The sequence below is a fragment of the Vespa mandarinia genome, unplaced genomic scaffold (assembly GCF_050613455.1).
Source record: "Vespa mandarinia isolate Hongniang unplaced genomic scaffold, ASM5061345v1 scaffold_51, whole genome shotgun sequence".
Taxonomy (NCBI): domain Eukaryota; kingdom Metazoa; phylum Arthropoda; class Insecta; order Hymenoptera; family Vespidae; genus Vespa; species Vespa mandarinia.
The window spans coordinates 53,712-197,890 of record NW_028197185.1 but is presented as its reverse complement, the minus strand read 5'-3'; the positions used below and the strand labels follow the sequence as shown (position 1 = coordinate 197,890).

The following is a 144,179-nucleotide window of genomic DNA, read 5'->3' as shown; positions in this document are numbered from 1 at the left end:
GAAAACAAGGTGGTGGGCGGGATTACACATATGCGTATTACAAATTCACCCACCACCCCTTCTCGGTGAGCCAGGCCGGTATTCGCCTTGCTCTCATTCATCCATACATCCACATTCACACCACTATAGCGCACTCGACAGGGGCCAACGAGCTCCTGGAGACGCAAAATACTCCCTGACTATATACATATTGGCCCGATTTCCACCCCATGGTGCTCTGACCGGGCCCACTCACCTTCGTTTATACGAACTACCGACTATAAAGGAGCGACGCTTGAGCCAGGCGCCGCCTGAGCTGCTCGGAGCCTTGCCCGAGGTGGCCGCACTGGAATCACTCTCCTATGCGGCCAATCGTTCGCGCTCCCATCCGCGTACGAACCCACACGCTCATTCACACATCCATCATCTGCACGCAACCGTTCCCTGCGCCTTTCAGCGTCCTCCTTTGCGCGCATAACCCGTCCAGCGAAGGTCCGAAAGGCCGCCCATCCTCCCGGGACAGTCAGGGAAACCCTGACTATCTCGGGAAGGGTTAGCTGACCTCCCCCCATCGCGGCGATCAATTCATTCCTGGCATCCATCCACGCCGGGCAGTCGATCAGGGTGTGTTCCGCCGTATCCTCACTCCCCTCGCAGTGAAAACAACGTGGGGAGGGGATTTTCCTTATTCCATATAAATACGCCGAGAAACATCCATGACCGGTCATCAGCTGCGTGGTATGAAATGTCGTTCCGATAGAGAACGGCCTTCCAATCCACTCAGCCAACCATTCGGCAATGGCCGCCCTCGTGCGCACTCCCGTTGCCTCTGGGGACCCGATGAACTCTAGTTCCTCAGCCTTCCATGCCTCTATTGCCCTCCTTCTGGCAAGAGCACCCAATACAGCCTTAGCGCGCGGAGAAACAGGTTCCTCCGCGCCTCCAACGGCCGCATACGTCTCCGCCAGCTGGGGTGCCAAATGACCGAGAGGAATAATCCCCGCGATCATCATAGCCGCATGGAAGGAGATCGTCCTATAGGCACAACACACCCGGATCGCCACCTTCCTTTGGAGGCTCCGCACAGCCCGCCCGATTCGCGTATCCTCCACAATGGCGCGCCACCACACCGGTGCCCCATATAGGAGCACCGAGTGGATCACGCCGCTATAGAGGCGCCGCTTCCTCTCGCCCGGTCCGTGAAGGTTCGGAAGGAGCCTTCCAAGGTGCCGAAGGATACCCTCGGCTTTTGGAATTACGGCCTCAAAGTGGGGCCTGAACGACATTTTTGAGTCTACGACAATGCCCAGGTATTTCACACTGGTTCTGACCTCTACGCGAACCCCTCTAAGGCAAATCTTAGGGGGTGAGACATTCCTGCGTCTGCAGAAGGCAGAGGCAGGGAAGGCCATGGCCTCCGTCTTTTGTGGCGCCACTTTAAGGCCCAATCCCTCGATCTCCCTTACCAGGACTTCCAGGTCCTGCTCGGCGTTCACGATGGCCTGCGACAGGTCCCATCCCGATGACAGGAGGGCCGTGTCGTCCGCATAGCAGACGACACGGGAGCCACCTGGCATCGGGATTCGGAGGACACTGTCATAGGCAATGTTCCACAACGTAGGGCCCAAAACGGATCCCTGTGGGACCCCACAATACACCTGTCTTTTCACGACGCGTCCATACTTGTTCGTGTATGCTATGGCGCGTTTGTCCAGGTAACTCTTTATGATGTCCACTATGTAACGTGGAAATTTTCCACGCTCCATAGCCCTAACGATCACAGTCCACGGCAAGGAATTGAAGGCGTTCGAGATATCCAGACTCACCAGGATAACCACCTTCCCGATCCGCGTCGATGCCTCCACGAAGTTTTTAACATCGAGGACGGCATCCACAGTGGATCTTCCCGGCCTAAACCCATATTGTGATGACGACAGGGTACGAGTCTCCTCTAGATAGTTGTTGATCCGGCCAACGACTATCCGCTCGAATAGTTTCCCCAGTTCGCCAATCACGCATATGGGTCTATATGATCCCGATGAGTCCGGGGGCGCGTCCCTTTTCTTTTTGATAAGGACGAGCCTCGCTATCTTCCACGCTGTTGGGAACTTTCCTGTGCTAAGGCATGCAGAAAAGCACTGCGCCAACCCTTTCCCACAGTGTATCGACGCAGCACGCACAACCACACCCGGTATTCCATCCAGTCCAGGAGCCTTTCTTCCTCTTCCTTTTTTCCGGGCAGCAGCCAAGACCTCCTCTTCAGAGATAGTTACCTCCGATAGCGTAGGTTCCTGCGGCTCTTCAACTCCCGGTCCTCCTGGGAACAACTCACAGAGGATTTTTTCCAGTACCTCCTCCTCCATGGTTTCGGTTACTGGTGGGGCATATGGCCTTAGTTTCCCCAAGACCAGTTTGTAGGGTCTTCCCCATGGATCCTCCTCTATGGAGTCCAGCAGGTCCCTCCATGAGTTCCTCTTGGCCACTTTAATAGCCCTAGACAGTGCCCTCCTTGCGTCCCTTCGAGCGTCCAGGCACCGCACTATTTCATCGCCGTTCTTCTTTTTCTTCCTGGCCCTGGAAAGTTTCCTTACTGTGGTCGTCGCAACGGCCCTAAGGTTCGCTAGTTCGTCCGACCACCAGTAAGTACTTCTTCTACCACGGGTTTGTCCCCTTACCCGGGACATGGCCGTGTCGCACGCCTGTTTCAGTGTAGACTGTGCCCACTTCACCATCTTGTCCACACAGTCCGCACCGATCGCACTTCTCCCGCATCCAATTCCACCCGTCCACTCCCCCGAGATGAGGGCCGCCGCCAAGTAGTCCTCATCCAGGGAGTTAATCTTCCAGCGAGGAAACTTTTTCTCCTGTGGGCAAGAGTTTCGGACCCCTGTAGCTTCGTGCCTATAATTATATCTAATATGTAGGTGGTCCGACAGGGACTCAACCTCATCCACTCTCCAGTCCGAGAGGCGGACGCCAGCCGCCGACGTGCCCCACGTTAGATCTATGACGCTCGACCCCTGTGGTCGAACGCACGTAGGACAGCCAACCCGGTTCAGCAAACCCAGATCCAATCTATTGGCCCAGGCACAGAGCAACTCACCTCTCCGGTTACTCCTGCCTTCTGGGTCCCATCTGCTGGACCGGGCATTAAAGTCGCCAGCCACCAACGCTGGGAGAGCGGGAAATGCTTCTAAAAGCTCCTCAAGCTCATTAAGGAGTCTACTAAACATAATTATGTTCTCGCTGGGAGGAAAGTAAACCGAGACTACCAGCGAGTCCCCCCATTTAACGGCTACATAGAAAAGGCCCCTACGCACAAGGCTACAGGGTCTTCTACTTTCGCCCACAAGCACCGCGGAGAGTGAGGTCCCTCCTAGGGATGAGAACCACCTCTCATCCCCCGGAGGAACCCACCATGGTTCCGCAATGATCGCCAGCTCTACTCTGTCCTCGCGCATGCGCTGTGCCAGCAAGTCCTGTGCACGGCGCGCGTGGTTTGTGTTGGTTTGTAGAACAGCAGAGAACATTGTCTATGGACTCTCCGCTGTTTCTACCACTATTGAGGTGCTCGGTACCCCTTGTTCCACCTCCATGTCTTCCTGTGACATTCCTCTATGGGTCTCTTTCCCTGTCACTACACTTCTCCTGTTTGTCATTGTCTCCGAACCACCATTTGGTGCCCTCACGAACACCTTGTCCACCCATTTCTTGGGAGGCACAACCGGGCACTCCCAGGAACCGGCTCGATGGTTAGTCTGTTTCCGGCCAGCATCTGTGCAAACCGGGCACGCCACCTTGTCCGTACATGCTTTGGCCACGTGGCCCGGCTTCCCACAGATGTAGCACAAGTCTGTCCTAGACTTTGTGGCCGGGCACGTTGCCACGACATGTCCTCGCGCAAGGCACCGGTGGCATGTGAGGGGCCGCTGCCTGAGTTCGTGCACTCTCACCTTTGTGAGTCCCACGTCTATTCTGCCCCTTTCCAGGGCCGCTCTGATAACAGGCATCGGAGCCGTGACAGTGGCCTCACCAAGTCTGCCCCTGCCAATCCTGATCTCTCCGACCTTAATGAGGTTGGGGTCCGTTCCAGATCGCACCTCCAAAAGTGCGTTCCTTATGACGGTACCATTGGCGTACGCGTCCAATCCCACCAGCCTCATGGTGCTCGTACGAAGGGGGCGGGTGATTTTTGCCCCTGGGACAGCATTCCTCAAGGCCTCCGCCACCCGGTCGGCCTTCGCATTTGCCCCTTTGCCTCGTACCTGCCATATAAAGGCACCTGTAAGTCCTCTCCTGCAGGACATGGTGCCAATTCCCAGGTCCTTCAGGTTGATTCCTTCCGTGGCCCGCATAAGTGCATCCCTGTACGTCGTCTCCTCGGTACAGGATAGGGAAATTGCAGCGACTTCTCTTTCCCTTTGCAACTTCCTCCTCCGTCGTTGCGCACGGTTTCTCCCCTTCCTTTTCTTCTTGGAGGGCGCCTGTACCAGCAAGGGTTGAGCGTCGTTGACTACATCCCTTGATGCAGCCAGGGAGAGTACATTAGCTTCTCTCCTCTGGACCCTCCTCCTCTTACGGCCAAGTACCTGGACAAAATCATCCTGCGGGGTTAGTGCCTTACCTACACTTACCTGCTTCGCAGGAGGTCTAGTGGACTCAGCACGGAGTGTGGGGCCCCTGTGCGGTCCACCAGCCCCAGTCGCTGCTCCACTCAGCGTCTGCTGCCGTTGTTGTTGCTGCTGCTGCTGTTGTCTCTGCGGCTGCGGCTGACGCTGCTGCTGTTGCCGCTGCGGCTGTTGGTGTAGCTGTTGCAGTACTTGCTGCAGTTGTTGCTGTTGTTGCTGCTGTACTTGCTGCAGCTGTTGCTGCACACTGCGGACAGCCTCCGCCAGTGCCTTCACCGACCCGTCTGAATGCCTTGCGTCCGGGGTCCTATCCTTCGTTTTGGTAACCAAGGGAGTTTCCATCCTCTTGATTACCCTTTTGAGGCGGGTGTTCTCCTCTGACACTTCCTTGTTGCGCAGCTCCATGGCTTTCAGTTCAGCCTTCAGCTGCGCAATTGTTTCCTTCGCCGACGGAGGATCATCTTCACAGTTTTGGAGCCTTACTCTCAGGGTCTTGAGTCCCTCCATAGTTATTCTATGGGTCCTTTTCATTACCCCCGAGATGTCTCCTTTGAGGTTCCGGCATCTCAGCCTAGCTCTTTCGGCATCGATGGAGGCCTCCTTTAGCGTGTCGATCACCCTACCAGTCTCCACCTGAGACAAGGCAGGGGTCTCCGCTCGTCCTCCTTCCCCCAGCACGGGCCAATCTAACACCGACTCATCCTCCTCGGACGAGTACACTACGGGCCTCGCACGCTTCGCCTTCCGCGTCTCCCGTTTGATGGTGAGTCCGGCAAAACGCATGCCTTCAGCCGCCCTAGCAGCCTTCTGCCACTCCTCCAGGTGGCCCTCATCCCTACCTGCTCTTCCTGACGCATTAGACACACCGCAGGCCAGGTCGCCTACCTGCGATGCACTTCCTGACGCATTATCCAGAGCTGGGGCCAGGTTGCCTACCCCAAAATCCTGGCAGTCGTTGGTTGACGACGGCGGGTGGCCTGCCCTACCACCACCTGACACCGCCGTGGCATGGGTATCCCTCCCATGCCCGCTTATTCCATTCGTCGTACTCATCATATTTTATTTTAATACAAGGGAGCCAGGCTCCCCAAGGGAAAGGAAAGGAACGGAAGGAAGCAATAGAGAGCAAAGAGTAGAAAAGAGAGTGATAGAAGAGTAAAGATAGGAATAGCCATACGAGAACATTCATACACCATTCATACAATCCCTTTTAGTCGCCTCATACGACAAGCAGGGAATACTGTGGGAGTATTCTAACCCCCTACCCACAGGGGGGACCCTGACGCAACCCTGACGCAACCCTGACGCAACCCTGACGCAACCCTGACGCAACCCTGACGCAACCCTGACGCAACCCTTTTTTTTTTTTTTTTTTGTTTCGTCAGGAGGAAAAACCTTCATAGGCCCTCTGAGCCCGGTACTCAGAGGAGTGTCGGATTCAGCCCGCCTGGGAATGCTCCCAGGAACGGGTCGCCTACCGACTAAAAAACCTCCCGATTCTTATAACTAACGCGCTGAGAAAACAAGGTGGTGGGCGGGATTACACATATGCGTATTACAAATTCACCCACCACCCCTTCTCGGTGAGCCAGGCCGGTATTCGCCTTGCTCTCATTCATCCATACATCCACATTCACACCACTATAGCGCACTCGACAGGGGCCAACGAGCTCCTGGAGACGCAAAATACTCCCTGACTATATACATATTGGCCCGATTTCCACCCCATGGTGCTCTGACCGGGCCCACTCACCTTCGTTTATACGAACTACCGACTATAAAGGAGCGACGCTTGAGCCAGACGCCGCCTGAGCTGCTCGGAGCCTTGCCCGAGGTGGCCGCACTGGAATCACTCTCCTATGCGGCCAATCGTTCGCGCTCCCATCCGCGTACGAACCCACACGCTCATTCACACATCCATCATCTGCACGCAACCGTTCCCTGCGCCTTTCAGCGTCCTCCTTTGCGCGCATAACCCGTCCAGCGAAGGTCCGAAAGGCCGCCCATCCTCCCGGGACAGTCAGGGAAACCCTGACTATCTCGGGAAGGGTTAGCTGACCTCCCCCCATCGCGGCGATCAATTCATTCCTGGCATCCATCCACGCCGGGCAGTCGATCAGGGTGTGTTCCGCCGTATCCTCACTCCCCTCGCAGTGAAAACAACGTGGGGAGGGGATTTTCCTTATTCCATATAAATACGCCGAGAAACATCCATGACCGGTCATCAGCTGCGTGGTATGAAATGTCGTTCCGATAGAGAACGGCCTTCCAATCCACTCAGCCAACCATTCGGCAATGGCCGCCCTCGTGCGCACTCCCATTGCCTCTGGGGACCCGATGAACTCTAGTTCCTCAGCCCTCCATGCCTCTATTGCCCTCCTTCTGGCAAGAGCACCCAATACAGCCTTAGCGCGCGGAGAAACAGGTTCCTCCGCGCCTCTAACGGCCGCATACGTCTCCGCCAGCTGGGGTGCCAAATGACCGAGAGGAATAATCCCCGCGATCATCATAGCCGCATGGAAGGAGATCGTCCTATAGGCACAACACACCCGGATCGCCACCTTCCTTTGGAGGCTCCGCACAGCCCGCCCGATTCGCGTATCCTCCACAATGGCGCGCCACCACACCGGTGCCCCATATAGGAGCACCGAGTGGATCACGCCGCTATAGAGGCGCCGCTTCCTCTCGCCCGGTCCGTGAAGGTTCGGAAGGAGCCTTCCAAGGTGCCGAAGGATACCCTCGGCTTTTGGAATTACGGCCTCAAAGTGGGGCCTGAACGACATTTTTGAGTCTACGACAATGCCCAGGTATTTCACACTGGTTCTGACCTCTACGCGAACCCCTCTAAGGCAAATCTTAGGGGGTGAGACATTCCTGCGTCTGCAGAAGGCAGAGGCAGGGAAGGCCATGGCCTCCGTCTTTTGTGGCGCCACTTTAAGGCCCAATCCCTCGACCCTGACGCAACCCTGACGCAACCCTGACGCAACCCTGACGCAACCCTGACGCAACCCTGACGCAACCCTGACGCAACCCTGACGCAACCCTGACGCAACCCTGACGCAACCCTGACGCAACCCTGACGCAACCCTGACGCAACCCTGACGCAACCCTGACGCAACCCTTTTTTTTTTTTGTTTCGTCAGGAGGAAAAACCTTCATAGGCCCTCTGAGCCCGGTACTCAGAGGAGTGTCGGATTCAGCCCGCCTGGGAATGCTCCCAGGAACGGGTCGCCTACCGACTAAAAAACCTCCCGATTCTTATAACTAACGCGCTGAGAAAACAAGGTGGTGGGCGGGATTACACATATGCGTATTACAAATTCACCCACCACCCCTTCTCGGTGAGCCAGGCCGGTATTCGCCTTGCTCTCATTCATACATACATCCACATTCACACCACTATAGCGCACTCGACAGGGGCCAACGAGCTCCTGGAGACGCAAAATACTCCCTGACTATATACATATTGGCCCGATTTCCACCCCATGGTGCTCTGACCGGGCCCACTCACCTTCGTTTATACGAACTACCGACTATAAAGGAGCGACGCTTGAGCCAGGCGCCGCCTGAGCTGCTCGGAGCCTTGCCCGAGGTGGCCGCACTGGAATCACTCTCCTATGCGGCCAATCGTTCGCGCTCCCATCCGCGTACGAACCCACACGCTCATTCACACATCCATCATCTGCACGCAACCGTTCCCTGCGCCTTTCAGCGTCCTCCTTTGCGCGCATAACCCGTCCAGCGAAGGTCCGAAAGGCCGCCCATCCTCCCGGGACAGTCAGGGAAACCCTGACTATCCCGGGAAGGGTTAGCTGACCTCCCCCCATCGCGGCGATCAATTCATTCCTGGCATCCATCCACGCCGGGCAGTCGATCAGGGTGTGTTCCGCCGTATCCTCACTCCCCTCGCAGTGAAAACAACGTGGGGAGGGGATTTTCCTTATTCCATATAAATACGCCGAGAAACATCCATGACCGGTCATCAGCTGCGTGGTATGAAATGTCGTTCCGATAGAGAACGGCCTTCCAATCCACTCAGCCAACCATTCGGCAATGGCCGCCCTCGTGCGCACTCCCGTTGCCTCTGGGGACCCGATGAACTCTAGTTCCTCAGCCTTCCATGCCTCTATTGCCCTCCTTCTGGCAAGAGCACCCAATACAGCCTTAGCGCGCGGAGAAACAGGTTCCTCCGCGCCTCCAACGGCCGCATACGTCTCCGCCAGCTGGGGTGCCAAATGACCGAGAGGAATAATCCCCGCGATCATCATAGCCGCATGGAAGGAGATCGTCCTATAGGCACAACACACCCGGATCGCCACCTTCCTTTGGAGGCTCCGCACAGCCCGCCCGATTCGCGTATCCTCCACAATGGCGCGCCACCACACCGGTGCCCCATATAGGAGCACCGAGTGGATCACGCCGCTATAGAGGCGCCGCTTCCTCTCGCCCGGTCCGTGAAGGTTCGGAAGGAGCCTTCCAAGGTGCCGAAGGATACCCTCGGCTTTTGGAATTACGGCCTCAAAGTGGGGCCTGAACGACATTTTTGAGTCTACGACAATGCCCAGGTATTTCACACTGGTTCTGACCTCTACGCGAACCCCTCTAAGGCAAATCTTAGGGGGTGAGACATTCCTGCGTCTGCAGAAGGCAGAGGCAGGGAAGGCCATGGCCTCCGTCTTTTGTGGCGCCACTTTAAGGCCCAATCCCTCGATCTCCCTTACCAGGACTTCCAGGTCCTGCTCGGCGTTCACGATGGCCTGCGACAGGTCCCATCCCGATGACAGGAGGGCCGTGTCGTCCGCATAGCAGACGACACGGGAGCCACCTGGCATCGGGATTCGGAGGACACTGTCATAGGCAATGTTCCACAACGTAGGGCCCAAAACGGATCCCTGTGGGACCCCACAATACACCTGTCTTTTCACGACGCGTCCATACTTGTTCGTGTATGCTATGGCGCGTTTGTCCAGGTAACTCTTTATGATGTCCACTATGTAACGTGGAAATTTTCCACGCTCCATAGCCCTAACGATCACAGTCCACGGCAAGGAATTGAAGGCGTTCGAGATATCCAGACTCACCAGGATAACCACCTTCCCGATCCGCGTCGATGCCTCCACGAAGTTTTTAACATCGAGGACGGCATCCACAGTGGATCTTCCCGGCCTAAACCCATATTGTGATGACGACAGGGTACGAGTCTCCTCTAGATAGTTGTTGATCCGGCCAACGACTATCCGCTCGAATAGTTTCCCCAGTTCGCCAATCACGCATATGGGTCTATATGATCCCGATGAGTCCGGGGGCGCGTCCCTTTTCTTTTTGATAAGGACGAGCCTCGCTATCTTCCACGCTGTTGGGAACTTTCCTGTGCTAAGGCATGCAGAAAAGCACTGCGCCAACCCTTTCCCACAGTGTATCGACGCAGCACGCACAACCACACCCGGTATTCCATCCAGTCCAGGAGCCTTTCTTCCTCTTCCTTTTTTCCGGGCAGCAGCCAAGACCTCCTCTTCAGAGATAGTTACCTCCGATAGCGTAGGTTCCTGCGGCTCTTCAACTCCCGGTCCTCCTGGGAACAACTCACAGAGGATTTTTTCCAGTACCTCCTCCTCCATGGTTTCGGTTACTGGTGGGGCATATGGCCTTAGTTTCCCCAAGACCAGTTTGTAGGGTCTTCCCCATGGATCCTCCTCTATGGAGTCCAGCAGGTCCCTCCATGAGTTCCTCTTGGCCACTTTAATAGCCCTAGACAGTGCCCTCCTTGCGTCCCTTCGAGCGTCCAGGCACCGCACTATTTCATCGCCGTTCTTCTTTTTCTTCCTGGCCCTGGAAAGTTTCCTTACTGTGGTCGTCGCAACGGCCCTAAGGTTCGCTAGTTCGTCCGACCACCAGTAAGTACTTCTTCTACCACGGGTTTGTCCCCTTACCCGGGACATGGCCGTGTCGCACGCCTGTTTCAGTGTAGACTGTGCCCACTTCACCATCTTGTCCACACAGTCCGCACCGATCGCACTTCTCCCGCATCCAATTCCACCCGTCCACTCCCCCGAGATGAGGGCCGCCGCCAAGTAGTCCTCATCCAGGGAGTTAATCTTCCAGCGAGGAAACTTTTTCTCCTGTGGGCAAGAGTTTCGGACCCCTGTAGCTTCGTGCCTATAATTATATCTAATATGTAGGTGGTCCGACAGGGACTCAACCTCATCCACTCTCCAGTCCGAGAGGCGGACGCCAGCCGCCGACGTGCCCCACGTTAGATCTATGACGCTCGACCCCTGTGGTCGAACGCACGTAGGACAGCCAACCCGGTTCAGCAAACCCAGATCCAATCTATTGGCCCAGGCACAGAGCAACTCACCTCTCCGGTTACTCCTGCCTTCTGGGTCCCATCTGCTGGACCGGGCATTAAAGTCGCCAGCCACCAGCGCTGGGAGAGCGGGAAATGCTTCTAAAAGCTCCTCAAGCTCATTAAGGAGTCTACTAAACATAATTATGTTCTCGCTGGGAGGAAAGTAAACCGAGACTACCAGCGAGTCCCCCCATTTAACGGCTACATAGAAAAGGCCCCTACGCACAAGGCTACAGGGTCTTCTACTTTCGCCCACAAGCACCGCGGAGAGTGAGGTCCCTCCTAGGGATGAGAACCACCTCTCATCCCCCGGAGGAACCCACCATGGTTCCGCAATGATCGCCAGCTCTACTCTGTCCTCGCGCATGCGCTGTGCCAGCAAGTCCTGTGCACGGCGCGCGTGGTTTGTGTTGGTTTGTAGAACAGCAGAGAACATTGTCTATGGACTCTCCGCTGTTTCTACCACTATTGAGGTGCTCGGTACCCCTTGTTCCACCTCCATGTCTTCCTGTGACATTCCTCTATGGGTCTCTTTCCCTGTCACTACACTTCTCCTGTTTGTCATTGTCTCCGAACCACCATTTGGTGCCCTCACGAACACCTTGTCCACCCATTTCTTGGGAGGCACAACCGGGCACTCCCAGGAACCGGCTCGATGGTTAGTCTGTTTCCGGCCAGCATCTGTGCAAACCGGGCACGCCACCTTGTCCGTACATGCTTTGGCCACGTGGCCCGGCTTCCCACAGATGTAGCACAAGTCTGTCCTAGACTTTGTGGCCGGGCACGTTGCCACGACATGTCCTCGCGCAAGGCACCGGTGGCATGTGAGGGGCCGCTGCCTGAGTTCGTGCACTCTCACCTTTGTGAGTCCCACGTCTATTCTGCCCCTTTCCAGGGCCGCTCTGATAACAGGCATCGGAGCCGTGACAGTGGCCTCACCAAGTCTGCCCCTGCCAATCCTGATCTCTCCGACCTTAATGAGGTTGGGGTCCGTTCCAGATCGCACCTCCAAAAGTGCGTTCCTTATGACGGTACCATTGGCGTACGCGTCCAATCCCACCAGCCTCATGGTGCTCGTACGAAGGGGGCGGGTGATTTTTGCCCCTGGGACAGCATTCCTCAAGGCCTCCGCCACCCGGTCGGCCTTCGCATTTGCCCCTTTGCCTCGTACCTGCCATATAAAGGCACCTGTAAGTCCTCTCCTGCAGGACATGGTGCCAATTCCCAGGTCCTTCAGGTTGATTCCTTCCGTGGCCCGCATAAGTGCATCCCTGTACGTCGTCTCCTCGGTACAGGATAGGGAAATTGCAGCGACTTCTCTTTCCCTTTGCAACTTCCTCCTCCGTCGTTGCGCACGGTTTCTCCCCTTCCTTTTCTTCTTGGAGGGCGCCTGTACCAGCAAGGGTTGAGCGTCGTTGACTACATCCCTTGATGCAGCCAGGGAGAGTACATTAGCTTCTCTCCTCTGGACCCTCCTCCTCTTACGGCCAAGTACCTGGACAAAATCATCCTGCGGGGTTAGTGCCTTACCTACACTTACCTGCTTCGCAGGAGGTCTAGTGGACTCAGCACGGAGTGTGGGGCCCCTGTGCGGTCCACCAGCCCCAGTCGCTGCTCCACTCAGCGTCTGCTGCCGTTGTTGTTGCTGCTGCTGCTGTTGTCTCTGCGGCTGCGGCTGACGCTGCTGCTGTTGCCGCTGCGGCTGTTGGTGTAGCTGTTGCAGTACTTGCTGCAGTTGTTGCTGTTGTTGCTGCTGTACTTGCTGCAGCTGTTGCTGCACACTGCGGACAGCCTCCGCCAGTGCCTTCACCGACCCGTCTGAATGCCTTGCGTCCGGGGTCCTATCCTTCGTTTTGGTAACCAAGGGAGTTTCCATCCTCTTGATTACCCTTTTGAGGCGGGTGTTCTCCTCTGACACTTCCTTGTTGCGCAGCTCCATGGCTTTCAGTTCAGCCTTCAGCTGCGCAATTGTTTCCTTCGCCGACGGAGGATCATCTTCACAGTTTTGGAGCCTTACTCTCAGGGTCTTGAGTCCCTCCATAGTTATTCTATGGGTCCTTTTCATTACCCCCGAGATGTCTCCTTTGAGGTTCCGGCATCTCAGCCTAGCTCTTTCGGCATCGATGGAGGCCTCCTTTAGCGTGTCGATCACCCTACCAGTCTCCACCTGAGACAAGGCAGGGGTCTCCGCTCGTCCTCCTTCCCCCAGCACGGGCCAATCTAACACCGACTCATCCTCCTCGGACGAGTACACTACGGGCCTCGCACGCTTCGCCTTCCGCGTCTCCCGTTTGATGGTGAGTCCGGCAAAACGCATGCCTTCAGCCGCCCTAGCAGCCTTCTGCCACTCCTCCAGGTGGCCCTCATCCCTACCTGCTCTTCCTGACGCATTAGACACACCGCAGGCCAGGTCGCCTACCTGCGATGCACTTCCTGACGCATTATCCAGAGCTGGGGCCAGGTTGCCTACCCCAAACTCCTGGCAGTCGTTGGTTGACGACGGCGGGTGGCCTGCCCTACCACCACCTGACACCGCCGTGGCATGGGTATCCCTCCCATGCCCGCTTATTCCATTCGTCGTACTCATCATATTTTATTTTAATACAAGGGAGCCAGGCTCCCCAAGGGAAAGGAAAGGAACGGAAGGAAGCAATAGAGAGCAAAGAGTAGAAAAGAGAGTGATAGAAGAGTAAAGATAGGAATAGCCATACGAGAACATTCATACACCATTCATACAATCCCTTTTAGTCGCCTCATACGACAAGCAGGGAATACTGTGGGAGTATTCTAACCCCCTACCCACAGGGGGGACCCTGACGCAACCCTGACGCAACCCTAACGCAACCCTGACGCAACCCTGACGCAACCCTGACGCAACCCTGACGCAACCCTGACGCAACCCTGACGCAACCCTGACGCAACCCTGACGCAACCCTGACGCAACCCTGACGCAACCCTGACGCAACCCTGACGCAACCCTGACGCAACCCTGACGCAACCCTGACGCAACCCTTTTTTTTTTTTTTTTGTTTCGTCAGGAGGAAAAACCTTCATAGGCCCTCTGAGCCCGGTACTCAGAGGAGTGTCGGATTCAGCCCGCCTGGGAATGCTCCCAGGAACGGGTCGCCTACCGACTAAAAAACCTCCCGATTCTTATAACTAACGCGCTGAGAAAACAAGGTGGTGGGCGGGATTACACATATGCGTATTACAAATTCACCCACCACCCCTTCTCGGTGAGCCAGGCCGGTATTCGCCTTGCTCTCATTCATCCATACATCCACATTCACACCACTATAGCGCACTCGACAGGGGCCAACGAGCTCCTGGAGACGCAAAATACTCCCTGACTATATACATATTGGCCCGATTTCCACCCCATGGTGCTCTGACCGGGCCCACTCACCTTCGTTTATACGAACTACCGACTATAAAGGAGCGACGCTTGAGCCAGGCGCCGCCTGAGCTGCTCGGAGCCTTGCCCGAGGTGGCCGCACTGGAATCACTCTCCTATGCGGCCAATCGTTCGCGCTCCCATCCGCGTACGAACCCACACGCTCATTCACACATCCATCATCTGCACGCAACCGTTCCCTGCGCCTTTCAGCGTCCTCCTTTGCGCGCATAACCCGTCCAGCGAAGGTCCGAAAGGCCGCCCATCCTCCCGGGACAGTCAGGGAAACCCTGACTATCTCGGGAAGGGTTAGCTGACCTCCCCCATCGCGGCGATCAATTCATTCCTGGCATCCATCCACGCCGGGCAGTCGATCAGGGTGTGTTCCGCCGTATCCTCACTCCCCTCGCAGTGAAAACAACGTGGGGAGGGGATTTTCCTTATTCCATATAAATACGCCGAGAAACATCCATGACCGGTCATCAGCTGCGTGGTATGAAATGTCGTTCCGATAGAGAACGGCCTTCCAATCCACTCAGCCAACCATTCGGCAATGGCCGCCCTCGTGCGCACTCCCGTTGCCTCTGGGGACCCGATGAACTCTAGTTCCTCAGCCTTCCATGCCTCTATTGCCCTCCTTCTGGCAAGAGCACCCAATACAGCCTTAGCGCGCGGAGAAACAGGTTCCTCCGCGCCTCTAACGGCCGCATACGTCTCCGCCAGCTGGGGTGCCAAATGACCGAGAGGAATAATCCCCGCGATCATCATAGCCGCATGGAAGGAGATCGTCCTATAGGCACAACACACCCGGATCGCCACCTTCCTTTGGAGGCTCCGCACAGCCCGCCCGATTCGCGTATCCTCCACAATGGCGCGCCACCACACCGGTGCCCCATATAGGAGCACCGAGTGGATCACGCCGCTATAGAGGCGCCGCTTCCTCTCGCCCGGTCCGTGAAGGTTCGGAAGGAGCCTTCCAAGGTGCCGAAGGATACCCTCGGCTTTTGGAATTACGGCCTCAAAGTGGGGCCTGAACGACATTTTTGAGTCTACCACAATGCCCAGGTATTTCACACTGGTTCTGACCTCTACGCGAACCCCTCTAAGGCAAATCTTAGGGGGTGAGACATTCCTGCGTCTGCAGAAGGCAGAGGCAGGGAAGGCCATGGCCTCCGTCTTTTGTGGCGCCACTTTAAGGCCCAATCCCTCGATCTCCCTTACCAGGACTTCCAGGTCCTGCTCGGCGTTCACGATGGCCTGCGACAGGTCCCATCCCGATGACAGGAGGGCCGTGTCGTCCGCATAGCAGACGACACGGGAGCCACCTGGCATCGGGATTCGGAGGACACTGTCATAGGCAATGTTCCACAACGTAGGGCCCAAAACGGATCCCTGTGGGACCCCACAATACACCTGTCTTTTCACGACGCGTCCATACTTGTTCGTGTATGCTATGGCGCGTTTGTCCAGGTAACTCTTTATGATGTCCACTATGTAACGTGGAAATTTTCCACGCTCCATAGCCCTAACGATCACAGTCCACGGCAAGGAATTGAAGGCGTTCGAGATATCCAGACTCACCAGGATAACCACCTTCCCGATCCGCGTCGATGCCTCCACGAAGTTTTTAACATCGAGGACGGCATCCACAGTGGATCTTCCCGGCCTAAACCCATATTGTGATGACGACAGGGTACGAGTCTCCTCTAGATAGTTGTTGATCCGGCCAACGACTATCCGCTCGAATAGTTTCCCCAGTTCGCCAATCACGCATATGGGTCTATATGATCCCGATGAGTCCGGGGGCGCGTCCCTTTTCTTTTTGATAAGGACGAGCCTCGCTATCTTCCACGCTGTTGGGAACTTTCCTGTGCTAAGGCATGCAGAAAAGCACTGCGCCAACCCTTTCCCACAGTGTATCGACGCAGCACGCACAACCACACCCGGTATTCCATCCAGTCCAGGAGCCTTTCTTCCTCTTCCTTTTTTCCGGGCAGCAGCCAAGACCTCCTCTTCAGAGATAGTTACCTCCGATAGCGTAGGTTCCTGCGGCTCTTCAACTCCCGGTCCTCCTGGGAACAACTCACAGAGGATTTTTTCCAGTACCTCCTCCTCCATGGTTTCGGTTACTGGTGGGGCATATGGCCTTAGTTTCCCCAAGACCAGTTTGTAGGGTCTTCCCCATGGATCCTCCTCTATGGAGTCCAGCAGGTCCCTCCATGAGTTCCTCTTGGCCACTTTAATAGCCCTAGACAGTGCCCTCCTTGCGTCCCTTCGAGCGTCCAGGCACCGCACTATTTCATCGCCGTTCTTCTTTTTCTTCCTGGCCCTGGAAAGTTTCCTTACTGTGGTCGTCGCAACGGCCCTAAGGTTCGCTAGTTCGTCCGACCACCAGTAAGTACTTCTTCTACCACGGGTTTGTCCCCTTACCCGGGACATGGCCGTGTCGCACGCCTGTTTCAGTGTAGACTGTGCCCACTTCACCATCTTGTCCACACAGTCCGCACCGATCGCACTTCTCCCGCATCCAATTCCACCCGTCCACTCCCCCGAGATGAGGGCCGCCGCCAAGTAGTCCTCATCCAGGGAGTTAATCTTCCAGCGAGGAAACTTTTTCTCCTGTGGGCAAGAGTTTCGGACCCCTGTAGCTTCGTGCCTATAATTATATCTAATATGTAGGTGGTCCGACAGGGACTCAACCTCATCCACTCTCCAGTCCGAGAGGCGGACGCCAGCCGCCGACGTGCCCCACGTTAGATCTATGACGCTCGACCCCTGTGGTCGAACGCACGTAGGACAGCCAACCCGGTTCAGCAAACCCAGATCCAATCTATTGGCCCAGGCACAGAGCAACTCACCTCTCCGGTTACTCCTGCCTTCTGGGTCCCATCTGCTGGACCGGGCATTAAAGTCGCCAGCCACCAGCGCTGGGAGAGCGGGAAATGCTTCTAAAAGCTCCTCAAGCTCATTAAGGAGTCTACTAAACATAATTATGTTCTCGCTGGGAGGAAAGTAAACCGAGACTACCAGCGAGTCCCCCCATTTAACGGCTACATAGAAAAGGCCCCTACGCACAAGGCTACAGGGTCTTCTACTTTCGCCCACAAGCACCGCGGAGAGTGAGGTCCCTCCTAGGGATGAGAACCACCTCTCATCCCCCGGAGGAACCCACCATGGTTCCGCAATGATCGCCAGCTCTACTCTGTCCTCGCGCATGCGCTGTGCCAGCAAGTCCTGTGCACGGCGCGCGTGGTTTGTGTTGGTTTGTAGAACAGCAGAGAACATTGTCTATGGACTCTCCGCTGTTTCTACCACTATTGAGGTGCTCGGTACCCCTTGTTCCACCTCCATGTCTTCCTGTGACATTCCTCTATGGGTCTCTTTCCCTGTCACTACACTTCTCCTGTTTGTCATTGTCTCCGAACCACCATTTGGTGCCCTCACGAACACCTTGTCCACCCATTTCTTGGGAGGCACAACCGGGCACTCCCAGGAACCGGCTCGATGGTTAGTCTGTTTCCGGCCAGCATCTGTGCAAACCGGGCACGCCACCTTGTCCGTACATGCTTTGGCCACGTGGCCCGGCTTCCCACAGATGTAGCACAAGTCTGTCCTAGACTTTGTGGCCGGGCACGTTGCCACGACATGTCCTCGCGCAAGGCACCGGTGGCATGTGAGGGGCCGCTGCCTGAGTTCGTGCACTCTCACCTTTGTGAGTCCCACGTCTATTCTGCCCCTTTCCAGGGCCGCTCTGATAACAGGCATCGGAGCCGTGACAGTGGCCTCACCAAGTCTGCCCCTGCCAATCCTGATCTCTCCGACCTTAATGAGGTTGGGGTCCGTTCCAGATCGCACCTCCAAAAGTGCGTTCCTTATGACGGTACCATTGGCGTACGCGTCCAATCCCACCAGCCTCATGGTGCTCGTACGAAGGGGGCGGGTGATTTTTGCCCCTGGGACAGCATTCCTCAAGGCCTCCGCCACCCGGTCGGCCTTCGCATTTGCCCCTTTGCCTCGTACCTGCCATATAAAGGCACCTGTAAGTCCTCTCCTGCAGGACATGGTGCCAATTCCCAGGTCCTTCAGGTTGATTCCTTCCGTGGCCCGCATAAGTGCATCCCTGTACGTCGTCTCCTCGGTACAGGATAGGGAAATTGCAGCGACTTCTCTTTCCCTTTGCAACTTCCTCCTCCGTCGTTGCGCACGGTTTCTCCCCTTCCTTTTCTTCTTGGAGGGCGCCTGTACCAGCAAGGGTTGAGCGTCGTTGACTACATCCCTTGATGCAGCCAGGGAGAGTACATTAGCTTCTCTCCTCTGGACCCTCCTCCTCTTACGGCCAAGTACCTGGACAAAATCATCCTGCGGGGTTAGTGCCTTACCTACACTTACCTGCTTCGCAGGAGGTCTAGTGGACTCAGCACGGAGTGTGGGGCCCCTGTGCGGTCCACCAGCCCCAGTCGCTGCTCCACTCAGCGTCTGCTGCCGTTGTTGTTGCTGCTGCTGCTGTTGTCTCTGCGGCTGCGGCTGACGCTGCTGCTGTTGCCGCTGCGGCTGTTGGTGTAGCTGTTGCAGTACTTGCTGCAGTTGTTGCTGTTGTTGCTGCTGTACTTGCTGCAGCTGTTGCTGCACACTGCGGACAGCCTCCGCCAGTGCCTTCACCGACCCGTCTGAATGCCTTGCGTCCGGGGTCCTATCCTTCGTTTTGGTAACCAAGGGAGTTTCCATCCTCTTGATTACCCTTTTGAGGCGGGTGTTCTCCTCTGACACTTCCTTGTTGCGCAGCTCCATGGCTTTCAGTTCAGCCTTCAGCTGCGCAATTGTTTCCTTCGCCGACGGAGGATCATCTTCACAGTTTTGGAGCCTTACTCTCAGGGTCTTGAGTCCCTCCATAGTTATTCTATGGGTCCTTTTCATTACCCCCGAGATGTCTCCTTTGAGGTTCCGGCATCTCAGCCTAGCTCTTTCGGCATCGATGGAGGCCTCCTTTAGCGTGTCGATCACCCTACCAGTCTCCACCTGAGACAAGGCAGGGGTCTCCGCTCGTCCTCCTTCCCCCAGCACGGGCCAATCTAACACCGACTCATCCTCCTCGGACGAGTACACTACGGGCCTCGCACGCTTCGCCTTCCGCGTCTCCCGTTTGATGGTGAGTCCGGCAAAACGCATGCCTTCAGCCGCCCTAGCAGCCTTCTGCCACTCCTCCAGGTGGCCCTCATCCCTACCTGCTCTTCCTGACGCATTAGACACACCGCAGGCCAGGTCGCCTACCTGCGATGCACTTCCTGACGCATTATCCAGAGCTGGGGCCAGGTTGCCTACCCCAAACTCCTGGCAGTCGTTGGTTGACGACGGCGGGTGGCCTGCCCTACCACCACCTGACACCGCCGTGGCATGGGTATCCCTCCCATGCCCGCTTATTCCATTCGTCGTACTCATCATATTTTATTTTAATACAAGGGAGCCAGGCTCCCCAAGGGAAAGGAAAGGAACGGAAGGAAGCAATAGAGAGCAAAGAGTAGAAAAGAGAGTGATAGAAGAGTAAAGATAGGAATAGCCATACGAGAACATTCATACACCATTCATACAATCCCTTTTAGTCGCCTCATACGACAAGCAGGGAATACTGTGGGAGTATTCTAACCCCCTACCCACAGGGGGAACCCTGACGCAACCCTGACGCAACCCTGACGCAACCCTGACGCAACCCTGACGCAACCCTGACGCAACCCTGACGCAACCCTGACGCAACCCTTTTTTTTTTTTTTTTTTTTTTTTTTTTTGTTTCGTCAGGAGGAAAAACCTTCATAGGCCCTCTGAGCCCGGTACTCAGAGGAGTGTCGGATTCAGCCCGCCTGGGAATGCTCCCAGGAACGGGTCGCCTACCGACTAAAAAACCTCGCGATTCTTATAACTAACGCGCTGAGAAAACAAGGTGGTGGGCGGGATTACACATATGCGTATTACAAATTCACCCACCACCCCTTCTCGGTGAGCCAGGCCGGTATTCGCCTTGCTCTCATTCATCCATACATCCACATTCACACCACTATAGCGCACTCGACAGGGGCCAACGAGCTCCTGGAGACGCAAAATACTCCCTGACTATATACATATTGGCCCGATTTCCACCCCATGGTGCTCTAACCGGGCCCACTCACCTTCGTTTATACGAACTACCGACTATAAAGGAGCGACGCTTGAGCCAGGCGCCGCCTGAGCTGCTCGGAGCCTTGCCCGAGGTGGCCGCACTGGAATCACTCTCCTATGCGGCCAATCGTTCGCGCTCCCATCCGCGTACGAACCCACACGCTCATTCACACATCCATCATCTGCACGCAACCGTTCCCTGCGCCTTTCAGCGTCCTCCTTTGCGCGCATAACCCGTCCAGCGAAGGTCCGAAAGGCCGCCCATCCTCCCGGGACAGTCAGGGAAACCCTGACTATCTCGGGAAGGGTTAGCTGACCTCCCCCCATCGCGGCGATCAATTCATTCCTGGCATCCATCCACGCCGGGCAGTCGATCAGGGTGTGTTCCGCCGTATCCTCACTCCCCTCGCAGTGAAAACAACGTGGGGAGGGGATTTTCCTTATTCCATATAAATACGCCGAGAAACATCCATGACCGGTCATCAGCTGCGTGGTATGAAATGTCGTTCCGATAGAGAACGGCCTTCCAATCCACTCAGCCAACCATTCGGCAATGGCCGCCCTCGTGCGCACTCCCGTTGCCTCTGGGGACCCGATGAACTCTAGTTCCTCAGCCTTCCATGCCTCCATTGCCCTCCTTCTGGCAAGAGCACCCAATACAGCCTTAGCGCGCGGAGAAACAGGTTCCTCCGCGCCTCCAACGGCCGCATACGTCTCCGCCAGCTGGGGTGCCAAATGACCGAGAGGAATAATCCCCGCGATCATCATAGCCGCATGGAAGGAGATCGTCCTATAGGCACAACACACCCGGATCGCCACCTTCCTTTGGAGGCTCCGCACAGCCCGCCCGATTCGCGTATCCTCCACAATGGCGCGCCACCACACCGGTGCCCCATATAGGAGCACCGAGTGGATCACGCCGCTATAGAGGCGCCGCTTCCTCTCGCCCGGTCCGTGAAGGTTCGGAAGAAGCCTTCCAAGGTGCCGAAGGATACCCTCGGCTTTTGGAATTACGGCCTCAAAGTGGGGCCTGAACGACATTTTTGAGTCTACCACAATGCCCAGGTATTTCACACTGGTTCTGACCTCTACGCGAACCCCTCTAAGGCAAATCTTAGGGGGTGAGACATTCCTGCGTCTGCAGAAGGCAGAGGCAGGGAAGGCCATGGCCTCCGTCTTTTGTGGCGCCACTTTAAGGCCCAATCCCTCGATCTCCCTTACCAGGACTTCCAGGTCCTGCTCGGCGTTCACGATGGCCTGCGACAGGTCCCATCCCGATGACAGGAGGGCCGTGTCGTCCGCATAGCAGACGACACGGGAGCCACCTGGCATCGGGATTCGGAGGACACTGTCATAGGCAATGTTCCACAACGTAGGGCCCAAAACGGATCCCTGTGGGACCCCACAATACACCTGTCTTTTCACGACGCGTCCATACTTGTTCGTGTATGCTATGGCGCGTTTGTCCAGATAACTCTTTATGATGTCCACTATGTAACGTGGAAATTTTCCACGCTCCATAGCCCTAACGATCACAGTCCACGGCAAGGAATTGAAGGCGTTCGAGATATCCAGACTCACCAGGATAACCACCTTCCCGATCCGCGTCGATGCCTCCACGAAGTTTTTAACATCGAGGACGGCATCCACAGTGGATCTTCCCGGCCTAAACCCATATTGTGATGACGACAGGGTACGAGTCTCCTCTAGATAGTTGTTGATCCGGCCAACGACTATCCGCTCGAATAGTTTCCCCAGTTCGCCAATCACGCATATGGGTCTATATGATCCCGATGAGTCCGGGGGCGCGTCCCTTTTCTTTTTGATAAGGACGAGCCTCGCTATCTTCCACGCTGTTGGGAACTTTCCTGTGCTAAGGCATGCAGAAAAGCACTGCGCCAACCCTTTCCCACAGTGTATCGACGCAGCACGCACAACCACACCCGGTATTCCATCCAGTCCAGGAGCCTTTCTTCCTCTTCCTTTTTTCCGGGCAGCAGCCAAGACCTCCTCTTCAGAGATAGTTACCTCCGATAGCGTAGGTTCCTGCGGCTCTTCAACTCCCGGTCCTCCTGGGAACAACTCACAGAGGATTTTTTCCAGTACCTCCTCCTCCATGGTTTCGGTTACTGGTGGGGCATATGGCCTTAGTTTCCCCAAGACCAGTTTGTAGGGTCTTCCCCATGGATCCTCCTCTATGGAGTCCAGCAGGTCCCTCCATGAGTTCCTCTTGGCCACTTTAATAGCCCTAGACAGTGCCCTCCTTGCGTCCCTTCGAGCGTCCAGGCACCGCACTATTTCATCGCCGTTCTTCTTTTTCTTCCTGGCCCTGGAAAGTTTCCTTACTGTGGTCGTCGCAACGGCCCTAAGGTTCGCTAGTTCGTCCGACCATCAGTAAGTACTTCTTCTACCACGGGTTTGTCCCCTTACCCGGGACATGGCCGTGTCGCACGCCTGTTTCAGTGTAGACTGTGCCCACTTCACCATCTTGTCCACACAGTCCGCACCGATCGCACTTCTCCCGCATCCAATTCCACCCGTCCACTCCCCCGAGATGAGGGCCGCCGCCAAGTAGTCCTCATCCAGGGAGTTAATCTTCCAGCGAGGAAACTTTTTCTCCTGTGGGCAAGAGTTTCGGACCCCTGTAGCTTCGTGCCTATAATTATATCTAATATGTAGGTGGTCCGACAGGGACTCAACCTCATCCACTCTCCAGTCCGAGAGGCGGACGCCAGCCGCCGACGTGCCCCACGTTAGATCTATGACGCTCGACCCCTGTGGTCGAACGCACGTAGGACAGCCAACCCGGTTCAGCAAACCCAGATCCAATCTATTGGCCCAGGCACAGAGCAACTCACCTCTCCGGTTACTCCTGCCTTCTGGGTCCCATCTGCTGGACCGGGCATTAAAGTCGCCAGCCACCAGCGCTGGGAGAGCGGGAAATGCTTCTAAAAGCTCCTCAAGCTCATTAAGGAGTCTACTAAACATAATTATGTTCTCGCTGGGAGGAAAGTAAACCGAGACTACCAGCGAGTCCCCCCATTTAACGGCTACATAGAAAAGGCCCCTACGCACAAGGCTACAGGGTCTTCTACTTTCGCCCACAAGCACCGCGGAGAGTGAGGTCCCTCCTAGGGATGAGAACCACCTCTCATCCCCCGGAGGAACCCACCATGGTTCCGCAATGATCGCCAGCTCTACTCTGTCCTCGCGCATGCGCTGTGCCAGCAAGTCCTGTGCACGGCGCGCGTGGTTTGTGTTGGTTTGTAGAACAGCAGAGAACATTGTCTATGGACTCTCCGCTGTTTCTACCACTATTGAGGTGCTCGGTACCCCTTGTTCCACCTCCATGTCTTCCTGTGACATTCCTCTATGGGTCTCTTTCCCTGTCACTACACTTCTCCTGTTTGTCATTGTCTCCGAACCACCATTTGGTGCCCTCACGAACACCTTGTCCACCCATTTCTTGGGAGGCACAACCGGGCACTCCCAGGAACCGGCTCGATGGTTAGTCTGTTTCCGGCCAGCATCTGTGCAAACCGGGCACGCCACCTTGTCCGTACATGCTTTGGCCACGTGGCCCGGCTTCCCACAGATGTAGCACAAGTCTGTCCTAGACTTTGTGGCCGGGCACGTTGCCACGACATGTCCTCGCGCAAGGCACCGGTGGCATGTGAGGGGCCGCTGCCTGAGTTCGTGCACTCTCACCTTTGTGAGTCCCACGTCTATTCTGCCCCTTTCCAGGGCCGCTCTGATAACAGGCATCGGAGCCGTGACAGTGGCCTCACCAAGTCTGCCCCTGCCAATCCTGATCTCTCCGACCTTAATGAGGTTGGGGTCCGTTCCAGATCGCACCTCCAAAAGTGCGTTCCTTATGACGGTACCATTGGCGTACGCGTCCAATCCCACCAGCCTCATGGTGCTCGTACGAAGGGGGCGGGTGATTTTTGCCCCTGGGACAGCATTCCTCAAGGCCTCCGCCACCCGGTCGGCCTTCGCATTTGCCCCTTTGCCTCGTACCTGCCATATAAAGGCACCTGTAAGTCCTCTCCTGCAGGACATGGTGCCAATTCCCAGGTCCTTCAGGTTGATTCCTTCCGTGGCCCGCATAAGTGCATCCCTGTACGTCGTCTCCTCGGTACAGGATAGGGAAATTGCAGCGACTTCTCTTTCCCTTTGCAACTTCCTCCTCCGTCGTTGCGCACGGTTTCTCCCCTTCCTTTTCTTCTTGGAGGGCGCCTGTACCAGCAAGGGTTGAGCGTCGTTGACTACATCCCTTGATGCAGCCAGGGAGAGTACATTAGCTTCTCTCCTCTGGACCCTCCTCCTCTTACGGCCAAGTACCTGGACAAAATCATCCTGCGGGGTTAGTGCCTTACCTACACTTACCTGCTTCGCAGGAGGTCTAGTGGACTCAGCACGGAGTGTGGGGCCCCTGTGCGGTCCACCAGCCCCAGTCGCTGCTCCACTCAGCGTCTGCTGCCGTTGTTGTTGCTGCTGCTGCTGTTGTCTCTGCGGCTGCGGCTGACGCTGCTGCTGTTGCCGCTGCGGCTGTTGGTGTAGCTGTTGCAGTACTTGCTGCAGTTGTTGCTGTTGTTGCTGCTGTACTTGCTGCAGCTGTTGCTGCACACTGCGGACAGCCTCCGCCAGTGCCTTCACCGACCCGTCTGAATGCCTTGCGTCCGGGGTCCTATCCTTCGTTTTGGTAACCAAGGGAGTTTCCATCCTCTTGATTACCCTTTTGAGGCGGGTGTTCTCCTCTGACACTTCCTTGTTGCGCAGCTCCATGGCTTTCAGTTCAGCCTTCAGCTGCGCAATTGTTTCCTTCGCCGACGGAGGATCATCTTCACAGTTTTGGAGCCTTACTCTCAGGGTCTTGAGTCCCTCCATAGTTATTCTATGGGTCCTTTTCATTACCCCCGAGATGTCTCCTTTGAGGTTCCGGCATCTCAGCCTAGCTCTTTCGGCATCGATGGAGGCCTCCTTTAGCGTGTCGATCACCCTACCAGTCTCCACCTGAGACAAGGCAGGGGTCTCCGCTCGTCCTCCTTCCCCCAGCACGGGCCAATCTAACACCGACTCATCCTCCTCGGACGAGTACACTACGGGCCTCGCACGCTTCGCCTTCCGCGTCTCCCGTTTGATGGTGAGTCCGGCAAAACGCATGCCTTCAGCCGCCCTAGCAGCCTTCTGCCACTCCTCCAGGTGGCCCTCATCCCTACCTGCTCTTCCTGACGCATTAGACACACCGCAGGCCAGGTCGCCTACCTGCGATGCACTTCCTGACGCATTATCCAGAGCTGGGGCCAGGTTGCCTACCCCAAACTCCTGGCAGTCGTTGGTTGACGACGGCGGGTGGCCTGCCCTACCACCACCTGACACCGCCGTGGCATGGGTATCCCTCCCATGCCCGCTTATTCCATTCGTCGTACTCATCATATTTTATTTTAATACAAGGGAGCCAGGCTCCCCAAGGGAAAGGAAAGGAACGGAAGGAAGCAATAGAGAGCAAAGAGTAGAAAAGAGAGTGATAGAAGAGTAAAGATAGGAATAGCCATACGAGAACATTCATACACCATTCATACAATCCCTTTTAGTCGCCTCATACGACAAGCAGGGAATACTGTGGGAGTATTCTAACCCCCTACCCACAGGGGGGACCCTGACGCAACCCTGACGCAACCCTGACGCAACCCTGACGCAACCCTGACGCAACCCTGACGCAACCCTGACGCAACCCTGACGCAACCCTGACGCAACCCTGACGCAACCCTGACGCAACCCTGACGCAACCCTGACGCAACCCTGACGCAACCCTGACGCAACCCTGACGCAACCCTGACGCAACCCTGACGCAACCCTTTTTTTTTTTTTTTTTTTTTTTTTTGTTTCGTCAGGAGGAAAAACCTTCATAGGCCCTCTGAGCCCGGTACTCAGAGGAGTGTCGGATTCAGCCCGCCTGGGAATGCTCCCAGGAACGGGTCGCCTACCGACTAAAAAACCTCCCGATTCTTATAACTAACGCGCTGAGAAAACAAGGTGGTGGGCGGGATTACACATATGCGTATTACAAATTCACCCACCACCCCTTCTCGGTGAGCCAGGCCGGTATTCGCCTTGCTCTCATTCATCCATACATCCACATTCACACCACTATAGCGCACTCGACAGGGGCCAACGAGCTCCTGGAGACGCAAAATACTCCCTGACTATATACATATTGGCCCGATTTCCACCCCATGGTGCTCTGACCGGGCCCACTCACCTTCGTTTATACGAACTACCGACTATAAAGGAGCGACGCTTGAGCCAGGCGCCGCCTGAGCTGCTCGGAGCCTTGCCCGAGGTGGCCGCACTGGAATCACTCTCCTATGCGGCCAATCGTTCGCGCTCCCATCCGCGTACGAACCCACACGCTCATTCACACATCCATCATCTGCACGCAACCGTTCCCTGCGCCTTTCAGCGTCCTCCTTTGCGCGCATAACCCGTCCAGCGAAGGTCCGAAAGGCCGCCCATCCTCCCGGGACAGTCAGGGAAACCCTGACTATCTCGGGAAGGGTTAGCTGACCTCCCCCCATCGCGGCGATCAATTCATTCCTGGCATCCATCCACGCCGGGCAGTCGATCAGGGTGTGTTCCGCCGTATCCTCACTCCCCTCGCAGTGAAAACAACGTGGGGAGGGGATTTTCCTTATTCCATATAAATACGCCGAGAAACATCCATGACCGGTCATCAGCTGCGTGGTATGAAATGTCGTTCCGATAGAGAACGGCCTTCCAATCCACTCAGCCAACCATTCGGCAATGGCCGCCCTCGTGCGCACTCCCGTTGCCTCTGGGGACCCGATGAACTCTAGTTCCTCAGCCTTCCATGCCTCTATTGCCCTCCTTCTGGCAAGAGCACCCAATACAGCCTTAGCGCGCGGAGAAACAGGTTCCTCCGCGCCTCCAACGGCCGCATACGTCTCCGCCAGCTGGGGTGCCAAATGACCGAGAGGAATAATCCCCGCGATCATCATAGCCGCATGGAAGGAGATCGTCCTATAGGCACAACACACCCGGATCGCCACCTTCCTTTGGAGGCTCCGCACAGCCCGCCCGATTCGCGTATCCTCCACAATGGCGCGCCACCACACCGGTGCCCCATATAGGAGCACCGAGTGGATCACGCCGCTATAGAGGCGCCGCTTCCTCTCGCCCGGTCCGTGAAGGTTCGGAAGGAGCCTTCCAAGGTGCCGAAGGATACCCTCGGCTTTTGGAATTACGGCCTCAAAGTGGGGCCTGAACGACATTTTTGAGTCTACCACAATGCCCAGGTATTTCACACTGGTTCTGACCTCTACGCGAACCCCTCTAAGGCAAATCTTAGGGGGTGAGACATTCCTGCGTCTGCAGAAGGCAGAGGCAGGGAAGGCCATGGCCTCCGTCTTTTGTGGCGCCACTTTAAGGCCCAATCCCTCGATCTCCCTTACCAGGACTTCCAGGTCCTGCTCGGCGTTCACGATGGCCTGCGACAGGTCCCATCCCGATGACAGGAGGGCCGTGTCGTCCGCATAGCAGACGACACGGGAGCCACCTGGCATCGGGATTCGGAGGACACTGTCATAGGCAATGTTCCACAACGTAGGGCCCAAAACGGATCCCTGTGGGACCCCACAATACACCTGTCTTTTCACGACGCGTCCATACTTGTTCGTGTATGCTATGGCGCGTTTGTCCAGGTAACTCTTTATGATGTCCACTATGTAACGTGGAAATTTTCCACGCTCCATAGCCCTAACGATCACAGTCCACGGCAAGGAATTGAAGGCGTTCGAGATATCCAGACTCACCAGGATAACCACCTTCCCGATCCGCGTCGATGCCTCCACGAAGTTTTTAACATCGAGGACGGCATCCACAGTGGATCTTCCCGGCCTAAACCCATATTGTGATGACGACAGGGTACGAGTCTCCTCTAGATAGTTGTTGATCCGGCCAACGACTATCCGCTCGAATAGTTTCCCCAGTTCGCCAATCACGCATATGGGTCTATATGATCCCGATGAGTCCGGGGGCGCGTCCCTTTTCTTTTTGATAAGGACGAGCCTCGCTATCTTCCACGCTGTTGGGAACTTTCCTGTGCTAAGGCATGCAGAAAAGCACTGCGCCAACCCTTTCCCACAGTGTATCGACGCAGCACGCACAACCACACCCGGTATTCCATCCAGTCCAGGAGCCTTTCTTCCTCTTCCTTTTTTCCGGGCAGCAGCCAAGACCTCCTCTTCAGAGATAGTTACCTCCGATAGCGTAGGTTCCTGCGGCTCTTCAACTCCCGGTCCTCCTGGGAACAACTCACAGAGGATTTTTTCCAGTACCTCCTCCTCCATGGTTTCGGTTACTGGTGGGGCATATGGCCTTAGTTTCCCCAAGACCAGTTTGTAGGGTCTTCCCCATGGATCCTCCTCTATGGAGTCCAGCAGGTCCCTCCATGAGTTCCTCTTGGCCACTTTAATAGCCCTAGACAGTGCCCTCCTTGCGTCCCTTCGAGCGTCCAGGCACCGCACTATTTCATCGCCGTTCTTCTTTTTCTTCCTGGCCCTGGAAAGTTTCCTTACTGTGGTCGTCGCAACGGCCCTAAGGTTCGCTAGTTCGTCCGACCACCAGTAAGTACTTCTTCTACCACGGGTTTGTCCCCTTACCCGGGACATGGCCGTGTCGCACGCCTGTTTCAGTGTAGACTGTGCCCACTTCACCATCTTGTCCACACAGTCCGCACCGATCGCACTTCTCCCGCATCCAATTCCACCCGTCCACTCCCCCGAGATGAGGGCCGCCGCCAAGTAGTCCTCATCCAGGGAGTTAATCTTCCAGCGAGGAAACTTTTTCTCCTGTGGGCAAGAGTTTCGGACCCCTGTAGCTTCGTGCCTATAATTATATCTAATATGTAGGTGGTCCGACAGGGACTCAACCTCATCCACTCTCCAGTCCGAGAGGCGGACGCCAGCCGCCGACGTGCCCCACGTTAGATCTATGACGCTCGACCCCTGTGGTCGAACGCACGTAGGACAGCCAACCCGGTTCAGCAAACCCAGATCCAATCTATTGGCCCAGGCACAGAGCAACTCACCTCTCCGGTTACTCCTGCCTTCTGGGTCCCATCTGCTGGACCGGGCATTAAAGTCGCCAGCCACCAGCGCTGGGAGAGCGGGAAATGCTTCTAAAAGCTCCTCAAGCTCATTAAGGAGTCTACTAAACATAATTATGTTCTCGCTGGGAGGAAAGTAAACCGAGACTACCAGCGAGTCCCCCATTTAACGGCTACATAGAAAAGGCCCCTACGCACAAGGCTACAGGGTCTTCTACTTTCGCCCACAAGCACCGCGGAGAGTGAGGTCCCTCCTAGGGATGAGAACCACCTCTCATCCCCCGGAGGAACCCACCATGGTTCCGCAATGATCGCCAGCTCTACTCTGTCCTCGCGCATGCGCTGTGCCAGCAAGTCCTGTGCACGGCGCGCGTGGTTTGTGTTGGTTTGTAGAACAGCAGAGAACATTGTCTATGGACTCTCCGCTGTTTCTACCACTATTGAGGTGCTCGGTACCCCTTGTTCCACCTCCATGTCTTCCTGTGACATTCCTCTATGGGTCTCTTTCCCTGTCACTACACTTCTCCTGTTTGTCATTGTCTCCGAACCACCATTTGGTGCCCTCACGAACACCTTGTCCACCCATTTCTTGGGAGGCACAACCGGGCACTCCCAGGAACCGGCTCGATGGTTAGTCTGTTTCCGGCCAGCATCTGTGCAAACCGGGCACGCCACCTTGTCCGTACATGCTTTGGCCACGTGGCCCGGCTTCCCACAGATGTAGCACAAGTCTGTCCTAGACTTTGTGGCCGGGCACGTTGCCACGACATGTCCTCGCGCAAGGCACCGGTGGCATGTGAGGGGCCGCTGCCTGAGTTCGTGCACTCTCACCTTTGTGAGTCCCACGTCTATTCTGCCCCTTTCCAGGGCCGCTCTGATAACAGGCATCGGAGCCGTGACAGTGGCCTCACCAAGTCTGCCCCTGCCAATCCTGATCTCTCCGACCTTAATGAGGTTGGGGTCCGTTCCAGATCGCACCTCCAAAAGTGCGTTCCTTATGACGGTACCATTGGCGTACGCGTCCAATCCCACCAGCCTCATGGTGCTCGTACGAAGGGGGCGGGTGATTTTTGCCCCTGGGACAGCATTCCTCAAGGCCTCCGCCACCCGGTCGGCCTTCGCATTTGCCCCTTTGCCTCGTACCTGCCATATAAAGGCACCTGTAAGTCCTCTCCTGCAGGACATGGTGCCAATTCCCAGGTCCTTCAGGTTGATTCCTTCCGTGGCCCGCATAAGTGCATCCCTGTACGTCGTCTCCTCGGTACAGGATAGGGAAATTGCAGCGACTTCTCTTTCCCTTTGCAACTTCCTCCTCCGTCGTTGCGCACGGTTTCTCCCCTTCCTTTTCTTCTTGGAGGGCGCCTGTACCAGCAAGGGTTGAGCGTCGTTGACTACATCCCTTGATGCAGCCAGGGAGAGTACATTAGCTTCTCTCCTCTGGACCCTCCTCCTCTTACGGCCAAGTACCTGGACAAAATCATCCTGCGGGGTTAGTGCCTTACCTACACTTACCTGCTTCGCAGGAGGTCTAGTGGACTCAGCACGGAGTGTGGGGCCCCTGTGCGGTCCACCAGCCCCAGTCGCTGCTCCACTCAGCGTCTGCTGCCGTTGTTGTTGCTGCTGCTGCTGTTGTCTCTGCGGCTGCGGCTGACGCTGCTGCTGTTGCCGCTGCGGCTGTTGGTGTAGCTGTTGCAGTACTTGCTGCAGTTGTTGCTGTTGTTGCTGCTGTACTTGCTGCAGCTGTTGCTGCACACTGCGGACAGCCTCCGCCAGTGCCTTCACCGACCCGTCTGAATGCCTTGCGTCCGGGGTCCTATCCTTCGTTTTGGTAACCAAGGGAGTTTCCATCCTCTTGATTACCCTTTTGAGGCGGGTGTTCTCCTCTGACACTTCCTTGTTGCGCAGCTCCATGGCTTTCAGTTCAGCCTTCAGCTGCGCAATTGTTTCCTTCGCCGACGGAGGATCATCTTCACAGTTTTGGAGCCTTACTCTCAGGGTCTTGAGTCCCTCCATAGTTATTCTATGGGTCCTTTTCATTACCCCCGAGATGTCTCCTTTGAGGTTCCGGCATCTCAGCCTAGCTCTTTCGGCATCGATGGAGGCCTCCTTTAGCGTGTCGATCACCCTACCAGTCTCCACCTGAGACAAGGCAGGGGTCTCCGCTCGTCCTCCTTCCCCCAGCACGGGCCAATCTAACACCGACTCATCCTCCTCGGACGAGTACACTACGGGCCTCGCACGCTTCGCCTTCCGCGTCTCCCGTTTGATGGTGAGTCCGGCAAAACGCATGCCTTCAGCCGCCCTAGCAGCCTTCTGCCACTCCTCCAGGTGGCCCTCATCCCTACCTGCTCTTCCTGACGCATTAGACACACCGCAGGCCAGGTCGCCTACCTGCGATGCACTTCCTGACGCATTATCCAGAGCTGGGGCCAGGTTGCCTACCCCAAACTCCTGGCAGTCGTTGGTTGACGACGGCGGGTGGCCTGCCCTACCACCACCTGACACCGCCGTGGCATGGGTATCCCTCCCATGCCCGCTTATTCCATTCGTCGTACTCATCATATTTTATTTTAATACAAGGGAGCCAGGCTCCCCAAGGGAAAGGAAAGGAACGGAAGGAAGCAATAGAGAGCAAAGAGTAGAAAAGAGAGTGATAGAAGAGTAAAGATAGGAATAGCCATACGAGAACATTCATACACCATTCATACAATCCCTTTTAGTCGCCTCATACGACAAGCAGGGAATACTGTGGGAGTATTCTAACCCCCTACCCACAGGGGGAACCCTGACGCAACCCTGACGCAACCCTGACGCAACCCTGACGCAACCCTGACGCAACCCTGACGCAACCCTGACGCAACCCTGACGCAACCCTTTCTTTTTTTTTTTTTTTTTTTTTTTTTTTTGTTTCGTCAGGAGGAAAAACCTTCATAGGCCCTCTGAGCCCGGTACTCAGAGGAGTGTCGGATTCAGCCCGCCTGGGAATGCTCCCAGGAACGGGTCGCCTACCGACTAAAAAACCTCCCGATTCTTATAACTAACGCGCTGAGAAAACAAGGTGGTGGGCGGGATTACACATATGCGTATTACAAATTCACCCACCACCCCTTCTCGGTGAGCCAGGCCGGTATTCGCCTTGCTCTCATTCATCCATACATCCACATTCACACCACTATAGCGCACTCGACAGGGGCCAACGAGCTCCTGGAGACGCAAAATACTCCCTGACTATATACATATTGGCCCGATTTCCACCCCATGGTGCTCTGACCGGGCCCACTCACCTTCGTTTATACGAACTACCGACTATAAAGGAGCGACGCTTGAGCCAGGCGCCGCCTGAGCTGCTCGGAGCCTTGCCCGAGGTGGCCGCACTGGAATCACTCTCCTATGCGGCCAATCGTTCGCGCTCCCATCCGCGTACGAACCCACACGCTCATTCACACATCCATCATCTGCACGCAACCGTTCCCTGCGCCTTTCAGCGTCCTCCTTTGCGCGCATAACCCGTCCAGCGAAGGTCCGAAAGGCCGCCCATCCTCCCGGGACAGTCAGGGAAACCCTGACTATCTCGGGAAGGGTTAGCTGACCTCCCCCCATCGCGGCGATCAATTCATTCCTGGCATCCATCCACGCCGGGCAGTCGATCAGGGTGTGTTCCGCCGTATCCTCACTCCCCTCGCAGTGAAAACAACGTGGGGAGGGGATTTTCCTTATTCCATATAAATACGCCGAGAAACATCCATGACCGGTCATCAGCTGCGTGGTATGAAATGTCGTTCCGATAGAGAACGGCCTTCCAATCCACTCAGCCAACCATTCGGCAATGGCCGCCCTCGTGCGCACTCCCGTTGCCTCTGGGGACCCGATGAACTCTAGTTCCTCAGCCTTCCATGCCTCTATTGCCCTCCTTCTGGCAAGAGCACCCAATACAGCCTTAGCGCGCGGAGAAACAGGTTCCTCCGCGCCTCTAACGGCCGCATACGTCTCCGCCAGCTGGGGTGCCAAATGACCGAGAGGAATAATCCCCGCGATCATCATAGCCGCATGGAAGGAGATCGTCCTATAGGCACAACACACCCGGATCGCCACCTTCCTTTGGAGGCTCCGCACAGCCCGCCCGATTCGCGTATCCTCCACAATGGCGCGCCACCACACCGGTGCCCCATATAGGAGCACCGAGTGGATCACGCCGCTATAGAGGCGCCGCTTCCTCTCGCCCGGTCCGTGAAGGTTCGGAAGGAGCCTTCCAAGGTGCCGAAGGATACCCTCGGCTTTTGGAATTACGGCCTCAAAGTGGGGCCTGAACGACATTTTTGAGTCTACGACAATGCCCAGGTATTTCACACTGGTTCTGACCTCTACGCGAACCCCTCTAAGGCAAATCTTAGGGGGTGAGACATTCCTGCGTCTGCAGAAGGCAGAGGCAGGGAAGGCCATGGCCTCCGTCTTTTGTGGCGCCACTTTAAGGCCCAATCCCTCGATCTCCCTTACCAGGACTTCCAGGTCCTGCTCGGCGTTCACGATGGCCTGCGACAGGTCCCATCCCGATGACAGGAGGGCCGTGTCGTCCGCATAGCAGACGACACGGGAGCCACCTGGCATCGGGATTCGGAGGACACTGTCATAGGCAATGTTCCACAACGTAGGGCCCAAAACGGATCCCTGTGGGACCCCACAATACACCTGTCTTTTCACGACGCGTCCATACTTGTTCGTGTATGCTATGGCGCGTTTGTCCAGGTAACTCTTTATGATGTCCACTATGTAACGTGGAAATTTTCCACGCTCCATAGCCCTAACGATCACAGTCCACGGCAAGGAATTGAAGGCGTTCGAGATATCCAGACTCACCAGGATAACCACCTTCCCGATCCGCGTCGATGCCTCCACGAAGTTTTTAACATCGAGGACGGCATCCACAGTGGATCTTCCCGGCCTAAACCCATATTGTGATGACGACAGGGTACGAGTCTCCTCTAGATAGTTGTTGATCCGGCCAACGACTATCCGCTCGAATAGTTTCCCCAGTTCGCCAATCACGCATATGGGTCTATATGATCCCGATGAGTCCGGGGGCGCGTCCCTTTTCTTTTTGATAAGGACGAGCCTCGCTATCTTCCACGCTGTTGGGAACTTTCCTGTGCTAAGGCATGCAGAAAAGCACTGCGCCAACCCTTTCCCACAGTGTATCGACGCAGCACGCACAACCACACCCGGTATTCCATCCAGTCCAGGAGCCTTTCTTCCTCTTCCTTTTTTCCGGGCAGCAGCCAAGACCTCCTCTTCAGAGATAGTTACCTCCGATAGCGTAGGTTCCTGCGGCTCTTCAACTCCCGGTCCTCCTGGGAACAACTCACAGAGGATTTTTTCCAGTACCTCCTCCTCCATGGTTTCGGTTACTGGTGGGGCATATGGCCTTAGTTTCCCCAAGACCAGTTTGTAGGGTCTTCCCCATGGATCCTCCTCTATGGAGTCCAGCAGGTCCCTCCATGAGTTCCTCTTGGCCACTTTAATAGCCCTAGACAGTGCCCTCCTTGCGTCCCTTCGAGCGTCCAGGCACCGCACTATTTCATCGCCGTTCTTCTTTTTCTTCCTGGCCCTGGAAAGTTTCCTTACTGTGGTCGTCGCAACGGCCCTAAGGTTCGCTAGTTCGTCCGACCACCAGTAAGTACTTCTTCTACCACGGGTTTGTCCCCTTACCCGGGACATGGCCGTGTCGCACGCCTGTTTCAGTGTAGACTGTGCCCACTTCACCATCTTGTCCACACAGTCCGCACCGATCGCACTTCTCCCGCATCCAATTCCACCCGTCCACTCCCCCGAGATGAGGGCCGCCGCCAAGTAGTCCTCATCCAGGGAGTTAATCTTCCAGCGAGGAAACTTTTTCTCCTGTGGGCAAGAGTTTCGGACCCCTGTAGCTTCGTGCCTATAATTATATCTAATATGTAGGTGGTCCGACAGGGACTCAACCTCATCCACTCTCCAGTCCGAGAGGCGGACGCCAGCCGCCGACGTGCCCCACGTTAGATCTATGACGCTCGACCCCTGTGGTCGAACGCACGTAGGACAGCCAACCCGGTTCAGCAAACCCAGATCCAATCTATTGGCCCAGGCACAGAGCAACTCACCTCTCCGGTTACTCCTGCCTTCTGGGTCCCATCTGCTGGACCGGGCATTAAAGTCGCCAGCCACCAGCGCTGGGAGAGCGGGAAATGCTTCTAAAAGCTCCTCAAGCTCATTAAGGAGTCTACTAAACATAATTATGTTCTCGCTGGGAGGAAAGTAAACCGAGACTACCAGCGAGTCCCCCCATTTAACGGCTACATAGAAAAGGCCCCTACGCACAAGGCTACAGGGTCTTCTACTTTCGCCCACAAGCACCGCGGAGAGTGAGGTCCCTCCTAGGGATGAGAACCACCTCTCATCCCCCGGAGGAACCCACCATGGTTCCGCAATGATCGCCAGCTCTACTCTGTCCTCGCGCATGCGCTGTGCCAGCAAGTCCTGTGCACGGCGCGCGTGGTTTGTGTTGGTTTGTAGAACAGCAGAGAACATTGTCTATGGACTCTCCGCTGTTTCTACCACTATTGAGGTGCTCGGTACCCCTTGTTCCACCTCCATGTCTTCCTGTGACATTCCTCTATGGGTCTCTTTCCCTGTCACTACACTTCTCCTGTTTGTCATTGTCTCCGAACCACCATTTGGTGCCCTCACGAACACCTTGTCCACCCATTTCTTGGGAGGCACAACCGGGCACTCCCAGGAACCGGCTCGATGGTTAGTCTGTTTCCGGCCAGCATCTGTGCAAACCGGGCACGCCACCTTGTCCGTACATGCTTTGGCCACGTGGCCCGGCTTCCCACAGATGTAGCACAAGTCTGTCCTAGACTTTGTGGCCGGGCACGTTGCCACGACATGTCCTCGCGCAAGGCACCGGTGGCATGTGAGGGGCCGCTGCCTGAGTTCGTGCACTCTCACCTTTGTGAGTCCCACGTCTATTCTGCCCCTTTCCAGGGCCGCTCTGATAACAGGCATCGGAGCCGTGACAGTGGCCTCACCAAGTCTGCCCCTGCCAATCCTGATCTCTCCGACCTTAATGAGGTTGGGGTCCGTTCCAGATCGCACCTCCAAAAGTGCGTTCCTTATGACGGTACCATTGGCGTACGCGTCCAATCCCACCAGCCTCATGGTGCTCGTACGAAGGGGGCGGGTGATTTTTGCCCCTGGGACAGCATTCCTCAAGGCCTCCGCCACCCGGTCGGCCTTCGCATTTGCCCCTTTGCCTCGTACCTGCCATATAAAGGCACCTGTAAGTCCTCTCCTGCAGGACATGGTGCCAATTCCCAGGTCCTTCAGGTTGATTCCTTCCGTGGCCCGCATAAGTGCATCCCTGTACGTCGTCTCCTCGGTACAGGATAGGGAAATTGCAGCGACTTCTCTTTCCCTTTGCAACTTCCTCCTCCGTCGTTGCGCACGGTTTCTCCCCTTCCTTTTCTTCTTGGAGGGCGCCTGTACCAGCAAGGGTTGAGCGTCGTTGACTACATCCCTTGATGCAGCCAGGGAGAGTACATTAGCTTCTCTCCTCTGGACCCTCCTCCTCTTACGGCCAAGTACCTGGACAAAATCATCCTGCGGGGTTAGTGCCTTACCTACACTTACCTGCTTCGCAGGAGGTCTAGTGGACTCAGCACGGAGTGTGGGGCCCCTGTGCGGTCCACCAGCCCCAGTCGCTGCTCCACTCAGCGTCTGCTGCCGTTGTTGTTGCTGCTGCTGCTGTTGTCTCTGCGGCTGCGGCTGACGCTGCTGCTGTTGCCGCTGCGGCTGTTGGTGTAGCTGTTGCAGTACTTGCTGCAGTTGTTGCTGTTGTTGCTGCTGTACTTGCTGCAGCTGTTGCTGCACACTGCGGACAGCCTCCGCCAGTGCCTTCACCGACCCGTCTGAATGCCTTGCGTCCGGGGTCCTATCCTTCGTTTTGGTAACCAAGGGAGTTTCCATCCTCTTGATTACCCTTTTGAGGCGGGTGTTCTCCTCTGACACTTCCTTGTTGCGCAGCTCCATGGCTTTCAGTTCAGCCTTCAGCTGCGCAATTGTTTCCTTCGCCGACGGAGGATCATCTTCACAGTTTTGGAGCCTTACTCTCAGGGTCTTGAGTCCCTCCATAGTTATTCTATGGGTCCTTTTCATTACCCCCGAGATGTCTCCTTTGAGGTTCCGGCATCTCAGCCTAGCTCTTTCGGCATCGATGGAGGCCTCCTTTAGCGTGTCGATCACCCTACCAGTCTCCACCTGAGACAAGGCAGGGGTCTCCGCTCGTCCTCCTTCCCCCAGCACGGGCCAGTCTAACACCGACTCATCCTCCTCGGACGAGTACACTACGGGCCTCGCACGCTTCGCCTTCCGCGTCTCCCGTTTGATGGTGAGTCCGGCAAAACGCATGCCTTCAGCCGCCCTAGCAGCCTTCTGCCACTCCTCCAGGTGGCCCTCATCCCTACCTGCTCTTCCTGACGCATTAGACACACCGCAGGCCAGGTCGCCTACCTGCGATGCACTTCCTGACGCATTATCCAGAGCTGGGGCCAGGTTGCCTACCCCAAACTCCTGGCAGTCGTTGGTTGACGACGGCGGGTGGCCTGCCCTACCACCACCTGACACCGCCGTGGCATGGGTATCCCTCCCATGCCCGCTTATTCCATTCGTCGTACTCATCATATTTTATTTTAATACAAGGGAGCCAGGCTCCCCAAGGGAAAGGAAAGGAACGGAAGGAAGCAATAGAGAGCAAAGAGTAGAAAAGAGAGTGATAGAAGAGTAAAGATAGGAATAGCCATACGAGAACATTCATACACCATTCATACAATCCCTTTTAGTCGCCTCATACGACAAGCAGGGAATACTGTGGGAGTATTCTAACCCCCTACCCACAGGGGGACCCTGACGCAACCCTGACGCAACCCTGACGCAACCCTGACGCAACCCTGACGCAACCCTGACGCAACCCTGACGCAACCCTGACGCAACCCTGACGCAACCCTGACGCAACCCTGACGCAACCCTGACGCAACCCTGACGCAACCCTTTTTTTTTTTTTTTTTTTTTTTGTTTCGTCAGGAGGAAAAACCTTCATAGGCCCTCTGAGCCCGGTACTCAGAGGAGTGTCGGATTCAGCCCGCCTGGGAATGCTCCCAGGAACGGGTCGCCTACCGTCTAAAAAACCTCTCGATTCTTATAACTAACGCGCTGAGGAAACAAGGTGGTGGGCGGGATTACACATATGCGTATTACAAATTCACCCACCACCCCTCCTCGGTGAGCCAGGCCGGTATTCGCCTTGCTCTCATTCATCCATACATCCGCATTCACACCACTATAGCGCACTCGACCGGGGCCAACGAGCTCCTGGAGACGCAAAATACTCCCTGACTATATACATATTGGCCCGATTTCCACCCCATGGTGCTCTGACCGGGCCCACTCACCTTCGTTTATACGAACTACCGACTATAAAGGAGCGACGCTTGAGCCAGGCGCCGCCTGAGCTGCTCGGAGCCTTGCCCGAGGTGGCCGCACTGGAATCACTCTCCTATGCGGCCAATCGTTCGCGCTCCCATCCGCGTACGAACCCACACGCTCATTCACACATCCATCATCTGCACGCAACCGTTCCCTGCGCCTTTCAGCGTCCTCCTTTGCGCGCATAACCCGTCCAGCGAAGGTCCGAAAGGCCGCCCATCCTCCCGGGACAGTCAGGGAAACCCTGACTATCTCGGGAAGGGTTAGCTGACCTCCCCCCATCGCGGCGATCAATTCATTCCTGGCATCCATCCACGCCGGGCAGTCGATCAGGGTGTGTTCCGCCGTATCCTCACTCCCCTCGCAGTGAAAACAACGTGGGGAGGGGATTTTCCTTATTCCATATAAATACGCCGAGAAACATCCATGACCGGTCATCAGCTGCGTGGTATGAAATGTCGTTCCGATAGAGAACGGCCTTCCAATCCACTCAGCCAACCATTCGGCAATGGCCGCCCTCGTGCGCACTCCCGTTGCCTCTGGGGACCCGATAAACTCTAGTTCCTTAGCCTTCCATGCCTCTATTGCCCTCCTTCTGGCAAGAGCACCCAATACAGCCTTAGCGCGCGGAGAAACAGGTTCCTCCGCGCCTCTAACGGCCGCATACGTTTCCGCTAGCTGGGGTGCTAAATGACCGAGAGGAATAATCCCCGCGATCATCATAGCCGCATGGAAGGAGATCGTCCTATAGGCACAACACACCCGGATCGCCACCTTCCTTTGGAGGCTCCGCACAGCCCGCCCGATTCGCGTATCCTCCACAATGGCGCGCCACCACACCGGTGCCCCATATAGGAGCACCGAGTGGATCACGCCGCTATAGAGGCGCCGCTTCCTCTCGCCCGGTCCGTGAAGGTTCGGAAGGAGCCTTCCGAGGTACCGAAGGATACCCTCGGCTTTAGGAATTACGGCCTCAAAGTGGGACCTGAACGACATTTTTGAGTCTACCACAATGCCCAGGTATTTCACACTGGTTCTGACCTCTACGCGAACCCCTCTAAGGCAAATCTTAGGAGGTGAGACATTCCTGCGTCTGCAGAAGGCAGAAACTGTTTTAAAAAGGCAGATACTGTTACTAAATTATGAATACTTTTATAAGTATTCATAATTTTTATGAATACCCTGGAAGGAACGATTTGAAAGTAGGCACAAGTCATTTTAGATTTTCACAAAATGATGGAAGACAAAAGTAAGAATTTCAAAGACATTACAGAAAATTTACAAAAATAGCCAAAATTGAGTGGAAATACAACTGGTAAGTAACAAGTTTCACGAACGGCTTCAATTGTAGTGTTTACACCATTGCAGATAAGTTTCTTATTTCTGTTCTTTTTTATTTTTCAATGATTTGGAAATGAAAATAGAAAATGAATTAGAAATTTTTTTTGAGCTCAATGTTATTTGTGTCGATAAAAATTGCATGGTCGAAAACAATGGGGTGTTGTTAGCAACGTTACTCACTATTTGTTTCGGATTTCCTTTCCTTGTGTTGCCTTATAAAAACGTTCTTCTCTTATATCGGTCGATAATAATTCAGCAGGATGTTACATCATTTATTCGTTATTCTATTTCTTTCACTTAAATTTCAAATCACGATTTAAACTATTGTCCTCTTATTATTATTTATAATGAAATCAATTTTGATCTTTGTTTACTATAAAAAGAAAATAATAAATGAAGACCTCGTCGTATAGAATTATATGTCACAATTCTCACTGATATCTCTCATAGTAAAGAAGGAACTAACATAGTTGAAAAAATTTATCAACTTAAAACGAGATTCGAATATTTTACTGATTTATACGGTATCCGACTTGTTGAAATTTGTGTCTTGTCACGAGACTATTAGCTTAGTTCTTCATTAAAAATTTTTAAAATCTATTAATGAATTCTTGCACGAATAAGTGTTAGTGCACTTTTATTCGTTCTTGTTATGCATATCGCTTAAGTTAAGATCACTACGATATTATTTTTTATCGATTGGGGAAATCAAAGACCTAAAGTCCCTCTAGTATAATGAATTTCATGTTATCGGATAATTAAAATCGTACTACAATAACATCTCGGATTTGCGAAGAATTCTCATTGAATATCCATTCGCCTGCGGCTTTTGAATTTTCATTGCAATGATGTTCATTTTATTCTTCCAATCAATGAGATAAAGAAGAGAAACCAACCGATCGCTGATAAGGGCAAGAATTACTTATTTTTCCTCTTTCTTTCGAATCGTTATTTGTTTAATTCTTCTATCGTCAACTTAATATCGTTATGAAATTATGTACGCAGTAAACGGTCATGAATATCACAAATTAATTATATTTTAATTTTTATTTTTACTAAATACACAATTACAACTAACTGTATAAACGGTTCATTTATTGATATAATTTAAATATATTGCATAGTGCATGTTCAGTTTTCTTTTAATTAATCCTCATTATAAAAGTTCTTTTATGTTTTTTATAATCTGTACGTAAAGAAACGATAAAATATCCAACAATTAAAATATTGTTTTTCATCTTTCTGAATCGCGTCTATTTATGAGATTTAATGTGATTTAACTAACGCTGAGCAATGCTTATACAGTAAGTGACAAAAATATTGGGACACTATGGTATATTTGAATAAATCGATATATATTTCAATTGTTCATTAATAGAAAATATTTTGTTTCCTGTTATGTATCACCTATTGTGATTAACAGCAATAATCCAATTTAATGTATCTATATTCAGACATTAAACCATCTACTTTAAAACGGGAATTACATCGATTTCAACAAGCAGAGACAGTTTTGATAGCAGAAGGTGAGTTCAAATTCAAGCTGGATGTGATTGAAAGGAAAAGTCAAAACTTATCTAAGAATTATAATTAGGCAAAACAATTGACTGTAGACATGACATTACCGAAATGAAAATTGAATATGTTAATTAGCAAATTACAAATGAAAATGATATTCATCACAAAAGAAAGATAGTTGTAGATAGCAAATGGATTTGTATGAAAATATATGATCATTATGACAGTAGCAATGCCATGCATGAAGGAGCTCTTGCATTAGAATGTACTATCGAAAAATATAGGTCTCGAGACAATTCAATCGATGCATACAACGGCGATGCAATAAAAGTAAATTATGATTTATGTTATGATTAATTCGAAACTTAGTTGCCCAGTTAGAATCAGATCTGGAATCTGTAAAATAATCAAAAGGAAGAATGCAATAAATTAAGAGAAATGATCGAATATTTAAAATTAGAAATGGAAAACCAAGCTTTGAAAGGTGACTTTAACAATAATCCTAAAGTTATACTTTATCATAAATCTTGCTGCAATAGAAGAAGAGCAGGCAGAAGATAAACAACAGTTCTTATTACGTATACTTGAACAACTAAAAGCAAAAGTTACTTCAGGCGTTGCTGAAACAATAGCAACTCCGATATAAATAAAGAATTTTTATTATATCGTCAACTGTTTCACATTATTATACTATTAAACGTATCATTTAATGTGCTTGTAGATATTTTGTTATTTAAAAATTGCTGAGGTTAAGCAAATTAATGCCATACAGAGCACCAAAGTAATAACATAAAGATCGTCTCAAAGATCCCTTTAATAGGTCTTCTCAAGGATACAGGTAAATGTGTTATCGATTATTTGGTTGGAGTGTCGACAGGACTCAAGAGGGGCGTAACAAATTGTCCAGTCAACACGCCGATTCGCCCGATGATTTTTTCTTATTTCACGTTGAAAGGGAAGGAGTTGAATGGAACTCTATTTTTTGCAAAGATGACAAAAATCATGAATTAATTTTGATTATATCATAATCTTCATTTACGATTCATATTCTTTTTCGAGAATAAGAGAGCTATCTTAGCCATTGTCTAACGTCTCGCAAAATAACTGATTTCGATTACTTGATTCTGAATAGTCATAATATGTTTCTTTTTCTATATTATCTAATGGTACCGAGGATTCATTACGTGTTTCTTTCTCTAATCCAGACTATTGATCATTTGAATCAATTCATCTGAACAACTTTCCTAAATCTGTAGCATACGAACGACTACAGTACAACGATTCGCTGGAAAAACTATCATTTGATTTACGAATGGATAACATCTGTTTTCCTTCCGATTTCTTCATAATGGATCGGCATTTGTGTTCCCGTCTTATACAATACTTTATTAGTGTATTCTACTAATTTTAATTCGGTTAATTTTAGTGTTGGTTCTTTGAAAAAATTTAACCATATCAATGGTTCCATGTCTATCGTAAATTTCCGCTTGTATAAATAAAGTCGGAAATAATGTACGTCATAAACAATCGCCAAATATTTTCTATTTATTATGAAATAACATTTCTCTGCTCTGTTTAATAATTTCGAACAATACGAATTTGGAAGGTCTTTCCTTATAGACCCAGGAATTAAACTATTCCCATGGCATATACTGACCCATCCGTGGTCACATTAAATTCTCGATTGAAGTCAGAATAGTGGAAAACTGATTTCTTACATAGCGCATCTAAGAGAGTAACAAATGAATTATCTTGTGATTTGTTCTGATTGAATGTTGACTCCTTCTTTAATAATACGATCGCTATTTCCGATAAAACTGTGATAAAGCTACTGTAGTATCCAGCAAGAACTAAAAATTGGGGATAATTTTTAATATTTGGCGAACCAAGGAATTCTCTGATCGTTTCAAGATTCTTTGGATCCGGGATAACTTCACATTCCTTGCTAACATGGCCTAAATATACGAATATCCTTTTTAGAAACTTACATTTATCTGGTTACTGTTCTTTGTCGTTCGATTAACTTGTTAAAATTAATTTCATGTTTAACTTAATTGCATAACTTCAAATTGTTTGGGAGTAGGTACATATTTACATTAATTAGCAAGGTATGTGTTTTTAAAAGAAGGAATGTTAAAGAAGAAATTTTGCGACTTACAAATTTTTCATCACTGCTTTACAGAGGCATTGTAAAGAAAACTGAAAACATTTCCGCCGAAGAAAATATACCAATTGCATCGAAGCAAGAATATGTACGTTGAGCGTAAAACTCTCTTTATGTTATATGAGAATCGGATTCCTATCATCTAAGTCGATATTCCACCATAATTCGAAATAGATCTAGATCAAAAGGCCGTCGCTGCTGGAAGCGTGTATTCTCGATCGACGCTTACTACGTTGCAAGATCGTAAAGAAATAAAAAGAAAATTAGGGACAAGTGGGTATACGTTACCTAACGATAGGAGAATTTACCTGAAAAGGTGAATCTCGATCGCTTGGATAGAGAACGTTCGTGTTTTGAAAAATGTTGTGTTTTCGAAACTAACGATAAGTCCTGGATGATCTTCGTAAGACACTCTTGCGCGCATTATAAAGAAGCGTTTGAAAACTTAATCTTAAAATTGTACGATATTTTTTGAAAATTATGCTTTACGAACTTTTTTATATTTTTATTGTTAATATTAATACACATACACAACACGAATTTTTTATATTTGCTTATGCTCAGGTCATTAAGCTATGTAATTACTCTTGAATTCTTGGATCGAAGTATATACTCGATTTAGCGTTCATCTTAAATGTATTTCCCTCGTTCATTATACAACCAACATTATTTTCTCGATGAAAATCGCGCATATACAGCTCCAAAGCATAATTAACCTCCATCTGGAAAGTCGTTTGGTCGATGTTGTGGGTATCAATAGTAAATAACGCGTGCTAATTTCTAATGCATATGTAAATTCTATCGCGGAAAGAAAGTCATTGCAGGCTATTAAAAAAAGGATAGATAAAGAGTAGAAGGATATAGAAAAGAGATAAGAAGAGAAAAAGCACATCAGCAAACACTGTCATAAGTTAAAATCATTTCGCGTTGGAAACGAAAAAAAGCTCATTTCTCATTTCGACATTTGCTTTTGCGTAACGAATTAAAGCCGGTGAATGGTAGTATATAATCTCATGGAAGTATATATCTCAGCGATGATTTCTATGATAATCAGATCTATCCCACTATTCGTTAACTCATCGTAGATACTAGTGAGCATATACCTAATAACGTATGTACCTACGTATACATGAAATGAATTTGCTGCACACGTGACTATTTAATTCTTCTATTAAGATGAATGTAATGGTTCGCAAACATAACATGAATCTACCAGTAAACGAAAGCTTTCATGAGATGATAATAAAAAAAGCCTTCTTCCATTTCTATGTTCGCACTCGATCGGAAATGGCTCAACTGATAAATAATAGTTTTCAAGAATTCTATATAGACAATATAGATTGCTAATTAAGTAGATTTTTATGGAGATGGGCTAAAATGTACTTTATCTTACAGAGAAGTTTATGATCGAGAAATAGTCGCAATATCGTGCTGATAGAACGAAAATAAAATTGCCAACGATAAGTTGTTTTCTGCAATAGATATGGAAAAATTAGTAAGGTCATGTACAATTTTAGAATGACTGAAAGAAAGAGGGAGAAAGAGAGATAGGGAGAGAAAGTGAAACATACTACATAGAGAAATAAAAGAAAGAGAACGGATTCGATTGTATACAAATAGATTCCATTTTGCATCTTTCTTATGCGAAAGGCTAGTACCTTATTTCGGCTAAAAAATAACGATGAGACAACTATCCAATAAAAGTGGCAAAGCCTAAGAGAAGAAGCAAGAGAAAGTTAGGGTAACCGCATGCATATTGAATGCTCATCCCACGTTTACTATGTAGTTATGACATTTAAATAAAGCTTAAAATAACTAATACAGGATTATCTATCGTGATAGGTTACATATTGGCCGTATCGAGAATAAATCGCAAAAGATAAAGAAGGGTAAAGAAATCAGTTATAGCGAATTCTTGGCCAGAGGTGGAAATTACAAGTAATTAACAATGCGAATCTACGATGTCCTAAAGGTTTCTCTCTTGCTGTTTCTTTTGCTTTTTTACTTTGACACTTCCTTCGCATTTATTCGTTTCGTGGCACTACTTTACGTTTCCAAGCCACATTAAAAGATGCAAGAACAAACTGTGATAATCTAACAAAAGAAAAGTCGGTTTTATTACCGCTAGTCATGTGGAAAATGAATGTAGTGCTGTTCATACTGTTAATATGCTTTCTTCCAAAGACGAGCGTTGAGTCAAAGTCAAAAAATTGAAAATCGACTTGGTGAGATCTTTAAGAATATACGGATTACTCTGTGTTTCTGTTTAATACACACACTGTGTATCTCATGAGGAAGTAATTAATTGCGCGATGTCCAGAATACATTTTCTCCCTCCTTACTGCCGGAATGTTGCATTTTCGTTTTTGTATATTGCGTATCGTTTTCGTAGGGACTAAAAGGAATACATGTTCCTGCACGCGTCTGATCATCATTGAACGAAAATTTATCGCCTACTTCATTTTCTTTAAGCGGTGATGTATTATAGAAACGCTTGAGTATAGAAACGCAAAAAAAAGAAAGAGAGAGAAGGAGAAAGAAAGAGAGAGATTATTTACATGCCGCTTTTGAAAAAGTGTATGCATTTAATAGTAAGTTTAAATTTAATTACTTTTAATAGGTATCCAATAGTTTTATTAGTTAACTATTTCTCAATTTTATTAAGGAATATTTCCATTCACATAACAGTTTCAGAATGTTTCTGAAATAAATTCGTCTTCATTAATTTTAATTGTTGTCTCCCCTTTTTACTATTTTCAGCAATTATGCAAATACAAGATAAAAATGAAAAGATAAATATAAAAGAAAGGAATATACATGAGGAGAAAGTTGTGTTCTGGGCTATACCAATAACGAAAGTAACAATAATGAATTCTTGGATCGATAAACACATCTGTAATATTTTTTTCCTCTTTCTCACAATTATCTTTTCGCTCGAATATAGAAAATTTGATTTTCCGTTCTTTTCATTTCTGTTCAAACTATCTGTTCCTCCCTCTATCTATCCATCTAATGATCCATCCATCTCTTTCGCTTAGGCTAGCTTGAAAGAGAAGGGAAGAATGACCGATGCTTCCTTCTTAAATTCAAGGTAGCACCCCGTGGGTTCTGTATTAGGACATATCATACGGTGTACTCCGTCAGGTACTTCACGTGTACCTAATTTCATGATTGACCAGCACCCCGCAATCTTACTTATATGTGCGTGATTTGTTTACCTATCTTCTCTGTTTTACTCCTTCCAGCATCCAAGAAGCTATGTGAGAAATTGAGGGCAAGAAAAAAGAAGATAGGGTAGGAGGGAGATGGAGGAGAAAGATGGTAAGAAAATACTACTCGACATATTCTCCTCTAATGGCAACAACAAATTTCATTAGCGAAAAGTAATTATTTTTTTGAGTTGGGAAGTTAAGTACCTACGTTTATTTCAAATAAGAGATTGAAATTTGCAAATTAATCTATAGGCATGGCGAATAAAATCATCATCGCTTATAATAGATAATTTAACAATTGTCATAACGAGGGAATACTATTTATCTTAACGTATCAGCTTTTTGCGTCAAACGTTGACAGGATTGTTTATTGTACTTGCAATATATGTCCAATAAACTTTTCTGTATCCACTTACTTCAAGTCCTTGCATTCTCATAAATCTATGTTTTCACTTATGAAATCTCTATTGACATTTATACTCTTCAAAAGTCTTTCTTTCGAATATATTACATTCTATTTGTAATACTAGATAGCAAATCAGAATGAAATAATCAAATGACCTAGCAAGATATATAAATACCAAACTGAGCAATATAGCATGCTAAGTATGAAGGATAGTATCTAAAAGGTATATAATAAAATAATTCTAGTCGCACATTTATCAAAAATATTTACTTATACTCGAATGAGAGAGAATAGCAATATAATCAATAATTAATCACTTTCCACGTTCTCTATGTAACAAAGAAATGTATTCGACTGATCTTTTAAGAAGTCTTCTTACAGTTGAAATTGTTACAACAATCCAACAACATCATTCGTCCCTGAATTGATCTTCTCGATTTTACCAAGAGCCCAATTGAGTGGTGATAATTTATTCTGTATCCATAGCACAAATTAGCCTACTATTTTCAGATTCTCATCCCTGAATCTAAATATTTTATTAAAATCAGTCCGATTAAATATATTTAGAATACTTCTATCTCATCACACGTATTTTTAATATTATTCTCACATTACATAATATCGTTAAAATATAATATTATACAATTCTTGAACTTTTACTGTGCATCTTAATTAATGAGTATAAATGGTATTTTGTATCATATAATAAATTTCCACATTGTTTGTTAATTGCAACATTGCATCTCAGTATTTTCTTTCAATACATTGCACGTTGTTAGTTGACGATAAATTCAGAAATTTATTTCCAGAAGCTAAATATATTCACGTTTTTTACGAGAAAAGGATTATTTCTGTTTTTAGGAAAGAAAAGAATTTTCTATATTTCGTTTTATTTATTTCGCTAAAAAAGTGGAAATTAAAAATAAATAATAAAAGAATAAACGATGCCAATTTAACATACATTAAAAAAGAATAATATTACATTCCATTATGAGTAATAAATTCTAATATATAAATATATACATTCGTCTATTATTTAGAATCGATTTACATTCTTGCGCAGATAAGTATTATACTTATACCTGTGAACTTTCAACAAACATATGATGAACATTTATTTAACCGTATAGTGAAATTATATTTCTTTCGTTACTCAATATTCTCTCTTACGACATTTTTGCCGTGTTTTTTGCTGGATTCTTTCAGCAGTGATTACAATTACTTAGATATTAATACTATTCTCCATTCACTTACATAATTTGGGAAAGCGAAGCGATTTGATTGATTTGATTATATTTAATACACGCAATATGAAATGATATTAATAAATTTATTTTTCGAAATGCTTATAAGATATATGGAAATTTGTTTCATTCTGAAATAAAAGAAAATAACGATTGCCATAATTTTTAAGGAATTATATTAATTTAAGATATCTATATAAATATTTTAGCATATAAATGAACCAGTTACTTTCACTTAAAACTAATTGACAAAAATAAATATAATATTGCTTTCATAAAGTATTGGAATGTAAGTTTAAAATATATAATATTAATCAGTACAAAATGTAGATTAAGTGATTTACTTTTATTATTAGTTTTATACGATAAATATCAATTGTATAAATGTGTAATTTTGTCTATTCAATCATTGATTATTTATATATACATATATGTCCATGTTGCATATATATAATTATTTTTTAAGTTATTGAAAGAAGGAAAAGAAAAAATTACGTAAAAGTGATATATGACTTAAAAAATATACCACTGTACTGTTTACTAGATAAATATTATAAATAAAGATTTTAAAAGTCATCTTATTAAATTTAAATGGTACTTGTGCTTATATAATTGCTATTAGTGCTTACTTGTATCATTGTTATTTATTAATTTATTTTTCTTTACCTTTTTATAATCCTTTTACTTTTCTTCATTTATTATTATAATCACGTTAAAAGAAATATAGATATTAACTTTTGCACTATAAATCTTCAGTACTTTTCATCTTAAAGTATTTACATGAGCGATGCGAATTAACTAAAATGTAAACGACAACAATGCATAAATACAGTTTTTCTTATATTCTTTTCTTTACTTTCTTTTCATTTTTAAATGCCCTTAATAGCCTAGGAAATAATTGTGTGAATATATACTTTAGTTTAGACATATAGTATACGCATACATATGGGCAAACATTTCTCTCAACATTTCATCTTTACATTTTTCAAATATTACATAAATGTCATAGAAAGCATAAATATTTTCGTTTTTATAATTTATAATAACGAACAGTATCTTCATGTACATTTATAATGAAATTTTTTGAAGCAGTAATATACAAACTCGGTTAAACTTAATAATTTGATTATTTAGATTACTTCTCATTAGATTTTGGTCATTTCTATCAATCGTAAGATGAATGCACTGTTTTCAATTAGATTAACTAAGAATTATTTGAAAAATTGTACAATATTTCTTATGAAATTTCGTGAAAAAACAAAAATAAAAGGAATTTCATTTTTAGTGTCTAACATATTCAGGATTTATAAAAATAAATGTGCATATTAAAAGAACAATTCCTTAAGAAGAAGAAAATTAATACGATATTAGCGTAAGAGATAATACAAATGCATTATTTGTGGGCACATTATGCATGCGTTATGTAATATAACAAATATATATAAATATCTCATTTAACGTGTGCGATTGTGTATTTATATATTTTTTCCTTTACTAATTTGTTTTACTTAAAAAAAAATTGTTATTGTGATGTTATCATTGAAATAATAAAAATGCTCAAATGTGTAATAAATTCAAGTATAATTGCACACGTCGGAATAAGATCTTTTATCATATTACACTATTTCCTTAAGACTATAGTGGCTACATGAATTTATTATATGATGATATACATTATTTCCTGGAGTATTTTCGCGTCTTCTAATGACGAAGGGTTTATAATTTCCGACTTGTTTGCTGCTTTTTTTTATAAACGAAGTTTTACTGAGTCATGGCCAATTATTTCGTGCTACTTACAGTTCAGTAGTAATTACATGTAATTGGTGTTTCAAATCCTATATTATATTAACTTTATATTAGATTATATTTTTATAACAATTCTACAATAATATTTAATTATATATCTTATACATACGCATACATATATATATCCCTTAATTTTATCTGATTTTTACTTTCTATTTCCACATACGAAAATTTGATCTGTACCAATTCTAATTCTATTTATTGTACACTTTCTTGTACTCTACGCAGCATGGGGTCAATTTGATTTTCTAAAAGATGTATTATATCTGGTAATATACTAAATTTATACATTATGCGTGTTCTACATTTGTGACATCTTGATACATTAGAATATAGAAAGTGTCTTATGTATTACCATGATTTCTACATGTAACAAATTTAATAGTACTTGAAAAAAAATTATTTACTTGTATTTCACTTAAAGTTGCTTCTGCAGCATTATAGTCATTTTACACACGTTGATAAATCTATTTACAAAAGATTCACTATGATACCGATGCACTTAAACATTTTGCAAATGATTGATTCAGTGTTTTTATTCAGCAATAATTAAATTACTTTGACAGTCCTCTGCTTCGACTCCTGTTACCTCACGTTGCAGCATTTTTTTAACTTTGCTTTCAATCACTGTCTTTCGTTCTCATTTCTTGCACATATATCTCTTAATTGTTCCACCTAATTACTGCACTCATCTGCATTTTCTTGAACATCTGAATGAAAATAATTTATACAAATAAATCATGAATCCTTATATTGTATTTATATTATATCATCTATAATATTTTGTTTAAATAGGATTATTTTATCTATATGTGTAGTGTCTATGATTTGTCTTTATATATAATATTTTATGGTAATAATCCTTGAACGGAGATTAAAGTTTTTTTTACATTATCTATTTATTTTTCATAAATAATTTAGAAATTTTTAAGAGAAATATAGAATTTATTTTTAAAAGCATATTATCACTACCGATATTCATTTAATCGCAATAAAGCATCATAATCATGCTGCAATTGTATATCAGTAACATTAATCTACATTATAAACTATTGATTTTTACATATATAAATTATTCATTGATTATAAATTATACAAAAGATTTTTATATATATTAATTTTTGATTTTTAAGTCTAACAAGGCTCATGCAACTAATGGTTATATAAGATAATGTAGCGTTACATATAATTTTTCACTTCTCCCAGTCACTCTACTTATTCCCATATTTTCATGTAATATAATTATAAATTATATTTTTTTAGGGATTTCAAGAAGCAAACCTGACGCAAATCAATAGCAAAGGAGACACAACCCTATTCTCAATAGTAACACAGGAGATAACAACTAATAGGAGAGTGGATAAGAATAAATATGAATGACAACGAAATAAATGCGGTAGGAAAGTATCCCAGGATGTGATTTTAGAATCCTACTATAGCCAATCATCATATATAAAAAGGAATGATCAGCAATGGCCATGATAAAATGGCCATATTTCGTTATATTCGAATTGAAATCAGATTCAAAATATATTATGGAAATAACACAAGGCGGACACAAATAAATGTAAATAAAATGCAACTGTGATGTTTACATAAAGATGCGACTGAAAAGCAACTAGCAGGTAACTTGTAGACTAACTAGGCGCAAATCTGACGCAATCTTGAAGGAACCCTATGCTCAACTGTCCCACCCGAGATATATAAATAATAATAACTATGACAGTAAATAAGAATGACAACGAAATCAATGCGATAAATAAGCTATCTATGAAATTATTATAGAAGTTTACTTTAAACAATCTATTTATCAGATGAAGTATGAAGAGCAAAGTAAAATGTACGTACTTCGATATTATCGAGTTGAAATCAGATTCAAAAGATACTATTAAAATATTGCAACACAGAGGCAATTTAGACTGAACCAATCGATTGAACAATGCAACTGTGACGCTCACACATGCAATTAAGAAGCAACTAAGAAGTAACTAAAAGGCAACTGAAACGCATGCAGGGAATACTATAGCAAGCGAATGCACTTCAGATGCAAACCAGACATAAACGAGACATAAACGAGATTCATCCATGTTCTCAAAATCCTACGCTAGACGTATAAAGCATTATCCGTGGGAGATTCAAAAAGAATAAATATGTATGACAACGAAACAAATGTCACAGAAAATTTGTCTACGAAACAAATTTAGAATTCTAATATATCAAATCGATTTATTTGATGAAGTAAGATTTGCAATGTAAAATATACGTAATTCGCTATATTCCAGCTGAAATTAGTTTCAAATTATTTTCTTGAAGTTAAGCAACGCAGATGCAACTAAACAGATGTAAAATGGAACTTTGACGCATACAGATGCAAATAAGAAGTAACAAAAAGGTAACTAAAAGGCAACTGAAATACATGCAGATAAAAATATGGCAATCTCACACCAGAGCCAATCAAGTCGCAAGAGTGATGCAAACCTGATGGAAGCATGAGGCAACCCCACTCACAAAGGTCCTACCCGTGTCATACAAATAATTGTCAATAAGACAAAATAGGAATGATGAAAAAATAAATGCGCAAAAAATATTTATAAGAAATTATTTTTGTGTGTTCTATATCCAATAAATTAATCTGTTCAAATAAGATATGACAAGTAAAGTGTACGTACTTCGATTTATTTGAGATAGAATTAAATTAAAAAGATATTCATCAAATCATATAATACAGATGCAATTCAGATTCAATCTATTTGTTCTAATATGCAAATGTGACGCTTACAGGAGTCATTAAGAAGCTACAAGGTGGTTACTGAAAGTTATCTGAAACGCATGCATAGATAACTAAACCTAGCAAACACAACAGACACAAACTAGACGCAAATTAAACGAAAACCAGACGCAACCCTACGCAACACTATTTTTATAGTTCCTAAACGAGACTTATACATAATAATTAAAACGAGATAAATCAGAGTAAATAGGAATGGAAACAAAATAAGTGCGTTTAAAAAGTTTTCTAAGTAAAATTATTAGAATCCTAATATTCCCTTTCTATTTATCTGATGAATTATGATCAGCAACGGAAAATGTACGTACTTATATATATTCGAGTTGGAATCAGGTTCAAAAATAATTTTTAACCCTTTACACTCAGCTGTCCCATCTCATGGGACATCGTAATTCTAGCGTACCACTCGGATGTCCCCTCTCGTGAGACATTAAATTTGATTAGTGATTACGGGTAATTGAGTTATTTCAGCGCAACTTTTTAAAACATTCATGCTTCTTTGAGGTTTTCTCTTAAAATGGCACAAGAAATCAAATCAAAATATAATAAAATTACTAACATAAATACAAAGAAATGTCAGCGAGTTTTATGTCATACGAGAACGGGATATGCGTGCTCACTACGGTCCGAGCACTTCAAACGCGCCACTTGAGAAAAGGGATAAGGCAAGCTTGTAGAAGAAATGTCGGTATACAAACATAGCACGCACTGTATAGTGAAATTTATAATCATAAATATGATATCGTCCAAGCAACAAGGCGATGAAGAGCGTGCATAGATATCGATAGCGACGAAAGTGGTACGGAAGAACACACACCACAACATGACGGATTTCTTGGGAGTTGGAAATGTGTGTCATTAACTCATACATTAATTATACAAAACAAACAAATTATGAAACGCCAATTACGCACCACAAGTTTGTCAAGGCCAGTTGAGGGGTGATTTTCGTGAATCGAGAAACCCGTCCATCCACATCGTCTGCAGACAATGGAATAGAGAATAAACTACATATTCCTGATGTGGGGCAAAAAAAGTGAGATTACATTGTTTGTTCTGATAGGAAAACATCTGGTGACAGGCGTCAAACTACTTATTATTGTCAAACGTGCACTAATCAGCCTGCAATGCATTTTTGGGACAGTTGTAAAGTTTATCACACTGTACAAAATTATAACAAATAAAACATTAATTGTTTTGCAAATATACATTTCTCGATTTCAACCAATTCATATAAGTCCAATATCATTATAGTATGTTAATTAGTTCCGAAACCATACTAAATAATACGAGGGTCTGTAAATGCACATTTCTGTCACAAAGTATCGCTGAGTAACTGGTAGCTAACGTCCAGAATTGTTCGGAGTGCAAAAGATTAAAATAAAAAAGCAGACACAATTTAGAGTCAACCAATCGGATGCAAAATGAAACTGTGACGCTAACTGGCGCAACTAAGAAGCAACTATGAGAAAATTAAGAGGCAACTGAAACGCATGAAGAGAAAACTAAACCAAGCAAACACATATCAGACACATAACTGTCGAAAAAAAATTATAAGCATATTCTCAGAGCTCCTACCCGTGACTTATTAATAATAATTAATGGGAGAGTAATTAAGAATAGGTAGGAATGATTACGACATAAGTGCGATAGAAAAGTTTTTCAAGAAATTATTCTAGAATTCTACCATATCCAATCTATTTATCAGTTGCAGTATAATTAACAATGTAAAATGCACTTACTTCGTTATATTTCAGTTGAAATTAAATTCAAAAGATATTCTTCAAGTAATGAAATAGAGACGCAATCCAGACTCATCATTTTAGACATAAAATGTAACCGTGACGCTAACACACGTAATTAAGAAGTGACAAAGAAATAATTTAATGGCAACTAAAACGTAGGTAGACACAACTAAACCAAGGAAACACACACTAGACGTTAATCAATGGCGAACATGTCGCAACCAAATTTACAAAGGTCCTACACCGGACTTATTAATAATAATAACCATTTGGCAGCTGACGTATTTTTTCGGACATATGCCAAAACTGCGGCAGTAATTGCGCGTGTATGGGAAAAAATGTAAAGCACTTTTCATACAATGAACTCACTTCTATTGCAGTCCAACAAGAAAAATTAAGAAATACCATTTATTTACATAAATTTGTTTTAATTAATTTTGTGAATGAAATTGGTAATAAGCACTTATAATTCAATCAAATTAACAAAATAATTTCTTATAATCTTTTGGCATAAAAAATTTCTTCGCATTTTTGGCACAACATAAGAAGAGTGCGAAAGCATTCCTCAGCAGTCAAACGGTTAAATAGGACTGTAAATAAGATTAAATAGCCATGACAACGAAATAAGTACGATAAGAAAGTTTTCAATGGGATTATTTCAAATTTCTACTATCGATAAACTATTTATTTGTAGAAGTGCGATTATCATTGTAAAATATGCGTACTACAATATATTCAACATGAAATCAGACTAAAAATACCTCATTGAAATAACGCAACGCAGAAGCAAGCAAACAAATGTAAATGTAAAAGTGACACATCTAGACTCTCCTAAGGAACAATTACGAGGAAACTAAAAGGCAAAACAAACGCATGCAAACATAAAAGTAGCAAGCGATAGCACACCAGACGCAAATCAGACAAACAAGTCGCAATACTATTCTCGTAGGTCAGAACCGATACACATAAACAATTATTAAAAGGAGAGTAAATATGAATATGAAGAGAAGACAGTGAAATATGTTCGATAGTATAGTTCCCTAAGAAATTATTTTAGAATACTAATATATTCAATCTATTTATCTGTTGAAGTATGATCAGCTATGTGAAATGTTTGTACTTCGATGTATTCAAGTTGGAATCAGACACAAAATATATCATAGAAAAAACGCAACCCAGATGAAACAAAGCGGATGTAATATGTAACTGTGATGATTCCAGACGTACTTAAGAAACAATTGAGGGGTAACCAAAAGGCAACTAAAACGGATACTGATACAACTAATACTAGCAAGTCCAGTCGCATAACAGATGCAAACTAAACGCAAACACATTCAAACGTGATGCAACCCTATTCTTATAGCTCCTACCTGAGATTTATAAATAATAATTAATAGGAAAGTAAACAAGAGAAAGTAGGGATAACTACGAAGTAGGTGCGTTAGAAAAATTTTCTGAAAAATTGTTTAGGAATTCTACTATATCCTATATATTTATCTGTTTAAATATGATTAGTAGTTTAATATATACGTACTATTATATCTTCGAGTTGGAATCAGATTCAATAAATATTCTTAAAATAAAGCAACCTAGATGCAATCGGACACAGCCATTTGGATGTAGAATGCAAATATAACTTTAGCACATGCTAATACGAAGCAAATAATACATAACTATAAGCAACTGAAATTCATGCAGATACAAATATAGTAAGCTATCGCAGAACAGATGCAAATCAGACGCACACATGTTGCAATCATTTTTTCAACGGTTCTACTGGAGAATATGGTACTACTCTGGTACAATCGGAAGTAAAATGTAACTATGAAGCTTAGAGACGCAATCAAGAACTCACTAAGAAGTAACTGAAAGACACCAGAAACGCAATCAGACAAAACTACAACAAACGAAACAAAACCAGACGTAAATCAGACGCCAATCAGACGCAAAGAATTCGTTACCCTATTCACAATGGTCCTATCCGATATTTAAATACAATAATAAACAGGTCAGTAAACATGAATGATAAAGAAGTACGTACGAAATTGTTTTCTAAGAAATATATTTAGAATTTTACTATACCCAATGTATTTGTTTGTTGAAATGTGATTAGAACATTTAACTGAACGTACATTGATATATTCGAACTAGATTCAGATTCAAAATATATTATAGAAAATGCCATGTAGTCCCAAATAAACAGATGTAAGATGTAACTGTGAGGATTGCAGACGCAAATGAGAAGCTAAGAGGTAACTAAAAGGAAGCAAACTCATGCAGACACAATTAATATGAGCAAACGCACCCCAGACGCAATCCAGACGCAAACTTAACTAACACAAAATCCGGACGAAAACGTACTACAGACACAATACAGACGTAGAAGTGACGTAACACTATTTTTAAAGGATTTATCCGAGACTAATAAACAATAATTAATAGGTGACAAATTAAAACTAATTAGGAATAACAACTAAATAAAAGAAATAAAAATGATTTAAAAGATATTATTTTAGAATTCTACCGTATTTAAACCATTTAGCTTTTGAAGAATGCATAGAAATTTTTGATGTATATCTTTTGATATATACGTGTTTGAATAAGACTCAAAATATAATCTTGAAATAATGCAACCTTGATGCGATTAAATGTTTGTAAGATGCAACTGCGATTTTTAGAGACGCAACTGAGACGCAACTAAAACGTAACAAACAATAACTGAAACTTATGCAGACAAATATAATACGAACAAGCGCACACAAGACGTAATTATGACTCAACCCTATTCTCAATGTTCCTACCCGAGAAAAGTATATAGCAATTAATAGAGGAGAACATAAAAATAATTAGGTGTGACAAGGAAATAGTGCGATAGAGAAGTTTTCTAACAAATAATATTAGAATTCTACTATTTCCAATTTATTTATCTGTTGGAGTATTATCTGCATTGTAAAATGTTTCGACCTACATAAATGCGAATTGTAATTATATTCAAACTCTATTCTTAATAAAACGCAAACCCGACGCTAACCAGACGCAAATCTGACACAACCATATTTTAAATAGGTAATACCCGAGACTTATAATAATTATAAATAAGTTAATAAAAAAGCATAAAAAGGAATGACAATTATATGAGTGCGATAGAAAAGTTTTTTAGTAAATAATTTTAGAATTTCTTTATGTTCATTCTATTAATCAGTTGATGAAAGATGCAAAATATAAGTACTTGAATATGTTCGATCTGTAATCATTTTCAAGATATATACTAAACATAATTCCACCCTTGAGAAACTCTAATGAATCCCAGATGCATTTCTGAAGCAACTCTATCTCAACACTGATGGAATCCTGACGTATCCGAGACGCAGAACTAACAAAAACCAAGCGCAAACGATACCCAATTCTCAAAGTACTTCCCCGAGACATTTAAAAAATAATTAATTGAAGATAAATGAACAAATGCGCATGACAGGGAAATAAGTGCAATGGAATTCGTAAAGTAGAAGCAACCCTTTCCTCAAAAGTCCTACGTGAGAATAATAAATAATAATTAATAGGATAGTAAATATGGAGAGATTAGTTACATGGAGAAATTTTTTAAGAAATTAGTTTAGAATTCTACTAAAGCACATCTATTTATTTGTCGATTTTTGATTGGAAATGTAAATGTATGTGCTTCGATATATTCGAGTCGGTATGAAATTCAATGAAAAACTTACAATAACGCAACACAAATACAATTCGGACTCAACCAATCAAATGTAAAGGTTAACTATAACGGTAACATTCGCAACTAATGAGCAAGAAAAAGGTGACTAAAAGGGAACTGAAATGCACCCAGATATAATTATAGCAAGCAAACGCACACACCAGAAGAAACACAGAGACAGACCTGACGAATATCAGTGCAAACGTGACGCAATCCATTTCTCAAACGATCTGTCCGAGAATTATATTTAATAATTTATAAGCGAGTAGATGTGAAAAAAAATAAATTACAAGTAGAAATGGTAATGAAAACGAAATAAGTGCGATATAAAGGATTTCTAAGAAAATGTTTTAAATTTCCAATATATGAAAACTTTTATCTATTGAAGTATGATTAGCAATATAATACTTACATACATCGATGTATTCGAGTTAGAACATGATTCTATTATATTTCTGAAATACCGCAACTATGTATAGACTCTACAAATACAGACTCAACAAATTGTATGAGAGATGCAATTGTTACACTTACTGATGCTACGAACTAACTAGAAAATTAGAGATTGCTAGAAGGCATCTAAAACACTTGAAAACACAACTGAAACAAGTGAACACACACCAGTCGCAGAAAAGACACAATACAGACGCAAATCTGAAGCAAATCAACTCCAAACGATACGCAACTCAGTTATCAAAGGTTCTACACGAGATATAAATAATTATTAATAGGAGAGCAAGTCCGAATAAATATGAATGACAACGAAACTAGTGCGATTGAAAAATTTTTTAAGAATTAATTAAGAATTTTACTATTTCGAATCTATAAATCTGTTGAAGTAAGATTAGAAATTTCAAATGAACGTACACAATATATTCGAATTTGAATCAGATTCAAAATATATTCTGGAAGCAACGCAACCCAGACTCAAATTATCTCATGTAAAATACTTCTATGACGCATACAGACGTAAGTAATACGTAATAAAGAGTTAACAAAATGGCAACTGGAACGCACGCAGACAAAATTATAACAAGCAATCGCTCTTTAGGCGCAAACCAGGCAAGATCCTGACTCAAACCATAGGTAAACCTAACGCCAAAGTGATGTAAACCTATTTTCGAAGTTCAGTCTGATATTTATAAGTAATAATTAATAAGATAGTAAATAAGAATGTAGGAATAACAAAGAAATAAGTGCGATAGAATAGAACTCTAAGATATTATTTTAGAATTCCACTATCTATTACATCTATATCTGCGACCTGTTTGTACGGTGAAGTTTGAAAATACGTGTAAAATATACGTTCTTACATATTTTTGAGATTAAATCAGTTTTTAAACTTATTTTTAAAATAATACAATACAGAAGCAAATCAGACTTAATCAATCGATTGTAAAATACAAAAGGAAGCTCACGGGTGCAACTAAGAAGAATCCAAGAGGTATGTAAAAGGCAACAGAAACGCATGCAGACAAAAATAAAGCAACATACCTGTCGCAAATCAGACGCACACATGTAGTAACCCTTTTTTCAAAAATCCCACCCAAAATTTACAAATTATAATTAATTGACGAGTAAGTATGTTAAAATAAGAAAGACAACAAAATAAGTAGGATAGAAAATTTATCTGAGGAATCATTTTGGAATTCTTCTATTTCCAATATATTTATATGATTAATTATGATTAACTATGTAAAATATTCAAAGTATAAATGGATAGTATATAATAGAATTCTAAAATTATTTCTTAAAAGACATTTCTGTCGCATTTATTTTCTTGTCATTCGTATTTACACTACTATTATTTAATACGTATAAGACCCTAGAAGTTCCTATGAAAACAGAGTTTGGTCACGTTTGCGTTTTGCTTGCGTCTGGATCGCTTCTAATTTGCGCTTAGATTGGGTTTGACAGTACTATTTGTACCTGCATGCATATCAGTTGTCTTCTGGTTACCTCTTAGTTGTTTTTTAGTTGCGTCTGAAAGTGTCACAGTTGCATTTTACATCCTACAGTTTGAATTTCGATTGAATCTTTGTTGGATTATTTAAATAAAATTTTTTGAATAAGATTTCAAAACGAGATTTGAAATCATATTCAAAATAAATTCATGAAATAATGCAACGCATATGATCTGAAGTGATGTACAATTTTATCGCTAACAGAAGAAACAAAATAGTAAATAAAAGGCAATTGATGCGAATACGGAAGCGACTTGTACAAGCAAACGAACACAAAATGCAAGCCAAACGAAATTAGACGCAACCTTGTCGTAACCCTATTCTTAAAAATCCTACCTGCAATTTATAAATAATAATTAAATACTAGTAAATAAGTGTAAGTTGGAATGACAACATTATAAAAGATATAGATAAGTTTTCACAGGATTTATTTTAGAATTCTACTATACCGAACCTCTTTATCTGTAGAAGTATGATTAGCAGTGTAAAGTATAAGCTTTTTATATTTTTGTGCTAGGATCTGACTCAACATATATACTTAAAGTAACGCAATGCAGATGCAACCTAACAAATATAAATGCGACTATTATCTTTACAGAGGCAACTATGAAGTTACTAAGAAGTAAGAGAAAGGCAAGTAAAACGCATACAGGTACTACTTAAGCAAGCAAACAAATTCCAAAACAAAACGTTATTGTGAAAAAGACCTCAACTGAACGCTACAATATTCTCAAAAGTTTTCAAAAAGACTAATAAATAATAATAAATAGCAGAAAATATAAGTCAATATGTACGGTAGAAAGTTTCTCTTAGGAATTATAATAAAATCATAATATATCCAATCTATTTATGTATTTAAGTATGATAAGCAAAATGTACGTACATATATATGTCAGAGTTGGAATCACATACAGAAGATGTTCTCAAAATAATGCTACCAGGCGCAAGCCAGTCTCTGCCAATCGGATGAAAAATGTAATTGTGGCAAATACAGACGCAACAATGTAGTAACTAAGAGATAAGTAAAAGGCAACTGCAACGCATGCTGATACTAATAAATAAAGTAAACGCATACCAGTAGTAAACTTGATGCATTCTATATGCAAACGTGATGCAAACCTATACACAAAGATCCAACCCGATACAAATAAATAATCATTAATAGGATAATAAGTTAATGTACATAAGAAGGACAACTAAATACGATCGATATAAACATATTCATACGAATTATTTTAGAATTCTACTATATACAATTTATTAATATGTTGAAATATGATTAGGAAAATGTACGTAAATATATGAATGTGAGTTCGAATCAGATACAGAAGATATTCTTAAATTGACACAATACAGACGGAATTGCAACAAAGAAGCGACTGAGAAGAAACTGAAAGGTAAGTGTAACAAACCGAACACAACTAAAGCAGGCAGACGCACCCGAGACGCAAATCAGACGTAAACCTATTCTTGAATATTCTAACCGAAACTTATAAATAATTGTTAATAAAAGAGTAAATAAGTTTAAATACGAATGACAACGAAATAAATGCGATGATAAAGCTATCAAAGAAATTATTTTATTAATCTACTATACTTATTCTATTTACCTGTTTTTGTATAACCGGAAAAGTAAAATGTATGTATTTTGATATATTCAAGTTGGAATCCGATCCAAAATATAAGTCTCTCATTACGTAATGTATACATAAACAAGAGATATAAAATACAACTGTAAAGCTGAAAGACGCAACTAATAAGTGATGAAGAGTTTTCAAAATGGCAATTAGATAGCATGCAGACACAAGAAATTCGGTTAAACGTACAGCAGACGCAAATAAGAAGCAAACAAGATGCAACGCTACTCTCAGAGGTCCTATCCGAAAGTTATATATAATTATAAAAAGGAGAAAAAATGGGAATAAATTGAATAGGAAACGAAATAAGTGCTATAGAGAAGTTTTCTGAGGATTAATTTAGAAATCTACTATATCCAAACCTTTTATATGTTGAAATATAATTAGCAGTGTAACATGTTCGTATTTCGTTATATTCGGATTGTATTCTGATTCAAATGATGCTCGTAAAGCAACGTAACACATATTCAACCCTAAATCAACAAATCGAAGGTAAAATGCAACCATGACGATTCAAGGATCATCTAAGAAGCAACTAAAAGGTAACTAATATGAAACTGAAAGGCATGCAAACACAACTAAAGCTAGCAAACGCACGACAGACAGAAAATAGACACGAGAATGACGCTAATCTGATGTAAAATAAATGTAATCCTATTCAAAAGGATCGTACCCGAGACTTTTAAATAATAATTATTGAAAGGGTAAATAAGGATAAATAGGAATGATAATGAAATAGGTGCGATAGAAAAGTTTTCTAAGAATTTACTTTAGCATTCTACTATAATCAATTAACTTATACGTGGAAGTAGGCTCTGGTCCTCTTCTTTCCTTTATGTTTTTTTTCTATTTACTCTTAACGCAATTATAAAAGATTCACTGTCACATCTTTATTGGGGAAATGATGGTCTGGCTTTAACGAAGGGTGTCTTATATCCTTTATGGAAAGCGTGTTGTCACATATTGTTTTATTAAACACATACTACATTTCTTAGTATCTTTCGTATTGCTGGAATTAAACAAGAATAAAAAATGTACTAATTACTGCATTTTTATTACAAGGTCTACGTGATTTTCTTCTCGATTGGAGAAATGTTCAGCAAACAGATTACACTTTCCTGAATATATTTTAAAAGCGACCATATCTAAATTTGTGATCGTAACTTCTTATATGTCGTGTGCTTAACTACGAATTGTTATATGAAAAGTGTTTATAATGGAGCAATCTACCAATTAGTTGAAATCATCGAGGACAGCACAAATACTTGTCAAGCTGGTGTCCATCGTACGAATATTTATCGTTGCTTGTCTATTCTCTGTACACCGCAAAAACGTTTGGAATATTATTCACCGTGCATACTCTCGATATATTCCTCAATAAACTTCGCGCCAATATTTTAATGTATGTAAATATCTAATATAACTTGAATTGAATACTATTTAATAAACGATTATTCACTGAAACCATGTAAGAACGAACAAATTTTAGCGAAGGTAAAAGCAGAACATATGATTAATAAAATATATATGATTATGCTGAACACTTTCAGATAAAAAGAAATGCAACGTAAATGAAAAATTAAATTATCAGAACTTATCGGCAAAAATTCGAGAGATGAATATTAAGAACAGCCGTTGACAGGGTCGAATGCTGAGTACAACTGAGAACGATGGAAGGTCATATTCATTCAATGTGGCAACAACCCGAGCGTCGAGCAGTCTCGTCTTCGCTTTTCGTTTCTCTTAACTTCGTCTTCTTCTCTCTTACACCGATTCTGAAAGTTTCATTATCTAATGTTGGTGAAAAAGTGATGGTCGTGCTGTGACAAAGGAAAACTTATTTCACTCAAGGCAAGCTCGGAGCCATGTTTTGTTTTAATTTTTTCCACCGTGGTCCTTTAACGAAATAATTTTTTATAAAACTAATAAGATGACGCAACTTTTCAGAGTATTTATCTAAGAAGTTATTTTAGAATTCTTTTGCGTTTAATCATATTTTAACTTAATGTAATATGATTAGATTTGTAAAATAAGAGTACTTTAATGTCTCTTAAGATATTAGAAGGAAAAATTATGAAAATGCGTAATGACATGCAACCATTGGCACGATAGTACTTGCATTGGATGATTTACAATTAGATTTCCCAAGAAATATCGACGTTGGTCTTACTACATGTATGGTGCTTTATATAGAGTTTCACGCGCTAACGCTGACTCAACTCTAAAATCCACCTACCGCGATATCGATGCTCGATACCTTTCTGATTCGGGTGCTTTCAATTTGCCCTACGAACAGAAAATTTAGTGGACCGCTCTTTCTGATAGCTGTCCGATATCCTCACCGGCAGATATAACGGATTATTAAGCATGACCGTTCGTGCTTTTCAAATTTCAGGCAATAAAAGTATAATCCTCGTTAGGATTTTTAAACACTTCCGCGATACTGACGTGTGTGTTAAAATAAAGCTGACTCTACTATAAAATTAGCGTTGGCGAGATAATCTAATCGAAAATTTCAAGGAAATAAAACGAAGTCCACGATAGATCCTTCAATCGCAGCCGAACGCCCAAGCGAAAGTTACAATAATATTGATTCTACTCCATAATAAGCTAATAATAAAACTGAAGATAATAATCACCATTTGTATTTGGAGACATAATAGGAGATGAACTTGAAGTATATTTTAGAGAATGTTGCGTATTTCTGAAAGGATCTTTAAACAATGCGAATAATATGATTCAAGACATTGGAAATAAGATAAATATCGTAGTTTTGAGTTGGTTAACAATTCGTGCCATTATGTCGTACCAAAATTCGCACAAGCAATCATTATTTAACACAATTTTCTTTTCCTAGATTTGCATTGAAACATTAATTCTAGTATTTTCCATCGTTTTAACATACTATGTATGAATTCTCATCGTGACTGTGATAGAATTACAAAATTCTCTTTGTCTCATCGTATTTATTTACCTCCAATGAATGTCGAATCGTACCCCATAATGTTTCATTATGTTTTTTTATGGACTTTTAAGCCTAAAATATTAAAATTCTGTCTAAATAATTAAGGAGCTATATTATCACTATGTTCGGGTAATAATATAAATAGAAACATTTTTCTTTGCCCTGTTTTCTTCCTCTTTTATTCACTTTTCTACATAATATTTCATTTAATTCTAGCCAATTGAGCGCAATGCATTATCTGGTTTTACAATATAAATATAATATATAGATCACGTTCATTCCAGATATAAATATATAGTTTAGTATTAGTGTCAAGACTATGGAATCAGTTGGTAGCAGCGATGAATAGGAATTCTTGAGTGAATAAAGTACAAAGAAGGTTACTTGCCAAACCGATGTTAAAAATTGTCAATAACAAAAATTTCGATGATCTGCAATGTAATCTTCATGAGGTATGAAAAGAGAGTTAATCATAGGAAAAATTACAAGATATATGATTGTATATTTAGTCATTCAAATGTCTGAAGGTGTTAAGGGAAGATCCAATAACGGTGTGTAGAGATTAAAATATAACTTATCCTGGTCCACAAACTGCTAAGAAAGTGGAGAGAGGAAATTTTATAAAGTTAGTTCCTGTATAAATGCTACAGAAATGCAAGACTTTATGAAACCAAATGATTTTAGAGAGGAGGAATGGTAGTATATGTATTTACTCTACATTCAGTAGATTTGATATAAAAGTAAATTTAAACATTGCAAAAGAAAAATATGTTTGTTTTAGAATTAAACAGATTACAGTATGATCAACAAAAATGCATAATTTTCAATCGTGTTACGTATCTGGGAGCTGCAGCAATGAATGCACCAAAATCATAAAGTGAAATACAACGTAATATGAACATTTTAAATATCTTAGACAGGGTATTAAAATTTCAGTCTTTGTGCAAAGTAGATCCCAAGGAACTTTTTAGGATAAAAATTCGATATGCTAAAGATGAAAATTGAAGTGGAAGTTCTTTTTTTAATTACGATATAATAAAACGTACTTTACGATTGATTAAAATACATAATTATCTTGATTTGTCTAGTTTATACGATGTTGTCATTTAGCAAATAATTGTCCAATATGAAATACTATTAATTTCATTTTATACACGTAGAGAAAGTTTCGGACTTTGTCCCGCGTGCTTTGCTTTCAGATGGTCTCATTGTAAAAGCGTGGAAACTGCTATTTATCAATATCATGTTTTTAGATGTGATATACCAAGCACAATAAGTGTTATATTAAAATCAATTTCATTGCTTTTCTCGATTACCACACAGTCCATTATTAATTAATCATTTGTACGCAGGATGGACGAGAGTCAGATTCTTTTTTAAATCCTTCCTCAGAGCACAACGACCAATGACAAATTCATTAACAGTGTTTGACTATAATAATTATGACTCAGGCGATGAAACATTTAATTCTCATGTATTTATTCATGAAATTATCGTGGAAGTAAAGGAGGAAGTTGGCAAAAATGAAGTAGTACAGTTCCTAAGGATAGGAAGTATTGCAAAGGTTGGATTAATTTAGTAACGCATGATTGTTTGATTATACAACTAGTATCCAGTAAGCAACGGTGTATAATTATTGTAGATGAAACATTTATTGGTTTTCCTGATAACACTAGACGTGAGGTGAAACATAACAATATGCGTTAACTTGAAATGGTATGCATTATTAGTTTGACAATAAATTAATATAAAATTGATATAAATAATTATACGATATTAAAGCTATTTTTTGCCTGTGTATCTACTAAATATTTTTAATAGACATGTATATCGTATTTATAATAGTTGTTATTGTTACATCAAGTCAGCACTGGCTCATCATTCCAGGATCGATTTTACCATATATGTGGCCAGGGAGATCCAGCTAACCCAGTTTTGGAAACTCTTAATATAGGGATATCAAGAGAGGGCAAAATATTCATTAAAATAGCAGTTGATTCAGTTATAAGAAGTACCAGGAAATTAGTTTGATTCGATTCTCCTGTTGAAGTATTTCCAAAAATGATAGATTTTGGTACTTTAATAAGAGATATTTAGTACAATAATTTTTCTTATCTCTAAAAACGTAAATTGCTTTTCACATCCAATAGTATTCTTATTATTACACAAATTATTAACATTATAAATTTATTAAGACTGACTTTTTTAATACAGATAATATCTGGCGATGGAATTTCATTACGACGTACAAGGTATAGAAACATCAGAAGAATTGGTTAGGAGCAGAAAAAATATTGCTCTTTAATGAGCTTCAACAATATGCGTCGTCACATTAAATCTCACGGTGAGAATAAATTCAGGTCTTTAATATATTATGATATACTATTCAGATTTTATTATAATATAATGTAATAAAATTTCTATAATGTCAATAATATATATTTTTATTTATGCACCCATAGATGGTAATGAACACATGTTATGCTGAACAGGAGAGGTATCGAAAGATTTTTTTGCAGTTGAATTGGCAAGCCGTGGAGATGTTGGAAAAAAAATGATAACAGTCCGATTTTTTAATATTACTAACAAAACAAGGAATTCATGGCACATAACGCATAGAGGTATGTCAACTTTTAAGTAATTGATTCAATTCCCAAGAGAAGATGTACAAATATAGAACAATGATTACTGTGTTTATCATATTATATTAATTTCCCACCATACTCCACCACTTTGCTTTTACCTTGTTAATGTGACATTATGTATGATATATAATGAAATGCGATATCGTTAAAGAAACGTATATGAAATACATTAACAGAAATGTTACTGTGAATGTGTTATATTGAGGAACATCAACGGAACTATTCCAGTACATGATTTTCTCAAAGGGACCGATGGTTTAGGCCAGGATTCTTTGAACAAAATACGTAAAGTTTATGCAGCATTTAAAGTAGAAGTTTCATATTGCCAAAGTTTTAATTCTTAAATTGCTAGTTTATTGTAATTTTTGAAAATAATTAATTGAAGCAACCTAAACATTTTTGCATCATACATATACCATTATATTATCGATTAATTTTAATGCTTGATATTATTTGACATTAATTAACAAAATTTGCGCATTTGCAAATGCCGGAAACAAGCATTTCGCATTCTGATAAGGTGAAAGTACAATTATAGTATACGAGATTAATCTAAAGACAGATATGATAATCTTAACATGTGATTTTATCAATTGAAACGTTAGATAGATAATAGTCAAATCATTTTCATACCCAATACCGTGCTATAAACATATTTTCTGTAATTATAGTATACTAATACTTTTCTCTCTTCATGACCAACTTTCCGAACTTTATAAACATTTCTGCATTCTTAGTGTTGAACCAGATATATTTGCAGCACAATGGTTATTGACTCTTTTTACAACATGATTTCCATTGTATCTTATATTCCACATTTTAAATGTTTTCCACTTTCAAGGACTCGACATTCTCTTCCATGTAACTCTATGCGCATTGTTTATAGTAAGTTGTTCTTCGCTTATACGTCTAGATAAAATTATCATTTTATTATTGCAAATATGATTTTCTTTTGTAATCTATTTACTGTTATCCAAAAAGGAGTTATTATAAATGGATTTTGAAAGAATTTTAAATTAGTTTAAAATACATTTACCTAATCGTTGCAGAAATGTAGAAATACCACGTTATCTAATGGAACTGGCCTATTCCGTTACATTAAAGAAATTGGAGACACACGAAGCAGAATTCATAATATTGAAATGTAACTTTATATATTATGCTTGAACGAATTAATTATGTATATAGATATTTTTGAATATTTCTACAACCCTTTCGAGCAATCAAACTTGTTTTACACATTACTACAAAGCCAATATCTGCCAGTATGTATGTCATCTCTGAAAATCTTGAATTGTCGTCGCAAATATTAACTAATACTCGAGTGACGAAGAACCGCGATAGAATCAACAAGTAATCACTTTGTACATTCTATATGTAAACAAGAAAGCCTTTCGTCTGGCCTTTAAAACAGTTTTCTTCTAATTGAAACAGTCTCGACAATTTGATACCATTATTATCTAGATGCATTGTCTCAATTCTTCCAAGAGACCAATAGAGAAGTGATAAATTGTCCTGTTTCAATAGTACAAATGTGCCTACTATTTTAAGATTTCCATTTCTAAATCTAAATATTTCATTAAGTTCACCCCGATGGATGTTTATGTCATAGGCTTTCGACGCATCGCGCGTATCTTTAATATTATTTGTACATTATATAATGATAAAATATAATGGATATTGTACAGTTTTTGAACTTTTACTGAGAATCCTAATTAATGTGTATAAGTGATGTTTTGTAACTTAAAATAGATTAATATATTGTCTATTAATTGGAATATTGGATCACAGTATTTCGAGTATAGTGAGTATAATCTCAGAATATAGAGTATGAACCGATTGTTCCCAATATCTAATACCTTTCGCATTCGTATTAAATAATATAGTCTTATTACCTATTAGCGACATCTCTATTACATATTATATAAGGTGTGTCCAAGCAAAATGTTTCCGATCAAAATATATTGCTTACCAGGGATAAACATTCATAACTTGGAACGTAAAGTGGATCATAAATCTTGAGCCTTCCCATGCAGCAGCAGTTTCAACGAAATATCATTTTGGACAGCTATACTTTAGTGATTATAACGGGGGTGGGATGGAAGATTTTTTGATTGGAGTGGAAGAAGATTAAAGTAAACGTTCGGCCAATCAGTGACGATGGTGCGATCGTTTCCTATATAGATGGCATTTCATACACGTCAGGTGGATGAAGCTTGTGAGCTCGCCACCGAAGAAGCATCATAGTAACTTGGCCGCCATCTGTTCAATCTATTCGACTAAATTTCGTCGTTGTTATTTGTGAACATCCTAATTGTAAATTTGTACTGAACAATATTCTAGTTTTATTTCTTATATTTTATCTCTTTGGAAAGTATATATATAATAGTATTGTAGGAAAGAAGCGAAAAATTTGGAAGTAGAGCGTACCGTATCGAATAAAATCTTAAACATGATGGATCCCTATACACTTCGAGATTACGACAAAGGAGATAAAATAAGATATTCTTTGCCAGCTTACATACAAAGGTATGAAGCAGTGATCGAAGTTCTTTGCAGTGATAAATACGGTGGCAAGATACAAAAGGTTCGGTATCACATTAATATTCTTTTTCATAGTTGTACATTTTATTTGTTTAACATTAATTCTGGTTCGTGTAGATCTCGAAAGATCTCAAAAGATCATCCTTTTATATAGATATTATGTAAATTCAATAAAATTTATCGTATTATACATTTTTTTCTAATTACCTGTTTCCATATTGTTCCTATAGATTATTGATTTTGGCTGTGGAAATCTTGACTTTTTGGATTCCCTAAAACGTATCTCCGATGTAAAAGAAATATTGTGCGTAGATATTGATAGATGTATTCTCGAAAATAACAAGCGCAAAGCCAAGCCGTTTGTTCATGATTTTGTACATTTAAGAAAAGGCCCACTTCAGATACACGTTTACGAAGGAAGCGTTTCTAGCAATGACAAAAAATTGCAAAAAGCCGATGCAGTGATATGTATGGAATTGTGAGTTATTACCAAAGATAATTATCTCTTGATAATATATTTGCAACGAATACTAATAATAGAAATTTTTTAGGATTGAACACTTAGATTCGAATGCATTAAAGGATTTTCCATTTAACATCTTTGGTTATATCAAACCAAAAGTAGCAATTGTAACAACGCCAAATGCAGAATGTAATGAATTATTTCCTCATTTCTCCGGACTCCAGCATCCAGAAAGAAAGATTGAATGGTCTAGAGAACAATTTCAGGCCTGGTATATTTTTTACACATTTTAGATTCTTGTATATATAAGTATACGTATATGTATAAATACACACATACGTACATACTTACATATATACGCGCACGTTAATATAGTTACTTTCTAATGAATTACATTCATTTGTAGGGTGGAGAATATAATTATAAGTTTTCCTGATTATCATGTATCGTTCCGTGGCATTTGTAATGGACCAGAAGGTACGGAACATCTAGGTGCTCGCACACAAATGGCCGTTTTTCATCGCAATAGCGACGAGAACTGTTCAGAATCATTAGGAATTGATAATATATATAAATTCGTAACTTCGCATAATTTTCCATTTATAATTGACAAACGTTCGGACACAGAAAAGATTTTAGACGAAGTTTTTTACCATCTTGAAGAGTCGCAAAATATGGATAATATACGAGGAGAAATGTCACTTGAATCTTTAGTATTGAACTTGAGGAAATTAAATATTACAATTGAATCACTGAAAACAATTCTGGAGGAAGCAGGATTGACCATAATTGATTACGAAGATGGTCCTGCTACATGTATTCCAGTGCAACCACGTACTATACGTGAAAGGCATAAAGATTATGAAATATGTTTGGGTTACGATGGATATATAGTGGATGAAATTAAGTGGGATTCTGATGACTGTGACGAAGAAGAAGAACAGAATGTTGTTATACCTGAGAGAAATTCTTCCCCAGAAAGTGACATTACTTATCTGTTTGATAGTGAAAATAATTCATCAAGTGATAATAATCTTTCTGACAGGGTAAACATCCCTGAATCTGTTGCTGATCCAATTAATTCCGTTTTATAATATAATTAAGTTTCGTCATCATTAATGGGATTAATTTTTATATGTTATCAGAAGGTGATACAGCCAATATTTCAAACGAAGTCAATAATACACTTATAAAGCGAACTGAAATGCTAAATATAACATTTGATTTCTACCATTCTGTAACAGTATTATTCTCTTCGACATAGCCTCAACAGCTCTTCGTTCATTTGTTTCAATTGAAATGCTCCTAAGGCGATGATACATCAACAGATAAAAACATGCTTTATCCATTATTGTTGATTAACAGTTTCATCCCTCATACACATTGAGAGATGAATCTGTTAATCTGGAAGGAGCAAGTAATAGAGAACTGAAGCAAGTAATTGTCGATTATTTATTATGATGATCATATTGTTGCAATGGATCTGCGTCAATTACAAATCAAACACAACACACAGATTCATCACGAATACTTAGAAATTCTAAAGAGATGAGTTCTAAACGCAAATCGTTAAGGCCTGAAAATATAAGCAACTACGATATATCAAAAACATTTCGATTGGGCGATAAACCGATGCTGCCAACTAATGGCGTAAGAAATATTAGTCGAAATTCTCTATAGGATTCTAATAATACTTAACGTCTCGAATCCATCAAGTATATCAACGATGTTCATTATATAACTGTCCGTTACAAAAAGTGATACAATTGAAGAGAACCATATAATTGAAAACGTACTTACAATAATGAGAATGATATAATAGAAAATATATCTTTGAATAAAATAATATGTATTTACTTCCCGTGTGCCGAAGAATATTGTGATATTATATGACAATCTTTTGAAGAAGAAAATTTAAAAGATATTCAATCTGAAAAATATTTAGTAAAGACCATTGACGGATGGAAGGATTATTCAATAAATTTCAATCCAGTTTGTTTAACATGTCTAGGTAGCATTATTGAAATATTACCAGATACTCCGGAGTCCTTAGATATTTCTCCAAATAGCTGGATATCAAAAATTATAGATACTGGCAATCCCTATTCGAATCACCGATAGGGACATCGAAATATGATTTATCTAGTATAGTGCATAATAAATTCGCCAAGGGTAGCTCACGCACCACGATTTGAAAATTTAGAACCGATGTTAATAGAAAATGTAGATCTTGCAAATAATAGTGATTTCATTAATGATATGAAATGAATGGAAAAATACATTTTGTAAGTCTGAAACTACATAACTTTTCAATTCCATTATTGCCTATCAATTAATTTCATTATTATCTTTGTCAATTAAACAATGTAATAATTTTATAGAAATATAATAAATGTTTATGTCATTATTTTTACAATAATCCTTCCATGTATTCCATACATTACAAAATTTATGGTCTGTTAAGAGTGCTTAATTAAAAAGTTCATTTTTATCAAAAATATGAAATTTATACCAATTATTTTGCTATAATATTACAATGTTCACAGTAATAAAATGAACGCTTATATACATGAATATGCATACGTATAACGTATGTATAAGTGCACGTAGTTAAGTAAAGATACACATATGTGTATATATATATATATATTTACATATATATATATTTACATATATATACATATATATACACACACGCAAACACATACTATAAATATATATGTACATGGATATGTGTGTATGTGTATGTGACTTTGTTTGTTTGTGTATATTTATTTATACGTTTATTCATTTCTATATACTTAACAAATACCGTGATATAGATATATTTTCTGTAATTATAGTTTACTAATACTTTTCTCTCATCATGACCAACTTTCCGAACTTTATAAACATTTCTGCATTCTTGGTGTTGAACCAGATATATTTGCAGCACAATGGTTATTGCCTCTGTTTACAACATGATTTCCATTGTATCTTATATTCCACATTTTAAATGTTTTCCGCTTTCAAGGACTCGACATTCTCTTCCATGTAACTCTATGTGCATTGTTTATAGTAAGTTGTTCTTCGCTTATACGTCTAGATAAAATAATCATTTTATTGTTGCAAATACGATTTTCTTTTGTAATCTATTTACTGTTATCCAAAAAGGTGTTATTATAAATGGATTTTGAAAGAATTTTAAATTAGTTTAAAATACATTTACCTATTCGTTGCAGAAATGTAGAAATACCACGTTATCTAATGGAACTGGCCTATTCCGTTACATTAAAGAAATTGGAGACACACGAAGCAGAATTCATAATATTGAAATGTAACTTTATATATTATGCTTGAACGAATTAATTATGTATATAGATATTTTTGAATATTTCTACAACCCTTTCGAGCAATCATACTTGTTTTACACATTACTACAAAGCCAATATCTGCCAGTGTGTATTTCCTCTCTATAATGAATAAAGAATTGTTTATTGGATAGGTTTGACATGTACAAATAGTTTCTTTAACATTGCACTTAATTAATGAAGACAATTTTTCAAGAAACTTGTTAGACAAAATTTGTGACGTGATAAATATTAATTAATGACCCCCTACCAACGCATAGAATTAGAATATAAATTTAATGTTATATTTTTATTTTTCAAATATAACGTATAACGCATATAGCACGTAATCGTGTAATATCATATTAGATGTTATAGGAATTCTACTGATTCAATTGATATATTTTCTGTGCATGTGTGGGAGTTCATCCGTACGTTTATGTATGTCGGTGCGCGTAAGCATATATTGTACGCGGTTTAGCTAATGTATTAAAATGAATGTTATAGTTTTATTCACGTAATAATATTTTTTATGTGAGATAAAAATCCACAGACAAAACAGTAAAAATGTTTTGTCTATGTTGATATATTTTATATATTTTTTAAGTTGCTATTTCTGAAGGGAAACATTTGAATTTCAACATCAATGTATGTTAAGTATAAAAAGTAAACTTTATATATAATTTCTAAAAAAGCAGATTTTGGAAATGCTTTTTTAACCTTACTTTGCAAAATCAAATGTTTTGCCATTATCAATGTATATCGTTGTGCTCCTCAATAAATATTATATAATTTTATTATCCATACTTTATATATACATCTAAATTTCCAGTTAATGCACATGGTGTTATAGCAAGTTTGGTTTTGGGAAAGACATCTTTCTTGTATGTTGAATATTTGCTTATATTATAATGTTTCATTTTGCGTGCTTATACTTTTTACATACATATCATTGTTAATATTTTGACGTAGGATTACTACTGCTTCATATTTATGTATTATTTATCATATTATAAATTATTTATCATAACTGAAAAATAAATTATCGTTTTAGTATTTTGTTTACTTCTATCATCCTTGTTATCCTACAATTAAGATATGAAAGCTTTAATTTACTACACAAATAGCTGCATGAAAGTTTATGCTTATATTAAATCATAAACACTTTACTAGCTGATTTGTTGCAAAATTATTTTAAATTACGTCCATAATATTCCTTTTATTATATCCCTTAAAAAAATATAATTAACTGAATATTATTAATTTTAAATATGGGATTATGGAGATAGAAAGGAAGAAGTGGAAATATATGGGTAGCGTTACATAATCTAATCTAATCTTTCTCCGCATGAGCCTTGATAAAATTAAGAATCAATAATGCCCCTATAATGTAGACTAATGATATTGCTATTCAATTGCATCAGCGTTAAGATGCTTTATTGTAATCGATTGAATATCGGTAATGAATGTAATTTTTCAAAAATAAGTTCTACAATAATTCATAATAACTTTCTATATTATTTATTATAATTATATAGATAATGTTGAAAAAGTTTTATCTCAGTTTCAAGAATATTATCTTAAAATATTATATATAGAGGAGAATCATAGACACTACATAGATAAAAAAAATAAAAATTACGTAAATTATTTTCATTCAAAGAGCCAAGAAAATGCAGATGAATGCAATAATGATGTGGCACAACTGAAAGATATAGTTGCAAAAAATGAAGAAGAAAGGCAGAATTTATATGAAGGGGCTGCTCAATTTAAAGAAATCCTGGAAAGTGACGTAAAATGAGCCGATTCCAAGTGTTGTCGTAGTAATATTAATATTGCTAAATACTAATATTGAATTAATCGTTTTACAAAATGATTAAGTACATTTGAGTAATGATGAATCTTTTGTAAATGAATTTGTCAACGTTTGGAAGATGACTATAAAGGTGCAAAAGCAACATTAATTGAATTACGTGTCCATAATGTTTTTCAAATACTATTTAATTTGGTAAATGTAGAAATCGTAATAAAGCATAAGACACATTCTACACGCTAATGTATCAAGATGTCACAAATGTAGATCATGCATAATAAATTCGCCCAGTATATTAAAAGATAAAGCAAATATTTTGAAAAATCGAATTAACCTCACTCTGAAAATAGGCACGATGATTAAATTCATAAGAATAATATAAGGTTTGTTTCAATTTACATGATACTTTCGCAGAATGGATGGAAATCTATTCCTCCTTAGATATATATAAATGAATAAACGAATAAATAAATATATACAAACAAACAAACGCGAACACAGTCACACACACATACACACATATCCGTGTACATATTATGATAAAAATTAAATGGAGAAATTTAAATTTTTAGACTGTTCGACTATTAAAATCATACATGATTTGAGTTCAGATCGGTAAAAGCCAGATCGGTTTCTATTTATAAAAAAAATATATTTTATTTTACGAAAGGACTTAAAATATTAAATATTTTATTATAAAATTAAATATAGAAAATTAATTTTAATGAATAAAATTAAGTTAATTATTTATAATATTAAGGTAGGATATTAAAATTATTAAATTATATAAATAGTATAATTATAAATAGAATTAATATAGAAATGTTTATGAAATCAATAGTTTTATAAAATATTTGGGGTATTAAATTTTTATAAAAGACGTATTTTTTATTTTTATAATATTATTTTTTATAACAATTGATATTTTCGTAGGAGTTGCATTTTTTGTATTATTAGAGCGTAAATTTTTAGGGTATATTCAGGATCAGAAAGGTCCTAATAAAGTTTTAATTTTAGATATTTTTCAGTCATTTAGAGATTCAATTAAGTTATTTGTTAAAGAAAATGTAAAATGTGTTGCACAATCTGTTGCACAATCTTTATCTTATGAAGTTTCAATATTTTTAATTTTTTTTGTTATACTTTTTTATCTTGAAAGATTTAAGTTGATTGATTTTTTAAAGTTTCAGGAGAAAATTTTAAAATTTTGATATGTAAATTTTATAGTTTGTATTATATTATTTTTTAGTATAGTAGCTGAGTTAAACCGGATACCTTTTGATTTTATTGAGGGAGAATCAGAATTAGTTTCTGGGTTTAATATTGAATATATAAATGGTAGATTTAAATTGATTTTTTTAGGAGAATATATAATAATTATAATTTTAGGTATTTTATTTATATTAATATTTTTTGGATATATAATATTTAATTTAAAAAGAGTTTTTTTTAGTTTTAATGTTTATAATTTTAATAATTTGAATTCGAGGGTGTTTACCTCGAATACGATATGATAATTTAATATATTTTTGTTGATATTATATTTTAAGGTTAATTATATTAAATTTATTTTTAGTATTTATTTTTAAATATTATTTATATTTGATATATTAATAAAAAATTTATGGTATTAATTTATTTAAATAAATAAAAATTATTATTAAAAATTTAGTGTAGTTATTTTAGGTAATTATATATAGAAAATAAAAGGTATGAAATATAATATTATAATATGTTTTATATAAAATTATTATAATATAAAAATAAAAATAATGTATATTAATTAAAGTGAAGTAGAGTGTAATTTAAATTTTTAATTTATATTTTAAGAGCTTAATATTTTAATGTAGTGGATAAATAAAATAATTATTTTTAGTTTGTGTAAAAATATTATTAAATATGAATGTATAATTATTTATGTAAATTAAAAATAAATAATGAGAGGATGAATTACTTTAATTAAGTGTATGGTTATTAATATGAAAATATTATACATAAAATTATTTAATGTAAAAAGAAAAATAAATTATATATTAAATTAAAATGTAAGGTATTTGTATTGATAAATTTTTTAATTTTTTAAATATATAAAATTTATTAAATTTGATATTTTATTTAGTATCTAAATAATTTTATAAATTTAATTATATAATAATTAAAGTAGTTACTTTTAATTTATGAAAAATATTATATTGACAGATTAGTGTATTAAATTTAGAATTTAATTAAATAAATTATTAGGAGATTTATATATAATAAAAAGTTAATAGAAAATTTTAATTTCTATAATTATATTTTCAAAATATATGCATAATTGCTTATTAACTAGCAAATATTATTTATTTAATAATAATGTAAATCAAATTTTATTGAATCAATTTATATTAATAAATATTATAAAATATAAGATTGAGTATAATTGTGTTAGTTCAATGAAGGGTGTTTCAATTTCTTGGCCCCCTAATCAAGTTAGTATATAAAATGTTGAGAAAAGTATTCAAAAATTAATTTGATAATGGGGGTTAAATTTAAGATTAAATTTTTTAGAGGATCTAATGAAAGGGAGAATTAATAAAATTAAGATTGCTGATAATAAAGCAATTACTCCTCCTAATTTATTAGGGATACCTCGTAGGATTGCGTAAGCAAATAAGAAGTATCATTCAGGTTTAATATGAATTGGTGTAATTATTGGGTTTGCTTTAATAAAATTATCTGGGTCTCTTAGGAGGAAGTGGTATTGAAATATGAATGAAAAAAGTATAATTATTAAAATAATAAAAGTGATTAAGTCTTTTAAAGAGAAATTTTTATAGAATAGAATTTTATATATATCACTATTAATTCCTATAGGGTTAGAAGAGCCTCTTTCATGTAAGAATATTAGATGAATAATTACTATAAATAGAATAATAAATGGTAAAATAAAGTGGAATGAATAAAATCGATTAAGTGTTGGTGAATCAACAGCAAATCCTCCCCAGATTCATTCAACAAGAGTTTGTCCAATGTATGGAATTGCTGATAGAAGATTTGTAATAACAGGAGCTCCTCAAAAAGATATTTGTCCTCAAGGGAGAACATATCCTAAGAATGCAGTTATTATTGTTAGAAGGAGAATAATAATTCCAATAATTCATGTTTTTATAAGATTAAAAGATTGATAGTATTCGACCAATGTGAATATATATACAAATAAAAAAAATTGAAGCTCCATTACTATGAAGAATTCGCATAATTCATCCATAATTTATGTCTTGTATAATTAGGATAACTCTGTTAAAAGCTATATCAGTCGAAGGGCAATAGTGTATAAATAAGAAGATTCCAGAAATTAATTGAATTGATAGGGATAGGCCAAGTAAAGATCTTAAATTCCATCAGTAATTAATATTAATAAGTGTAGATAAATTAATAAGAGAATTTATGATAATTTTTAATAAAGTATTTTTATGTATAAATGATTCATTCATTAAGTTATTTTTTAATTATTCGTAAAGGTTTAGAATTAATGATGCAGATTTTTGTAATTAGAATAAGATTAAATAGTTAAAAAAATATTAGAGTAATAATATAAATATTAAATGGGAATTCTATTAAGTGATTTAAGTTTATAAATGGGTGACTGATTAATACACCATTAATTGATAGATTAATAAAATATGGGTTTAAATTTATTAATGAAGACCTATAAGAAAGAATTATAATTAAGACAGATATAAAAATAGATATTGGTAAGAATAATGTCTTTCATTTTGAAGATATATATTGAATTGAAATAAGTCTAAGGAATATTATAAATAAAATTATTAGCCCCCCAATGATTATTAAGAAAATTAAAAATGAATATAATGAAAAAGTATAAAATATTCTGATAGAAAGACAAGTCCTAACTGTAAATAATATTAATAAAATTATTGATTAAATGATATATAAATTTGGATGTAAAATAAAATATATTAAAATGAGTAGTATTATGAGACAAATAGAGTTAATAATTGATTTCAACATTAAGAGTTATAAATTAAAATAATAAACAAAAAATAGTTTTAAAAAAAATTTTAATTTTAGGAAATTAAAGATATAGAGGTTATCTATTTTTTTTGATATTTTAAACTTAAAAATAATTATGTATTTAATTTAAATTTACAAAATTTATGTTTTATTAAACTATTAAGCTAAATAAAAGTTATTAATTTAGATTTAATTTAGAGTATTGTACGTATAGATGATTTGAGATAAGATATTATTAAATTATATATTTGGGTTAATTTTATTTTTAATGAGATTAATTTTGATATGAAAATATTATGATCATGTGCTAATAGTTTTAGTTTGTATTGAATTTATTGTTATTATTAGATTATTTATTATTTTTATAATATTAATGTATTTAAAAAGAGACTTTTACTTACTAATTTTTATGGTTATATTTGTAATAGAAGGAATTTTAGGTATTTCTGTAATTGTTATAATTGTTCGTTTTAAAGGAAATGAGTATTTTAAAAATTTTAATTTAATATGATAAAATTAATTTTAAGGTTAGTATTTAGAATAAGGTTATTTAAATTTAAATTTAGAAAATTTAGAAAATCAATTATTATATTTTATTTTTCATATTTTTCATTATATATTAATTATAATATTATATTTCTCTAGAAATATATGAATTGGGGGTATATTTTTTTTAGATTATTATTCTTATATATTAGTAATTTTAAGATTACTAATATATAAGATTAGAGGATGTATATTAATAATTAATATAACAAAATTAATAGAATTTACAATTTTGGCTTTAATAATTTTTTTAATTTTATGTTTTTTTTCTTTAAATTTATTGGTATTTTATTTAATATTTGAAGCTAGGCTTTTACCAATTTTTTTTTTAATTTTATATGGGGGATATTCATATGAGCGTTATGAATCAGCCATATATATTAATATATACAGTAGTTTCTTTTATACCTTCTTTATGGTTACTAATATTATTATTTTCTTATTATAAAAGATTAATAATTTTAATATTGATCTTTTTAAATTTAAAGTTAGACGGTATTATATTTTTTTATGTTTATTGGGGTTTATAGTAAAATTACCTATATTTTTTTCATATTTGGTTACCTAAGGCTCATGTTGAAGTTCCAGTCTATGGTTCGATAATTTTAGCTGGTGTATTGTTAAAATTAGGCAGATATGGAATGTTGCGGATAATTCAAATTTTTAATTTAAATATAGTGAAATATAGGTATATAATTATTACTTTAGGGGTTATTGGAGGTATTTTAATAAGGTTATTGTGTTTAATTCAAGTTGATATAAAAATATTAGTTTCTTATTCATCTGTTGTTCATATAAGATTACTAATTAGTGGGATAGTTACTTTAACTAAAATTGGATTAATTGTAGGATTAATAATAATGTTAGCTCATGGATTATGTTCATCAGGGTTATTTTATATTGTGAATGTTAATTATGAATGTTTTGGTAGAAGGTTAATTTATTTAAATAAGGGTTCAATAAGTATTTACCCATCATTATGTTTATTTTGATTCTTAATATGTTCTTCAAATTTATCAGCCCCAATCAGATTAAATTTAATTAGAGAGATTTTTTTATTAATAAGGTTGATAAGGTGAAGAGTTAGAGTTAGAATATTATTAATAATTATATGTTTTTTGAGTGCTGCATATTCTTTATATTTATTTAGTATAAGACAACACGGTGAAAGACAAATTTTACAAATAAATTATAAAAATGTATTTGAAAAGGATTACTTTATATTAATTTTACATTGAGTTCCTTTAAATTTTTTATTTTTATGAATAAGAATATTTATGATATAATTTTATTAGAATTTAAATAGTTTAATTAAAATATTAGAGTGTGGATCTAAAGATATATAGAAGGTATTTTAAATTATATTAGTAATAAATATTTCTTTTTGAAATTAGAATTTATAGTTTTATCTATGATTTTTTTGTTAATAAAAATAAGGTAATTGATAGAATGAGTATTTATAAGAGTTAATTCGATAAATATGGAAATTATTTTTTATGTAGACTGGGTGTCTATAATATTTTTTAGCTTAATTATAATAATTTTTAGGTTTATAATATTATATAGATTAAGATATATAGAGGGAGATAAGAATATTAATCGATTTTTTATATTAGTAATTATATTTGTTTTAAGAATATTATCATTAATTATTTGTCCTAATATTATAGGTTTATTGTTAGGATGAGATGGGTTAGGATTAATTTCTTATTGTTTGGTAATTTATTATCATAATTGAAAGTCATTTACTTCTGGGATGATTACTGTTTTATTGAATCGAATTGATGATGTTGGTATTTTGATGATAATTAGTTTAATAGTTATTTTAGGATCATAAAATAGAATTTTTTATAGATTTAATTCTTTTTTTTTCTTTATTAATAATGTTAAGAGCATTTACTAAGAAAGCTCAGTTACCACTTTCTTCTTGATTACCTTCGGCTATAGCTGCTCCTACCCTTGTATCTTCTTTGGTTCATTCATCAACTTTAGTAACAGCAGGCGTTTATTTATTAATACGTTATAATAATTATTTAATTGATAATCATTTAACAGGTTTAATATTATTTATTTCTAGGTGTATAATAATGATATCTGGATTAATAGCTAATTTCGAGGATGATTTAAAAAAGATTATTGCATAATCTACTTTAAGATAGTTAGGTTCGATAACAAGGATTTCGAGATTAGGGGAAGTAGAGTTAGGTTTTATACATTTAGTAATTAATGCATTATTTAAGTCTTTATTATTTATATGTAGTGGTATTTTAATTCATCAGATAAAAAATAATCAGGATATTCGTTATATGGGGAGATCAATTAGATATTATCCTTTTGTTTGTCTTGTATTTTTTGTTTCTTTATTATCATTATGTGAGTTTCCTTTTTTTCTGGGTATTATTCTAAGGATTTGATCATAGAAATTTTTTTAATAAGTAAAATGAATATATTAAGAATATTAATATTAATAATTTCTACTTTACTTACGGTTTCTTATAGAGTTCGATTAGTTATTTTAGTGTATTTAAGTTATTTAAATAAAATAAATTATTTTAATATAGTTAGAGAAAGATTGTGAATAAGAGTATCATTGATTGTTTTATATTTTTATTCTTTAATAATTGGGTATTTTCTAATTAATTTAATAAATTTTACTTTACTTATTCTAAGATTATTTAAAAAATTAATAGTTAAACAAATTTGTAATATTGGTTATATTTTAGGATGATTTTTAAGATTTATTGATATATTTAATTTAAGTAATTATAGGAAGATCTTTTTTTCTAGGATATGAGGACTAAATTTAATTAATATAAAAATTAGATTTTATCCTATAATGTTTTCTATATTTATATATACGATTTTTGATAAAGGTATTTCAGAGTATATATTTGTTTATAGAATAAAGAAAAGGTTTATTAAAAATTTATTTCATTTAATAATATTAAATAAATATATAGAATTAAATACATTTATATTTATATAATTTTACTTTGTATAATAATTATTTAATAATTAATTTATAGAATAATTTAAGTAGCCTAAATAAAGGGAATAATATTGAAGATATTAATGTAACATAAATTGTTTTTAAATATATATATGGGATATAGATAGAGTTTAAATAAAATTTTATCTCATACAAAAAATATATTATTACGTGAATAAAACCATAACTATCATTTTAATACATTACCTAAACCGCGTACAACATATGCTTACGCGCACCGACGACCATAAATGTACGGATAAACTCCCACACATGCACAGAAAATATATCAATTGAATCAGTAGAATCTCTATAACATCTAATATGATATTACACGATTACGTGCTACATGCGTTATACGTTATATTTGAAAAAAAAATATAACATTAAATTTATATTCTAATTCTATACTTTGGTAGGGGGTCATTAATTAATATTTATCACGTCACAAATTTTGTCTAACAAGTTTCTTGAAAAATTGTCTTCATTAATTAAGTGCAATGTTAAAGAAACTATTTGTACATGTCAAACCTATCCAATAAACAATTCTTTATTCATTATAGAGAGGAAATACACACTGGCAGATATTGGCTTTGTAGTAATGTGTAAAACAAGTTTGATTGCTCGAAAGGGTTGTAGAAATATTCAAAAATATCTATATACATAATTAATTCGTTCAAGCATAATATATAAAGTTACATTTCAATATTATGAATTCTGCTTCGTGTGTCTCCAATTTCTTTAATGTAACGGAATAGGCCAGTTCCATTAGATAACGTGGTATTTCTACATTTCTGCAACGATTAGGTAAATGTATTTTAAACTAATTTAAAATTCTTTCAAAATCCATTTATAATAACTCCTTTTTGGATAACAGTAAATAGATTACAAAAGAAAATCATATTTGCAATAATAAAATGATAATTTTATCTAGACGTATAAGCGAAGAACAACTTACTATAAACAATGCGCATAGAGTTACATGGAAGAGAATGTCGAGTCCTTGAAAGTGGAAAACATTTAAAATGTGGAATATAAGATACAATGGAAATCATGTTGTAAAAAGAGTCAATAACCATTGTGCTGCAAATATATCTGGTTCAACACTAAGAATGCAGAAATGTTTATAAAGTTCGGAAAGTTGGTCATGAAGAGAGAAAAGTATTAGTATACTATAATTACAGAAAATATGTTTATAGCACGGTATTGGGTATGAAAATGATTTGACTATTATCTATCTAACGTTTCAATTGATAAAATCACATGTTAAGATTATCATATCTGTCTTTAGATTAATCTCGTATACTATAATTGTACTTTCACCTTATCAGAATGCGAAATGCTTGTTTCCGGCATTTGCAAATGCGCAAATTTTGTTAATTAATGTCAAATAATATCAAGCATTAAAATTAATCGATAATATAATGGTATATGTATGATGCAAAAATGTTTAGGTTGCTTCAATTAATTATTTTCAAAAATTACAATAAACTAGCAATTTAAGAATTAAAACTTTGGCAATATGAAACTTCTACTTTAAATGCTGCATAAACTTTACGTATTTTGTTCAAAGAATCCTGGCCTAAACCATCGGTCCCTTTGAGAAAATCATGTACTGGAATAGTTCCGTTGATGTTCCTCAATATAACACATTCACAGTAACATTTCTGTTAATGTATTTCATATACGTTTCTTTAACGATATCGCATTTCATTATATATCATACATAATGTCACATTAACAAGGTAAAAGCAAAGTGGTGGAGTATGGTGGGAAATTAATATAATATGATAAACACAGTAATCATTGTTCTATATTTGTACATCTTCTCTTGGGAATTGAATCAATTACTTAAAAGTTGACATACCTCTATGCGTTATGTGCCATGAATTCCTTGTTTTGTTAGTAATATTAAAAAATCGGACTGTTATCATTTTTTTTCCAACATCTCCACGGCTTGCCAATTCAACTGCAAAAAAATCTTTCGATACCTCTCCTGTTCAGCATAACATGTGTTCATTACCATCTATGGGTGCATAAATAAAAATATATATTATTGACATTATAGAAATTTTATTACATTATATTATAATAAAATCTGAATAGTATATCATAATAGTATTATATATCATAATATAGTATATCATAATATATTAAAGACCTGAATTTATTCTCACCGTGAGATTTAATGTGACGACGCATATTGTTGAAGCTCATTAAAGAGCAATATTTTTTCTGCTCCTAACCAATTCTTCTGATGTTTCTATACCTTGTACGTCGTAATGAAATTCCATCGCCAGATATTATCTGTATTAAAAAAGTCAGTCTTAATAAATTTATAATGTTAATAATTTGTGTAATAATAAGAATACTATTGGATGTGAAAAGCAATTTACGTTTTTAGAGATAAGAAAAATTATTGTACTAAATATCTCTTATTAAAGTACCAAAATCTATCATTTTTGGAAATACTTCAACAGGAGAATCGAATCAAACTAATTTCCTGGTACTTCTTATAACTGAATCAACTGCTATTTTAATGAATATTTTGCCCTCTCTTGATATCCCTATATTAAGAGTTTCCAAAACTGGGTTAGCTGGATCTCCCTGGCCACATATATGGTAAAATCGATCCTGGAATGATGAGCCAGTGCTGACTTGATGTAACAATAACAACTATTATAAATACGATATACATGTCTATTAAAAATATTTAGTAGATACACAGGCAAAAAATAGCTTTAATATCGTATAATTATTTATATCAATTTTATATTAATTTATTGTCAAACTAATAATGCATACCATTTCAAGTTAACGCATATTGTTATGTTTCACCTCACGTCTAGTGTTATCAGGAAAACCAATAAATGTTTCATCTACAATAATTATACACCGTTGCTTACTGGATACTAGTTGTATAATCAAACAATCATGCGTTACTAAATTAATCCAACCTTTGCAATACTTCCTATCCTTAGGAACTGTACTACTTCATTTTTGCCAACTTCCTCCTTTACTTCCACGATAATTTCATGAATAAATACATGAGAATTAAATGTTTCATCGCCTGAGTCATAATTATTATAGTCAAACACTGTTAATGAATTTGTCATTGGTCGTTGTGCTCTGAGGAAGGATTTAAAAAAAGAATCTGACTCTCGTCCATCCTGCGTACAAATGATTAATTAATAATGGACTGTGTGGTAATCGAGAAAAGCAATGAAATTGATTTTAATATAACACTTATTGTGCTTGGTATATCACATCTAAAAACATGATATTGATAAATAGCAGTTTCCACGCTTTTACAATGAGACCATCTGAAAGCAAAGCACGCGGGACAAAGTCCGAAACTTTCTCTACGTGTATAAAATGAAATTAATAGTATTTCATATTGGACAATTATTTGCTAAATGACAACATCGTATAAACTAGACAAATCAAGATAATTATGTATTTTAATCAATCGTAAAGTACGTTTTATTATATCGTAATTAAAAAAAGAACTTCCACTTCAATTTTCATCTTTAGCATATCGAATTTTTATCCTAAAAAGTTCCTTGGGATCTACTTTGCACAAAGACTGAAATTTTAATACCCTGTCTAAGATATTTAAAATGTTCATATTACGTTGTATTTCACTTTATGATTTTGGTGCATTCATTGCTGCAGCTCCCAGATACGTAACACGATTGAAAATTATGCATTTTTGTTGATCATACTGTAATCTGTTTAATTCTAAAACAAACATATTTTTCTTTTGCAATGTTTAAATTTACTTTTATATCAAATCTACTGAATGTAGAGTAAATACATATACTACCATTCCTCCTCTCTAAAATCATTTGGTTTCATAAAGTCTTGCATTTCTGTAGCATTTATACAGGAACTAACTTTATAAAATTTCCTCTCTCCACTTTCTTAGCAGTTTGTGGACCAGGATAAGTTATATTTTAATCTCTACACACCGTTATTGGATCTTCCCTTAACACCTTCAGACATTTGAATGACTAAATATACAATCATATATCTTGTAATTTTTCCTATGATTAACTCTCTTTTCATACCTCATGAAGATTACATTGCAGATCATCGAAATTTTTGTTATTGACAATTTTTAACATCGGTTTGGCAAGTAACCTTCTTTGTACTTTATTCACTCAAGAATTCCTATTCATCGCTGCTACCAACTGATTCCATAGTCTTGACACTAATACTAAACTATATATTTATATCTGGAATGAACGTGATCTATATATTATATTTATATTGTAAAACCAGATAATGCATTGCGCTCAATTGGCTAGAATTAAATGAAATATTATGTAGAAAAGTGAATAAAAGAGGAAGAAAACAGGGCAAAGAAAAATGTTTCTATTTATATTATTACCCGAACATAGTGATAATATAGCTCCTTAATTATTTAGACAGAATTTTAATATTTTAGGCTTAAAAGTCCATAAAAAAACATAATGAAACATTATGGGGTACGATTCGACATTCATTGGAGGTAAATAAATACGATGAGACAAAGAGAATTTTGTAATTCTATCACAGTCACGATGAGAATTCATACATAGTATGTTAAAACGATGGAAAATACTAGAATTAATGTTTCAATGCAAATCTAGGAAAAGAAAATTGTGTTAAATAATGATTGCTTGTGCGAATTTTGGTACGACATAATGGCACGAATTGTTAACCAACTCAAAACTACGATATTTATCTTATTTCCAATGTCTTGAATCATATTATTCGCATTGTTTAAAGATCCTTTCAGAAATACGCAACATTCTCTAAAATATACTTCAAGTTCATCTCCTATTATGTCTCCAAATACAAATGGTGATTATTATCTTCAGTTTTATTATTAGCTTATTATGGAGTAGAATCAATATTATTGTAACTTTCGCTTGGGCGTTCGGCTGCGATTGAAGGATCTATCGTGGACTTCGTTTTATTTCCTTGAAATTTTCGATTAGATTATCTCGCCAACGCTAATTTTATAGTAGAGTCAGCTTTATTTTAACACACACGTCAGTATCGCGGAAGTGTTTAAAAATCCTAACGAGGATTATACTTTTATTGCCTGAAATTTGAAAAGCACGAACGGTCATGCTTAATAATCCGTTATATCTGCCGGTGAGGATATCGGACAGCTATCAGAAAGAGCGGTCCACTAAATTTTCTGTTCGTAGGGCAAATTGAAAGCACCCGAATCAGAAAGGTATCGAGCATCGATATCGCGGTAGGTGGATTTTAGAGTTGAGTCAGCGTTAGCGCGTGAAACTCTATATAAAGCACCATACATGTAGTAAGACCAACGTCGATATTTCTTGGGAAATCTAATTGTAAATCATCCAATGCAAGTACTATCGTGCCAATGGTTGCATGTCATTACGCATTTTCATAATTTTTCCTTCTAATATCTTAAGAGACATTAAAGTACTCTTATTTTACAAATCTAATCATATTACATTAAGTTAAAATATGATTAAACGCAAAAGAATTCTAAAATAACTTCTTAGATAAATACTCTGAAAAGTTGCGTCATCTTATTAGTTTTATAAAAAATTATTTCGTTAAAGGACCACGGTGGAAAAAATTAAAACAAAACATGGCTCCGAGCTTGCCTTGAGTGAAATAAGTTTTCCTTTGTCACAGCACGACCATCACTTTTTCACCAACATTAGATAATGAAACTTTCAGAATCGGTGTAAGAGAGAAGAAGACGAAGTTAAGAGAAACGAAAAGCGAAGACGAGACTGCTCGACGCTCGGGTTGTTGCCACATTGAATGAATATGACCTTCCATCGTTCTCAGTTGTACTCAGCATTCGACCCTGTCAACGGCTGTTCTTAATATTCATCTCTCGAATTTTTGCCGATAAGTTCTGATAATTTAATTTTTCATTTACGTTGCATTTCTTTTTATCTGAAAGTGTTCAGCATAATCATATATATTTTATTAATCATATGTTCTGCTTTTACCTTCGCTAAAATTTGTTCGTTCTTACATGGTTTCAGTGAATAATCGTTTATTAAATAGTATTCAATTCAAGTTATATTAGATATTTACATACATTAAAATATTGGCGCGAAGTTTATTGAGGAATATATCGAGAGTATGCACGGTGAATAATATTCCAAACGTTTTTGCGGTGTACAGAGAATAGACAAGCAACGATAAATATTCGTACGATGGACACCAGCTTGACAAGTATTTGTGCTGTCCTCGATGATTTCAACTAATTGGTAGATTGCTCCATTATAAACACTTTTCATATAACAATTCGTAGTTAAGCACACGACATATAAGAAGTTACGATCACAAATTTAGATATGGTCGCTTTTAAAATATATTCAGGAAAGTGTAATCTGTTTGCTGAACATTTCTCCAATCGAGAAGAAAATCACGTAGACCTTGTAATAAAAATGCAGTAATTAGTACATTTTTTATTCTTGTTTAATTCCAGCAATACGAAAGATACTAAGAAATGTAGTATGTGTTTAATAAAACAATATGTGACAACACGCTTTCCATAAAGGATATAAGACACCCTTCGTTAAAGCCAGACCATCATTTCCCCAATAAAGATGTGACAGTGAATCTTTTATAATTGCGTTAAGAGTAAATAGAAAAAAAAACATAAAGGAAAGAAGAGGACCAGAGCCTACTTCCACGTATAAGTTAATTGATTATAGTAGAATGCTAAAGTAAATTCTTAGAAAACTTTTCTATCGCACCTATTTCGTTATCATTCCTATTTATCCTTATTTACCCTTTCAATAATTATTATTTAAAAGTCTCGGGTACGATCCTTTTGAATAGGATTACATTTATTTTACATCAGATTAGCGTCATTCTCGTGTCTATTTTCTGTCTGTCGTGCGTTTGCTAGCTTTAGTTGTGTTTGCATGCCTTTCAGTTTCATATTAGTTACCTTTTAGTTGCTTCTTAGATGATCCTTGAATCGTCATGGTTGCATTTTACCTTCGATTTGTTGATTTAGGGTTGAATATGTGTTACGTTGCTTTACGAGCATCATTTGAATCAGAATACAATCCGAATATAACGAAATACGAACATGTTACACTGCTAATTATATTTCAACATATAAAAGGTTTGGATATAGTAGATTTCTAAATTAATCCTCAGAAAACTTCTCTATAGCACTTATTTCGTTTCCTATTCAATTTATTCCCATTTTTTCTCCTTTTTATAATTATATATAACTTTCGGATAGGACCTCTGAGAGTAGCGTTGCATCTTGTTTGCTTCTTATTTGCGTCTGCTGTACGTTTAACCGAATTTCTTGTGTCTGCATGCTATCTAATTGCCATTTTGAAAACTCTTCATCACTTATTAGTTGCGTCTTTCAGCTTTACAGTTGTATTTTATATCTCTTGTTTATGTATACATTACGTAATGAGAGACTTATATTTTGGATCGGATTCCAACTTGAATATATCAAAATACATACATTTTACTTTTCCGGTTATACAAAAACAGGTAAATAGAATAAGTATAGTAGATTAATAAAATAATTTCTTTGATAGCTTTATCATCGCATTTATTTCGTTGTCATTCGTATTTAAACTTATTTACTCTTTTATTAACAATTATTTATAAGTTTCGGTTAGAATATTCAAGAATAGGTTTACGTCTGATTTGCGTCTCGGGTGCGTCTGCCTGCTTTAGTTGTGTTCGGTTTGTTACACTTACCTTTCAGTTTCTTCTCAGTCGCTTCTTTGTTGCAATTCCGTCTGTATTGTGTCAATTTAAGAATATCTTCTGTATCTGATTCGAACTCACATTCATATATTTACGTACATTTTCCTAATCATATTTCAACATATTAATAAATTGTATATAGTAGAATTCTAAAATAATTCGTATGAATATGTTTATATCGATCGTATTTAGTTGTCCTTCTTATGTACATTAACTTATTATCCTATTAATGATTATTTATTTGTATCGGGTTGGATCTTTGTGTATAGGTTTGCATCACGTTTGCATATAGAATGCATCAAGTTTACTACTGGTATGCGTTTACTTTATTTATTAGTATCAGCATGCGTTGCAGTTGCCTTTTACTTATCTCTTAGTTACTACATTGTTGCGTCTGTATTTGCCACAATTACATTTTTCATCCGATTGGCAGAGACTGGCTTGCGCCTGGTAGCATTATTTTGAGAACATCTTCTGTATGTGATTCCAACTCTGACATATATATGTACGTACATTTTGCTTATCATACTTAAATACATAAATAGATTGGATATATTATGATTTTATTATAATTCCTAAGAGAAACTTTCTACCGTACATATTGACTTATATTTTCTGCTATTTATTATTATTTATTAGTCTTTTTGAAAACTTTTGAGAATATTGTAGCGTTCAGTTGAGGTCTTTTTCACAATAACGTTTTGTTTTGGAATTTGTTTGCTTGCTTAAGTAGTACCTGTATGCGTTTTACTTGCCTTTCTCTTACTTCTTAGTAACTTCATAGTTGCCTCTGTAAAGATAATAGTCGCATTTATATTTGTTAGGTTGCATCTGCATTGCGTTACTTTAAGTATATATGTTGAGTCAGATCCTAGCACAAAAATATAAAAAGCTTATACTTTACACTGCTAATCATACTTCTACAGATAAAGAGGTTCGGTATAGTAGAATTCTAAAATAAATCCTGTGAAAACTTATCTATATCTTTTATAATGTTGTCATTCCAACTTACACTTATTTACTAGTATTTAATTATTATTTATAAATTGCAGGTAGGATTTTTAAGAATAGGGTTACGACAAGGTTGCGTCTAATTTCGTTTGGCTTGCATTTTGTGTTCGTTTGCTTGTACAAGTCGCTTCCGTATTCGCATCAATTGCCTTTTATTTACTATTTTGTTTCTTCTGTTAGCGATAAAATTGTACATCACTTCAGATCATATGCGTTGCATTATTTCATGAATTTATTTTGAATATGATTTCAAATCTCGTTTTGAAATCTTATTCAAAAAATTTTATTTAAATAATCCAACAAAGATTCAATCGAAATTCAAACTGTAGGATGTAAAATGCAACTGTGACACTTTCAGACGCAACTAAAAAACAACTAAGAGGTAACCAGAAGACAACTGATATGCATGCAGGTACAAATAGTACTGTCAAACCCAATCTAAGCGCAAATTAGAAGCGATCCAGACGCAAGCAAAACGCAAACGTGACCAAACTCTGTTTTCATAGGAACTTCTAGGGTCTTATACGTATTAAATAATAGTAGTGTAAATATGAATGACAAGAAAATAAATGCGACAGAAATGTCTTTTAAGAAATAATTTTAGAATTCTATTATATACTATCCATTTATACTTTGAATATTTTACATAGTTAATCATAATTAATCATATAAATATATTGGAAATAGAAGAATTCCAAAATGATTCCTCAGATAAATTTTCTATCCTACTTATTTTGTTGTCTTTCTTATTTTAACATACTTACTCGTCAATTAATTATAATTTGTAAATTTTGGGTGGGATTTTTGAAAAAAGGGTTACTACATGTGTGCGTCTGATTTGCGACAGGTATGTTGCTTTATTTTTGTCTGCATGCGTTTCTGTTGCCTTTTACATACCTCTTGGATTCTTCTTAGTTGCACCCGTGAGCTTCCTTTTGTATTTTACAATCGATTGATTAAGTCTGATTTGCTTCTGTATTGTATTATTTTAAAAATAAGTTTAAAAACTGATTTAATCTCAAAAATATGTAAGAACGTATATTTTACACGTATTTTCAAACTTCACCGTACAAACAGGTCGCAGATATAGATGTAATAGATAGTGGAATTCTAAAATAATATCTTAGAGTTCTATTCTATCGCACTTATTTCTTTGTTATTCCTACATTCTTATTTACTATCTTATTAATTATTACTTATAAATATCAGACTGAACTTCGAAAATAGGTTTACATCACTTTGGCGTTAGGTTTACCTATGGTTTGAGTCAGGATCTTGCCTGGTTTGCGCCTAAAGAGCGATTGCTTGTTATAATTTTGTCTGCGTGCGTTCCAGTTGCCATTTTGTTAACTCTTTATTACGTATTACTTACGTCTGTATGCGTCATAGAAGTATTTTACATGAGATAATTTGAGTCTGGGTTGCGTTGCTTCCAGAATATATTTTGAATCTGATTCAAATTCGAATATATTGTGTACGTTCATTTGAAATTTCTAATCTTACTTCAACAGATTTATAGATTCGAAATAGTAAAATTCTTAATTAATTCTTAAAAAATTTTTCAATCGCACTAGTTTCGTTGTCATTCATATTTATTCGGACTTGCTCTCCTATTAATAATTATTTATATCTCGTGTAGAACCTTTGATAACTGAGTTGCGTATCGTTTGGAGTTGATTTGCTTCAGATTTGCGTCTGTATTGTGTCTTTTCTGCGACTGGTGTGTGTTCACTTGTTTCAGTTGTGTTTTCAAGTGTTTTAGATGCCTTCTAGCAATCTCTAATTTTCTAGTTAGTTCGTAGCATCAGTAAGTGTAACAATTGCATCTCTCATACAATTTGTTGAGTCTGTATTTGTAGAGTCTATACATAGTTGCGGTATTTCAGAAATATAATAGAATCATGTTCTAACTCGAATACATCGATGTATGTAAGTATTATATTGCTAATCATACTTCAATAGATAAAAGTTTTCATATATTGGAAATTTAAAACATTTTCTTAGAAATCCTTTATATCGCACTTATTTCGTTTTCATTACCATTTCTACTTGTAATTTATTTTTTTTCACATCTACTCGCTTATAAATTATTAAATATAATTCTCGGACAGATCGTTTGAGAAATGGATTGCGTCACGTTTGCACTGATATTCGTCAGGTCTGTCTCTGTGTTTCTTCTGGTGTGTGCGTTTGCTTGCTATAATTATATCTGGGTGCATTTCAGTTCCCTTTTAGTCACCTTTTTCTTGCTCATTAGTTGCGAATGTTACCGTTATAGTTAACCTTTACATTTGATTGGTTGAGTCCGAATTGTATTTGTGTTGCGTTATTGTAAGTTTTTCATTGAATTTCATACCGACTCGAATATATCGAAGCACATACATTTACATTTCCAATCAAAAATCGACAAATAAATAGATGTGCTTTAGTAGAATTCTAAACTAATTTCTTAAAAAATTTCTCCATGTAACTAATCTCTCCATATTTACTATCCTATTAATTATTATTTATTATTCTCACGTAGGACTTTTGAGGAAAGGGTTGCTTCTACTTTACGAATTCCATTGCACTTATTTCCCTGTCATGCGCATTTGTTCATTTATCTTCAATTAATTATTTTTTAAATGTCTCGGGGAAGTACTTTGAGAATTGGGTATCGTTTGCGCTTGGTTTTTGTTAGTTCTGCGTCTCGGATACGTCAGGATTCCATCAGTGTTGAGATAGAGTTGCTTCAGAAATGCATCTGGGATTCATTAGAGTTTCTCAAGGGTGGAATTATGTTTAGTATATATCTTGAAAATGATTACAGATCGAACATATTCAAGTACTTATATTTTGCATCTTTCATCAACTGATTAATAGAATGAACATAAAGAAATTCTAAAATTATTTACTAAAAAACTTTTCTATCGCACTCATATAATTGTCATTCCTTTTTATGCTTTTTTATTAACTTATTTATAATTATTATAAGTCTCGGGTATTACCTATTTAAAATATGGTTGTGTCAGATTTGCGTCTGGTTAGCGTCGGGTTTGCGTTTTATTAAGAATAGAGTTTGAATATAATTACAATTCGCATTTATGTAGGTCGAAACATTTTACAATGCAGATAATACTCCAACAGATAAATAAATTGGAAATAGTAGAATTCTAATATTATTTGTTAGAAAACTTCTCTATCGCACTATTTCCTTGTCACACCTAATTATTTTTATGTTCTCCTCTATTAATTGCTATATACTTTTCTCGGGTAGGAACATTGAGAATAGGGTTGAGTCATAATTACGTCTTGTGTGCGCTTGTTCGTATTATATTTGTCTGCATAAGTTTCAGTTATTGTTTGTTACGTTTTAGTTGCGTCTCAGTTGCGTCTCTAAAAATCGCAGTTGCATCTTACAAACATTTAATCGCATCAAGGTTGCATTATTTCAAGATTATATTTTGAGTCTTATTCAAACACGTATATATCAAAAGATATACATCAAAAATTTCTATGCATTCTTCAAAAGCTAAATGGTTTAAATACGGTAGAATTCTAAAATAATATCTTTTAAATCATTTTTATTTCTTTTATTTAGTTGTTATTCCTAATTAGTTTTAATTTGTCACCTATTAATTATTGTTTATTAGTCTCGGATAAATCCTTTAAAAATAGTGTTACGTCACTTCTACGTCTGTATTGTGTCTGTAGTACGTTTTCGTCCGGATTTTGTGTTAGTTAAGTTTGCGTCTGGATTGCGTCTGGGGTGCGTTTGCTCATATTAATTGTGTCTGCATGAGTTTGCTTCCTTTTAGTTACCTCTTAGCTTCTCATTTGCGTCTGCAATCCTCACAGTTACATCTTACATCTGTTTATTTGGGACTACATGGCATTTTCTATAATATATTTTGAATCTGAATCTAGTTCGAATATATCAATGTACGTTCAGTTAAATGTTCTAATCACATTTCAACAAACAAATACATTGGGTATAGTAAAATTCTAAATATATTTCTTAGAAAACAATTTCGTACGTACTTCTTTATCATTCATGTTTACTGACCTGTTTATTATTGTATTTAAATATCGGATAGGACCATTGTGAATAGGGTAACGAATTCTTTGCGTCTGATTGGCGTCTGATTTACGTCTGGTTTTGTTTCGTTTGTTGTAGTTTTGTCTGATTGCGTTTCTGGTGTCTTTCAGTTACTTCTTAGTGAGTTCTTGATTGCGTCTCTAAGCTTCATAGTTACATTTTACTTCCGATTGTACCAGAGTAGTACCATATTCTCCAGTAGAACCGTTGAAAAAATGATTGCAACATGTGTGCGTCTGATTTGCATCTGTTCTGCGATAGCTTACTATATTTGTATCTGCATGAATTTCAGTTGCTTATAGTTATGTATTATTTGCTTCGTATTAGCATGTGCTAAAGTTATATTTGCATTCTACATCCAAATGGCTGTGTCCGATTGCATCTAGGTTGCTTTATTTTAAGAATATTTATTGAATCTGATTCCAACTCGAAGATATAATAGTACGTATATATTAAACTACTAATCATATTTAAACAGATAAATATATAGGATATAGTAGAATTCCTAAACAATTTTTCAGAAAATTTTTCTAACGCACCTACTTCGTAGTTATCCCTACTTTCTCTTGTTTACTTTCCTATTAATTATTATTTATAAATCTCAGGTAGGAGCTATAAGAATAGGGTTGCATCACGTTTGAATGTGTTTGCGTTTAGTTTGCATCTGTTATGCGACTGGACTTGCTAGTATTAGTTGTATCAGTATCCGTTTTAGTTGCCTTTTGGTTACCCCTCAATTGTTTCTTAAGTACGTCTGGAATCATCACAGTTACATATTACATCCGCTTTGTTTCATCTGGGTTGCGTTTTTTCTATGATATATTTTGTGTCTGATTCCAACTTGAATACATCGAAGTACAAACATTTCACATAGCTGATCATACTTCAACAGATAAATAGATTGAATATATTAGTATTCTAAAATAATTTCTTAGGGAACTATACTATCGAACATATTTCACTGTCTTCTCTTCATATTCATATTTACTCTCCTTTTAATAATTGTTTATGTGTATCGGTTCTGACCTACGAGAATAGTATTGCGACTTGTTTGTCTGATTTGCGTCTGGTGTGCTATCGCTTGCTACTTTTATGTTTGCATGCGTTTGTTTTGCCTTTTAGTTTCCTCGTAATTGTTCCTTAGGAGAGTCTAGATGTGTCACTTTTACATTTACATTTGTTTGCTTGCTTCTGCGTTGCGTTATTTCAATGAGGTATTTTTAGTCTGATTTCATGTTGAATATATTGTAGTACGCATATTTTACAATGATAATCGCACTTCTACAAATAAATAGTTTATCGATAGTAGAAATTTGAAATAATCCCATTGAAAACTTTCTTATCGTACTTATTTCGTTGTCATGGCTATTTAATCTTATTTACAGTCCTATTTAACCGTTTGACTGCTGAGGAATGCTTTCGCACTCTTCTTATGTTGTGCCAAAAATGCGAAGAAATTTTTTATGCCAAAAGATTATAAGAAATTATTTTGTTAATTTGATTGAATTATAAGTGCTTATTACCAATTTCATTCACAAAATTAATTAAAACAAATTTATGTAAATAAATGGTATTTCTTAATTTTTCTTGTTGGACTGCAATAGAAGTGAGTTCATTGTATGAAAAGTGCTTTACATTTTTTCCCATACACGCGCAATTACTGCCGCAGTTTTGGCATATGTCCGAAAAAATACGTCAGCTGCCAAATGGTTATTATTATTAATAAGTCCGGTGTAGGACCTTTGTAAATTTGGTTGCGACATGTTCGCCATTGATTAACGTCTAGTGTGTGTTTGCTTGGTTTAGTTGTGTCTACCTACGTTTTAGTTGCCATTAAATTATTTCTTTGTCACTTCTTAATTACGTGTGTTAGCGTCACGGTTACATTTTATGTCTAAAATGATGAGTCTGGATTGCGTCTCTATTTCATTACTTGAAGAATATCTTTTGAATTTAATTTCAACTGAAATATAACGAAGTAAGTGCATTTTACATTGTTAATTATACTGCAACTGATAAATAGATTGGATATGGTAGAATTCTAGAATAATTTCTTGAAAAACTTTTCTATCGCACTTATGTCGTAATCATTCCTACCTATTCTTAATTACTCTCCCATTAATTATTATTAATAAGTCACGGGTAGGAGCTCTGAGAATATGCTTATAATTTTTTTTCGACAGTTATGTGTCTGATATGTGTTTGCTTGGTTTAGTTTTCTCTTCATGCGTTTCAGTTGCCTCTTAATTTTCTCATAGTTGCTTCTTAGTTGCGCCAGTTAGCGTCACAGTTTCATTTTGCATCCGATTGGTTGACTCTAAATTGTGTCTGCTTTTTTATTTTAATCTTTTGCACTCCGAACAATTCTGGACGTTAGCTACCAGTTACTCAGCGATACTTTGTGACAGAAATGTGCATTTACAGACCCTCGTATTATTTAGTATGGTTTCGGAACTAATTAACATACTATAATGATATTGGACTTATATGAATTGGTTGAAATCGAGAAATGTATATTTGCAAAACAATTAATGTTTTATTTGTTATAATTTTGTACAGTGTGATAAACTTTACAACTGTCCCAAAAATGCATTGCAGGCTGATTAGTGCACGTTTGACAATAATAAGTAGTTTGACGCCTGTCACCAGATGTTTTCCTATCAGAACAAACAATGTAATCTCACTTTTTTTGCCCCACATCAGGAATATGTAGTTTATTCTCTATTCCATTGTCTGCAGACGATGTGGATGGACGGGTTTCTCGATTCACGAAAATCACCCCTCAACTGGCCTTGACAAACTTGTGGTGCGTAATTGGCGTTTCATAATTTGTTTGTTTTGTATAATTAATGTATGAGTTAATGACACACATTTCCAACTCCCAAGAAATCCGTCATGTTGTGGTGTGTGTTCTTCCGTACCACTTTCGTCGCTATCGATATCTATGCACGCTCTTCATCGCCTTGTTGCTTGGACGATATCATATTTATGATTATAAATTTCACTATACAGTGCGTGCTATGTTTGTATACCGACATTTCTTCTACAAGCTTGCCTTATCCCTTTTCTCAAGTGGCGCGTTTGAAGTGCTCGGACCGTAGTGAGCACGCATATCCCGTTCTCGTATGACATAAAACTCGCTGACATTTCTTTGTATTTATGTTAGTAATTTTATTATATTTTGATTTGATTTCTTGTGCCATTTTAAGAGAAAACCTCAAAGAAGCATGAATGTTTTAAAAAGTTGCGCTGAAATAACTCAATTACCCGTAATCACTAATCAAATTTAATGTCTCACGAGAGGGGACATCCGAGTGGTACGCTAGAATTACGATGTCCCATGAGATGGGACAGCTGAGTGTAAAGGGTTAAAAATTATTTTTGAACCTGATTCCAACTCGAATATATATAAGTACGTACATTTTCCGTTGCTGATCATAATTCATCAGATAAATAGAAAGGGAATATTAGGATTCTAATAATTTTACTTAGAAAACTTTTTAAACGCACTTATTTTGTTTCCATTCCTATTTACTCTGATTTATCTCGTTTTAATTATTATGTATAAGTCTCGTTTAGGAACTATAAAAATAGTGTTGCGTAGGGTTGCGTCTGGTTTTCGTTTAATTTGCGTCTAGTTTGTGTCTGTTGTGTTTGCTAGGTTTAGTTATCTATGCATGCGTTTCAGATAACTTTCAGTAACCACCTTGTAGCTTCTTAATGACTCCTGTAAGCGTCACATTTGCATATTAGAACAAATAGATTGAATCTGAATTGCATCTGTATTATATGATTTGATGAATATCTTTTTAATTTAATTCTATCTCAAATAAATCGAAGTACGTACACTTTACTTGTCATATCTTATTTGAACAGATTAATTTATTGGATATAGAACACACAAAAATAATTTCTTATAAATATTTTTTGCGCATTTATTTTTTCATCATTCCTATTTTGTCTTATTGACAATTATTTGTATGACACGGGTAGGACCTTTGTGAGTGGGGTTGCCTCATGCTTCCATCAGGTTTGCATCACTCTTGCGACTTGATTGGCTCTGGTGTGAGATTGCCATATTTTTATCTGCATGTATTTCAGTTGCCTTTTAGTTACCTTTTTGTTACTTCTTATTTGCATCTGTATGCGTCAAAGTTCCATTTTACATCTGTTTAGTTGCATCTGCGTTGCTTAACTTCAAGAAAATAATTTGAAACTAATTTCAGCTGGAATATAGCGAATTACGTATATTTTACATTGCAAATCTTACTTCATCAAATAAATCGATTTGATATATTAGAATTCTAAATTTGTTTCGTAGACAAATTTTCTGTGACATTTGTTTCGTTGTCATACATATTTATTCTTTTTGAATCTCCCACGGATAATGCTTTATACGTCTAGCGTAGGATTTTGAGAACATGGATGAATCTCGTTTATGTCTCGTTTATGTCTGGTTTGCATCTGAAGTGCATTCGCTTGCTATAGTATTCCCTGCATGCGTTTCAGTTGCCTTTTAGTTACTTCTTAGTTGCTTCTTAATTGCATGTGTGAGCGTCACAGTTGCATTGTTCAATCGATTGGTTCAGTCTAAATTGCCTCTGTGTTGCAATATTTTAATAGTATCTTTTGAATCTGATTTCAACTCGATAATATCGAAGTACGTACATTTTACTTTGCTCTTCATACTTCATCTGATAAATAGATTGTTTAAAGTAAACTTCTATAATAATTTCATAGATAGCTTATTTATCGCATTGATTTCGTTGTCATTCTTATTTACTGTCATAGTTATTATTATTTATATATCTCGGGTGGGACAGTTGAGCATAGGGTTCCTTCAAGATTGCGTCAGATTTGCGCCTAGTTAGTCTACAAGTTACCTGCTAGTTGCTTTTCAGTCGCATCTTTATGTAAACATCACAGTTGCATTTTATTTACATTTATTTGTGTCCGCCTTGTGTTATTTCCATAATATATTTTGAATCTGATTTCAATTCGAATATAACGAAATATGGCCATTTTATCATGGCCATTGCTGATCATTCCTTTTTATATATGATGATTGGCTATAGTAGGATTCTAAAATCACATCCTGGGATACTTTCCTACCGCATTTATTTCGTTGTCATTCATATTTATTCTTATCCACTCTCCTATTAGTTGTTATCTCCTGTGTTACTATTGAGAATAGGGTTGTGTCTCCTTTGCTATTGATTTGCGTCAGGTTTGCTTCTTGAAATCCCTAAAAAAATATAATTTATAATTATATTACATGAAAATATGGGAATAAGTAGAGTGACTGGGAGAAGTGAAAAATTATATGTAACGCTACATTATCTTATATAACCATTAGTTGCATGAGCCTTGTTAGACTTAAAAATCAAAAATTAATATATATAAAAATCTTTTGTATAATTTATAATCAATGAATAATTTATATATGTAAAAATCAATAGTTTATAATGTAGATTAATGTTACTGATATACAATTGCAGCATGATTATGATGCTTTATTGCGATTAAATGAATATCGGTAGTGATAATATGCTTTTAAAAATAAATTCTATATTTCTCTTAAAAATTTCTAAATTATTTATGAAAAATAAATAGATAATGTAAAAAAAACTTTAATCTCCGTTCAAGGATTATTACCATAAAATATTATATATAAAGACAAATCATAGACACTACACATATAGATAAAATAATCCTATTTAAACAAAATATTATAGATGATATAATATAAATACAATATAAGGATTCATGATTTATTTGTATAAATTATTTTCATTCAGATGTTCAAGAAAATGCAGATGAGTGCAGTAATTAGGTGGAACAATTAAGAGATATATGTGCAAGAAATGAGAACGAAAGACAGTGATTGAAAGCAAAGTTAAAAAAATGCTGCAACGTGAGGTAACAGGAGTCGAAGCAGAGGACTGTCAAAGTAATTTAATTATTGCTGAATAAAAACACTGAATCAATCATTTGCAAAATGTTTAAGTGCATCGGTATCATAGTGAATCTTTTGTAAATAGATTTATCAACGTGTGTAAAATGACTATAATGCTGCAGAAGCAACTTTAAGTGAAATACAAGTAAATAATTTTTTTTCAAGTACTATTAAATTTGTTACATGTAGAAATCATGGTAATACATAAGACACTTTCTATATTCTAATGTATCAAGATGTCACAAATGTAGAACACGCATAATGTATAAATTTAGTATATTACCAGATATAATACATCTTTTAGAAAATCAAATTGACCCCATGCTGCGTAGAGTACAAGAAAGTGTACAATAAATAGAATTAGAATTGGTACAGATCAAATTTTCGTATGTGGAAATAGAAAGTAAAAATCAGATAAAATTAAGGGATATATATATGTATGCGTATGTATAAGATATATAATTAAATATTATTGTAGAATTGTTATAAAAATATAATCTAATATAAAGTTAATATAATATAGGATTTGAAACACCAATTACATGTAATTACTACTGAACTGTAAGTAGCACGAAATAATTGGCCATGACTCAGTAAAACTTCGTTTATAAAAAAAAGCAGCAAACAAGTCGGAAATTATAAACCCTTCGTCATTAGAAGACGCGAAAATACTCCAGGAAATAATGTATATCATCATATAATAAATTCATGTAGCCACTATAGTCTTAAGGAAATAGTGTAATATGATAAAAGATCTTATTCCGACGTGTGCAATTATACTTGAATTTATTACACATTTGAGCATTTTTATTATTTCAATGATAACATCACAATAACAATTTTTTTTTAAGTAAAACAAATTAGTAAAGGAAAAAATATATAAATACACAATCGCACACGTTAAATGAGATATTTATATATATTTGTTATATTACATAACGCATGCATAATGTGCCCACAAATAATGCATTTGTATTATCTCTTACGCTAATATCGTATTAATTTTCTTCTTCTTAAGGAATTGTTCTTTTAATATGCACATTTATTTTTATAAATCCTGAATATGTTAGACACTAAAAATGAAATTCCTTTTATTTTTGTTTTTTCACGAAATTTCATAAGAAATATTGTACAATTTTTCAAATAATTCTTAGTTAATCTAATTGAAAACAGTGCATTCATCTTACGATTGATAGAAATGACCAAAATCTAATGAGAAGTAATCTAAATAATCAAATTATTAAGTTTAACCGAGTTTGTATATTACTGCTTCAAAAAATTTCATTATAAATGTACATGAAGATACTGTTCGTTATTATAAATTATAAAAACGAAAATATTTATGCTTTCTATGACATTTATGTAATATTTGAAAAATGTAAAGATGAAATGTTGAGAGAAATGTTTGCCCATATGTATGCGTATACTATATGTCTAAACTAAAGTATATATTCACACAATTATTTCCTAGGCTATTAAGGGCATTTAAAAATGAAAAGAAAGTAAAGAAAAGAATATAAGAAAAACTGTATTTATGCATTGTTGTCGTTTACATTTTAGTTAATTCGCATCGCTCATGTAAATACTTTAAGATGAAAAGTACTGAAGATTTATAGTGCAAAAGTTAATATCTATATTTCTTTTAACGTGATTATAATAATAAATGAAGAAAAGTAAAAGGATTATAAAAAGGTAAAGAAAAATAAATTAATAAATAACAATGATACAAGTAAGCACTAATAGCAATTATATAAGCACAAGTACCATTTAAATTTAATAAGATGACTTTTAAAATCTTTATTTATAATATTTATCTAGTAAACAGTACAGTGGTATATTTTTTAAGTCATATATCACTTTTACGTAATTTTTTCTTTTCCTTCTTTCAATAACTTAAAAAATAATTATATATATGCAACATGGACATATATGTATATATAAATAATCAATGATTGAATAGACAAAATTACACATTTATACAATTGATATTTATCGTATAAAACTAATAATAAAAGTAAATCACTTAATCTACATTTTGTACTGATTAATATTATATATTTTAAACTTACATTCCAATACTTTATGAAAGCAATATTATATTTATTTTTGTCAATTAGTTTTAAGTGAAAGTAACTGGTTCATTTATATGCTAAAATATTTATATAGATATCTTAAATTAATATAATTCCTTAAAAATTATGGCAATCGTTATTTTCTTTTATTTCAGAATGAAACAAATTTCCATATATCTTATAAGCATTTCGAAAAATAAATTTATTAATATCATTTCATATTGCGTGTATTAAATATAATCAAATCAATCAAATCGCTTCGCTTTCCCAAATTATGTAAGTGAATGGAGAATAGTATTAATATCTAAGTAATTGTAATCACTGCTGAAAGAATCCAGCAAAAAACACGGCAAAAATGTCGTAAGAGAGAATATTGAGTAACGAAAGAAATATAATTTCACTATACGGTTAAATAAATGTTCATCATATGTTTGTTGAAAGTTCACAGGTATAAGTATAATACTTATCTGCGCAAGAATGTAAATCGATTCTAAATAATAGACGAATGTATATATTTATATATTAGAATTTATTACTCATAATGGAATGTAATATTATTCTTTTTTAATGTATGTTAAATTGGCATCGTTTATTCTTTTATTATTTATTTTTAATTTCCACTTTTTTAGCGAAATAAATAAAACGAAATATAGAAAATTCTTTTCTTTCCTAAAAACAGAAATAATCCTTTTCTCGTAAAAAACGTGAATATATTTAGCTTCTGGAAATAAATTTCTGAATTTATCGTCAACTAACAACGTGCAATGTATTGAAAGAAAATACTGAGATGCAATGTTGCAATTAACAAACAATGTGGAAATTTATTATATGATACAAAATACCATTTATACTCATTAATTAAGATGCACAGTAAAAGTTCAAGAATTGTATAATATTATATTTTAACGATATTATGTAATGTGAGAATAATATTAAAAATACGTGTGATGAGATAGAAGTATTCTAAATATATTTAATCGGACTGATTTTAATAAAATATTTAGATTCAGGGATGAGAATCTGAAAATAGTAGGCTAATTTGTGCTATGGATACAGAATAAATTATCACCACTCAATTGGGCTCTTGGTAAAATCGAGAAGATCAATTCAGGGACGAATGATGTTGTTGGATTGTTGTAACAATTTCAACTGTAAGAAGACTTCTTAAAAGATCAGTCGAATACATTTCTTTGTTACATAGAGAACGTGGAAAGTGATTAATTATTGATTATATTGCTATTCTCTCTCATTCGAGTATAAGTAAATATTTTTGATAAATGTGCGACTAGAATTATTTTATTATATACCTTTTAGATACTATCCTTCATACTTAGCATGCTATATTGCTCAGTTTGGTATTTATATATCTTGCTAGGTCATTTGATTATTTCATTCTGATTTGCTATCTAGTATTACAAATAGAATGTAATATATTCGAAAGAAAGACTTTTGAAGAGTATAAATGTCAATAGAGATTTCATAAGTGAAAACATAGATTTATGAGAATGCAAGGACTTGAAGTAAGTGGATACAGAAAAGTTTATTGGACATATATTGCAAGTACAATAAACAATCCTGTCAACGTTTGACGCAAAAAGCTGATACGTTAAGATAAATAGTATTCCCTCGTTATGACAATTGTTAAATTATCTATTATAAGCGATGATGATTTTATTCGCCATGCCTATAGATTAATTTGCAAATTTCAATCTCTTATTTGAAATAAACGTAGGTACTTAACTTCCCAACTCAAAAAAATAATTACTTTTCGCTAATGAAATTTGTTGTTGCCATTAGAGGAGAATATGTCGAGTAGTATTTTCTTACCATCTTTCTCCTCCATCTCCCTCCTACCCTATCTTCTTTTTTCTTGCCCTCAATTTCTCACATAGCTTCTTGGATGCTGGAAGGAGTAAAACAGAGAAGATAGGTAAACAAATCACGCACATATAAGTAAGATTGCGGGGTGCTGGTCAATCATGAAATTAGGTACACGTGAAGTACCTGACGGAGTACACCGTATGATATGTCCTAATACAGAACCCACGGGGTGCTACCTTGAATTTAAGAAGGAAGCATCGGTCATTCTTCCCTTCTCTTTCAAGCTAGCCTAAGCGAAAGAGATGGATGGATCATTAGATGGATAGATAGAGGGAGGAACAGATAGTTTGAACAGAAATGAAAAGAACGGAAAATCAAATTTTCTATATTCGAGCGAAAAGATAATTGTGAGAAAGAGGAAAAAAATATTACAGATGTGTTTATCGATCCAAGAATTCATTATTGTTACTTTCGTTATTGGTATAGCCCAGAACACAACTTTCTCCTCATGTATATTCCTTTCTTTTATATTTATCTTTTCATTTTTATCTTGTATTTGCATAATTGCTGAAAATAGTAAAAAGGGGAGACAACAATTAAAATTAATGAAGACGAATTTATTTCAGAAACATTCTGAAACTGTTATGTGAATGGAAATATTCCTTAATAAAATTGAGAAATAGTTAACTAATAAAACTATTGGATACCTATTAAAAGTAATTAAATTTAAACTTACTATTAAATGCATACACTTTTTCAAAAGCGGCATGTAAATAATCTCTCTCTTTCTTTCTCCTTCTCTCTCTTTCTTTTTTTTGCGTTTCTATACTCAAGCGTTTCTATAATACATCACCGCTTAAAGAAAATGAAGTAGGCGATAAATTTTCGTTCAATGATGATCAGACGCGTGCAGGAACATGTATTCCTTTTAGTCCCTACGAAAACGATACGCAATATACAAAAACGAAAATGCAACATTCCGGCAGTAAGGAGGGAGAAAATGTATTCTGGACATCGCGCAATTAATTACTTCCTCATGAGATACACAGTGTGTGTATTAAACAGAAACACAGAGTAATCCGTATATTCTTAAAGATCTCACCAAGTCGATTTTCAATTTTTTGACTTTGACTCAACGCTCGTCTTTGGAAGAAAGCATATTAACAGTATGAACAGCACTACATTCATTTTCCACATGACTAGCGGTAATAAAACCGACTTTTCTTTTGTTAGATTATCACAGTTTGTTCTTGCATCTTTTAATGTGGCTTGGAAACGTAAAGTAGTGCCACGAAACGAATAAATGCGAAGGAAGTGTCAAAGTAAAAAAGCAAAAGAAACAGCAAGAGAGAAACCTTTAGGACATCGTAGATTCGCATTGTTAATTACTTGTAATTTCCACCTCTGGCCAAGAATTCGCTATAACTGATTTCTTTACCCTTCTTTATCTTTTGCGATTTATTCTCGATACGGCCAATATGTAACCTATCACGATAGATAATCCTGTATTAGTTATTTTAAGCTTTATTTAAATGTCATAACTACATAGTAAACGTGGGATGAGCATTCAATATGCATGCGGTTACCCTAACTTTCTCTTGCTTCTTCTCTTAGGCTTTGCCACTTTTATTGGATAGTTGTCTCATCGTTATTTTTTAGCCGAAATAAGGTACTAGCCTTTCGCATAAGAAAGATGCAAAATGGAATCTATTTGTATACAATCGAATCCGTTCTCTTTCTTTTATTTCTCTATGTAGTATGTTTCACTTTCTCTCCCTATCTCTCTTTCTCCCTCTTTCTTTCAGTCATTCTAAAATTGTACATGACCTTACTAATTTTTCCATATCTATTGCAGAAAACAACTTATCGTTGGCAATTTTATTTTCGTTCTATCAGCACGATATTGCGACTATTTCTCGATCATAAACTTCTCTGTAAGATAAAGTACATTTTAGCCCATCTCCATAAAAATCTACTTAATTAGCAATCTATATTGTCTATATAGAATTCTTGAAAACTATTATTTATCAGTTGAGCCATTTCCGATCGAGTGCGAACATAGAAATGGAAGAAGGCTTTTTTATTATCATCTCATGAAAGCTTTCGTTTACTGGTAGATTCATGTTATGTTTGCGAACCATTACATTCATCTTAATAGAAGAATTAAATAGTCACGTGTGCAGCAAATTCATTTCATGTATACGTAGGTACATACGTTATTAGGTATATGCTCACTAGTATCTACGATGAGTTAACGAATAGTGGGATAGATCTGATTATCATAGAAATCATCGCTGAGATATATACTTCCATGAGATTATATACTACCATTCACCGGCTTTAATTCGTTACGCAAAAGCAAATGTCGAAATGAGAAATGAGCTTTTTTTCGTTTCCAACGCGAAATGATTTTAACTTATGACAGTGTTTGCTGATGTGCTTTTTCTCTTCTTATCTCTTTTCTATATCCTTCTACTCTTTATCTATCCTTTTTTTAATAGCCTGCAATGACTTTCTTTCCGCGATAGAATTTACATATGCATTAGAAATTAGCACGCGTTATTTACTATTGATACCCACAACATCGACCAAACGACTTTCCAGATGGAGGTTAATTATGCTTTGGAGCTGTATATGCGCGATTTTCATCGAGAAAATAATGTTGGTTGTATAATGAACGAGGGAAATACATTTAAGATGAACGCTAAATCGAGTATATACTTCGATCCAAGAATTCAAGAGTAATTACATAGCTTAATGACCTGAGCATAAGCAAATATAAAAAATTCGTGTTGTGTATGTGTATTAATATTAACAATAAAAATATAAAAAAGTTCGTAAAGCATAATTTTCAAAAAATATCGTACAATTTTAAGATTAAGTTTTCAAACGCTTCTTTATAATGCGCGCAAGAGTGTCTTACGAAGATCATCCAGGACTTATCGTTAGTTTCGAAAACACAACATTTTTCAAAACACGAACGTTCTCTATCCAAGCGATCGAGATTCACCTTTTCAGGTAAATTCTCCTATCGTTAGGTAACGTATACCCACTTGTCCCTAATTTTCTTTTTATTTCTTTACGATCTTGCAACGTAGTAAGCGTCGATCGAGAATACACGCTTCCAGCAGCGACGGCCTTTTGATCTAGATCTATTTCGAATTATGGTGGAATATCGACTTAGATGATAGGAATCCGATTCTCATATAACATAAAGAGAGTTTTACGCTCAACGTACATATTCTTGCTTCGATGCAATTGGTATATTTTCTTCGGCGGAAATGTTTTCAGTTTTCTTTACAATGCCTCTGTAAAGCAGTGATGAAAAATTTGTAAGTCGCAAAATTTCTTCTTTAACATTCCTTCTTTTAAAAACACATACCTTGCTAATTAATGTAAATATGTACCTACTCCCAAACAATTTGAAGTTATGCAATTAAGTTAAACATGAAATTAATTTTAACAAGTTAATCGAACGACAAAGAACAGTAACCAGATAAATGTAAGTTTCTAAAAAGGATATTCGTATATTTAGGCCATGTTAGCAAGGAATGTGAAGTTATCCCGGATCCAAAGAATCTTGAAACGATCAGAGAATTCCTTGGTTCGCCAAATATTAAAAATTATCCCCAATTTTTAGTTCTTGCTGGATACTACAGTAGCTTTATCACAGTTTTATCGGAAATAGCGATCGTATTATTAAAGAAGGAGTCAACATTCAATCAGAACAAATCACAAGATAATTCATTTGTTACTCTCTTAGATGCGCTATGTAAGAAATCAGTTTTCCACTATTCTGACTTCAATCGAGAATTTAATGTGACCACGGATGGGTCAGTATATGCCATGGGAATAGTTTAATTCCTGGGTCTATAAGGAAAGACCTTCCAAATTCGTATTGTTCGAAATTATTAAACAGAGCAGAGAAATGTTATTTCATAATAAATAGAAAATATTTGGCGATTGTTTATGACGTACATTATTTCCGACTTTATTTATACAAGCGGAAATTTACGATAGACATGGAACCATTGATATGGTTAAATTTTTTCAAAGAACCAACACTAAAATTAACCGAATTAAAATTAGTAGAATACACTAATAAAGTATTGTATAAGACGGGAACACAAATGCCGATCCATTATGAAGAAATCGGAAGGAAAACAGATGTTATCCATTCGTAAATCAAATGATAGTTTTTCCAGCGAATCGTTGTACTGTAGTCGTTCGTATGCTACAGATTTAGGAAAGTTGTTCAGATGAATTGATTCAAATGATCAATAGTCTGGATTAGAGAAAGAAACACGTAATGAATCCTCGGTACCATTAGATAATATAGAAAAAGAAACATATTATGACTATTCAGAATCAAGTAATCGAAATCAGTTATTTTGCGAGACGTTAGACAATGGCTAAGATAGCTCTCTTATTCTCGAAAAAGAATATGAATCGTAAATGAAGATTATGATATAATCAAAATTAATTCATGATTTTTGTCATCTTTGCAAAAAATAGAGTTCCATTCAACTCCTTCCCTTTCAACGTGAAATAAGAAAAAATCATCGGGCGAATCGGCGTGTTGACTGGACAATTTGTTACGCCCCTCTTGAGTCCTGTCGACACTCCAACCAAATAATCGATAACACATTTACCTGTATCCTTGAGAAGACCTATTAAAGGGATCTTTGAGACGATCTTTATGTTATTACTTTGGTGCTCTGTATGGCATTAATTTGCTTAACCTCAGCAATTTTTAAATAACAAAATATCTACAAGCACATTAAATGATACGTTTAATAGTATAATAATGTGAAACAGTTGACGATATAATAAAAATTCTTTATTTATATCGGAGTTGCTATTGTTTCAGCAACGCCTGAAGTAACTTTTGCTTTTAGTTGTTCAAGTATACGTAATAAGAACTGTTGTTTATCTTCTGCCTGCTCTTCTTCTATTGCAGCAAGATTTATGATAAAGTATAACTTTAGGATTATTGTTAAAGTCACCTTTCAAAGCTTGGTTTTCCATTTCTAATTTTAAATATTCGATCATTTCTCTTAATTTATTGCATTCTTCCTTTTGATTATTTTACAGATTCCAGATCTGATTCTAACTGGGCAACTAAGTTTCGAATTAATCATAACATAAATCATAATTTACTTTTATTGCATCGCCGTTGTATGCATCGATTGAATTGTCTCGAGACCTATATTTTTCGATAGTACATTCTAATGCAAGAGCTCCTTCATGCATGGCATTGCTACTGTCATAATGATCATATATTTTCATACAAATCCATTTGCTATCTACAACTATCTTTCTTTTGTGATGAATATCATTTTCATTTGTAATTTGCTAATTAACATATTCAATTTTCATTTCGGTAATGTCATGTCTACAGTCAATTGTTTTGCCTAATTATAATTCTTAGATAAGTTTTGACTTTTCCTTTCAATCACATCCAGCTTGAATTTGAACTCACCTTCTGCTATCAAAACTGTCTCTGCTTGTTGAAATCGATGTAATTCCCGTTTTAAAGTAGATGGTTTAATGTCTGAATATAGATACATTAAATTGGATTATTGCTGTTAATCACAATAGGTGATACATAACAGGAAACAAAATATTTTCTATTAATGAACAATTGAAATATATATCGATTTATTCAAATATACCATAGTGTCCCAATATTTTTGTCACTTACTGTATAAGCATTGCTCAGCGTTAGTTAAATCACATTAAATCTCATAAATAGACGCGATTCAGAAAGATGAAAAACAATATTTTAATTGTTGGATATTTTATCGTTTCTTTACGTACAGATTATAAAAAACATAAAAGAACTTTTATAATGAGGATTAATTAAAAGAAAACTGAACATGCACTATGCAATATATTTAAATTATATCAATAAATGAACCGTTTATACAGTTAGTTGTAATTGTGTATTTAGTAAAAATAAAAATTAAAATATAATTAATTTGTGATATTCATGACCGTTTACTGCGTACATAATTTCATAACGATATTAAGTTGACGATAGAAGAATTAAACAAATAACGATTCGAAAGAAAGAGGAAAAATAAGTAATTCTTGCCCTTATCAGCGATCGGTTGGTTTCTCTTCTTTATCTCATTGATTGGAAGAATAAAATGAACATCATTGCAATGAAAATTCAAAAGCCGCAGGCGAATGGATATTCAATGAGAATTCTTCGCAAATCCGAGATGTTATTGTAGTACGATTTTAATTATCCGATAACATGAAATTCATTATACTAGAGGGACTTTAGGTCTTTGATTTCCCCAATCGATAAAAAATAATATCGTAGTGATCTTAACTTAAGCGATATGCATAACAAGAACGAATAAAAGTGCACTAACACTTATTCGTGCAAGAATTCATTAATAGATTTTAAAAATTTTTAATGAAGAACTAAGCTAATAGTCTCGTGACAAGACACAAATTTCAACAAGTCGGATACCGTATAAATCAGTAAAATATTCGAATCTCGTTTTAAGTTGATAAATTTTTTCAACTATGTTAGTTCCTTCTTTACTATGAGAGATATCAGTGAGAATTGTGACATATAATTCTATACGACGAGGTCTTCATTTATTATTTTCTTTTTATAGTAAACAAAGATCAAAATTGATTTCATTATAAATAATAATAAGAGGACAATAGTTTAAATCGTGATTTGAAATTTAAGTGAAAGAAATAGAATAACGAATAAATGATGTAACATCCTGCTGAATTATTATCGACCGATATAAGAGAAGAACGTTTTTATAAGGCAACACAAGGAAAGGAAATCCGAAACAAATAGTGAGTAACGTTGCTAACAACACCCCATTGTTTTCGACCATGCAATTTTTATCGACACAAATAACATTGAGCTCAAAAAAAATTTCTAATTCATTTTCTATTTTCATTTCCAAATCATTGAAAAATAAAAAAGAACAGAAATAAGAAACTTATCTGCAATGGTGTAAACACTACAATTGAAGCCGTTCGTGAAACTTGTTACTTACCAGTTGTATTTCCACTCAATTTTGGCTATTTTTGTAAATTTTCTGTAATGTCTTTGAAATTCTTACTTTTGTCTTCCATCATTTTGTGAAAATCTAAAATGACTTGTGCCTACTTTCAAATCGTTCCTTCCAGGGTATTCATAAAAATTATGAATACTTATAAAAGTATTCATAATTTAGTAACAGTATCTGCCTTTTTAAAACAGTTTCTGCCTTCTGCAGACGCAGGAATGTCTCACCTCCTAAGATTTGCCTTAGAGGGGTTCGCGTAGAGGTCAGAACCAGTGTGAAATACCTGGGCATTGTGGTAGACTCAAAAATGTCGTTCAGGTCCCACTTTGAGGCCGTAATTCCTAAAGCCGAGGGTATCCTTCGGTACCTCGGAAGGCTCCTTCCGAACCTTCACGGACCGGGCGAGAGGAAGCGGCGCCTCTATAGCGGCGTGATCCACTCGGTGCTCCTATATGGGGCACCGGTGTGGTGGCGCGCCATTGTGGAGGATACGCGAATCGGGCGGGCTGTGCGGAGCCTCCAAAGGAAGGTGGCGATCCGGGTGTGTTGTGCCTATAGGACGATCTCCTTCCATGCGGCTATGATGATCGCGGGGATTATTCCTCTCGGTCATTTAGCACCCCAGCTAGCGGAAACGTATGCGGCCGTTAGAGGCGCGGAGGAACCTGTTTCTCCGCGCGCTAAGGCTGTATTGGGTGCTCTTGCCAGAAGGAGGGCAATAGAGGCATGGAAGGCTAAGGAACTAGAGTTTATCGGGTCCCCAGAGGCAACGGGAGTGCGCACGAGGGCGGCCATTGCCGAATGGTTGGCTGAGTGGATTGGAAGGCCGTTCTCTATCGGAACGACATTTCATACCACGCAGCTGATGACCGGTCATGGATGTTTCTCGGCGTATTTATATGGAATAAGGAAAATCCCCTCCCCACGTTGTTTTCACTGCGAGGGGAGTGAGGATACGGCGGAACACACCCTGATCGACTGCCCGGCGTGGATGGATGCCAGGAATGAATTGATCGCCGCGATGGGGGGAGGTCAGCTAACCCTTCCCGAGATAGTCAGGGTTTCCCTGACTGTCCCGGGAGGATGGGCGGCCTTTCGGACCTTCGCTGGACGGGTTATGCGCGCAAAGGAGGACGCTGAAAGGCGCAGGGAACGGTTGCGTGCAGATGATGGATGTGTGAATGAGCGTGTGGGTTCGTACGCGGATGGGAGCGCGAACGATTGGCCGCATAGGAGAGTGATTCCAGTGCGGCCACCTCGGGCAAGGCTCCGAGCAGCTCAGGCGGCGCCTGGCTCAAGCGTCGCTCCTTTATAGTCGGTAGTTCGTATAAACGAAGATGAGTGGGCCTGGTCAGAGCACCATGGGGTGGAAATCGGGCCAATATGTATATAGTCAGGGAGTATTTTGCGTCTCCAGGAGCTTGTTGGCCCCTGTCGAGTGCGCTATAGTGGTGTGAATGCGGATGTATGGATGAATGAGAGCAAGGCGAATACCGGCCTGGCTCACCGAGGAGGAGTGGTGGGTGAATTTGTAATACGCATATGTGTAATCCCGCCCACCACCTTGTTTCCTCAGCGCGTTAGTTATAAGAATCGGGAGGTTTTTTAGTCGGTAGGCGACCCGTTCCTGGGAGCATTCCCAGGCGGGCTGAATCCGACACTCCTCTGAGTACCGGGCTCAGAGGGCCTATGAAGGTTTTTCCTCCTGACGAAACAAAAAAAAAAAAAAATAAAAAAAAAAAAGGGTTGCATCAGGGGTCCCCCTGTGGGTAGGGGGTTAGAATACTCCAACAGTATTCCCTGCTTGTCGTATGAGGCGACTAAAAGGGTTTGTATGAATGGTGTATGAATGTTCTCGTATGGCTATTTCTATCTTTACTCTTCTATCACACTCTTTTCCACTCTTCGCTCTCTATTGCTTCCTTCCGTTCCTTTCCTTTCCCTTGGGGAGCCTGGCACCCACTTATTAAAAAAAAAATATGATGAGTACGACGAATGGGATAAGCGGGCATGGGAGGGATACCCATGCCACGGCGGTGTCAGGTGGTGGTAGGTCAGGCCACCCGCCGTCGTCAACCAACAACTGCCAGGAGTTTGGGGTAGGCAATCTGGCCCCAGCTCTGGATAATACGCCAGGAAGTGCATCGCTGGTAGGCGACCTGGCCTGCGGTGTGTTTAATGCGTCAGGAAGAGCAGGTAGGGATGAGGGTCTCCTGGAGGAGTGGCAGAAGGCTGCCAGGGCGGCTGAAGGCATGCGTTTTGCCGGACTCACCATCAAACGGGAGACGCGGAAGGCGAAGCGTGCGAGGCCCGTAGTGTACTCGTCCGAGGAGGATGAGTCGGTGTTAGACTGACCCGTGCTGAGGGATGGAGGACGAGCGGTGACCCCTGCCTTGTCTCAGGTGGAGACTGGTAGGGTGATCGACACGCTGAAAGAGGCCTCCATCGAAGCCGAAAGCGCCAGGCTGAGATGCCGGAACCTCAAAGGAGACATCTCCGGGGTAATGAAAAGAACCCATAGAATAACTATGGAAGGGCTCAAGACCCTGAGAGTTAGGCTCCAAAACCGGGAAGATGATCCTCCGTCGGCGAAGGAGACAATTGCGCAGCTGAAGGCTGAACTGAAAGCCATGGAGTTGCGCAACAAGGAAGTGTCAGGGGAGAACACCCGCCTCAAAAGGGTAATCAAGAGGATGGAAACTCCCTTGGCTGCCAAAACGAAGGATAGGTCCCTGGACGCAAGGCATTCAGACGGGTCGGTGAAGGCACTGGCGGAGGCTGTCCGCAGTGTGCAGCAACAGCTGCAGCAAGTACAGCAGCAGCAACAGCAACAACTGCAGCAAGTACTGCAACAGCTGCACCAACAGCCGCAGCGGCAACAGCAGCAGCGTCAGCCGCAGCCGCAGAGACAACAGCAGCAGCAGCAACAACAGCGGCAGCAGATGCTGAGTGGAGCAGCGACTGGGGCTGGTGGACCACACAAGGGCCCCACACTCCGTGCTGGGTCCACTAAACCCCCTGCGTAGCAGATAAGTGTAGGTAAGACACTAACCACGCTGGATGATTTTGTACAGACGCTTTGCCAAAAGAGGAGGCGGGTCCAGAGGAGAGAAGAAGATACACTCTCCCTGGCTACATCAAAGGATGTAGTCAACGACCTTCAACCGTTGCGGGAACTGGCGTCCTCTAGGAAAAGAAGGAAGTGGAGGAGCCGTGCGCAACGACGGAAGAAGAAGATGCAGAGGGAAGGAGAAGTAGCTGCAATTTCCCTATCCTGTACCGAAGAGAAGACGTGAAGGGTTGCACTCGTGTGGGCCATGGATAGGATCAACCTGAAAGACATGGGAATCGGCACCATGTCCAGCAGGAGAGGACTCACGGGTGCCTTTATATGGCATTTGCGAAGGGACAAATGCGAAGGCCGACTGGGTGGCGGAGGCCTTGAGGAGTTCGGTCCTAGGAATGCGCCCCTAAGCACGAGCACCGTTAGTTTGGTGGAAATGGTTGTGGCCTCTAACGGGACCATCATCAGGAACGTGCAGCTGGAGGTGCAATCAAACAAACCCAACTTCATTAAGGTAGGAGAGAACAGGATTGGCAGGGTTAATCTTGGCGAGACCACTGTCTCGGCCATGGTGTCCGTCATCCTGGCGACCCTTGAGAGGTGCAGAATAAAGTAGGGGTTGTCATGAGTGCAGGTGCATGGTCTCAGGCAGCGGTCCCTCATGTGCCACCGGTACTGTGCACAAAGACATGTTAAGGTAATGTGCCCGGCAACAAGCCATATGATTGACCTATGCTACGATTGTGGGAAGACTTGGCCAAGATGTGCACGGATAAACCTGACTGCCCGGTTTGAGCGAGTTCCGTCGTGGCTGTGATACGGGAAGGATGCATAGTCGAGCGTTTCCCGTTTTTGTCAAAATTCACCAGTCCACGCAGCATGCTGGTGAAAGGTTCATAACCAAATAGTTATTTAAATTGCAGGGACCTAAAAGATATATGAATAAATAGTGGTGATTGTTTAGTTAGTTCATAATTAATGAAAAGTGTGCTACTTTACTTCGTGGAAGTTATGTTTGCTTACCCGGAAGTATGTGTCATTCATTCTTTATGGACGAATGTGGAGCCACCAAGCGATCTAAACTGCAAGAAGGAACCGGCTTTGCAACTTGACTCACGCTGCGCTGCTATATGCTGGGGGACTGAACAAGAAAAATTGTAGTGGTACGAGTGCACCTTATTCATTAACTGATTATACGCACACATGCTCACTCCTAACCTTAAAAACTAGAAGCGCGAGAAACATACTTAAACCAGTAATGGTATCACAGTCCTTGTCATACGGGAAAAGTAATTAAATTTCCCGTTATCCGAAATTCGAATTTTCAAGCTGCTCTAAGTACGGGACTGCGATAATAGAGCCATAATGGAGCTCTTCCAAATTGATGATGGGGTGCTCTGCATGACCGGATACCTAATAATGAATAATGAATAAATAGATAAATATTTAAAAACAAAAGTCGTTCTATTGGGACACCATTATTAGGGCGCTTAGATCAGGTTAATTATGTTCTTTTTCCTTACCCAAGTCCCCTCCGCTAAAGTACGTTTACAAAGCCACCTTGATCATTCCTACCCATTATTACCGATCTCCCAAGTCATGTCATTAAAAGCAACATGACTAAAACCTGGATCACATTTCGATATGTTATGTTCCCCCTTCCATCCACGATTCCTTATCATCTTCAGAATACCTTGATGATATGTTCCTTCCCTCAATGAATTCCTCTCACTTATGATGGTCCAACTAGAGAACTCAGCTAAATGATCTACTTCCAACCCTATGAGATCGTTTTGCATAACGAAACCACTAAAACACATTCACTAAAGCACACCGAATATACGTTTTAGGTTATGCTCCTCCCTTCAAAGCTTCCACATGAAAGCACCTTGCTGATCTACCCACTTAATCTAATCTCATTAAGATGCTCTTTTCGCATATTCCCCTTTTAGGTTAGGTTGCCTAAAATAGTTTTACAATGACACTAATTAAGCCTTTATTCTTCCCCTTAAGTGCTTGTCTAGAGCTCCTACTATATTACTTTGACTGTCTGCTCTTTCTGGCCACTTTAATACCTCTCACATGGAGAGCCTTGTTAAAGCACTCAAAACATGGGAAGTAGTGACCACACCTTCCTTCTCCAGACCATCTTACTCAAAGTCACTTACTAGAGCACGTTGGAAATATGTTTTTTACCCTTTCTATGCACCTTCCTCTACAACGTATTCTAACTGTGGAACAATGACCAAATGTATGTCCTTTTCCCATAGTCTCGTACCTAAGTATCCCTATGGAAAAGTATTGATTAATTGTCTCATTTTTATTTATTAGTTGCTCCACCTAAGGTAACTTCATTACTTATCATGCTAGAATGTTCTCTCTCCCGCTCTCGAGCACTTTCACTAAAGTTGTCCCAATAAAGTACAATGATACAATTCACAGATATTCTCATTCTCTAATCCCTTTTCTTCTAAGTCCTGTCACACAAGACTTTTTCTAAAACACATGACCATATCGTCCTTGGTTATGTTTCCACTTCTTTCCATCATCCTCCTACTCAAGTTCTCTGATGAAGGGCATTGTTCATACCCTACCCTCTCTTTAAGTCTTATTCATGGTGCACCCACTATGTAATGTGCGAAAAATTCTCTCTTTTCCTCCTGAGAGTTAACATAAACGTTTCAGGCAAAGTACGTTATCACATGAACTTTTTCCTCTTCTCTAAGTCCTTCCACTTAAGTACCTTAATGAAAGCAAATATTTATACGTCCCCCTCTTAACACCAGTACTTAAAGTAATCTTACCAAAGATCTTTGACAACGCCTTCCTCACCAAGCTAGACTTATGTGCTACTAGTAGAGAGCACTAGGTTTTTTCCTCAAAAGCCCATTAGTCGAAGAGACTGTCATTAAAGAACACTGGTTCGAGTTAAGCAATTGCTTTTCAAACCAACGCGGCTATCGGGCTTGGAAATTTTCCGAGTATTCAATCGAATAAAATGCGAGTAACTTGTTGTTGAATGCCACTGTCTGACTTAGAAATATACATACTTGGCGAAAGAATGTTATGCGAGTGACTCTCGAGCAAATGCAGTTGCCGGAATTGGAATCATTCCAATTTGCCGCGTAAATTTTGCGAGTGAGTTGCGAACCAATGCGACTGTCGGCCTTGGAAATATTCCGAATAGGCGAGGGACAGTTATTAGAGTGCCTCTCGAAACTCTAATATTTTCGGACTTAGAAATATTCCGATTAGTAGAGGGAATCATATGCATGTGGCACTAGAAACAATGCAACTGGGTGACTTGGAGGTATTCCAACTAGACCAACAAAAGATATGCGAGACACTTCTGAACCAAACCGACTGTTGGACTTGGAAATATTCAGACTTGTCTCGGAAAAATCATGCGTTTATTGTGATCCAATGCGACAGTCGAACATGGAAATATTATGATTAATCTATGGAAAGATATATGAGTGCTTCTCGAGCCAATGCATCAGTCGGAATTGCAGATATTGCGTCTGTTCGGGGTAAAGTTATGCAAGTGCCTCTCTAACAAATATGGCTGTCTGACTTGTGGATATTACGACTTGCCGAGGCTATGTCATGCGATTGCCTATCGAATCAAAGCGGCCGTAATACCCGGAAATGTTCAGGCTAGTCGATGGAAAATTATGAAAGTGACTCTTGAACCCATATGGATATTTGACATGGAAATTTCCAGAGTACTCGAAAGAAAATTATGCGAGCAACTTGTGAACCAATGCGACTGTCTAACTTGGAAATATTTCAACTAGACCGGGGAAACGTATGTAAGTAACATGAGATCCGTTATAACAGTCGGACTCAGAAATATTCAATCAAGAATAAGGAAAGTAAAGCTAGTACCAATAGAACCAATACCACCCTTGGACTTCGAAAAATATCATCTAGTCCAGGGCAAGTAATACAAGTGTAATGTGATCGAATGCGATTGACAGACTTGGAAATATTCCAACTAGACGAGGTCGAGTTATGCGAGTGAACTGTCCTTCAAAAAATCTGTTTGAAAAATTGATACTTCGCTAAATTGAGGGAAAGTTATGCGAGTGTCTCTCGAACGAATCCCGCTATCGGACTTCAAAATATACCGACTGAGCGTAGGAATGTTATGCATGTAACACTAGACATAATGCGGCTGTCGGTCTTGAAAATATTACTACAATTGGAGGGTATTATATGAGAGTGCCTCTCCGACCAATAGGACTGTCGATTTGGATTATTTCAACTAGTTGGGGAAAGTTATGCGAGTAATTTTGGAACCATGCGACTGTCTGACTTAGAAATATCCCGAATAGTCGAGGGAGAGTTATACAAGTGAATCTCGAACCGAAGCGACAGCTGGACTTGATAAATTTCCAACTACTCCGGGACAGTTATGTGAGTGCCTCTCGAACAAATGCGAGAGTCAGCCTTGGCAATATTCCGACTAGTCGTGAGAAAGTTATACGAATTACTCTCGTACCATAGCGGATGTCGGTCATAGGTATATTTCAACCACACGAGAGAAAATTATGCGAGTATCTTGTAAACCAATGAGACACCTGACTTTGAGATAACCCGATATGTCGATGGAATGTTATGCTAGCACTTCTCGAAACAAAACGATTGATGGTATTGAAATCATTCTGACTAGAAGAGGAAACGTTATTCGACTGAATAGTGAACCAAATCGGCTGTCCGAATTGGGAACATTATCAGTGGTTGAGGGAACCTTATGAAAGTGCCTCTCGAACTAATGTGCATGTTGGACTTGGAAATATGCCTAATAGTCAGGAAAGTTATGCGAGTGCTTCTCGAAGTAAAGCGGATGTCGGACTTGTCGGATTTCGGCTAGTCAAAAGAAAGTTTTGCTTGTCATTCTAGAAGAATAGCGACCGTCAGAATTGGAAATATTCCCAATAGACGAAGAAATTTCTGCAAGTGAAATTAGAACAAATAAGGCTGACGGACAAGGAAAGATTCTGACATGTCGAGGAAAGGTTATGCAAGTGAATTTCTGCTAAGATCGGATTTGGTAATGTCACATCTAGCCGAGGGGATGTTATGCGGGTTTCTTGTGCACCAAAGCGACTGTCCGTATTGGGAATAATCCCAATAGTTGAGGGATTGTTTTCAAGTGACTCTAGAAGTATTGCGGATGTCGGACTTAAAAATATTCCGATGAGTCGAGGGAATTTATTACAGCAACTTGTGAACTAATGCGACTGTCTAACTTTGAGATACGCCGACTAGTCGGGAGAGAGTTATGCGAGTGATTTGTGAACCATTGAGGCAGTATAACTTTGAAATATCCCGACTAATCGAGGTGGAGGTATGCGAGTGATTTGTGAACAATTCAGGCTGTCGGTCTTGAAATGTAACGATTGATTGTGGTAAATTATGCGTGAGCATTTCGAATAATTGCGACGGTTGGTTTAGGAAATCTCCCTATTTGTCATAGGAAATTTATACGAATAATTATCGTACCAAAGCGTCTGTTTGACTTGGAAACATTCCGAACAGACGAGCAAACATTATACGAGTGACATGTGAACCAAAGCGACTGACGGTGTAGGGAATATTCTCAGGGTTTGGGGACTTTTACTGAGTGTCTCTAACACCAAAGCTGACGTCGGTTGAAGGATCATTCCCATAAGTCTAGGGAAAGTAATGGATCTATCATGTGAACCAATGCGACTGTCTGGCTAGGAAGTATTACGACGAGTCATGGTAAGGTAATGCGACTACCACTCGAACCAGAGTTACGGGCGAACTTGGATTCATCCCGACTAGTAAAGGGAACTTTATTAGAGCGACTTGTGTACCATAGCCACTGTCGGAATTGGAAATATCCTGGTTAGTCAAGAGAAGATTATACGAGTGTTTTGTGAACCCATCCGACTGTCGGGCTTGGAAATATTAAGGCTAGTCTTGGTGAAGTTATGCGAGTGCTTCTCGAACAATTGTGGATGTCGCATTTGGAAACATTCCAATAATTCGAGGGAAAGTTTTGCGAGTATCTTGCGAACCAATGCGATTGCAAGACTTCGAAATATTCCGACATGTCGCTGACAAGTTATGCGAATGTCTCGTAACCCAATCCGACTGTCGGGCTTGGAACTATTGCGGCTAGACGAGGGAAAGTTATACGAGTGATTCTCGAACCAAAGCGGCTATCTTATTTGGAAATTCCGACCAATCGATGGAAAGTTATGAGAATGTCTTGTAAATCAATCCGACTGTAGGAACTGGAAGTATACAGACTAGACGAGGGAAATTTATGCAGATGCCAACCGATTCAATTCAGATTTAGGATTTGTAAATATTCCGTCTAATCGGGGAAAGTTTTGAGAGTACCCCTCGAACTACCGGACTTGGAAATATTCCGACTAGTCGATGAAATTTTATTCGAGTGACTTGTAAGCCAATGCGAATGACGGGTATGGAAATACAACGACTAGTCGAGTAAATGTTAAGCGAGTTACTTTGAACCAATGCGGTTCCCGGTCTTGTAAAAATTCCAACTAGACGAGATAAAGTATTGCTAGTTTCTCTCGAATAAGTGCGGCTGTCGGAATTGGAAATTTCCTGCGTTTTTGAACGAAGTTATGAGAGTAACTTGTGAACCAATGCAACTGTCTGAATTGGAAAAAAACCGAGTAGTCGGGGTAAAGTTATTCGGGTGCCACTCTGAAAATAGAGATTGTTGGTCTTAGTATTATTCCGCATATACGAGGGAAATTTATGCGATTGTCTCCCGTACCAATGCAGCTGTTAGACATGTAACTTTTCATACGTATTGAGGGAAGTTATGCGTGTCATTTCTGAATCAAAGTGACTGTAGGAATAGGAAATACTCCGATTTGATGAGGGAAAGTTATGTGAGTGGCTTTCGACACATAAAGACTGTCGGACTAGGAATTAATACGACAAGTCGAGGGAAAGATACGAGAGACACTCGTCCAAGGCGACTGCCGGAATTTGAAATATTCCATTTAGTCGAGAGGAAGTTACTCGAAAGTCTCTCGAAACCAAGCGACTGTCGCACTTGGATATTTTCCGACTTGTTAGGCTAAGTTATGCTAATGACTCTGGAACATATGCGGCTGGCTGATTTGGAATTATTTGAGTAGTTGAGTGAATTTTATGCGAGTCCCTCTCGAGCCAATGCGACTACCGGACTTGAAAATATCCCACGTCTAGGAATAGTTATAGCAGTGCCTCTTGAACCAATGGGTCTGTCGGACTTGGTAATATTACGACTAGTTGTGGGAAAGTTTTGCGAGTTCTTCTCAATCCAATTCGGCTGCCAGACCTGGAGATATCCCGACTAGTAGTGGAAATATTAATCGAGTACGTGTCGAAATATTGCGCCTGTTGGGTTTTTAAACCTACAGACTAGTCGTGGGAAAGTTACGAGTATCTTGTGATCTAATTAGAACATCTAACTTAAACATTTCCTGAAATGTCGAGGCAAAATTATGCAAGTGCCTCTCGAAACAAAAGGTCTGTCTTGGAACTAATCTCTCTATCCGAGGAAGAATTATGCTAGTCATATTTTCACCAATATAAGAGTCGGAACAGGAAGTATTCAGATTAACTGAGGGAAAGTCATACTAGTATCTCTCCAACCAATGCGGTTGTCGGACTATGAAATTATTCCGACAAGTTAAGGGAAAGTTATTCGAGATGCTCTGGAAAAAAAGCGGCTGCCAGGCTTGGAAGTATTCCGAAAAGTCGAGGGGTAGTTATGCGAATTCTTCTCCAACCAATGCTGCTGTCGGACTTGAATATACTCCAAACAGAGGGGGGATGGATATGCGAGTGGCATGTAATTCAATGCTACGGTCGTTCTTGGTAATATTACGACTAGTCGAGGGAAAGATATGCAAGTGCTTCTCGAACCAATGTGGCTATCTGACAAGGAAATATTACGACTTGTAGATGGTAATATAGGCGAACGCCTCTAGGACTAATACTCCTGTGGGACATGGGATATTCCGACTATTCGGAGAAATTTGTGCGAGTTCTTCTCGAACCAACGCAGCTGTCGAACTTGGAAATATTCCAAACAGGCGATGGAAAGATATGCCAGCGACATGTAAATTAATGCGCCCGTAGTTCTTGGAAGTACTATCCAATACGGCTGTAGGATTTGGAAATAATCTTACTAGTCGGAGAAAATTATGCGAGATCCTCTCAAACAAATACCGCGGTCGGACTTGGAATTATTCCGTCGAGTCTGGGAAAGATATGTGGGTGCCTCTCGAATAAATATGGCTGTCGGCTTTAGTACTATTCCGACGAGTTCAGATAAGTTATGCGGGTAATTCTGGAATGAATACGACGGTCGGACTTGGAAATATACCGATAAGTCGGGGAAAAGTTATGCAAACGACTCTCGAACAAATGCAGATGACGGACTCGGATATTCCTAATAGTCGATGGAAAGTTATGCGAGTTCCTCTCGAAACATTACTACCGGCGTACTTGGAACCATTCCGACTAGTAAAGGGAAAGATATGCGAGTGAATCTAGATTTAATTCAACTGTCGGACTTGGAAAAATTCCGAAGAGTTGATGCAAAGCTATGCGGGAAACTTGTGGACCAATGCAATATTCAGGCTCGGAAATAATTAGACTAATCATAGAATTGTTACGCGAGTATCTCTAGAACGAAAACGACTGTCAGGCTTGGAAATATTCCTAACGGCCTAGGGAAAGTTATGCGGGTGCCTCTCAAACCAATGCGGCTGTTGTACTTTCAAATATACCGACCAGTCATGAGAAAGTTATACGAATGTCTTTCGAACCTAGGCAGCTATCGGACTTGGAAATATTCGAGGGAATTGTATGCGTGTGATTATAGAACGTCGGTCGGACTAGGAAATGATCCGAATAGTCGAGGATGAGTAATGCTAATGACTATAGAACTAATGTGGTGATGTCTTGAAAATATCCCGAATAGTCGTGGGAATGTTATACGAGTGTTTTGCAAACTAATGCGACTGTCGGGCTTGGAAATATTCTGGCTAATCGTGGGAAAGTTATGCTAGAAGTTTTCGAACCGATTCGGCTGTTCGACTCGCATATATATCGACTAAACGAAGAAAGATATGCGGTAGACTGGTAAACCAATGCGATTGGCGACAATGAAATTACGATTATTCCGACTACACTGCGATAGTTATGTAGGTTACTCTCGAATAAATGCGACTGATGGAATTGGAAATATTCCAACTAATCGAGGGAAAATTATGCGAGTGCCACACGAACAAAGGCGGATGTGGGATTAGGAAATAGTCGGGGTACTTAATTCGAATACCATTCAAACCAAAGCGAATATTGGAAGTGGAAACATTCGGCTTATCCAGGAAACTTTAATCGAGTAACTTGTGAAGCAAAGCGATTGTCGGTATTCGGTATATGCCCAGTAGTCGAGAGAATGTTATGCGAAAACCAATGCGGATATCGGACTTGGAAGTATTCCGAATAGTTGAAGAAGAGTTACGCGAGTACCTCTAGAACGGATACGACTGTCGGCCTTGGAAATATTCTGACTTGACGAAGGGAATGCTTTGCGAGACCGTCACGATCAAATTTGGGTGATGGACGTGAATATTTTCCGAAAAGTCGATGGAAAGATAAGCGAGTGCCTATCAAAACATTACGACTGGCAAACTTGGAACAATTCCGACTAGACAAGGGAAAGTTTGGCAAGTGTCTCTCGAACCAATGCGGTTATCGTACTTGGAAATATCCCGACTAATCGTGGAAATATTATGCGAGAGTCTTGTAAACAATGCGAATGTCTGGCTTGGAAATATTCCAACTAGTCGGAAGAGAGATATGCGAATGCCTCACAAACAAATCTGGCTGTTGGACTTGGAAATCTACCGCCTAGTGGAGGGTAAGTTATGCGAGTGCTTGTCGAAGAAATGCAGCTGTCGGTCTTGAAGGCATTCGGACTAGTCGATGAAAAGTTATGCGAGTGCCTCACTAACCAATGCGTCTGTTGGACGTGGAAATAATCCTACTTGTCGGTAAATACTATGCGAGAGCATAACGGTCAAATAAGGCTATTGGATTTGGAATTATTCTGTCGAGTCAGGGAATAATATACGCGTGCCTCTCGAACAAATTCGGCTGTCGGCCTTGGAAATTTTCCGACTTGACGTGGGGAAGTTATGCGAGAGATTTTAGAATTAATTCGACGGTCGGACTTGAAAATATTACGGCTATTCGAAGGAAATTTGAGCGATTGTATCTAGATCTAGTGCGACGGTCGTACTTGGAAATATTTCCACTATTCCGGAAAAGTTATGCGAGGGCCTTTCGAACAAATACGGTCGCTAGTGTAGGAAATATTCCAACTAGTCGGGGAATGTAACGCAAGTGCCTCTCAAACCGATGCAGCTACAGGAATTGGAAATATGACGAATAGTCGATGGAAAATTGTACAAGAAATTCTCGAACCAATGTGGAGGTCGGTCTTGGAAATATACCAATTAGTCGTTGGAAGTTCATTTGACTGATCTCGAGCCAATAGTGCTTTCGGAGTTGGAATTATTACTACAAGACGAGGGAAAGTTATGCGTGTGTCTTCTACACAAATCCAACAGTTGGACTTGAAAATGTTCCGAGTAGTCATGGGAAAGTTATGCTGGTGCTTCTCCAACCAATTCGATTGTAGAATTTGGAAATATTTCGCCTTGTCTGGGATAGTAATGCATGACCCTGTAGGTAGGGGGTAGTAGAAAACTCCAACAATGCACACCGCTTGTCGTAAGAAGCGACTAAAAGGGACTGTGTGAATGGTGAATGCATGGGCTTGTACGGCCATTTCTTTCTTTGTTCTTTTGTCATATCTTTTCCATTCTTTCTCTCTCTCTCTCTAGCATCCTACCCATCCTTTCCAAACCTTTCCCTTCCTTTTCCCATCCTTTCCTTTGGGGAGCTGGCCTCTCACAACTACTACTTTATAATAATGGACAGTAGAGCTAAATGTATAAGCGAACGTGGGAGGACACCCACGTCTCGGCGGAGTCGGTGGTAGAAGAACAGGCCACCCGCCGTTGTCAACAGCATCTGCCAGGACCCCGGGGATAGGCAAGCTTGCACGAACTCTGGATACTGCATCAGGAAGGGCACCATAGCTAGTCGACCAGGCGTGGGGTGTTTCTAATGCGCCAGGAAAGTTAGGAAGGGAAGAAAGCCACTTGGAGGAGTGGCAAAGGACCATTAGAGTTGTGGAGAGCATGCAGCGCTCCGGCTTGAAGTCACCAATCATGGAGAGTACGCTCAAACGTACGAGGCTCCTTATCTACTCATCAGAGAAAGAGGAGTTATGGGAAATCATGACCCGGCGGAAGAAGGAAGTACTGACAGAGACCCACTAGCCTCTGGTGAGGACTTGCTGGTTACTAGAACTGACCATGATGAAAACCTTAGTAACCGATAATGAGAGGAGAAAATCCACCAACATTAAGCGCTCCGTTTCAAATTAGACGACATTATCCCATAATGATGAGCTAAACATAATAAAACCTTAATGAAAAGGCTTCAAATATAAGCAGGGGATCCTCCCTCAACCAAGGATAGAATGGCACAGTTAAAGGCAGAACTCAGGGTCTTGGTACTGCGAAATAGTGAGTTGACGATTGAACGTATCCATCTCAAAGAAGATTAGATGAAATCATCGGCAAACCCCTTGGATGAGAGGAGCCAAACAACGTCTCCGGAAATATATCAGGTAATCGAGTCCGTGAGATTGCTGACGGAGGCTGCAGTTTCCAGCTGCAGCGGCAGCAACAGTAACCAACAGCAGCGGCAGCATACATCAAATAGAGCACCACTTCAGCTGGTGGACCACACAAAGGCCCAAGATTCCGTGCTGAAACAACTCGACCCCCTGCAAAACAGGTAAGTGTGCGTAAGGCACTAAACCTGCAAGAGAATTTGGTGAGGTGACTAGCCGGAAAAGGAGACGAGTCCAGAGGTATGAAGTGATAGCAACTCCCCTGGCTTCATTAAAGGAGGGAGAAAACTTCTCTCAACCTTTGCGGGAGCAGACCTGTAGGTAAAGGGGGAAGAGATGGTGTTTCGTGCAGTGAAGAAAGAAGATGAAGCAAAGGGAAGGGCCACAGTCTCGGCACTGGTTCCCGTCATACGGGCGGTCTTGGAGAGGGGCAGAATAAACGTGGGTTGGACATCAGTGAGAGTGCAAGGACTCAGGCAACGGCCCCACAGATGCTATAGGTGCCTGGCGCGAGGACATGGTGCTGTTGTGTGTCCCGCTATAAACCCTAGGACAGACCTATTCTACATATGTGGGAAGCCAGGTCACCTGTCCAAGCCATGCATAGATAATTCAGAGTGTTCTTCTTGTGCAGACGCCTGCCGGAAGCTGACCAACCATGCTCGCCGTACGCAGGACTTACTGGCACAGTGCATGCGGGAGGACAGAGTGTAGACTCCGGTTATTGTTGATCCATGGTGGGTTCCTCTTGGATTTGAGAGGCCCCTAGGAGACTTCTCATCCCTATGAGAGACTTCACACTCCGCGTTGCTTGCGAGAAATGTAGAAGAACGTGTAGATTTTGCGACGGGGTTTTCTTACGTAGCCGTTAAATGGCGGACTCGTTGGTAGTTTCGGTCTACTTTCCTCCCATCGAGAAAATCAAAATGTTTTGCAAACTACTTGATGAGCTCGAAGAGCTCTTGGGAACAATCCTCGCTCTTCCAGCGCTGGTGGTTGGCGACATCAATGCCCACTTCAGCAGATGGGATACGGAATGCTGGAGTAACCGTAGGGGTGAGTTGTTCTGCGTCTGGGCCAACAGAATAAATATGGGTCTGCTGATCTGGGTAGGCTATTCCACGTGCGTTCGAACAAAGTGGTCGAGCCGTATATATTTAATATGGGGCATGCCGGCAGCTGGCTTTCGCCCTTAGAACTGGAAGGTGGTTGAGGCTGTGACCCTGTCGGGTCACCAATATGTTAGGTTAGAAATGGCCCCATTACAATAGAGTGAACGCGTGGAACTATGTGCGGGGAGAATGCGGCCTGTTTGGATTGTGAAGACAAACTTGTGAAGATGGCACAATCTTCACTGAATTAAGCGTGCTACATGGCTATTTCCCGGTTGAGGGTTCAAACCCGATGTAGTAAAAGTACTCACTGGAGGTCGGAAGATATAGTGAACCTTAGGGGTGTTGCGATGAATTCAGTAATGAAATTTTCCAGAGCCAGAAAAAAGAAGAATATGGAGGAAATAGTGCGGTGCCTGGGCCCCCGATGGGACGCGCGTGGGGAACTGATTAGGGTAAGTATTGTAGTCAAGAAGAACTCCTGGAGGGACCTGGTAGACTCAATAGAGGATGATCTATGGGGATGACCTTACAAATTGGTCAAAGGGAAACTCAGGCTTTATGCTCCACCAGAAACTATAACCCTGGAGGATGAGGTACTGGGGAATATCCTCTCTGAACTCTCCTCAGGAGGACCGGGAATTGATGAGCAGCAGGAACCTTCACTCTCAGATATGACTATCACTGCGGAGGAGGTCTTGGCTGCCGCCAGGAAAGGAAAAGGAAGAAGGCTCCTGGCCTGGATCAGATAACGGTTGTGGATGTGCAAACTAGGGTGACACACTGTAGGATATGGTTGCGCAGTGTTTCTCCGCATTCTTGAGGACAGGATGTTTTCTGACAGCATGGTAGATAGCGAGGCTCGTCCTGATCAAAAAGAAAAGGGACGCGCCGCCGGACTCAACGAGACCATATAGATCCATAGGAGTGATTGGTGAACTGGGAAAACTATTCGAGCGTGTAGTTGTTGGCCGGATAAACAGCAATTTAGAGGAGCCTCAGACAATGGAGTATTAACTGTAAGGATTTAGGATGAGCAAATTCATTGTAGAGGCCGTCCTCGAAGTTAAAAAATCTGTTGAGGCATCGACGTGGGACAGGAAAGTGGTTTTACTAGTGAGTCTGGATATCTCTAACGCTTTCAAATCCCTACCTTGAGCCGTTATCGTTAGGGCGTTGGAGCGGAAAAACGTTCCACGCTACCTGGTGAGTATCATCAGGAGTTACTTAGACAATCGCGCCATAACATACAGACAGGCATGGAATCGCTGTGAGAAGACAGGTGCCTTGTGGGGTCCCACAGAGTTCCATTTGATGCCCTACGTAGTGGAACATTGCCTATGTCAGTGTCCCCCAAACCCCAATGACATGTGGCTCCCGTGTTGTCTGCTATGCCGATACAACGACCATCCTGTCATCAGGATGGGAGCTGTCTCAGGCTATCATGAACGCTGAGCGGGACTTGGACGTTTTGGTGGAGGAGATCAGTGGATTTTGTCTTAAAGATGCGCCGTAAAAGACGGAGGCTATGACCTTCCCTGCCACTGTCTTCTGTAAACGCAGGTATGTCCCGCAACATAAAATTTGCCTTAAATGTATTTGCATAGATATTAGAACCAGCGTTAAATACATTGGCATAGTAACTGGTCCATGAATGTCGTGTAGGCCCCACTTCGAGGCGCAAATTCCTAAAACTGAGGGTATCCTTAGGAGGCTCCTCCCGATTTTTCAAGGATCGCGAGAAAGGAAGCAGCGCCTCTACAGCGGCGTGATCATCTCGGTGCTCCTTTATGGTGCACCTGTGTTGTGGAATGCCGTTGTGGAGGACATGAGGATCGGGTTGGCTGTTCGGATCAGCCAGAGGAAGTTTGTGATCCGGGTAAGTTGTGCCTATAGAGCGGTCTCCTTCCACGCGCCTATGAAGAATGCGGGGATTATTCCTCACCCTCATCTGGCATCCCAGCTGGCGGAGATGTTTGCGGTTCTTAGAGACACGGCGAATCCTGTTCCTCCGTAGACTATGGCAATATTGGGAGCTTTTGCCAGACAGAAGGCATTAGAAGCGTGGACGACTGAGGAACTTGGGCTCGTGTGAGCACTAGCAGCAACGAGAGTTCGTGCGAGGGCGGCTATTGCAGAATGAATATCAGAGTGGATTTGGAGGCCGTTCTCTATCGGAACGACATTTTACTATACACTGCTGATGACCGGCCATGGCTATTTCTCGACGTACTTAAATAAGGTAAGGAAGATTCTCTCCCCACCTTCTTTCTAGTGCGGTGGGTGTGTGGGGACGGTGGAGCACAACCTGGTCGACTGCCCCGCGTGGTCGGATGCCTAGAATGAGCTAATCAATACGGTGGGGAGAGGGCAGGTAACCTTTTCCGTGATAGTCAGGGCCTCCCAGCATATCCCAGACGGATGGGCAGAATTCTAGACCTTCGCAGGTCGGATCATACGTGCAAAGGAGAACGCTAAGAAGCGCGGTGAACGGACTCAAAAAGCAGGATGTATGAGTAAGCATACGGGTGTCAATGAGGACAGGAGTGCGGACGGTAGGCAGCATAGGAAAGTAGTTCCAGAGCGGCCAATTCGGTCAAGGCTCCGAGATGCTCAGACGCAGTCTGGCTCACGCGTCACTACCTTCTAGGTTTGAGTGTGTGTATATATTCAGTATCTACGGTGTAAATGGACCTAGTCAGAGCACCATGGGGGGATCGGGACAATATGTGTAAAGAAAGTATACTTTCCTCAGGTAGATTGGACCGCGCGTCTCATGTTCCGCCCTTCCATTGTTTTTGTTATCTACAAATTCTTTTGTTACCTACAAACCAAGCCGTTAAGATTTGGGAGAGAAACGGGCAGGAAGAAATAGATCTTAGATGAGAGAAGTAGCACAAGAGTGAAATATAAGTATTAAACAGTGTGAATATAAGCGTAAATTGTCGTTTCTTTGTTCACTGGTAGGAATATAGATAGTAAATAACTAGCAATTAACAAATAAATATTTACAACTTTGTTCACAGAGAAACTTATTTTCGTTTATCTCCTCCCATAAGCAATCCTAGTTATTACATATTTATAGTAATTTATGTCATGCTTTTGTCGATTGTAGCTTAAAAAGACGGTATCCACCACTTTCTTTGCATCAATATTATTCTCCTTCTTTCCCAATAATTCATCTCTTCATTTTGTTGCATAAACATATGCACCTCGCAAAGACCATGATCTCGACGAATTTGTCACACATGACCACAACATACGACATGGAAGATTCTGGAACTTTCCGTCTTTGTGTTTATTTGCGATCGGTATAACTCACACATTCATACAGAAACACAATTAGTTGGCTCTGTAATTTTCTAATATACACACATACACATTAAGAGAATGTATAAAATCTCTGCATTCATTTTTGTTAATAATTGCCGTTTAATCTTCTAAGTTCTTCATTTACAGTGATACATGTTATTATACGTACGTCGAAACCACGAAACGCGATTAGAATTGGCACGTCTAATCTCTCTCTTTCTCTCTCTTTCTCCCTCTCTCACTCTCTTTCTCTTTCTCTATCTCTCCCTCTCTATCGTAATACGTATACGTATTCATTCTCTGATAATAATAATTATAACAATAATATTAATAATAATTTCTATTCTATTATACGCACATACAGTGCAATCAATCCTATAAACAAAGAGAAAGATTGTACATGAGTTTAAATGCATTCTAGAATCCAAAGTGAAGGAGAAAACATATTTTTTGTCTTTCTTTTCTATTTTCCTTCAATTTTGACGTTTCTAGCCGGCGGTTCATTGTCTTTCGTTCACACGTATAATTTTCATTTATTATTAGTAAAAGCTTGTACGAAAATTCATTCAATACATTAATATATGCGAGAAGCATGCAAAAAAATTTCATTCTTTCTCGAAACTTGAAGTAAGAAATGTTTATTTTTATTCTTTTTTTTATGTGCTTGAATCTTTATTCGCGTCAATCAGAAGGAGGGACAGTCCTCCAAACCATTGAATTTACCTTTGGCTTCAATTTACTATTGTACCTCAAGGGCTATCTGAGTGTCTATGCCAAACGGGAAAAAATTATTGTCCATCTGTTTTGAATGTCAGAATATTATTTTACAACTAATCTGTCCAACAATATTGTCTCGCTTTCGCCAGTACTTGATAATATGTCTCCGTCGGTGTAATCATCTCTTTAGCCAAGTGCCCTGGCAAAATCGTTTTCGGTACCGAACAAAATGACATTGACAGCTGGTGGCGATAGGGTACCTATCCAATCCAACGACGCAATCCATTGGCAACAAAAAATTGTTATTTATGCAGTACAGGAATAAAGAAAAATTCTGTCATATGACTGCATAATCTTATTTTTGCAGAAAGAATGACTAGAGATCGTTATTTTAAGTTGTTAGGGATGCTACATTTCACCCATGATATCGAACCTACTAATGATCATTTATGCAAAGTACAGAACGTCATTGATATGTTAAAAAAACATACAGGTTTTCCGTTATGTTACGGTATGTTACGAAAAACCTGTATGTTTTTCTTAACAAATCAATGATGTACTGAACGAAATGAAAAGTCATTCGTTTCAACCTTACCAATGGCTGTGTATTGACGAAAGTTTACTATTGTATAAAAGGCGGCTGGTATCCTTCAAGCAATACATTCCTTTAAGAAGAAGCAGATTTGGCATGAAATTCTTTATTCTCAATAAATATTAGACAAAATGTATACTAGTTATGATTGTTTATGCTGAATAATGTATCGTAATTGATACCGAAAATAAGCCTATTGGAAAAACGAGAACAATAGTTCACTTAAGATGTTTTATCTAGGAAAGAGCCATATCCTTTATTTAGATAACTGTTATTCGAGTCCAGGTTTATGTAATCTTAAAGGTGGAAGGAATACCACAGATTAAAACATTGGGACTAGAGGAATACTGCCAAGTCCGACAGCCAAATTGGCTCGATGGGCACATGCATAACTTTCCGTCGACTAGTCAGAATAATTCCAAGTACGACAGCCGCATTGTGTTGAGAGGCACTGGCATATTTTTCCCTCGTCTAGTTGTAGTATTTCCAAGTCCGACTGTTCTTTTGATTCGAGTGGTAATCGCATAAGTTTCTCTAGATCTATCGTAATATTTTGAAGACCAACAGTCGCTGTGTATCAGGAGGTACTCGCATAACTACCTCGACTAGTTGGAATATTTCCCAGTTTGACAGTGACATTTGTTCGCGAGACACTTGCACAACATTCCCTCGACTAGGCGGTACATTTCTATGTTCGACCGTCTCATTGGATCATAAGGCACTTACGGAATATTCCTTCCACTAGTTAAAATAGTGATACGTACAAAAATCGCATTGGTTTTAGGTGCACTCTCTTAATTTTTCCACAACGAGGCAGAATAGTTTTAGGTCCAACAGCCGCATAGGTTTGCGATGCACTCGCATATCTTTCCCTCGTCAACTCGGAATATTTTCAAGTCCGACAATCGCATTGCTACGAGGTACACTCTCATAACATTCGCTCGAAAGATCGGAATATTTATAAGTCCGACAGTCAAATTGTTTCACAAGTCACATGCATATCGTTCCCTCCACTAGTCGGAATACTTCTAATTTCGACAGTCTCATTGGTTCACAAAGCACTCACATAATTTTCCCCTGACTACTCAGCATGATCCTAGGTCCTTCAGTCGCATTGGTTCGTGCGGCTATCGCATATCTGTCCATCGACAAGTCGGAATGGCTCCAAGTCTGACATCGCATTTGTTAGAAAGGCACTTGCGCAAATTTACAACGAATAGTCGGAATATTCCGAGAAAGACAGTCACAAGGGTTCGAGAGCCACAAGCACAACTTTTCCCCGAACAGACGAAACTTTTCCAAAACCGCCAGTCGCATTGTTTCGAGTGGTATTTGCACAAACTTCTTTCTTGTAGTCGGAACACTTCTAACACCGACAGTCGCATTGATACGAGAGGCACACAAATAAAATACCGTCGGCTAGTTGGAATATATCTAGGTCTGACGGACGCACTTTTGATAGGGACACGAATCACTTTCCCTGGACTTGTCGAAATGTTTAAATGTCCTACAGTCATATTGTTTGGAGAGGCTTTAGCATATCTTTCCCTCGATTAAGCAATGTGTTTCCAATTACGTTATTCGAAATAATTTGAGAGAAGTCCCACAATGCTCCTTCGACTAATCGGAAAGTTCCGAGTACGACAGTTGCATTGGTTCGAGAAGCACTTGCACAAATTTCCCTTGACTAGTCTGAAAATATCCACATCCGAAAAACGCATTGCTTCGAAGGGAACGCGCACAAAATTCCCTTGAGTAGACGGAATGTATCCAATTCCGATAGTCGCAATGTTTCTAGAGATTCTCGCATAACTTTCCCTCGTCAGGCCGAAATATTTCCAAAGGCGAAAGTCACATCATTTCGAGGGACTATCACATAACTGTCCCTCTACTAAGATTTTTATTTCTAGGACCGACTTTCGCATGCGAGAGATCGTTTCATAATTTTCTCTAAACTAGTCGGAACATTTCTAAATGCAATAGTCGCGTTGGTCTGAGAAGTAGTCGCACATCCTTCCTTAGACTAGTCGAAATATTTACATTTTCTACTTTCGCGTTGGTTCGAGAAATACTCGTACAAATTTTGCTCGACTAGTCAGAATATTTCTATATTCTAAAGACGCACTGGATCGTGAGGAACGCCCACAAAATTCCCTCGACTAGACGGAATATTTCTAGGTCCGAAAGTAGCACTTTATAAAGAAGCTCACTCACATCTTTCCCTCGACTAGTGGTAATATTTCTAGATCCGACTATCGTGTTGGTCCAAGAGGCAATTGCAAAACTCTCCCTGGATTATTCGGAAAAATTCAAAGTCAGGAAGACGCACTGGTTCGAAAGGTAAGTGACCAACATTTCCTCGACTAGTCGGAATATTTCCAAGTAAGAAAGTCGCATTGGTCCAAGAAAACCAATTACAAGATTCCTTCGATTAGTTTGATTAATCCCAAGATTCACAGTCACATTGGTTCGAGAAGAAGTTCGAGAAGAAGGTGACGGAGCTGGTCCCCAGAGCTACGTTGGAAAAACGGAACTGCGATTACTGCACATCGTTGGTCGAAGTCGAAGAGGTCCTAAAGCGGATCGTGCCAAACTACATGGGGAATCTCGAAGTAAAAATGACGAACCCCAGAGCGAGACAACAACTCCTGGCCGTCGTCAAGATAGAAGAGGAAGCAGCTGCGAAGCTTTTGTAATCCGGCCGAGTGCTGGTCGGCTTCGTCAGCTGCACGGTCAGGCGTAGAGCAGAAGAGAGGCGATGCAACCGCTGCGTCGACTATAGCCAGTCGAGCGCCTCGTGCATTAGCTCTGATTACAGTTACGTTTGTGTGAGACATAACTCGATGACTTATGTCAGCTCATGTCTCTTCCTATACGGATAGACGACTTCCAGACCAAACTGGACGATCTGGAAGACGCACTGCAGGAAATGCATGGGAATATCATTGTGGCTGGAGATCTCACTCCCAAAGCTCTCGAATGGGAGGAGGCCAAGCCAGACACCAGAAGAAGACGAATCATGGAGGTGCTGTCGAGACAGGAGCTAGCAGTACTCAAAACAGGTTCGACGACAACTTTCCGAAGGCCTGCTTACAAAGAAAGGATCCCAGTCTTCTCTCCAGCCAACGAACACATTATGGCTAGAATCGCAGGCTGGTGGGCGATCGAGGATAATACCGGGAGCGATCATCAGTACATTCTATCCGATGTACACGATAAGAGGCCAGCCGCGATTTATTATGGTTATTATCGTCATTATTTTTTTATCATTAATACCGTTATTATCGTTATTATCTTTATTTTTGTTATTTTTATATTTACCGTTATTATTATTAATATTATTATTACTATTATTACCGTTATTATTATCGTTATGAACGTCGCTGATATGATTACTATTATTACTAACGTATTTATAATCATTATTAACACTATTAAAACTATTATTGTTACTATCGTTATCACCGTTATTATCGCTCGTATCGTTATTATGGTAATTACCGTTGCTATCGTTTTTATTGTTATTATTATTATTGTCGTTATTATTACCGATATTAAGCAGAAGTTATTACTGTTATTATCGCTATTATCTTTATTATGGTAATTTTTATGAATATCATTATTATTTTTAGTATTATTACCTTTATTACTATCGCATTTATCGTCGATGTTATGAATTCTAATATTATTATGATTATTATTATCGTTATTAAGGATATTAAAGTTATTATCATTATAATTTTTATCTTTCTTATTGTTAACAACGTCATTGTTCTTGTTTTTATCGTTATTATCGTTATTATCATTATTTTCCTTATTACCACTATTACCGTTATTACCGTCATCATCGTAATTATCCTTATAATTTTTATTTTCGGTATTTTTATTATTGTCGTAATTATTATTGTTAGTATTATTATTACAATATTTATTATAGTTATCATTATCGTTATTACCTTTATTATCGTTGTTATCGTTTTTTTATTAATATCGTTGTTATTACATTTATTATCGTTAATAACGTAGTTATCGTTATTTTTTTAATATCGTTATTATAACATTTATTATTATTGTTATTATTATTATCGTTATTAACATTATTATCGTTATCGCTATTTATATTATTATTCTTTTTTTTATTATTAATATTATTTCCGTTTATATTATAGTAACTATTCCTGTTTGTATTATTGTCATTTTCCTCGTCTTTAATATTATTGTTTTTATAATTATTATTATTATTATTATTATTATTATTATTGTTAATATCATTACCGTTATTATTATCGCAATTATCGATACTTATATTTTATCGTTATTATTATCGTTACTAACGTTATTAACATTATTTTCATTATTATCGTTTTTACAGTTATTGTCGTTATTATTGTTTTTATTATCGTTATTGTTGTTATTATCATATATATTATTTACGTTATTATACGGTATTATCGTCGCTCTTATAATTACTATCATTAATATCCTTATTATTATTGTTATTATCGTTATTAGTGGTATTAGCTTTAATATTGTTATTATCGTTATTACCTTTATTACTGTTAATTTTATATATAACGTTATTATTATTATTATCATGTTTACTATTATTATTGTTATTATTAACGTTATTAACGTAGCTGTTATGGTTTCTATTATTATTATGGTTATTATTATCGTTATTAACGTTATTATCGTATTTATCGTTATTATTGATATTATCGTTATTACCGTTATATTCATTAGTAACGCTATTATCCGTATGATCGTTATTCTAACCGTATTTATCATTATTATCGATATTATCATTATTATTATTATTATTGTTATTATCGTTAATTATATTGTTATGATTCTTATTACTATTACCGTTGATGTTATCGTTATTATAGTTATTTTTTATAATTACCGTTATTATTATTTATATTATTAACATTATTTCTATTATTAATACTATTATTATCGTTATTATTTTTATAACCGTTAATTGTATTAATGTCGTTATTATTATTGGAAATATTATTATTAATATAATTATTATCGTTATTACTATCGTTTTAACCTTTATTGGAGATATTAATTTTATTTTACCCATTATTATCGTTATTATCGTTATTAACGTAATTATCGATATTACCGTAATTATCGTTATTATCGTCATTATTGTTATTTCTATTAATGACGTTATAATTTTTATTATTATTATGTTTAATATTATCGTTATTGTCATTATTATTAATATTATGATTATTATTATCGTTATTATTATTATCGTTATTATCGTTATTAACGATATTATTTTTATTGTAATTTTTATAATTATTGTTATTATTATTATTATTATTATTATAATTACTGTTATTATTATTATTATTGTCGTTATTATCGTCGCTGCTATGATTAGTATTATTAATATTGATATAATTATCGCTATTGACGTTATTAACACTTCAATCGATGTTATTGAAACTCTAGTAGTTATGGTTATTACCGTTATTATCCTTATTACGGTTATTATTCTGATTACCGTTATTTTTATTATAGTCCTTTATTTTTTCAATTATTATTATTATTATTATTGTCATTATTGTCGCTGTTATCTTTAGAAATATTATTATCGTTATTTTTGTCGATATTAACGTAATTACCGATGATATCTTTACTACACTTATTGACGCTATCAGCTTTATCATCGTTATTCCTATTATTATCATTATTATTATTAACATTATTATTATTATTATAATTATTATTGTCATTATTATCGTTATTGTTGTTATCAACGATATTATTATTATTATAGGCATTATTATCGTTATTAACGTTATTACCGTTATTATCGTTATTTTTATATCGGTAGAAATATCGTTTATTATCGGTAGAAAAATTTTATCAGTATTATGAACATTATAATTGTTATTATCGTTAATATCTCTGTATTGTTATATTTATAATTATCGTTCTTATAATTATTAATATTATTATTAATATTATTATTGTTATTATTATCGTTATTTTCGTCGCTGTTATGATTACTATTATTTCTATTGTTATTATTATAGTTATTAACGGTATTAAAGTCATTACAGTTATTTTCGTTATTCATTTTATGATCGTCACTATTAACGTTAATATCGCTAGTATCTTTATTATTACTATTATCATTTTTATTACCGTTATTAACGTTACTATCGTTATTATCGTTTTTATCGTTTTATCGTTCATATTGGTATGGTGGTAATTATTATCGTTAATATCGTTGATGCTATGATCACTATTTGACTATTATCATTATTAATATTGTTATTAACGTTATTATAGGTATCATCCTTATTATCGTTATAATCGTTATTATCGCTATTATCATAATTAGCGTTACTATCGTTCCTTTTATCACCATTGTATCTATTATCATCGTTATGATGTTTTTATCGTTATTTTTTTATTATTGATATTATTGTATTTATTATTGATATCGTTTTTATTGTCCCTGTTATAGTTTCTATTATTATTTATATTATTATTTATTATTCTACTATTATTATTTATATATTACCATTATTGTTATAACTATCGACATTATTTACCTTATTATCGTTATTGTCGTAATAATTGTTTTTATCGTTATTAATACTTATATAATCGTTAATTCCAATAATATCGTTATTATTATTAGTACTATAAATATTATCGTTTTAAAAATAATCATTAATGTTAATGTCGTCATTATCTTTATCAATGTAATTATCGAGATTGTAATTGTTATAGTTATAATTTTGCTATCGATATGATCGTTATTATTACAGGTGTTAACGTTATTATTAATATTATCATTATTACCGATATTTTCATTATTATCGTTATTATCGATAATATTATTGTTATTATCATAATTATCGTAATTACTATCGTTAATATCTTAATTATCGTTCTATTATTATTATGGTCATTATCGTTAGTACCCTTATTACTACTGTTATTATTATTATCTTTATTATTACTATTAACCGTAGTATTATCGTTATAATCGTCATTATCGTTATTATCATTTCTATCGTTATTATCATTATTAACTTTATTATCGTTATTATCGTTATTATTAATATTGGCATATTATTATCATTATTAACGTTATTATGGTTTATTACGTTATCATGGTTATTATCGTTATTTTTATTATTATCCTTATTATTATTATCGTTATTATTTTTAGTATTAATATTATTTACGTTATTATTCTCGCTGTTATCTCAACTATTACTATTATTGTTAATATTTTGTTTGTTTACATCATTATGGATAAAAACATTATTATCTTTATTATCGTTATTATCTTTCCTACCGTTAGTATCGTTATTATTATTATTATCTTATTATCGTTATTATTATTATTATCTTACTATCGTTATTATTGTTACTATCGCTATTATTATAGATATTTTTATTAGTATCGTTGTTCTTATTATTAATATTATTATTATTATTATTATTATTATTATTATTATTATTATTATTATTATTATTATTATTATTATTATTATTATAGTTACTATTGTCGGTGTTGTATGGGGAAGTAGGAAACTCCCGTAACACTCTCTGCTTGTCAAATGCGGCGATTATATTGGTCCGCGTGAATGGCGTGTGAATGTTCTTGAACGGCTATTCCTTTCTTTGTTCTTCTGTCATATCTTTTTCTATCCTTTCTCTCACTCTCTTGCTTTCATCCGCTCCTTTCCTTTCTTTTGTGGAGCTTGCTTAAAATCAATATATTATTCATGATGGATAGTACAGCGAAAGGCGAAAGCGTGCATGGGAGGGACACCGTAGCAACGGAGGTGTCAGGTTGTGATAAGGTAGGACACCCGCTGTCTTCATCCAGCAACTGCCAGTAGTATGGGTTACGTAACCAGGTCCCAGGTCTGTATAGTGCATCCGGAAAGGAACTACAGGAATGCGACCTGGCCGACGGAGTGACAAAAGCGCTAGGAAGGTAAAGATATGAAGAAATCTTCGACTTTGAAATCGTCATCAAGAAATCGTCACTTTGAGGAGTGACTAATGGCTGCCAGGGCCGTTGATATCATGCGGCTCTTCAGCTTGACGTCACCTACCCAGCCTGCGAAGGGGACACCACAAGATGGAGAGAGTGAGATATTTACGCAAGCGAAAGTCCTTCCTGCTAAAATTAAGTCGGTTGTTACTAGGCAGCCAAACGTAAACAATTCGATTAAGCAAGGGATCCCAGAACTGAAGGGAATCACTGACAGTCTAGAGTTCATGTCCATATCTCGAAAAAAGTTCAATAAGGGAGCAAGAACCGTCTCCCGAGTTTCTCAGAGCCCATGGGCAAATTCTGCTACAGATGCTGGAGCAGTTAAGAGGGTAGCCACAAGTCCGCCGTAGTTGCCTAAAGAAAGACTCAAAAGACCGAGGCAATAGGCGACGACGTCCGAAGCCACCAAGTGGACGTAGGTAGTCAAGAAGAAGAAAAATTATGAAAAACCAGCAAAAAAAGCGACGAAATAACCACAGTAGGAGAGAAAGAAGACGAGCAAATCGGAGGACAGGCCAAGATAGAGAACGAAGCCGGATGCGATCCTCCTGAAACCTGCGCATGGTAAATCTTACGCAGATATAGTGAGAGTCATCCACCAGCACATCATGTCCAGCGCCGTAGGGGCAGTCGTTAGATCGATGCGGCAGACCAGAAAGGGAGTGGTTCTCCTCGATCTCAAGAAGACCACTGCGGATAATAGGGCCTAATTCGCAGAAATCCTGAGGAAAGAAGTAGGAGACACAAGCAGTATCACGGCACTGGTCCCCAGAGCTACGCTGGAGAAACGGAACTGCGATTACTGCACATCGTTGGTCGAAGTCGAAGAGGTCCTAAAGCGGATCGTGCCAAACTACACGGGGAATCTCGAAGTAAAAATGACGAACCCCAGAGCGAGACAACAACTCCTGGCCGTCGTCAAGATAGAAGAGGAAGCAGCTGCGAAGCTTTTGAAAACCGGCTAAGTGCTGGTCGGCTTCGTCAGCTGCAGAGTCAGGCGAAGAGCAGAAGTGAGGCGATGCTACCGCTACCTCGACTATGGCCAGTCGGGCGACTCCTGCATGAGCTCTGAGCGCAGTTACACCTGGGTGAGACATAACTCGATGACTTATGACAGCGTATGTCTCATCTCGAACGACCGGATAGACGACTTCCAGATCAAAGTGGACGATCTGGAACACGTGCTGCAGGAAGTACATAGGTATTTCATTTTGGCAGGAGATCACAATGCCAAAACTCTCGAATGGGAGGAGGACAAGACAGACTCCAGAAGAAGACGAATCATGTAGGTAGTGTCGAGACTGGAGCTTGCAGCACTCATCACAGGCTTAACGTCAACCTTCCGAAGATCTGGCTACAGAGAGACGATCACGGACCTCTCCAGCCAACGAACACATTGTGGCAAGAGTCGCAGACTGGTGGGCGATCGAGGCTAATACCGGGAGCGATCATCAGTACATCCTATCCGATGTACACGATAAGAGGCCAGCCGCGACAAGTGCAGAGCGACCTCCCCGGTGGAACATCGCAAGAATGGATCGAGAGACGTTGTCTTCAGTCATTAATGAAGGTTGGAGTTCCCATAATATTGCTTCCGCAAGTCTATCGCCAACTGCACAAGCCAGTATGGTTAATGCAGCACCTATGCTGCTCTTCAAGAAGGCTTGCGCGATAGTGGTGCCACAGAAGAGCACGAAACGGCAGACTGGGGGACGAACGTCCTGCATACTGGGGGACGAACAAGATCGCAGAACTTCGCAGGAAGTGCTTAAGGCTTCGCCGGTTAGCATAACGAGCGAAGAGAAGCGACCTCGACGCTGCTCCCTTGAACGCAGATTATCTAGCGG

The 144,179-nt window shown here is 39.3% G+C and overlaps 4 protein-coding genes and 1 pseudogene across 4 annotated transcripts; 3 read left to right on the top strand and 2 right to left on the bottom strand.

Moving 5' to 3' along the window:
- Nucleotides 1-22,888: 22,888 nt before the first annotated feature.
- LOC146872112 (uncharacterized) lies at nt 22,889-23,782 on the bottom strand. The gene has a single exon (XM_085664368.1). It carries the CDS (start codon nt 23,780-23,782, stop codon nt 22,889-22,891), a length of 894 nt encoding a protein of 297 aa, XP_085520494.1.
- A 15,346-nt stretch (nt 23,783-39,128) lies between these two features.
- Nucleotides 39,129-39,863, bottom strand: LOC146872111 (uncharacterized). Its single transcript, XM_085664367.1, has one exon. It carries the CDS (start codon nt 39,861-39,863, stop codon nt 39,129-39,131), a length of 735 nt encoding a protein of 244 aa, XP_085520493.1.
- Nucleotides 39,864-56,575: 16,712 nt separating this feature from the next.
- On the top strand, nt 56,576-69,454 carry LOC146872110 (rab GTPase-activating protein 1-like; annotated as a pseudogene).
- Nucleotides 69,455-70,739: 1,285 nt separating this feature from the next.
- Nucleotides 70,740-72,388, top strand: LOC118450735 (small RNA 2'-O-methyltransferase-like). Its single transcript, XM_035886581.2, has 4 exons — nt 70,740-70,874; nt 71,062-71,309; nt 71,383-71,565; nt 71,701-72,388. The coding sequence occupies exons 1-4, from the start codon at nt 70,740-70,742 to the stop codon at nt 72,386-72,388; spliced, it is 1,254 nt and encodes a 417-aa protein (XP_035742474.2).
- A 41,898-nt stretch (nt 72,389-114,286) lies between these two features.
- On the top strand, nt 114,287-115,021 carry LOC146872109 (uncharacterized). The gene has a single exon (XM_085664366.1). The coding sequence runs from the start codon at nt 114,287-114,289 to the stop codon at nt 115,019-115,021; it is 735 nt and encodes a 244-aa protein (XP_085520492.1).
- Nucleotides 115,022-144,179: the final 29,158 nt, after the last annotated feature.

What these genes read in the sequence shown, in the direction of transcription:
- LOC146872112 (XM_085664368.1), bottom strand. Translation starts at nt 23,782, where the DNA reads ATGTTCTCTGCTGTTCTACAAACCAACACAAACCACGCGCGCCGTGCA.
- LOC146872111 (XM_085664367.1), bottom strand. Translation starts at nt 39,863, where the DNA reads ATGATGATCGCGGGGATTATTCCTCTCGGTCATTTAGCACCCCAGCTA.
- LOC146872109 (XM_085664366.1), top strand. Translation starts at nt 114,287, where the DNA reads ATGATGATCGCGGGGATTATTCCTCTCGGTCATTTAGCACCCCAGCTA.
- LOC118450735 (XM_035886581.2), top strand. Translation starts at nt 70,740, where the DNA reads ATGATGGATCCCTATACACTTCGAGATTACGACAAAGGAGATAAAATA. An exon ending in ACGGTGGCAAGATACAAAAG is followed by an intron (nt 70,875 to 71,061) that starts GTTCGGTATCAC and finishes TTGTTCCTATAG; the next exon opens with ATTATTGATTTTGGCTGTGG. An exon ending in AGAGAACAATTTCAGGCCTG is followed by an intron (nt 71,566 to 71,700) that starts GTATATTTTTTA and finishes ATTCATTTGTAG; the next exon opens with GGTGGAGAATATAATTATAA.